Source organism: Miniopterus schreibersii (genome assembly GCF_964146895.1).
Source record: "Miniopterus schreibersii genome assembly, chromosome: 7".
Taxonomy (NCBI): Eukaryota; Metazoa; Chordata; class Mammalia; order Chiroptera; family Miniopteridae; genus Miniopterus; species Miniopterus schreibersii.
Window position 1 is genome coordinate 8,111,649 of NC_138108.1, and position 102,953 is coordinate 8,214,601.

The 102,953-nt window shown below is 37.2% G+C and overlaps 1 protein-coding gene across 2 annotated transcripts; it reads left to right on the forward strand.

Annotated features, from left to right (window-relative positions):
• The first annotated feature begins 10,924 nt into the window (after positions 1-10,924).
• Positions 10,925-92,373, forward strand: CUL3 (cullin 3). Of its 2 annotated transcripts, XM_081142431.1 has the most exons (16): positions 10,925-11,086; positions 32,694-32,891; positions 52,512-52,625; positions 69,184-69,344; positions 70,729-70,843; positions 72,195-72,423; positions 74,062-74,207; positions 74,985-75,161; positions 76,321-76,491; positions 77,035-77,142; positions 79,844-79,968; positions 80,575-80,671; positions 82,340-82,474; positions 84,839-85,025; positions 88,407-88,552; positions 90,660-92,373. In XM_081142431.1, the coding sequence occupies exons 1-16, from the start codon at positions 11,021-11,023 to the stop codon at positions 90,789-90,791; spliced, it is 2,307 nt and encodes a 768-aa protein (XP_080998557.1). In that variant the 5' UTR covers positions 10,925-11,020; the 3' UTR covers positions 90,792-92,373. The 2 variants fall into 2 exon arrangements, with proteins under 2 accessions (XP_080998557.1, XP_080998558.1); XM_081142432.1 differs by lacking the exons at positions 10,925-11,086; positions 32,694-32,891 and adding an exon at positions 34,078-34,180.
• The last annotated feature ends 10,580 nt before the right edge of the window (positions 92,374-102,953 follow it).

The following is a 102,953-nucleotide window of genomic DNA, read 5'->3' on the forward strand; positions in this document are numbered from 1 at the left end:
TAAAGGAATCCTATAGTGAATCCATTTTGTGAAAAACCACTACATTTAAAGAGACATCGTGATTAGCAGCAAAAGCCTTGGCCAAATAGTAGAAATTCTGGGATTCTAGTACTACTGACCCTTCTGTCATTTGTAATAAGGGGTTGGGAAATTGAACAAGACAATATCTAAATGTCTGTAATTCAGATTCCCCTTTCCTGGAGGGCAGTGATTAAGAAAGTTGGTTACAGACTCAGACAGATGTTGTTTGACTCTCAGCCGTGCCGTTTACTGGATGTGTCCCTGCTCCTTCCTGCAAGTACACAACCTTATACCTTTTCCTAACCTGTAAAATTAGGATAATAATACATACTTCAAATAATACTTGTGAGTATTAAATTAAATTAGATGATGCTTATTGTGGACTTTGTACGGTGCCTGGCACATACTCAGCACTCAATAAATTACAATCGATATCATGGTTAATTCTACGTTTTCATGTATCGAGGTCATTTACTGTGAGTCTTTCTATAATACCTGCACAATCCTAGACTCTTCCTTTAAATAAAGTCTCACTATAAGTAATTTAATCCATGCATTCACAGTTTGTTTAATATTCTATTGAAAAATTTCAAACCTATTATTAAGTTGAAAGAACTATGCAGTGAATATCTGCGTTCTCACCCCCTAAAGCCTACAATTAACATTTCACTGGATTTGTGTTATCACATATCTGTCTATTCATTTCTATGTCCATCCAACAAGCCTTCTTTGTTGATGTTCGAAATTCAGTGGAAGACATCAGTATACTTTCCTCCTAAACATATCAGCTGGCATATATTAAATAGAGCCCAGAATTTTTTTGTGGGCCTTTTTTTCCATTTGAGGTAAAACTTAACATACAACAAAATTATGCATTCACTTTTATATTGGGGGTGATTTAAATATACCAAATAGACTTTTTGTAGTGACTTAAATATTCAAAATCAAGTCACTAATTACAATTGCTATAACCTCATAACGCATTGACATGCCTTTAAAATTCTTGTGTCAAAAGGCAATCCTACCTTATAGGTCAGCTAACCCATTTCAAGTTTTTCACTGGTGGTTGTTTTATTTGGACACATGCAATTTGATCCTGATGTTGTACATACAGATCCAATTGTATATCCACACCCATAAAATAATAAACTGTAATAAAAAGACATTCCATCACACACACAAAAATTGTTACAATATGTGGTGATGGATGAAGTGAGCAAAGCCGAGTCGTGAAACAGGGTAGCCCTCCTTTCCTTTGCAAAAGTGTACTCAAGTAAAAATACCTAGAAACTGTACGTTAGATGCTTTCTTACTTTTAAGAAGTTAGTGAATGTTTAACAAAGGGAATAAATTAAGAATAGATCTGACCTTAAATAGTATCTTCTATTCCCAAGGGAATTTTTCTTGTTACACCAGCTCTTTACGTCTTTGGGAGATGTACACACCTTCCCTCCTGAATAGTTGAGACAGGGTCAAGAGCTTGAAAGTTTCCAGAATGATGGACAGACATTTTTGCATCAATCAAGTATAAACATTTCTGAACCAATCATCACAATATAAAATGCTAATTTACCCATTCACTCCCTTGATGAGAGTCTAAAAGGAACCCAAGGTCTTACTTCATTCATTCTGGGGATACATCTTCGTTAATGTCCATTGTAACATGGAGAGGAGACAGCCTCTTACCAACAAGCAGGCAGTGGAATATTGGAAATCAGGCAAACTGATAAAGTAGCTGTTTTTCCATTTTTGAAGATCCCGCCCATCTAGGGACTTTGCTTGTTTCCTGGTACACTTAGTTTCTATGATGTAATAATGAGCGACAAGGTGTGGGTGGCTTAATATAGTCCTCCCACAGCATTTACTTTAGAAAGGACCTTAGAGCCTAATGCTTTATCCAACAGTGGAGCTGCTGGCTTTGGGGCTCAGAGTGGAATACTAGGAGGTTCAGAGAATGCACAGGGCCTCTCACCCCATGTTCCATATCTACCTTGCTCACCTAAGCAAATAGCTAGTTTGGCCCCTCTGTGTTTTGGGGCATTTGGGTTGCTTTGTTCTGTTTTTAGAGTTTGGAGAGTGAAGGGGCCTCTTAATCAACAAACTGTTCTATGTGGGCAACCAACCACCTTGCCCCATTTGCCTATGGCTACCCGTGTCTATAGATCTCATCAAAGCAGGGTGAGGGGAATAAGGTTTCTTCAGTGCCTCTAGAAGAGAAGCCTGTGATCCCTAAAAGCTGTGTGCGGGTGTCTGTGTAAATGTGCAGGCCCATGGTGCCTTTTTGAAACAAGCTGCGCCTTTCTGTGTGCCCCTGGCTGTGATGTGCTCCTCTTTGATCTCCTTTTCTGTGCTCCAGAGCTATCCTTTCCATGTACTTGACACCTGAGATCATGCCCCCTTCATTAGCCAAACACCCTATTATTACACAACATACACACACATGCACACATGCACACACACACATTTCCCTTTATACTCCCTCAAACTCATTCATCTCCATGTAAAATCTCCTCAAAGATAAATGTGCTCTGTACTAGTAGGTGGTGGTAGTTGACCCACAGATCTATTTTACCCCAATTAGTATAAACGATGTCCGTCCCCCCTTGCCCCTGAGAAGGTCAATAGAGACATGAACCTAGTCTTGGCCAATGAACCATGAGAGAGTCTCCTGAGACTGCTTGCGGGAATAGTTTCCTAGCTCATAAAACAGATCCATAAGAAAGAAACAGTCTGTCTCTCTTCTTCCCCTAGTCTAGCCTTTGCTGTGTCTGTAAGTGATACCTTTAATGACCAGAGCCACCTTCCCACCAAGCCAAGGCCAGGGCCAAAAGAGTTGCCACGAAGCTGGGCCAGAGCCCTGATGTACCAGGGCCGGAACCCATATTAACTCTGGACTTCTTGTTATGTGAGATAATTGATTTGGTTATTGCTTATGCCAGGTTGAATTGGGTTTGCTGTTACTTGCAGCAAAAAGTAATTTAGCTGATTCAGATGCACTATTTTTACAAAAAACCTTAATTGTTAATAGTCATTTAATTTCATGTATTTCTTGAGCTTCTCATATACTTGATTGCTCTGATACAACCATATGAAGATTGCTAATATTTTTTGAGTTCAAGTTACATGCCAGGTATTGATATAAAGGAGAGTCTGCTGCCTTGTTTTAAAAAGTGATATTACTTACATTCAATTGATTTGTAACTCTTTGTATCACTGGTTAGTGTAATGTTAGGTGGTAGCCATGTAAATTCACCAAGAACTGACAGTGAATGAGTTGATCAAACCAGACCCATACGGTCCATTCCCTTTGCTTCTAAAAGTCTGAACAAAATTATGGAAAGAACTGCTTTCTTATCAGTAGATATGTAAAAAAACTTGAGGTTATATAGCATCATACATTTAATCAAAATTTTAAGGATACATTTAAATTGCCGTGCACTTAACATTGACAGTGAGACTCACCGTTTTCCAGTCACCGTAATGATGTGAGGTCCAGCTTTGCTGCCCTCTTGTGCAGGACGAAAGCGACATGGCAGTGGGGAAAGGAATGCAGGAGCACAAATGGAGCCTTGGACCACGCGTAATTTCCACAGCCCAGGTTTGTAAATTGTGTGTTCTGGAAAGAAAAGAATACACTATAAGAAAGGTCAAGAGAAGTGACAGTTGGGATACGGTGCTTTGTGTGTTTATTTTTAAAAGTCCGTTGTTTAACCTTAAAATAAGTATAATAGATTTAAAGTGTTAATCCTAGGACTGTGGTGAGAACGAATCTTAATCCACGCACAGAGAGGGTGTCTTAGTGATTTAAAGCTTGGGGAAGATTTTGACCCGGTGTGAAAGTTGAAGCAGAGTTCCCATCATTGCTACTTCTTGTCAGCTTTTAGGAGTCTTGCTGCTCCTGGGTCTCCCCAGGAAACAGATAATTTGGGATTTTCCTCCACTGATAAGAGGCAGCTAGAAAAGCAAAAGTTACGAGGAAGATGACTGCTGTTTGGTAAGTGATGTGACTGAGAGGACAGAAGTATAGACACCAGATACAGATGGCAGGGAGCCACCGTGTAAGGGGCGATGGGACTGGGCATTCAGAAAGAGATCAAGCAAATAGAATGCTGTGGGGGCTGCATGAACAAAAGTCAAAAATGGTATTAGAAATTAACCATAAAATAGTTGTTAATATTCCTGAAGTTCAAACTACAGGCCAGGTGTGCTCCATACCGTGCTCACATTGTTTCACTTAATTCTCACACTGGCCTTGTGATCTTGCTGCTATTATTAACCTAATTTTATTCATGAGAATAAGTGGGGCTCACTTGACACATCGCAGAGCTCAGATTAGGATTTGGGTTGTCTCGTTCCAGAGCTGGCACTCTTAAGCACAGTGCTATGTTATTTCATCGTCTAAAATATTAGTGTACTGGCAAAGCACAGCCACCCACTGCTACTCTAGGATGGTTTGAATGCAGCCTCCCACCCAGAGGAATCCAGTCCCGTAGCTTTACAGCTTTGAGGGCAGTTGGAATCTTTGATCAAGGAAACAGGTGCTCCATCCTTCAGCAATTGGCAGCACTCATTGGACACATGATTTAGGTATCAGCCTCCCTTTACCTCCACCTTCCTACAGTGCAAAGACTCTATAATGATGGGGGAGCTTTTAGAAAATAATGTATAAGTATGTGTTACCTTTATCAGTCAGAAGTCTTGTTCACAAGCACTCTACATGGATATTCCTTGTTTGCCTCTCTAGAACTGTTCTCCACCTTTCACTCTGCTCTGGGTCTCAGAAGGCTGACCTTGATGAGTTCCATCAAAGGGTTCCTTTGCCTCCTGGTTTCCAGTTAGTTTCATCCATAGGGAGACAGCAGCCAGAACAGAAGCCTGAGGGTAGGAGGAAGGATAGTAAGGGCAAGGTATTTTGTTCCCTGGCTGCCTCCATACTAGCCAGTAGCTTGGGCCCTCTCCTGAGACCCCAGCTTGTCAGGCAGCTATTCTCTCCCATAGCTACAGAGAGAATTCACTCTCCAGGTTCTGGTGGCCACTTCTCCTCATGGGCCTTCTAGCCTAGAAGTGCTGCAGGGCTCCCTGCTGCAGCTGGTCCTGAGATCCCTCCCTATCCCTGATCACTCCCTAACTCTGCCCACTCTTCTGTAAATAGTTCCTGCACTAAAGTCGCCCCCAACTCCGTGTTTGAGTGAGCCATCTGTTTCCTGCCAGGACCCTGACTGACACACAGCGGAAACAAACTATTTTAAGCAAAAAATGGAATTTGGGGAAGGCATGTTTGGAGGCCAGAAATGAGGGGAGGTGGGAGGACCAGGTTTGGGGAACAAGCAGGAATCAAAGGACTGCTGGAAAGTTGAAGAGCAGGAATGACAGCTACAGTCATTTGGTGGGAAGAGCCTAGGCCACCCACAGCCATTGCCTGCACGCTCACCAACTGTCCTGTGTTCTCCTGCCCAAGAGTTTCCAGGAGAGGGAAACTGACTGCCTGAGTCTACATTATACATCCCCAGGCCGATCATGGGAGTGGAGGGAAAGGATCAGGCCCCTTCGGCTATTGTGATAGGAAGTAGACACCACTATCCATCAACACCAACCAACGGGAAAATCCTTTAAAATCAGGGTGCTAATAGGAAGCAACACCCCCCTCCCGAAGACAAATGTTGCTGTAATAATTAATGAAAGAATGTGAAGCTGCCTTCACAATCCAAGCATCTAAAGCAACTTTTCCCAAAAGATGAAGGTTTATATAGAGGCAGGCACTTCTCAACAAGGATTTCAGTAGCAGAGAAGTACCATTTCTAAAAGTCTCAGAAGTGAAAAATCTTTAAAAGGTTTTTTTAACTGGGGTAGATATAAAGTTGCTGGTTTCATCCTAACAAGGTGTCCATGCTGTCCCTTTCTTAGAACCGTGCATTTAGTGGGTTTTCTGCCCAATAACCAGCCACTCAAGATCTAGAAGATTCACAAACCAGTAACTACAAATAAACTTATCTCTAGGAAATCATTTATTGTATGAATTTGGGGTTAGAAATTGGCTCTCAAAATTTTTTCCTGTTTGTTAGTGTCTTAATGATTATTTTAAATCTCTACCATCAATCCTTTGCTTTACTCAGATTTTGATTTTTTACTAGTTCAAGATATAAGAAGAATACAGTTTTACTGTGAACAAAAGACATATTTTATTGAAGTTTAAAGATAATGTCAAGTTATTACATTTGTTGACTATTGTATTTATAATTTATAATTTACACAATTACTAAATCATTCATAAAATTTAGACTATTTATTTACTTTTATAGCTCTTTGGAATCATGCTATATATCTCAACTCCAAAATTAACTTACTTCACAAAGACAGAGCTGATGACTTATGTCAACATATACTTTCCTCTTCATGAAAGTAATACATTATTTGTAATTGTTCCCTGGAGATTTCTTGATACAGTTACTGTTATTAATAAAGGGAAATTCTTTTATTCTTTTTCTTCAAAATAAAATTACATGGATGTAATAATTTTCAATTGAGGAATTATGTTAAGTTAGGTTATTTGGTTGTATATATTTTTATATCTAGAATATTAATATATTGGAAAAATGGGGAATAGACAGAACATTGTCCAGGCCAACTAGAAAATTTCCAGAGCTGAAAATTTCCAGAGCTGAAAGTGTATTTAGCATGACATTGTGATTAAAAATTGAGATGGGTTTTTCATAAAAGACATTTTATGATTTTTCTTTAATTCAAGATGTAACTTGTTTCATATGCTCTCATGTCTTACATACTTCTTGTCTTGATGACATATACATGGGAAATAGTAAGTAGAAAAGAGGCATGGAGAAGACCTACCACCATTTTCAAATATGTACATGTCTTTGGTTATGTTTCAATGGGATACTCTCCTAACACGTCCTCTTATACAGCACATACAAATGCTACTGCTCCATATATGTACAAATCTAATGGCCTACGATACTTGTTAGTTGCCTGGTGGAGACAAGTAAGAAAGTAGAAAATCTAGCCCTTTCACGGAAGTGATAATATCTATGAATCTTCCCCTTCTAATTTGAAAGACATACATCTTTCTCTAACAGTCTTTGTCTATTCAAAACCTTTGAACAGGTCCTTGTAAGTGAGTTGGTAGGCTGTCTGTCAGCTGTTTTAATAACCAGTATCAGCACAATCAAATCCACAGGTCTGATACAGTGATTAAAGTGGCTTGGTATCCTGGATATCTAGAAACTCATGGCCAAGAAGAGGCTATTCTCTTTCACTGGCTTCTCACAGTGCATAATGCCCAGTTCCAGACTGAGATGCAGAACAGGGGCTGGCGCACTCCGCCTCCCAGCTTTGACTGCATCTGCTCCATATAAATCAATGGAAACAGGGCCACTGTCCTCCCGCGTCAGCACATCGTCACTGTAAGTGTGAATACCAACTGGTAGGCACGTACCATCTAGTGAGTTCCGATTCCAACGCTGCTTTCTCTGCTAGATGAGGTGGTGGCTGGCAGAAAAACGAGTAACATGAAAGTTAACTTGATAGTTGCCAGTCAGGGGTATCAGTGGGCATAGGAGAACAGTCTGCTGCTGCTTCAGAGAGGGTTTCACAGGCACTTTGAGGACGCCAGTTTCCTAGGAAGGAAAAAATCTCTGATTTCTGTACTGGAGTGTGTAGGCAGTTGTGGTCAAATCCAACTTGGGTCTGCAGTTTCCAAATTTTGAGATGTGAAAAAGAACTATATGTTTTGCGATGAAAGATCTCGTTTGTCTTGTTCACCTTAGCAGCCATTAAATAAATATTTCTTGAATAAATGAAGAAGTAACTGAACAAATGAATGAGCAGATTTCTTAATGGCAGTGGCAGACAAATTCATTTTATTTATTATTTATTTATATATTTAAATATGCTTTTATTGATTTCAGAGAGAGGAAGGGAGAGGGAGAGAAAGAGAGAAACATCAATGATGAGAGTCATTGATCGGCTGCCTCCTGCACACCCCCTACTGGGGATCAAGCCCGCAACCCCAGCATGTGCCTTGACTGGGAATCGAACAGAGATCTACTGGATCATAGGTTGATGCTCAACTCTAAGCCATGCTGGCCAGGCCAGACGAATTCATTTTCAAGAGTTTTTCTGGGTCTTTGTGATGAAAAGCCTACCAGAAGACATAGTTGATAGTGATTCTTCTAAATGCAAATTTTGCTTAAACAAAATCAACATCTGAATATCTGCGTTCACAAAACAAATAAATTAAAGGGTAATGATATGCATCACAATTACATGGAAATATGCCTTAATGCAGAGGGTTCCTAATTGTTGGCCCATGATGGTTTCTCAGTTCACAGTGAAATGAGAAGTACCAGCTCAGTGTATTGTTCTTCATAAGGCTAAGTTAATCAATTTAAGAAACTGGCCTTTATTCAAAAATTGACCTTCCCCCATTTATGTGGTTAAAATACTGGGGGGGGGGGGGGGAAGATAATGGACCTAGTTTATGCTAGTTATTCCTTTTCAATGCCCTTGCTTGCCAAAATAAAGTTGGGGAAATCTATATTCGTTCCCCAGGTTTTTGAAAACATTTTATTGGTTTGTGAAATCCAAGTGTTGAACACTGCCTCGGTTTTAAAATAAAATTCAATTTATAAAAGCATACGAGTATTTTTTTAGAAACTTAAATATTGAATACAGGAAGATAGTACAAGCTTGGCTTTAATTATCCATGATAATAATAGGCAACAGGTGTTGAGTGACTACTCTATGTTGAGGACTGCTCTCAGGCTCTTTGGAATGCACGAAATCATTTAAATTTCACAGCAGCCCAAGAAGGAAGTACTCTTATCCTCATTTTACAGATGAGGAACTCCAGGCCCAAACAATCAAGTCCTTGCTCCAAAAGACATACAATAAAGTGGTAGAGCTAAGGAAGCAAACCAATGGCTCCACAATTATATTCTTATATTAAAAGAAACTGGGCCATACGGCTGTACAATCAATATAAAACATTGGTTGTTGCAGTCTAATGGTCATACAAATGGAAGTTCAATCACCATACAGATTATAAACTCCTGTCCAAGACTCATATTATTTTATATTTAAATCAGAGCCCCTCCCATTCTTACCTTATCAACCCAGTTCTTGATGACCTATTTTTAGCTTCAGTGTTTACACAGACATTGCTTCAAGCAACATCCTCATTTCTTAAGCTCATGTTCTGATTAGCTAATAACAAAAACAAAACAAGAAAATATATTTTCAAATGGGGTATTTCAACCAAGTAAGGAATGAAAGCATACACTCAAATTTAGTCATCAGGACTAAGTTAATTTAGGGCAAATTCAACCTTATAGTAAACACATAGAAAAGTATATTTCAGTTTACCTGTTAAAATATATATATATATAAAACTGTAGCTTCCAAATGCTAATTTAAAGTATTAACCCCTTCTTCCAAATATACACACCCATCCCAAGGGGAGGTTCTTATTTAAAGTGAGAAGATCACAAACTTTAGTGGGAAATCACATATTTGTCTGCAGCATCAGAAATCCACATATACCATCATTTGGGCAAAGAGGCAAATCAGAAAGTACAAGTCAAGACTGATGAATCAAACCAGACCTTTTGACTACAATGGAAAAAAGAAAGTTCCAAATTTGCAGCAAATGGAATCAAAGAATATTTTTGTCCTTTCAAAACCTACAATACTTTTGGTAGTGATAAAAGTGATTGTTAGGTTAAAGAAAGGTTTCTATCGTCCTATCTGCTATTGAACACCTTTTACCAAATATTGCACTACATTAAGGGAGCTGTCATTTTATGGTAAGGAACAGAAATTTTCATACTCAGAAGCCCTGGGTCCCTCAGAGAGTATCAGGGATTCAGGAGGCCCCGGAGCTTCTGCAGTTTAAGAAAATTTTGTGGCTCAGTATCTCCACCCCCCAGCCCTGGAGCTGGGGTGCGCACAGCCGATGCGAATGCCTCGTTAAGCACACAGGACCCTAAATTCTGACACTTCGGGTGACTCCTGCACAACTCTGCTTTCAACTTTCTGGCTCCCGCTCAAGTACCCATCCCTAGTCCACATGCCCTAGAAAAACACGGGAACCAGTTCTGGGACGCGGGGACCCACCTCGCCCCGCACGCTCCTCCGCGAGACTGCGCCCCGCCCCGCCCCGCCCCGCCCAGGGAGGCCCCGCCCACCGCGGGTCGGCTGAGGCGCTCCGAACCGCCCCCGCCCTCGGTCACGTGACCCGCCCCCCGCAACGCGCTCCGCGCTGCACCAATCAGCAACCACCTCCGCCCAGAACTCGGTCCCCGGCGCTCCCCTTTCAAAAAGACAATTTACGCCTCCCGCCTTCGGCCCCGCCCACTTCCCACCTCCCCGCCCCCTGGTCCCTCCCACTTCCCCCCTCCCCGTGTCCCTCCTCCCCGCCCGTGGCCCCCGCCCGCCGGCTCCCGGGCTTCGACCCGCCTCACCCGGGGTAGCGCGCTAGCCCTCTTCTCGCGAGATCTGAGCGTCCCCCCGCGGCGGCCGTGCGCCTCCTCCTCCTGTCCTCCCACCTCCCTTCCCCCAATCTCTCCACTCTCCGGCTCTCCTCCCTCCCTCCTCCCCCCTCCACCCTCTGGGCCGGATCTCGTCTCGCTGAGGCGGAGGAGGAGAAGGAGGAGGAGGAGGACGTTCGGCTTGCGCAGTGAGATGTTTGTCCGTCGCCGCCGCCGCCGCCATCGCGGAGCAGCGCGATAAAGGGAGCTGAGCCGGGCGTGAGGGGGACCCCGCGGAGCCGCCGCGCCAGCGCAGCCCCCCAGCCGAGCCCGAGCCGCCGGAGCCCGAGCCGCCGCCGCCCCCGCCGCGGCCGCCCAGGGGCCGGCCCGCTCCCCAGCCCAGCCCGGGGCCGCGCCGCCGCCCCCAGCGTCGCCCCTCGCCTGCCCGCCCGCCTTAAATGTGACACCGGCGCCTCGGAGTGCGACCCAGAGCCGCCGCCGGGGAGGGGACGAGCACCATGTCGAATCTGAGCAAAGGCACGGGCAGCCGGAAGGACACCAAGATGCGGATCCGGGCCTTTCCGGTGAGTCTCTCCTCGGCGCCCGGGACCCCTGGGCCGGGGGCCCGGCCGAGAGCCGCACGCGAGGCCCCGGCTGAACTCCCCCAACAGGCCGCAGGCCCGGCCTCCCCTCCCCCACGCCGCCGGCCGCGGGGCGCGAGCCTTCCCGGCAACGGGGCGGCGCGGGGCCCCGGCTCGGCCGCCCTCCCGGGCCGTTCCCGGCGCCCGGGCCCGGCGGCGCGCCCCCGCCCGGAGCTGTGCCTCCAGGCGCCCCGCGGGCGGCGGCTGCGGCCCGGGCCCCTCGGCCGGTCCCGGCACCTCCCCACGTTCCCGGGGTGTAGGCCCAGCCCCTAGCACTCCTCTCCCCGCTCGGTCCCCGCGACTCCCAGACCTGCGGGGATGGGGACTGTCGAAGTCCCTGTCTGCGGCCTGTGTGTAACTTTTCACGTGTGGTTTCACAAAACAACCCAGTCTAAACGACGGCCGGCCAGACCTTTAGGACGGCGAGGGGGACTGTCCTCTCTCTCTCTGTCCCCCTCCTCGGGAAGCCTGAGGCCATCGGCCCACCCTCCACGCAGTGACAGGGTTCCCCGTAGTGCTCGATAGTACTGTACTAGTAACATCAGGTGTATTTATAGCATCTTTCATCCGCAAGCTTTCCAAGCACTTTATAAAATCTCCTGTAGGAATTGCCTCCCCACCCATAGGAGGGAGGGTCGGGAGAAGCAAGCGGGAACTAGTCGGACAACTGGCTCCCCATTTCTTAGACCTGGAAGCCCAAGAGAAGGGATATCGCCCCCCTGGGTTGCTTTACTCTCTGGGTGTTAGTGACTGCAAACCTATTGGGTTTAGAAACTTTCTTTTTAGCATTACGTTGAGTCATACGCTTGCGGTGTTTAGAATATAGGGTAAAACTTTGGATGTCATATCTGATTCAGATAGTCAATGGCAGGCAATTAAAATGTACTGGTGTAACAGAAACTGGACATACTTGCTCGTGTCGCTACAGTAACACGTACTGTATATCTCAAGATAGATTAGCAGTTGAACAGGAGATTTAAAAACAGTACAACTAGAGAAAGATCTTAGGTTTCCTTTCTTAGAGTCATAGACACAAGTCCTGTGAGGAGGAAAAGGGGGGTTTGTACTCACTTTTTAAAGCATCATTTTTCTAAAGAGTAGTTTGCAGTGAGGAAGACTTTATTAATAATATAATTGTCTTAGTTAAGTAAGAAACTCACCCATAGAACTTGACCTCTTTGAATTCTTAAAATTTAAAACAACACACCTGATGCAGACTTATGAAACTGTAGTAACATAAACACGAATCTCAATGTGTGGAGACTTCCTGCTTTATGTAAACAAGGTGGAATATACTCAGGAGAATTAAGTACTTGGAAAGGATTTTGTAATTTGGAAGTTTTTTTCTAAGTAAATGTGAGAAACTACAAAGTGAGAAATGCTGACAGAAGAGCACTAATGAAGTCCACTAGCATATTTTCCCATGCAAAGGAACAGTGAACTGGGTTTATGAATTTGTGAGTTATGTTAGTTTTCCTACTGAATCAGTTCTGACCTTTTTTTTTTTTTTTTTAGCAGAATTTAGAATTATTTAGTTTTTAGAATAATTTTATGCAACAAGTTTTCTAGGAAAAGTTTGCTATTCTTGGAGTCTGAATTCAATTTCAGATTATTACTAAAATGTGGAATAGCTCACATTCGATATCAGCTCATGTTAATATTCTGATTAGCCAGTTGTACCTTTATGTATGTATTGTCAACACTTTGATGTCTTTTAGTTTGTTCCTACCTGTTTTCCCATTCCTTCATTCATTCAACAAGTACAGAGTACTGTGTGCCAGGCACTGTTTTAGGGACTTGGATATATCAATATAGCTTGAAAGACCAAGATCACTGCTTCTGGATCTTGTATTGTTGGGGGAGAATTTCATTATTCCTTTTAGCTGAAGAGGATAACACTATGTGATACTGAAACTGGGTGTGTGTTTTTTAAGTAGCATATGGTTATGAGCTAATTTGGACCCTTTCTGTCTAACTTGTTGCCCTCTAAGTTTTTCCAAAAATCCTTTAATGAAGTTTATGACTAGTATTTGATGTTCAGTAGTCAATATTTGCTAATTTTTAAAAGCATAGAATTTTTTATTATTTCATAATTATTAACATCATAAGAAGTCCCAATGGAAAGAAGCATTTAGTTTTTTAATATATAAATTTTTAAGTCATAGTTACTTGAGCCTTCAATAAGGATAGAGATATGCCTCAGTTGTATGGTATTTCACATTGGTAAATGAGTACTTGTAGACCTTCATAATTTTTCTTTTATTCCAGCTTAGTGATCTTTTGCGTAACTGTAGTCTGAGTAAATGGTAGTCAGAAGTAGTAAATACATAGTGTTCCATAAAGAAAAAATATTGTTTATGTGTGTACATGTGTACATACAAATACTGTAGTTTACATTATCATTTGGATATATAGTTACTATAATTTAAGGGAAATTATAGTTTAACCAAAGTGCTCATTTCAGATTCTGTTTTATAAAATTGATGTGTAAAACGTCTAAAAGTATGTTTGGGGATAGTTTTGTTTTCATTGCAAAAGAGTGGTTTAGTGAACTTACAGGATATTTTATAGTTGTGTTAATTCTGTTCCAGATATAATACCATCAGTAGAATCGGGGTCTTTTTAGTGTTTTGAGTGCATATTTTAAGTGTACTTTACTCATTTTTCACAAGAATGGAAGTTACACCATACCAGTTTTATGCACAATTTACATTTTAAGTAGACCTTTTCGTAAGATTTCAAGAGAAATTGGTTCCTTTTAAGAGAAAACAATAACTTTCCCTATACACTGTTGATGGAGGAAAAGTTTATCCCAGTTTTTAAGCTTTCCTGCAGTGCACAACATATATCTATATCATTTAATGTCTTTTTTGTTTTTGAGTACCCAAAGTAGCAGCAAGGGTCACAAATCTTTTTTTAAGGAAGGAAGCTGTAAGCTGCAAAACTCCAGGAAACAATATGGATTTGGACTAGAGAATGCTGCTCCAAGACATCCCTGCTCTTCTCTCCTTGATGTGCCGTGCGCCTCACTGCTGGGCTTTTGTTCACTATGTAGGATGAGTTGCTGTCGGATGAACCTTTTGTCTTTATCTTTGAAAAGCCCTTCCTCACCATCTGTACGTCCAGGGTTCTGTCCACCGGAGCTTGGAAAGATTGATTGGATTGAAGGGGGTGTATTTGAATGGGAGTGCTAGCCTCTCCTCTGATTTGCTTTAATTGGCTTAGTCTTCAGAGTTAAGACACATTTTGAAAGTGATTTCCTTTAGAGTGTGATCTGGAAATGGCTTCAGTTGCTAGTATAGAAGCATGCTAATCGTGGTAAAGAATCTCTGATTGTGATGTCCACTCCATAATTCTAAATGAGGTTACCAGAGCTCTACCTATGTGGCCTGGACAGGGAATGATGTGGAGGTTACCGTTAGTTGGAACCCATAAAGTGACTGACATTAGTAAGAGATTAAGTTTTAAGATTATTTTTGATGTACTTAAGGGCACAAGAAGTGAATCACATGTGGGTACAGTTAATGTTTTTGTTTTTACAATTACATATTTGCCAGATTTGGGGGAACAGCTTTGATCTACATAATAGGTTTCTCTTCCTTAGGGAAAGTAATTGTTGCCTAAAACTACCAGGACATACATACAGGAAAGCTGAATAATAGTCTTGCAAATCACACAGGGTGGGGAATCAACTGTAAGTTTATTTTTCATTCTTTAGTATTTTCTTGTAGAGATTCTGGAGCAAGGTGTAGCAAATTCATTAAAGTGTTGCTTACACTTAGACGGATTCTTCCTTTTTAATTGTTTTAAGACAGCCAGCTGTGTTGTAGCTGTTAGAGGTTGAAAAATAAAAGCATAAAGTAGGTATCTATAAAGTGTTTATTTTGCATTATCTTCCTCGGTAGCAGTTCAAAGGAACCTGGAAAATTATTAGTATCAATATTGAATTTGAAACTATTTTTGGTTGTATAGACTATAATGTGAGAATTTGGCCTTTTAAATATTGCATTAGTCACAAGGTTGATTCATTCAAGCAAAATAGAGAAAGTTTCATTTGTATATTATTCGTTCATTAAATAACATTTCTCTAGTTTAGGGAGATTATATAATTAAGACTAGAAAAAGTAGTATGCCTTCCCTTTGTATTATAAATTAGAAGACGTTAGAGATAATTTTTTCTGTTACATTGATTCAAGATCATTTTTTGATATTTAGCAATTTTGTTAGATTTCTATAAAAGCTGGACAACTTCTAGTTTTAAATAATGCAACTTTGAGAATAGTTCTTGTTTATCCATTGTAAAATCAAAAAAGTAAAGGTGTTACTAGTAAGAACAAGTCACTGGGATGAAATATGAATTACAGTTAGTGTCTACCAGTATATTGTGAAAACTGTTCAATCATAATCTGTAAAAGCAAAGAATTCATTTTAGTAGCTTTTCTCATTATAAAAGTGATGCATATTCATGGTAGAAAACTTAATAAATATCTAAATTTATAAATAAGGAAATAAAAATTATCTGTAGCCCTACCACTTGGAAATAAACAGTATAACAACATTTTGATGTGTTTCCTTTTAATCTGGCATACAGGTGTGAGCACACAGTAAAAGTGAGATACTGTATCATTTTATATACTTCCTTTAAAAATATATTATCTTACTGTATTTGTAGTTTCATGTTAAATATATTGAAAAAATGATTTTTGGTAACTGTAATACCCTATAGTACCTCCATTTGCTTAATCATTTCCTTTGCCAACTATTTTGATTAATTCCAATGAATCCATGTATTTCTATTATAAATAATGCAGCTGTGACTAGGCATATAAATATTTGAGCTCACTTATGATTATTGAATTACTGGGCTAACCATAATTGATAACTATTACTAAGTTCACAGGTAGTAATAATATCTAACACTGAATGCTCTGTTCTCTGTGCTTTGCATATATAAACTCATTTAATTTGCACAACTCTATAGAATACACTATTTTCATTTGTTATTCAAACAAGGCCTTGAGAGGTTAAGTAATTTGCTTAAGGTCACTATACTTGTAAGTGGCAGAACTAAGATTCTAACCCAGACAGTCTGGCTCTAAAGTGATGCTCATAAGAATTAATTATACCTCTCAAGGTCGTGTCATTTTAACTTCTGTGTATCCGTGTCTTAGTCAGCATATACCTTTAATGTCAGAGGTGAAAAATAGTACTTTAATTTGCATTTCTTTGACTACTTGTAAAAATAAAACTGGATAGTCTGTAGGGAATTTTAGTTTTACATTAGAGTATTCAACATATGTATTAGGAATATGCCTAAAAAGCAAAGAGATTGAGCATATGAATGTGGGCTCTGGGCTGCCAGGGTTTGAATGTCAGCACCACGTCTTCCTAGCTGTTTTATTTTTAACAAGTTACTTAACCACTTCTAGCCTCGGTTTTCTCCTCTGTAAAATTTGACTACTAGTGGTACCTACCTTACAGGGTTGTTGTGAGGTAGAGAAAATAAAGCATTAGAACAGTACCTAGTACATAGTTAGGTATTGCTACACCAGCATGTAACCATGATTATGCCACAATTTAAATACTGAAATTGATAATACTTTTGCAAGTTGTTATGTGGGGATACTATACACTGTTTTAGTGGTGCTGTCATTTTTTGGTACAGTTTTTAGAACTTATATTTTGAAAAGCCTACAGAGTCAATTTGTGAACAACACTAAGAAATTAATCTCAAAGGATATAGGTTTGGTACCACTGGGGCACTTCAGAAGAGTGCTACTGGCTCTTGAGGGATAGATTCAAAAGAGAAGTTCCAATAATGAGTCTCATATAATTATTGGAGTAAGTATGTAACTTTATTGAAGGAGTAAACACTCATTTGGTATGTACATTAACTTTTTATTTAAAAATATACTTTTTTTTCCTTCCAATTTTTCCTCCCTTTCTCCCCTACCCTTTTTTTGTTTCACTTATGAACTAGGTTGTGGTCCCTGCCCAAAGCTTATACCAGACACCCTTTTCAACCACAGAGCGCTTGGCATAGTATTAGAAACACTGTGGGTGATTATTCAACAATTGATTAAATGATAAACTAGTCATCTAAGCCAAACTATAGTAATTGATTAATTTGCTAAGTCCATGCAAGTAGTACTCTGAAATGTTTGAACTCTGCAACTCTAAGTGAAGTCTTAAGATGTAAGTAGGTCATTAATTGTCCTGTGACACTCCTCAGACAGGTAGGCAGCCTGGTCTCCTGAAACAATAATGATTTGGAAGTCTAGGCAGGATGGTGCATTGGCAGTAACCTTGGATTGAGCATCAGAAAACTCAGTCTCTGGCCCAGTGTTTTCTGTTTATTTGCTCCCTCCATCTTGACTCCTTCCCAGTCTGTTCACAGGTACCCTCTACTCTGATCCCCCTACTTCACTCCTCCATGTCCTCAGCCCATTCTTGGAATTCTTAGCCTTTTCAGCTGAGACCTGGCTTTGCCCTGAGGATACAGGCTTATCTTTTTTAGTTGAGGTGTCTGTTTTCTTTACAATCCTTGAAACACTGTGCCCAGGTGCCATTTATTGCCACATCCATCAGGCCCTTGTGAACTGTTCTTTTGAGTGCTTCTTATTACCATGTCCTGACTTCTTACCTCCCTCAGTCACTGACTTTAATACTTTCTTTACACACATTCTCTCTAGTTTAAATCCTAACTTTATCCAATGAATGTGGGCATAGTCATTCATTTGTTCAATTTAAAATACATGTATTGTGTGTTCCTACTAGGAGTCAGGCACTAGATACGCAATGATAACCAGACAGACCTGGCCTCTTCTATACTTGTGACTTTCACCCTATCTTGGAGCTTGTTGTTCTGGTAATTTAGAAATCTTAACTCCAGTATTGCATTCTATCCTAGCTCCTCCATTTATTAGATGTAGAACTTGAGCAAATCACCAAACCTCTGCTAGTTTCCTTTTTTGTAAAAAGGCAAAGCTGTAGTACCTACCTAATGAGGTGGTTGTAAGAATAGAGTTAATACATATACAGCTCTTACAGTAGTGCCTGGCACATAGTAAGCATCATAAATAAATGCATGCTGTGATTATTATTTAATTATTCTTTTGTGCTTGTTTCCTTCTCACGTTAATGTCTTGGATCTCAAGAAGACTACATTCTTTCAAGCTCGGGTGCCTGTTACTACTTGCCCCTTCTCTCCTGCTACCTCCTCAGAGCAAAAAGTATCTTAGGCTCAGCGAGGCGTGGCTCAGCTGTTGAGCATCGACCTAGGATCCAGGAGATCACGGTTTGATTCCCGGTCATGGCACATGCCCAGATTGCGGGCTTGATCCCTAGTTGGGGGTGGGGGGGTGCAGGAGGCAGCCAATCAGTGACTCTCATCATTGATATTTCTATCTCTATCCCTCTCCCTTCCTCTCTCTGAAATCAATAGACATATTAAAATATAAATTAATTAAAATTTTTTCAAAAGCATCTTGGATCATTCCACCTGTCTGCCTTCAACTGCTTATATATTTTAAGCTATTTTGCATTCCTAGTGAAAATTGCAAGACATGATGGTCTCTAACTTAGCTGGACTCTCACTGCCTGTGGGCAATTTTTTTGTGTCCCTCGTAAGCTCCCTCTCCCATTTCCTGTGTGAGCTATTCCAGACTTGAATCACTGCTCTTTAGTGAAAATTCTCTTAAAATTCTCGCTTCTTCAAAAAATTTAATGCTTCACTGTGAAAACTAATGTTAACTTGTGTAAGTTCTTTCAGTTTTCTTCCCTTTCAGTTGTATTCTTTAATCTGTATCTTTACTCATTCTCAACTTGTCTCCGAGAAGGAAGGTGTTTCTTTTCCTATCTTCCCTATCCTGGTGACTACCATACTATCTTTTTTCATAGCCAAGAGCCATCAGATAGCCTGTGTGTCCTTTATTAGAACTCTATCTTCTTTGTCAGTGCAGCATAATAGTAACCCCAACAGTGCCGAATGAATGAACTGATAGACTCTCTAGCTTTTCTCATCTTTAAGATGGGCATTGTAGCAGTCTTTCTCACAGATTAATTTTGAGAATTAAAAGAAATAGTATCAGAAAGTGCTTTCTAATGATGGCATCACTGAGACATTTAAAAGAATTTTCTAATCATAAAGTCAGAATTTTCAACTAAAAGTAATTTTTCTTGTGGGACAGTTATTTTCAAATTCATACAGTCTCCAGGACCCAGGAAGAGTCAAGTAGATATCTTCAGAAGTCTCCTCTCTGGTAATTTAGAGCAGCTCCTATGTTGCCATTTGTATAAGTTGTTTAACCATTGCTTTAAAATCACCAGTCATTAATCCAGCCTTTTTAAAGTTGAGGAGAATCCTACTCACCTAGGTTGACAAAGTTAATAGGAAATTGAGAACAGAGCTAGTAGTTGCCTTAACCCCTAATCCAGAACTTTTACTACTAGAAAGTATTACTTCTTTTTCTTAAGTCAGTTTTAAAGTTGCAAATGTAATTGAGTAAAACTTCCTAATTTGACTTCCATTCATTTATTACTTGTAATCATTGAGAAAGGAATGGACCCAAATTTGCTCTTTAAATGAGAAAGTCCATCTGTTAAGCAAAAGAATAAAGACTTCAAAGGGACATCTTTACCTACTTAAGAAAAATACAGCATTCTTTAGAGATGCTTTTCTCTAAAAGTAGGCCATCCTTGCCAAGAGGAGTACTTTAACATACCGATTGCAAGTCATTCTTACCTAAAGCGGCCCTTGCTTAACTGAGCAACACTTAGCCTCTTCATTTGCTCTGTCCATTTGAAAGTAATCATGAAAAATTCTTTTTCCATTTTCCTTTCCCATTAATAGTATGAGAAGTTTCTTTATAAGATTAGTAACTACAACTTGTTGAATGTCTACCTTGTGTTAGGCTCTGTTTCAGGTACTTTGAACTATAATTATCTCAAATCCTCACAACAATCTTTAAATGTTGTTACTCCTGTTTTAAATCTTTCTTGGGCTCAGAGACATAGTGAAATACATTTACACCTAGTGAAATACATTTACATATAGGAAAGGGCAGAGCTGGGATTCAGATTCCGGGCATGTCTGATTCAAAAATTCATGTTCTTTCAACTACAGCACACTGCCTAATTATTTCTGTTAAGAATTTGCTAGATTCTGAAATATTTTTTTTCTTAATAGGAATGTATTGGAAAATTCTAAGGTTTCCATTTAAATTATTAGCCAGGGGCAGATTTGGGGTGCCCTGAAGCTTATATAAGGTAGTACTCTTTAAGAAAAGAATTCAGAATTAACTCTGGGCATTGGAAGGAGCTTTTTTTGCAAGCCTACACCTCACTACATTAAAGGTAAATGCACCACTCATAAGAGTTGTTATATTTATGAGTTAACACTTTCCTTTTTGGCTGGTAGCACACATTTCTTAACTTCCTTTTTTTTGTTTAATAGAAACTTATCTTAAGTATATGTTTAGAAAAAAGTGATTTCTTAAAGTTATTAATGTGTAAATACTTTAATATAATCTTTAAAATTTTGTCCTTGAGAATATACTAAGAAGTAGGTTAAACAGTAAAATGAATTTGGAAGCATGAAGATCAGATATTTTAAAATATTTCACTTTCCTCATGGTATATGCAAATGAGATATGAAAAAGGTATATATTTTGGATGAACCCTTTCACTGGCCAAATAAGCAAGTGACTTATTTGCTGCTATTTGTATTCATATTTTAACTTTAAAAGGGTGTAAAGTACTTTAGAGAGAATCTGTTCTAATATTACTTACTAGATGAGGAAACGGAACCAGGGAAGACTTTAACTTATGGAAGACCATGACTTAGAATCCTGATTTCCATTTGAAAGCTTTTTTCCCCTACACCAAACTGAAATAGGTATTTGGCTATAGTGATTCATTGTTAACAGCCTATTCAATTATAAAATGATTTTTCTTTTTTTCTTTAAAAAAAATTATTGAATTTATTGGGTGACATTGGTTAATAAAATTATACAGGTTTCGAGTATACAACTCTATAATATATCATCAGTATATATATATATATTTATTCAAAATACTACAGACGTCCCTTTTTCTCCCCATTGACCCCTTCTACCCTGCCCCACCCACCTTCCCAGTCCCTGACTGCACCATTGTCTGTGTCCTTGGGTTATGCATATATGCATATAAATTCTTTGGTTAATCTCTCCCCCCACCCTCCTGCCCCCCTACTTCCTTCTGAGATTTGTCATTGTGATCCATGCTTCCATGTCACTGAATATGTTCTGTTCATCAGTTTATTAAGTTGCTAATCATCAGAGAGGTGCAAATTAAAACCACAATGAGGTATCATTTCACACCTGTCAGAATGGCTACCATCAGCAAATCAACAAATGACATGTGCTAGCAAGGATGTGGAGAAAGGGGAACCCGGGTACACTGCTAGTGGGAATGCAGACTGGTGTAGCCACTATGGGAAGCAGTATGGAGGTTCCTCAAAAAAATTAAAAATGGAACTGCCTTTTGACCCAGTGATCCCACTTCTAGGAATATATCCTAAGAATCCTGAAACACTAATCAGAATGTATGCACCCCGATGTTCATAGCAGCTCAATTTACAATAGCTAAGATCTGGAGACAGCCCAAGTGCCCATCAGTAGATGAGTGGACAAAAAAGCTGTGGGACATTTACACCATGGAATACTATGCAGCTGTAAAGAAGGACCTCGTACCCTTTGGGACAGTATGGAGGGACCTAGAGAAGTGAAATAAGCCAGGCAGAGAGGGAGAAACATGTGATCTCATATGTGGAATCTAAAGAACTTAAGAACATGATTTAATATTGAGCACCCAGGTGATTTGAGTTGACGTGGTATAAGGGAAACTTAAACTTAGCTCAGGACACTTGGATTCCTTCATTGTTTTAACTAGCTGTGTGATCTTGGATAAGCCTCTTAACCATAGTTTCCTCAATTGTAAAATGAAGAGATTTTAACTTGGGGTTTAGGCCCATTCCAACTCAAAAAATTTTAGTAAAGGCATTGCATACATACATAAATGTTGGAACTGAATGCTGGTGTGGTCTGTGTCCTAAAACATTTTCTGTGATGTTGCAAAAGTCACCTAGCTTTTCAGCCTTAGAATTTTCTTTAAAATAAGAATGGTATATTTCAGTGATGATGGTTAAATCTTAATATGAAGTAGTGGGAAAGTTAGCTATGTTCTACATCTTTCTGTGTGAGTTGTAATTTTAGAGAAATTTTGAGTAGATTTGATAGATTTTAGTAGTAGTAATATTATATGGTAGGCCTTTTGCCGTGATACCACATTTGGTTACAGTTAGGTTCATTCAATTAAAAGACAAAGCTAATCATGGCACTTTAGACTATTTTATGTGTTTTTAATCTCTTCCTTTGGATTGTGTGTAGCTGATTCGAGTGTAAACTAATGTGTTATTGCCTTACAGTTTATAGAGCTTTTACACATTATATCATAGTTTTAGAAAACCTGTTTTACCCATTAACAAAAAAACTTAGTGGCCCTGGCAGGGTCGCTCAGTTGGTTACAGTGTCTTCCCAGTAAGCCAAGGCTGCGGGTTCGCTGTCCTGTCAGGGCACATATGGGAAACAACCATTGAATTCATAAATAAGGGTAACAACAAATCATTGTTTCTCTTTTCTGTCTGCCTTCCTCTTTCTCTGAAATTAATCAATACATTAAAAAAAACACACTTAGTGACTGAAGCTAAAGAGGTGAGTATTGTCACTTCTGATTAAAATCAATAATTTTAGATTATAGGATAGAAATATGAGACTCAGGCATGCATTTAGATATAAAGTACTTTTTCCTGTAACGTTACTACTGCTACTTTCAAATTTCATCCCAAATATGAATCCTGCATTTCTATTATTTCTGTTTTCCAGGTGAATGTTTAAAGAGCAGTTTTATGTACAGACTCCTTAATAGTGTTTGGTGTTTAATAGTATATTGGAAAATACAGTAAATGTTTCTATCATTTTAAAGTGCTGATCTTACAGATATATTAACTTTAATTGTCTAAATAGGGAGGATCTCTTAATTATAATGTCTGAAGAGTTTCAGTCGAGGTGAACATGGTGTATTCTCTGGGTAAAATGTGTTTCAGGGTGCCAGGTAACATCTCTTTAACGCCAATATAGGATAGTGACAAACTTCTTGTCTCAGTGAGAACACTTAGGATTGCATCTTATTTGTTATGGTCATCAGATAGAAATGTTACACATTTTTTTCATAAATGCAGAAGTCATTCACAGATACAGTTGAAATAATACTGTATTGTTTGAACTCTTAAATCAGTTGTGATTTAAGTGAGTTTTAATAGGTTAATCTAGAAGCTTGACTTGTGTCTTTGGAAAAATTTCAAAATTTTCAAATTGATTTTTGAACAGCTTACTCATGTTGAGATCTGAAATGCAGATTGTAATTGAACTTTCTGTTGATAATTTAGCTTTTTCATTATGTTACTGTTCTATAATTTAATGATATTGGAGGCAAACTGAGTGTAGATGAGACTTAGTTTATGATTTCAAAGAATTGTCCCAGGCTACTGTGCTTTTCCAATTGATAATCTTTTTCTCTCTTTCCTTGACATCAATTATTACTTTTGGCAGCCAGTTCCACTCCCATTGGGTCTCAGCTGGAACCAAAGAGAAACCAGTTAATCAAACATTAGTAGTCTTAACTATACATTCAGGCTTAAGTCATTAAGACTATATATGTCTCTTCTGTGTAGTGAAGAAAGAAACAAATTTATTGAGCAAGTGCTGTGTGCCAGAAGCTTTCACAAACTTATTTAATTGCCACACAAGAAACCATCTTCTCCCATTTCTTTTTTCTCAGGCAGATGAGGAAAGTGAAATTTGGAAAGTTAAGTAACTTGTCCAGAGTCTGAGTGTTTCCCACTGGGCTGTTTTCCTCAAAGCTTGGGTTTTTGACTCTATTTTTGCTGGTTGAGGTTGCTTAAAGATTAACTGATGGATAAATAGGATTATTGCAGATGTCATAAATCATTACGTAGTTGGTCATCAAATAAGATTAATCATCATTGGCAGTAACTGGACTGCATTTAAATCATAGTTTTGAATGTTATATAGGCATTGTGCCATGCGTTAGAAAGGATACAATAAAATGAAGGAAGAGAGACTCTGTATTACTGAGGTGCTTAAAATCTGGGAGGGAACTTTCTTTCATAATTTATAGCATAGTCATGTCCGACTAGAACACTGCCATTCCTCAGATATTTTACCAAAGCAACTTTTTTGAGGCTGAAGCTTAAAATAAGATCAAGCATTTTTCCTTGTTTATTTTTTTCTAGCTGTGTCATTCTGAATTGCTTGGAATTTCAAATTCTCACCCTTTCCTCCCACCCACCCTGTTCTAAATTTCTTGTAGAAAATTATTCATAGGGGACTAAAGACTTGTCCTTTGTATATAGTGAATGTGCAGAATACATTCTTTTCATTTTAGTTCTAATTGGCTCATGCTATAGTTCTCTCCCAACTCTTGGTGATTACCTGACCTTCAAGATGTGTAAGTATATAATAGACTTATATCCTTTCAAAGTTACACATTTTGAAGGTTATGTTTTTGTATCATTTGAAGTAATGTAAATGAAAAATCAGAGATGTTTGTGAAAGAAAATAAAGATTGTTAGTGTTATTTTTGTTATTGGCACTTTCTAATGAGGGAATTTTAATCTTGAATTGGGGAAAGGTAAAGGGGAGAAGGTCACTTTTAAAAATTAAAGTCTTGATTTCATTTTTAAAAGTCTTACTAAACCTTAAGAATTTAAGAATACTTAATTGTATCTTCCCTTTAAAAAAGAGCTTTTGCTTCTTTTCTTGCTAAATGAATTTACTTTGCTGGCTGATAACTTTGTAACTTGAGTTTCTTGGGGATAGATACTGTATACACCTAAGAATTAGCAAACATTAAATATTTGTGTGTGTGGGTGCGCATTTTATTTTACCATTTTATTGTTTTGCTCAAGTATTGTTACCAAGTCCCTTCCTGAGTATATTTGCAGTTATTGCAACCTAAGTGAATCAGTTTCATCAAGTGAAATGACATCCTGCTCACATAAATACTCCTTTAAGGTAATGTTATAACTTTTTTTCAGTGTACATAAAACTAGGGCCTTTAAATTTTGTGGCAGCTAATGTTTGCTGTATCAAAGATGGGTGAGTGAGAAATTAAAGTTTATCATTAATGTAATTATTTTGCTACTGTTGTTGACATGTTCACTTGACACCAAGACCGAAGCATGTATGTGTAGGAATTTCTACTTGAAGCTAGTTTCCTTTAGCGTATTGTTTTTGGACTTTAATTTCAGGAAAGATTGTAGCTTATGGATGTTCTCCATAATGGCCTTTTCCGTTCTCTAGTTTCCTCCCAGTTAACACTTACTAATAAAATTCATGATTTAGTAGCCCTGTGAGGAGGTATTTAGTTAGGTGAGTGGAAAATTTGAAAACACTACTTAATATCTGAAATTCGAGTTTGTTGCTTGCACGTTATTGTACTTAATTTCTATTTGAAAAAGACATTGGATTACTTAAAAATTACATTAATTGCTGTGGTTAAGCACATTAAAATACTCTTCCATGTTATTGTGCTTAGTAATTCAAATGTTCATGTCTTCAAAATCGCATTGGTGTAACATAGGTAAAACAGTACTCATTCACCAAACATTTGTTTATGGCCTTCTAAGTGGCATTGAAGAAAAAGTTACAGTTCTTTAAGTATCTCATGGTCGAGTAAGAAAAACAAAAACGATGCACAAACAGACTATGAAGCATTATGATAATGTTGTGATAGATATAACCTAAGTATTATGAACCAGCTGAGAAGGAGTCATTAGCTTTGCTTCAGGTCAGAGAAGGATCCCTGCAGAATATGACACCTGAGCTATGTTCAGGGGCTGTGTGAAGAATCATGTAAAGAAGACATGGGAGGGTGGGGAGGAGTGACAGTGTTCCACTTTTACCATTGGTTTAATTTTGTTAGGGAGTAAATGTAAAATAGGTAGTGGTGAGTGAAAAATGAAGTTAAAGTAGGCATAGACTTTGGCTATATTTTTGCTGGTTGAGGTTGCTTAGACTAGATCTTAAAGAGTGTTTTGTTCCCTTTTAAAACACCCCCTTTCTCCCCCAGCCCTGTCATTAATGAGAGCTGGATTTTGAGCAGGGACATAATGCTCATATGTTTATTTTGATGGTGATTTTGAGGAAGATCGATTGCAAGAAGATACTAGAGTTGCTGACGGTTGGAAGACTCTTGGGGTGATCTAGATGGAAGTTTTAAGGCAGTAGTATTCAGGATGAAAGAATGGGGGCATATTTGGCCTAATGTTAGTAACACTTGATGAATGGATGAGAAGAGTTTGAAAGAGGAAAAAAAGAAAGGGTTTATACATCTGTCTTGTTGTAACTAGGTGGTTATGCTGCTGCAGAATCTGAGAATACAGGGGAAGGTTTGGGTGGATGTGGAGAGTGAGTTTACCAGGGGTTTTGGATATGCTCAGTTTGATCCTTGTCTGGAGCATTTGATTGGAAAGTCTAACAGATAATTGAATAACAGTTTTAGCTTCAGGGGGAACATCTGGGCTGGCAGTATAGATTTGGGAGCAATTAACATATAGGCCAATCATTGATCTTTGAGATGTGGGCCAGGCTTCTTGGGAATCTGAGCTGAGGCTCTACCACCCCGAAAAGAAGTATACAAACATTATATTTGCAAAATTTTGTATACAGTTCTAGGAGTCTCCTTGCTAATCTAGTCTTGTAAATTTTAGAACCCTAGATGTGTAGGCAGTAGTTGTGACCATGAATGAAAATGCTTAGGGACCCAGTGTAGAGCGAGAAGAGCCCAGCACAGAACTCTCCAGATTAAAGTGATTTAAATGGCACTGGATGAACAGGAGACATGAAGCAGAGGAATACTGTTTTTGAAAGAAGGGTACAATACACTGATTTGCATTTATTTAGCATAATTGTACTCTTTTTTTTTCCCCCCCCTCTTTTTTTTAAATCCTCACCCCGAGGTGTTTTTATTGATTTTTGAGAGAGAAACGTGGATTAGTTGCCTCCTGCACTCGCTCCACCCAGGGATCAAGCCTGCAACTTTTGGTGTATGGGACGACACTCCAGCCAACTGAGCCATCCAGCCAGGGCAGCTTAGTTGTGCTCTTAAGATACTTTTGTTTTAGCTCATTACTGTTTATTTGCTAAGCTTGAAAAGCTGTATTTTAGCCCGGCTGGGCGTGGCTCAGCAGTTGAGCGTCGACCTGGGATCCAGGTGATCAGGGTTTGATTCCCTGTCAGGGCACATTCCTGGGTTGCGGGCTCTATCAATGACTCTCATCATTGATGTTTTTGTCTCTCCCTTGCCTTTCCTCTCTCTGAAATCAATAAATATATATTAAAAAAAAAAAAAAGAAAAAGAAAAGCTGTATTTTCTTCTGACATTTGATGCCCATAGATGAGAATTCAAGAGATTCTATCATTGGGCACTTCTGTTAGTCAGCATGAGAGGAATTTAGTTCTGGGCTGGGCTAAATTCTGACATTCTTGTTAGGACTATCTTCATGATAGTCCTTAGTGCTAGATGCTGTTATTAAACCCACTTTGCACGTGAAGAAATAAAGGCTTAAAGGAGTTAAGTAATTTGCCCAAGGCCACAATGCTTGTGAATTTAAAACAGCTATGACACAAATCCAGGCCATTCAGACAGCAAAACCTGTATTCTCGACTAGTATGTCATTCTGTATTTGCCAAGATTCTCAGTGACTAGCACTGTGGTACTACTTTACCATGTTAGCACAGTGGAATGTGAGGTGAGTCCAATAGTACGGACTAGATTTGGGGATGTATGAGTTCTAATCCTAGCTCTGCGATTTGGTAAATCATTTAATCTCTATTTTCTTTTCCTTTGTTGGAAAGTTTTTATACCTGAGCAATCACCAGAAGAAACATTGTCGTCTTGTTGCTCCATCTGCGCTCCATACGACATGAATACTGAGGCAAATACTGTTAGACAACTTTTATTTGTATTTGAAAAGATTTCATTATAATGTGAGAGTACTTACACATTAGTTGAAGTCTTTTGGTTTATATTTTTAAAATTCTTTAGTCCCTAATAGAAAATTTAGTAATGCATGCTGGGTAGAGGCGTTTTTGTACAGTTTCTAGTTTTCATGGAATCTTATGTTACAGAGCTTGAAAAGATTGTGTGAAGTTTTCCCAACTATTGGCAGTATAGTTATTGCTGGAGTTTATAGTCCATATACACTCAGCTCTTGTTTGAAATTGTTCCAAATATTCATTCTGCTTTAGGTGTTCGTTATTTAATATTAAGGGATGGCATCTTAGTCTGCTTTATTATAACCTCTGCATGTGCTGTCAACAGTTATAACAATATAATGTAATAAAAGTTATGTGAATGTGGTCATTTGTTTGAGGGGACTTGTTGCTACAGTCTTCATACAGGCTTAGTGCTTTCTTGCTGCTGTCATTTGGAACGCAGTTTTTGTCGTGTCTTCTACCCACAAATGTGTCATGCCTTTCCATCCTAACTAAGCCCTTACGCACTGTGGCTGTAACTTTTGCAGTTTGAGGTGTGATAGCTAAACTAGTACAAATTTTCTTTTCCTTCCTCAGAATGTCATGGATAGAAGAGTCATTCTTACTGTAGATCTTCACAACCTCAGCATATTAATTTTTTTTTATTAAATTGAGAACTTTAACCTTTTCCCTTAAAGGAAGGCTTTTGTAGCTTCTCTTTGGCATATCCAAATTGCTGGCATGACTACTCTTGCACTTTGAGGCCATTATTAAATAAAATAACGGTTACTTGAACACAAGCACTGTGAAACAGCGATGGTCGATCTGATAACCAGGATAGTTGCCAAGTGGACAAAGGGGTGATTTGGGTCCTTGGGCTGGGCACAGCAGGATGGTGTGAGATTTCATCATGCTATTCAAATGGCTCTTAATTTTAAAATCATGAGTTGTTTATTTCTGGAATTTTTCATTTAGTATTTTTGGACCATGGTTGACTGTGGGTAACTGAAACTGCAGAAGGCAAAATTGCAGATAAGGGGGACTACTGTACATGGAGTACTAAGGCCATTATCACATGGGCTTATATCTTCATTTGTGAAAAGTTATAAATAGCTATATCTTATTTATATTTTATATGGATGGCACCCTATGTGTCGGATATCTGACCAAAAAATAGTAGTTTAGGTATAGGGGTAAACTCAGTTAAGGCTATTTCAGAAAAGTCCAGTAGACCAGGGATTTGGATAATATTTGAATAACAGGAAAGAAGCCGTTCTCTTAAAGAATTCCTTTTTAAGCTCTCCAGAAAATATTAGAATAATAAGACTCAGTTTGAGTCATCTGCTTAAGAACCCTCTTGATTTATAGTTGAGCTGATATTTTATTGGTAGAATGAATAAAAACTATTTTACCTACCTGCTCCTTTCTCTTTCACATTCGTACCCATTAGACATGGCTTAGAGAGGATTTTTTTAAACCACTTTATTGAGGTATGACTGACATACAAAAAACTGTATGTATTTAATGTATGCAGCTTGATAAGTTTGGAGGTAAGAATTCACCTGTGATACCATCACCACAATCTATACAGTAAGCGTATCCTTTACTTCCAAAAGCGTTGTCTTTTTTCCTGCCCTCTTTGGAGTGAATTCTACTAGCTCAGTAATTTCTATTCAGTTCAGGTCAGAAGTATGTGTGAAGCTGATAAGTAATTGTTGCAGAGTTTCCCAGATTGTGAATGCAGAATTTACAAGTTTTATGTGACATAAAAAGGAATCCTTAGCCAGAGATTAGCAAGAAATCATTCAATCAACAAGTGTAAGTGCCTGTTACATGCTAGGTCTCATTTTAGTGGCTGAGGGATTCCTTCAGCAGTGAAAAAAATCCCTGCCTTCATGGAGCTGACATTTGGCTGGGAGGAGGGAGGCCAGGAAAGGAAATAAGGACCGTGTGGTTGGAGGCCGCTGCTATTTTTAAAACCTTCATTTTAAGGTGGCAGTTGAGCAGTTTTGAGGTCGATGAGTGAATGAGCCATGAAGGTATCTGGGGGAAGAACACTTCAGAGACTAGCAGATACAGATACCTTGAAGGGAACTTGTTGACATATTCCAAGGAGTAGCAAGGAGACTGGTGCAGCTGGAGCAGAGTAAGCAGGGAAGGACGACTGGCTGACGTCAGAGAGATTATCAGATCGAAGTAGGCTTTGTAGCATAGTGTCAGGACTTTGACTTCAGCTCCAAACAAAATGAGAAGTCACTTGGGGGTAGTGAATAGATGAGTGACATGATTTGATCTATGTTTTCAGAAGGTTGGTCTGGTTGCTCTGTGATAATAGGCCAAGAGCAGAAACAGAGACCAGTTAGGGGGCTGTTGCAATAATCTGAGAGACGGTAGTGATTAGGGGAAGATAGTAGCAATGGAAGTGGTGAGGAAGACTTAGATTCTGGGTACATTTTGAAGATAGAGACAACAGAATTTCCAGTTGGCCTACAAGTGAGGTAAGGGTGTAAAGAGGATTACAAGCTTTTGGCATTAGCAAATGTAAGAATGGATTGGACATTTACTCATTCGGAGAAGACTGCATGAGAAGCAGACTTAGGGGAAAAGTTAGGGTTTCTGTTCGAGACTTGATAGTAGGCATTCAAGTAGAAACAATTGAGTAGGAAGCTGAAAATATGACTGATGTTAGGAGAGGACCAAATAGAATATATACATTTTGAGGTTAACTTAAAGCCATGAGAATAGATGAGATCAGCTTCAGCTTTTAAAAACAATGTGGATAGACAAAAGGTTTAGAAGCTGAGCCTTTAGAGTTGGAGATGGTGATGAATAAGAACAGGTAAGCAGACTGGCAAATACAAACCAGTAGAACAGAAAGAAAAACGAGATTGTAGTGCTTGGAAGGCAAGTGAAAAATCTGTTTTGAGTGGGAATGATCTGCTCTTTGAATTGCTGCCAGATAGGTCAAGTAAAATAAGAACTGAGACTTTGACCATTACATTTTGCAATGTGGAAGTCACTGGTGACCTTTTCAAGAGTAATTTGAGTGAAATGGTAGAGATGGAAGCCTTATTAGAGGGGCTTTAAAATGTAATGGGAAAAATAGGACTTGGATACAGTCAACATAGAGTTGTTCTCCCCTACCCTGTGATTTTGCTGTAAATGGAAAAGAGAAATTAGGTGATGCTAGAGAAATATGTGGGGTTGTGAGGATTTGTTTGTTTGTTTTTAAGATGGGAAACTGATTATTTTGAATGTGGATGGAAATTATGTAGAAGAGAAGAGAAAAAAATTGATGATGCTAGGAAGGGAGATTGCTTAAGTGGGGGAGGGGGGGAGTCCTTGAATGGACGAGTTGTCATGGAACTAGAGCAGTACTTGTTAAACTTCATTCTGTATATGAATCACCTGAGGTTCTTGTTAAAATGCAAGTTATGGTTCTGTAGGTCTAGGTTGGGGTCTGAAATTCTCCATTTCTAACAAGTTCCTAGAATTTGCCTGTGTTTTTGGTCCCTGGGCTATAATTTGAATATAAGAACTGGGGACATTGAGCACAAGAACTGGCAGATTGTATTGGTATGCAGTCAACTAGGTTAGGGGGTATGGTGTTTGTACAGTTTCTTTTCAGGTTTTCCCTTTTCTTGGAACAGGAGACAGGTCACTATCTGAAGAGATGGTATAAAATCATCTAGGATAGTTGGGTCAATAGACTAGTAAAGTAGGATTGTGGGGTTGCACTAAGGGCCCACTTGTGATTAGTGGTCATGAATTTAAACTGAGATGAACTGGACATGGGTGTATGTGTTACTCTTCATTTACTTTCAACTACATGGTTGCAGGTGCAGTCTAGGCGGGCAGTTGAGGCTTAGAATGGCATGTTTTGGGAGGGAGGAAGAGAAGGACAAGTGACTTACAAATGTTATATAAAAGGTAGTTTACAAATGATGGACCATGGAGTCTAAGCTGGAAAAGGAGGAAAATGAGAGAATGCTAGGTTAAACAGAGAATGTGGTGGGTTTTATTTTTGTTTTGTTTTTAATTGCAGGCCTTTTTCTAATCTTTAATTTGCTAAGGAGCTCTGTAAATTTTCAGGAGAGGAAATCTCTTTGCTTGTAAGTTTTACTAAATAAACTTAGGGGAAAGACATTTTACACTTTCTGCTAAAGCAAGTATTAACATCAAGGATTGTGATTTTTATTTAAAGTGGAGGGGTTCTGCTGCAGATGAGGGAGGGAGGTCTTAAAGGATTTTTTTAAAAATTGTTTCAACTCTAAAAACTATTTTAAAATGTATTTATTTCTGCTAAAACAGATTGTTAACATTCTTATAAGTCATACAGCTGTATCATCATAGCCATATAATGAAATATTTACTATATGGACAAATACAGACAAATTTTCAACCATTGGTTTTTTGTTTTTTTTTTGTCTCTTTTTCTCTTTTGGATATTACAGATGACCATGGATGAAAAATATGTAAACAGCATTTGGGACCTTCTGAAAAATGCAATTCAAGAAATCCAGCGTAAGAATAACAGTGGTCTTAGTTTTGAGGAGCTCTATAGAAATGCATATACAATGGTTTTGCATAAACATGGAGAAAAGCTCTACACTGGACTAAGAGAAGTTGTTACCGAACATCTCATAAATAAGGTATCCAATTTTAAAGGACTGTTGCTAATTATATTGAATCTAGAAAATCCTTTATACCATATTTTACTATGACCAGAAGTATTATTTTTAAAGACTCCAGGAAGCCTATAGAAATAACAATGGCTGTATTACAAACCTTACTAAAACTTATAATCAGCTAAATCAGAATTTTTGATAATTGAAGATGAAATTTGTGATCAATATTCTCTATAATCATAATTAAGGAAGCAAACTTTCAGTAATTTACAAATGCTTATTTATTAATATGTTAATTATAGATTATCATTATTTTCCTTAAAATGCTTAATCAACCAATATTAGATTTCTCCACTTTCTCTGTCTAGTTGAAAATACTAAAACTACATTGTTATATTGTCTAAGACTTTTCACCATTTGAAATTGACTTTATTCATTTTAACCGAGTTTTACTATAGAAATGTGACTTAAAAAAAAAAAATAGTGGTGGGCTGTTAACATTATAAAATAGTTCTTTGGTTCCAAAAAGATGTATCTTATTTTTAGAACGTATGTTTTTTATAGAGCAAGCTCACTGCAAGTATGTCTTGCTTTAAGATTGTCAGATGAAAGGTAAATACCACAGATAAATAAAAACTTCACAAAGTTTTTGTGTGGTATTAGGGTATTTTTTAAATTTTATTTTTGAAAAAATGGAAAAGTTGCATCAATAGTACAATGATCTCTTTTATTGTAGATTCACCAGTGTTAACATTTTGCCACATTTTTGCCAATCTTGTTGTTATTACAATTATTGATATTATTACTGAACAATTAGAGAATAAGTTTTAGATTTATTTACCCTCAAATACTTGGGAATGTTTCTCTTAAGAACAAGGAAATTCTCTTATTTAACCAAAGAACAATGTTCAGTGTCAGGTAGCTTAACATTAATATAATACTGTTATCTGATACAGTCCACATATAAATTCACCCTTGTCCTGTGTAGCAGTGATGTCCTTTATAGCAGTTCTCTGATCCAGGATCCAATCCAGGATCACATACACAGTTCCTCAGCCTTTCTTTGTCTTTCAACACATTGACATTTTTGAAGAGTATAGGTCAGTTGTTTTATAGATTGTCCCTCAGTTTTTGGTTTGTCTGATTGTTTCCTCATGACTAGTTTCAGGTTATGCATTTTTGGCAGGAATAATACATAAGTGATGTTGTGTCCTCAGTGCATCACATCAGGAGGCACATGATGTCAGTTTATCCCATTATTGGTGATGTTAACTTTGATCACTTGGTGTCCGCCAGATTTCTCCACTGTAAAGGTACCTTTTTTCCCTTTGTAATTCATAAGTAATTTGTTCAGATATATTTTGAGACTGTATAAATATCCTGTTCCCCAAGAAACTTTTATGTGATGGTTTTAGCATCCATTGATGATTCTTGCATGAATCATTATTACTCTAGTGGTTACAAAATAGTCACTTTTTATTTCTACTCTTCCTTCTGCAAGTCTTTAAGTGGGATTACATGAGCAGTAGCTAGTATCTCATAAAGCAGGTGATTGTGTTCTTCATTCAATTCAGCAGTTTTTTAAGTGCCTACTATACACAACGTTCTAGGAAAGTACAGTGGATGCAAAGAGATATATGATACTATTCTTTCCTAAGTTTGTTTTTACTCTGATGTGAGATGTGATATACACATTAGGTAACAGTGTGAGGTATTATATAATTAAGTGGTAAATTAGTTACCCTGGGCTGTAAGATTTCATGAGAAAGGATCAAACTGAATTCAGCCATGACAAATTTGGGATATAAGTCAACAAGGTGGAAGGTATTCCAAGGATTGCAGACGTCACATGATTATACAGAAATGTTCACTTAGGAGGTAAATAGAGTTTGATTGAGGTATATAATAATTTTATGGGGATTAGTGGATCATCGTGTTGCAAAAATGGTTTGGGAACAGATTGGAAAAAAACTTGATTGCCAAGTTAAGGGATTTGGACTTAATAGTGGCAGTTTATTGTACTTTTTTAAGTGGATGATAATGTGACATAATATTTTAGGAAGATTAAGATGGAATTGGTAGATACGTAGAATTGGGAGATTATTTGCTAGAAGCAAGAGAAAACCCGGAGAAATCTGAGTAAAGTGATAGGCTAGATATGAATGGATGATGTCAGAAATTCTAAAGTAAGATACTAAGATAGAATTTGGTTACTGGGAGAATTAATGGTGTCACCAATAGAAATATTGTGAAGTAATAGTGGAAAACTGATTTGGAATGAGTAGAGGAAATGACAAATTTGTTTTAGATTATACTGGAAATTTTTATAGTTGGCAGTCACCTTAGAAATTATTTTACATTTGAGGAAAATTGAACGTGAGATAGTAATAAGATGCTCAAGTAGAAATAACATGTTTGGAGATACACAGGTTTAGAGCTTGGGTAGGAGCTCAACACTGAAGAGCAAGATTTGGCGTTTGGTAGTAGCATATCTTGAGGAATAAGTATTGGGAGTTTAAAGAACACGAAAATCCCAGATCCAAGGGATGAATCTTCAAGAGCAAACCGTGGTTAAATAGGTATGGGAAAATAAAGACGACTAACTTAAGAAGCTTGGCATCAAACGAAAGAAGGAAAAGAGTGGAAGCGTTTTGCTTGAAGCTGTTGAAGGAGGAAGAGATTGGAGCAATTGAGTTCTTGGATGTGGGAAGAGTTGGGAATAATAGGGAAGTAAAGGTAGAAGAGAGAGGCACGCTATATTTGCCAGAGTCCTGTAGGAAATGATTATAACAATCACAACTGACTCTTAATTACTATGTGCCAGGTCCAGTTCTAATGCATTTTACAAGTATTAACGTAGTTAATGGTCACAATCCAGTGATCCAGATAGTACTATTATTGCTATTTTACAAGTGAAAAAACAGGCACAGAGAATTAGTGATTTGTCCAGATGCACACAGCTAGTAAATGGCCTAAGTGAAACATAGTGTTGCTTCAGGCTCAGTTCTTGACTTCTCCGTAAGTTGGCTCCTGAGTCATACATAGAGAATGGATCGAAATGCAATAAATATGCTGGCCTTGAGGGTGCGTCTGGGGCTTCAAGTAAATTGGCTCAGTGTTTGTAAAGCTATAGTCCTTTCAACTCCAGGTCTTAGTTTATGTAACTAAAATGAAGGAATTGGCAGTAGTATCTCTAAGTCTTTAGTTCTAAAACTATTATGAATCTAATAAGTAAGCCATGCATCTTCTGAAAATGAGAAGAAGAGTCTTGGAGTAGTCCTTGTGGAGAATATACTAAGGAAAGAGCTCAGTAGGAAATGAACTGAATGTGTGGTTTATTTTTTCTTTTTTAAGCATTGCTTTGCAGCTTGGGCACAGATACAGAAAAAACATCTGTAGTTATTGTGCTGTGATTGAGAATTGGCTTATCCAAAAAGTGGAGAGAGGAGGCCAGAGTGTGAGGTCAGTGTTTAAATGATTGATTTTTGGACTCTCCAACATGGTTAGGTAGAAATTGAAGTCATGTGAACAAATAATTTCATAGTAACTGAGAGCTTTAGCATACTTTCAGTTCTTTAAAGTGATCCTATATCTAAGGTTAACTGTTATTTCAAAATATGGGCAGTTCCCCAGTATATTCCAGAGAACATGCAATTCAAGTTAAATATGCTAAAGAAATTAAAAATGTATAATGCTAAATTCTTCATTTTTTTTACACAGGCAATAATCATGTGTCACCAGCATCTGAAAATGTTCTTTAATTTTTTTCATTCAAACACTCATTTAACCAGCTTAAGCTAGGAAATGTACCAATTTCAGCATACCTTAATTCTTTATTTCAATTGAATTAACTTTTTGAAACTCTGCTGGTATCTGTGCTTACATTTTTGTGTTTTCCGTTTATCTTATTTGATTTTACGAAAAATTTACTCCTATGAAACTATAAATACTACTGTATGGAGACACTGCCAAAAGAAGTCTATTAACTGAAAAGCAGGGTCATCATACAGTAGCCCAAAATGTTTGTCCCCTGATACAGGAAGTCTTAACACTTATTCTACCAAATGGGACTTTTAGAAATGTTTCTGCTAAGTGTAGTTGCATGAAAACGAGTATCAGTGTTCTCAACATTGCACCTTCTGACTGTAAGATGAAGGAGTGGTTTAGGGTTCTGTGGTGTCAGTGTAACTATCTTCAGTCTTACAGAATATATTATCCCTTTGTGTTTTGAAAGCATTACTACATGATCTCTTCATCAGTTTTTGTTCTCTGGTTTTAGCAGTTAGCTTGAACTGCCTAATGCGTGTGTGTACAATTTTACTTAAGCAAAGTGAATCTTTGCTTAAAGGTTGTACTGTAGTGAACCTTTTAGTGTTTTAGTGCTGTGGCGTAGATAGCCAGAACCTATCTTTTCATTTTGACAAACTCAAAGGAAGTAGAATTTTTACATGGAATCAATGGAATCAGGGTTGGTTTATTATAGTTTATTGGTACTCTGATTTCAGGATGAGAATAGTGAACATTCTGAGAACCACTTTTGGTAAAGCAGAGTGGTGCAGACTACTAAAGGGCATCTGAAGGGAGAACATTTCTTTGGAATGAAAGTATCTGACTATTGGACTTTAGAAACGAGTTCACAGATTTTAAGCAGGCATAGAAAAGCAAAATGCTAATTTCTCTTTCTTGGTAGTGTTTTCTTTGTAGAAGAATATTCCCTTTAAGGAAACTGAGACCCAACGGAATTCAGTGAATTTCTCAAGACCACAAAGCAAAAATGAGGGCCTTTGTGTCTTGCCATAAGAAAAATCTTGTCTTATTTTAGTAAATATAAAAACATTTCAGAATTCACAGGGATTATTTTTTCTTTAACCTTTTTTTCTAAATAAAATAACTTTAAAAGCATGGTTATATTGGGGGGGAGTTCTACTTTCCAGTTTTAAGAATTTTTAATTTATAGATCATTTTGTCAAATGTATTCTTGTAAGACTTCTCACAGAATTCAATATTCAAAGGTATTTATTATTTGCCAGGTTCTGACTTAGGTATAAGAAATATGTTGGTAAATAGAATGCATCTGATCGCCCATGTTATCATGGAACAGATAACCAAGTATTCAGTTATACAATATAATGAAGAAAACAGGGTACAAGGATAGAGAAAAATGATGAGGGCAACTACATAGGCCAAGAAAGGGCTCTTTGAGGAAGTGGTGATGTTTAAACTGGGACTTGAAGCATGAAAAAGGTGCTCATGAGACAAGTGGGCTGAAGAGCATTCCAGGCAAAAAGAGTGCCTGTAAAACTTTTTCTTTTTTTGGCCCTGTAAAGGACCTGTCAGTCAATATTTTCAGCTTTCTGAGCCATATGTTCTTTGTCAAGGTATTTCAAGAAAACTTTGTTTTAAAAAGAGAGCAGGCCATCTTTTGCGCATTTCTGGACTGGAGAAATTGGGGGTGGGGGAAGCCTGTTGTGAATAGCAAATTAAGAATTGGTAGTGAGGAAGAGTAGGACAAGATGAGATTGGAGAGAGAAGCAGAAGCCAGATGGTGGCAGGCCTTGAAGGTTGGGTATAAGGGCTTTAAACTTACATGTACATACTTCATATGTACAATAGGAAGCCCTGAAAGGATTTTAAGCAAGACAGTGACATGATCTGATGTAGGTTTTTTAAATATTACTCTGTTTGCTGTGTGGTAAATAAGTCAAAGAGCTCAAAAATGGAGGGCTCAAGAGTTGAAATGAGGGGAACAGAGGAATAATTTAATAGCTTCAGGTGCCAGTGGGGATAAATAAAAGTTTTCAGTTTCAAGAAAAATTTCAGATGTAGAAAGACTGTTGCCTATGGATTGATTATACAGAATGAAGAAGAGGGAAGAATCCAAGATGATTTCTAGGTTTGGGGCTCTTGGACAATTCAACAATTCCATTTCTTGATACACATTTGGGGTAAAACAAAAAGGGGCTCCATTTGGACAGTTACTTTTAAGATGCTGATGAAATTGGGTATGCAGATTAGTGCTCAGAAGTTTGGATTGGGAATGTAAATTTAGGAATTAAGAGCATATAGATGATATTTAAAGCCCTGGAAGTGGATGAAATCACACAGGAAAAAGAAATGAGGGATGCAGATTGAACTCTGATGAACTGAAACATTTCAGGTAGTTTGAGGATTGCTATGGAGACTGAAAAATGGCCAAAGTGTTTAGTGTGTGTTTTATGTTAAAAGACAATTTTCAATTCAGAAATGGGGTAGTCAGTTTTGTTAGTTGTGGACAGGGTTAGGTAAGAGTTGAGTCGTCTTTGTAAAAATTTTTCTACAGATTTATTGATAATTGAAAGCTAAAATTACAAAATATTTAAGGTGTTCTGTTTTGGGGCGATTACCTCCTTTTAGAAGATTCCTATTTGGGGTTTAAACTTGACAGTCTTTAAGCTCACAGTACATTAATCTAGGACTTGCCTTTTCTTGTACTCGCTGCTGAGCATTCCATGTTTAATAAGAAATAACCTAGAAGCAGCTGCAGCAGAAAAGTACTGGGTAGAAAGTAGGAAGAATTGGACTTTTGGGCTAATTCCACCACCAACAGTCTTGAACAAATTACTAGACTTTTCTGAACTTCAGATCATTAATTTATAAAATGAGATTGGGATTGGTTTTGTTAGCCTGAATGAGTTTTAAAATTATATAATGAGTATGTGTCTGGACAACTTTGGGTTTTTGAGATTTAGGAGGATCATAATTCCTGTGCCATAATATGTGTTTAGAATAAAAACATTTCCATTTTTAATTGTTTCTTAAAGTCATGGGAGAAACTTTCTTTTGTTTTAATGTGTCAAGAATTTTATCTCAATTTTGTGATGCTTAACAGGTTTCTTAGATTTGCTTTATGCTTCATTTCCCATTCTCTTTCAAATATTACTCTATAGTAATTTAATAATATGGAAGCCTCATAAATGAGCTTATAAAAGCTAATTCTTTTAAAGTAATTTTTTTTTTTTTTAACATATCTTTATTGATTTCAGAGAGAGGAAAGGAGGGCGAGAGAGATAGAAACATCAATGCTGAGAGAGACATTGATTGGCTGCCTAGCCTGCAACCCGGGCATGTGCCCTGACCGGGAATCGAACCCCGATCTCCTGGATCCTAGGTTGATGCTCAACTGCTGAGCCACGCCCGGCCGGGCTAAAAGCTAATTCTTAATACTTTGAAGGTTTGTTGTCCTCTTAGAAAAGTAACTGAACAAAAAAAGATGTTGACTTTTTAACTCTGCTAGAAGAAACAGCTTCTTATTGCTAAAAAGAACATTTATTTCAGTGGCTTTCAAAATCTTTCCATATGTCCTATTTTTTCAAATAATATCTTAACTTTGATTGGATGGGGAGGAAGGCAAAATAAGAGGAGCTGCATCCTGCTCACTTTTCATTCCTTCTGAAAACTGCCTATTGAGGACCTACTGCATGCCAGGTACTGGTCTACTGAGTATTTGCGGTATATTGAAGATCCCCGCTTTTGCAGAACCAGCTTTGGACCTACATACTTGAATCTGTGCCTTGTAATCCTGCTCAGTTCTAAGTTCTTTGTTTTATAGATAGAAAAACTGAAGCCTTGAGGAGGGATAGTTTCAATATTTACGTGACTGACTTTTTGGAATTTTTTTTTTTTGTAAACTGATTTCTTTGTAGAATAATACCCTACTGTTTATTTTTTGTACGTAGGGTCTCACATGCTGAAAATGTTGTCTCTATGTAAACTACTCTTTTAATATATTAATTTTTTCCCCAGTTTTAGAGGGAAAACGAGACTAGCCAGAGTTTTAGATACTGTGTTTATTTGTAGGTAAATTAAGATGTTTATGTGAGGATATTTTAATTGCATATGGAAATTAAGTTGGTAATTTTATGGTAAGCTCTAGACTATTTCGTACGCCAATTAAACAGATTCAGCTTCTATAATAAAGCTTTTTTAGTGCTTTTTCTTCCCTTTAAACAAATGTGAATGAGTGTAGAGAGCTTTTTAATGGCATTTCTATATAAAATATGTTATAAATATAATGATCACAGTGAATTATGAAGGACGCTGATAAAGACACTCGAAAATAATATTTTCATTAATTAATACAGATTCAGAGGCCCACAGATCCTCTCTCGGGTGTTTCAGCCACCAAAAAATTAAGATCATGCTTGTCATCAGGTATTGAGGTAATCAGATTTGAAGGGGAATTGTTGTGCCCAAGGAATGCAGAGCAAGGCAGAAAGAAAAGGTCACTTAATGAGCTTTAAAGGATCATTAAAGACTCACCATTTGAATAAACAAAGGCCAAAAATAGTCTCAGTAGGAAAAATGGCAGGTAGGTATGAGCCTTGTTCAGGTAGATCAGTGTAGACCAACGATTTTCAACCAGTATTCCATAAGAATTTTTAAAACATGTAATACCTGACTATTTAATCAAGACCACTGACGTCTTTTCCCTTAGATTGCCAGATTTTAAAAATGACAACAGCCAACACAACAATAGCCATTCAGTGTGAATGCCCCATCTTGAACCGTAAATATATAGGTCATATAATGGAGTTGAATCTTAGTGGTCACATTGCATAATAAGGTTGCATCTGATTTCTTGGTACCAGAAATCCTTATGTATAAGTATTCCCCTGATTTAAAAAAAAAAAAAAAGTCACCTTGGAGCACAAAGGGTAGGTAACCTTTTTTTTTTTTAAATTAAAAAAAAAAAGTTTAGTAAATTAAATTTTAACTCTTTTTTTTTTTTTTTTTTTTTGTAATTAGTTTATGTGTACCATGAGATGAAGAATGTTGAAAATTGCTGGTGTAGATGGAACATAAAGGACTTCAAGTGCACGTGTGGGAAATGATAATGAGAGTTACTTGGACAAAGTTTTGAAAGACATTGTAGGGGTGCAGCTTTTGTTCTGTGAGTGGTAGGGGCCTTTAGTTCCTAGTCCTCTGAGACTGGAGAAGACAGAGTAAACGTTTAGGTGGAGTGCCGTTTTCAGTGCTTTGTTGCGACTTCTCTTTCATTCTGCCATCTTTACTTCAAGTTGCCCAAGAAACTGAGAATCCGTCACATTGAATGTTGGAGGAATTTAGGGTGATGGCAGGAGTCAGAAGAGGGCTGTGAGCTACATGTAGACCCTTAATGAATAAAATGTGGCAGAGTCACTGGAATGTGAATGGGGTCATCCCCACAGAGGAAGAAATTGCTGGGGAAAGGGTGGGGAATAGGAGTTAGCAACCTTGGGATATGGGGCGTAGGAAGTTGAGTAGCTTCTACTATGAAAGGATTAGTAGGAAAAGATGTTGGATTAGAACCACATTTAAAGTGTTACTTAGCAAGTTTGCCTGTATTAAACTCCAGTTATTTCTCCTTACATCGTTGAGTAGACTATAATCACCGCTTTCTGTTGTATTCTCTAGTGGCATTCTTAGTATTTATTAAACAGGTGAATAAACAAGCTAGGACCTGTTTTTCATTAATGTTTGTGTCTTCAGCTCCTTCATATAGTTGGCACTCAGAATTGTCTTTGAAATGAATCTCTAAGAATGTTACTAGCATTCAAGTGGAATCCATCTTCTTGGTTTATATCTGTGAACTGCCTTCCATGAACTGCCTTCTATATGTGGGATAATACTTCTACCTACCCAAATTAATTACTGAATCTAACCACTGTTTAAGCAGAGTGTGTTTAACCATTTAAAAGCGCAGTATAATTTTGGGGCTGTATACCTCTAGTTTTTTAGACTGGAGTTTTTCAGTCTACTGTGATCTTGTGAAGCTATGGTCCCGTCTCCCCCCCCCCCGTGGTACTCGAGAACAAAAAGACTCATTGCCATATTGCCATACTTTGTATGTATTTTACTACTTATTCTGCCAGTGTCTCCATTGTTTAGAGTACCTATGCTATAATGGCTTTTAATGTACATCTTATTGTCTTAACCATTGGAAATGGAGTACTTTACAAATGATAATTCATGTTGTCCTGTGGTATCTACTATTTTCTTTTTGTTTCCTCTTTAAACGAGTAGATTAAAAGTTTCCATTTTTTAATGGCATTACTTTGTACTCATAGAGAAATTCTGATTTTCTAGGGTGTGTTATTTTTTAAAAAAAGTATTTGCACTAAGAATGAGTTTTTTAAAAAACAATACCAAATTTAGATGATTATTTGCTTAAACATGTAGCAGATTTTCTTTATGTTTGAAATTATGAAAGTGTGCTGTCCTAATTCTCACTGTGTGCTCTCCTTTGAACCTCAGGACTTCTCTATTGCTAGTCATTGTATTTACTTTGTATTGAAGTCACATGAATGCTACTATTAGGCTCCTCTTTTCTCCTTTTCCCCATAGAGATTATAAAGTGGCTGAGCGCATTTTTTATCCACCACAGGTGCCTAGCATCCTGCTTTGCTTGTTGGAAGTAATCATTAAGTATTTGAGTTGTTAGTTTGGGGAAAAATTTATGTGTTGTTTTGAATTAATTTTTTGAAATTGCAAGTAGTGTGCTCTTTGCGAAATGCTTAAACTGATATTACTAACTCTTTAAACATTAGTAAGTTGCTTAGAGAAGAATCTTCCCACAGCAAGAAGAAACGTTTTCCCTGCAGTGGTATCTTGTTTTGTTAATGATATTGTTATGATTCCTCTGGTCAAGATTTGCCACCTTTATTCTAAAAATTTAGTGAAAATGAGAACAATCCTGTCATTCTAGAAAATATCAAGAGGGCAGTGAATTTTATGTCATTCAGGAATCACTTGTCATTAATGAATTCTTAGAAAGTTACCTTAGTAGAAGCTTGTTTTGAAATACAGAAATCTTAAGGTATTATATGTGTTATGAGAGATAGCAACATCTATTCACCAAACTTATATTGAATATAACTTATGTAAGTAAGAGATTGGCTACATTATAAGCTCCTCGAAGTATGGAATAAAATGATTCTTTCTAGTTATGGATGAATATCTGTCATATAGAGGAAAGGAAAGCAAGAATCAAGTGGAAATTGAGAGTTTAGAAAATACTGTATAAAATATGTGAACATGTGTGTGTGAATAAGTGTCTTGTGTCACTTGTTTCTCAAAATTTAAGGCACTTACGAACTTCCTGGTCACTTTGTTAAAATGTAGATTCTGAGTGTGCATTTCTAACAGGCTTCCAAATGCTGTTGATGATCTTGACCATAACACGCTTTGAGTTAAGATTCAGATACGTATTTGAATATATTACGAATATGTAATACAATAAATAATAGTAGAAAATGCTTATATGGCATTTACTGTACGCCAGACACTGTTCTAAGCATTTTGTGTTTGTTAACTCATTTTATCTACAAATACCTCCTTGAAGTAGGTGAGATGTTATTATTCCTATTTTATAAAAACTGGTACACAAAGTAATTATGTTGCTCAAGGGCACACATGCTAAATGTTGGATCTGTGATTTGAATCAGGCAGAGGTGTTTTTCAGCATCTGTACTCCTGTGTTGCCTCTATTCACTGTATGTGGCAATTATATAATAATAGCAAAACATTGCCCTACCTCCTTTTAATCTTTAAGATCAGGAATTTCTTGGGGTAGGACAGAGAGAAATGTCCTTTATATTCCATGACTGAGCTTCTGTACTAAGACACTTATTGACAGGTTTATGTCACTTCACTCTGGTGGGATGAATGAAACGTTTTTGAGATCTTTAAGAATAATTCTTTAATGGCATTTCTTGAAAAGTTAGATTTATATAACTGGTAAAATTTGTAAAGTAACAAGCCCCCAAATCACATATGCAGGACCCTGAAAAAATTCAAATGTTATAAATGGTAACTTAAATTCTTTTTTTTAAATTATGGTAAATGTTGCATATTTATGTAAATATTCTGGTTTCATCAGAAGAAACAAGCAGTATATTTCAGAATTTAGAGCCAAAAAGGTACATAGCAGAAATTCAGTGGCTCTCTGTTATTTTAAAACAGTCGGAAACCAACAACACTTCTAAAATCATGTACAACCAATAGAAGTCATGTTCAGTCAGAGGAAATGGAGCCTGTCCTGCAGTGGCACTAAAGCATCTTAATGGAGCTTGGTGTGTTATTGATCTAATCAACCCCAGTCATATTACAAGTAAGAGGAGCTACAGACCAGATAAGTTGAGTAACTAGTTAGTAGCTGCCCTGGGCAATTGCTTACAAATACCCATTTCATTGTTTTAGCTCCTGGGTGAATGTTAAAATACTACAGATTCCTAGGAGGTCATACCTGTTAAAATTATAGTATCCCTATGATACTTTTTAATGCTCTTTGTATAATTAGCATGTGCTCCTGGTATTCTTGCCACATTTAAAATTTTTAATACCTGATGTCTATTTTGATGCAAAATAATGCTAAATACAAATATCTGTACTTCAGAGAATTAATTAATATTTGAATTAAATATTGTCTTGGGTTTTGAGACTTTTAAAGAAGAAAGACCTTAAGTTTCAGTAATCCCTACCATCATTAATTATATGGCTCAGTTCTAATTTCAGCAAACTTTAGAACTAAAATCTTTATAATTGGTTTTAGCTGATGAATTTCTTTGTGTTACCTAGACATTCTATTAAGATTGGCTGCCTGGGATTTTGCCTCAGGCATTGAAATTTAGAGGGTGAAAAAATTTTAATTAATGATCAAAAATAATTGTGTGTGTGTGTGTTAGGTGGGGGTACTATGTGGATTATTAATGTCCTTCACTCTCCAACCAGCCAAGAGCTGCTGGCCCAGGGTCCCCCTTCCTTGCCAATAGGAAGACCCTTGGGTGTGAAGACTCAAGGGCAGGTCCGTGCCTGCTGGCCTTTCCTGTTGCCCTCCTTTCCATACATCTCCCTGTCCCTGGGCCAGTAATTTGATTGATTTGAAGATGTGTTTTTTGCAACTTGGGCATTAATTTATCAGTAAACATGTTTTATTACGTCAAAAAATAAAGATTTCCTTTTGACTTGGTAATTCCACTTTAATCTTTGCTAAGGGTGTAAGAAAAAAAACAGGAAAAACTATATTCACAGAAATGAAGAATGTAGCATGCCAGTTTGAATTAGTGCAGGGTCATTTATAAAAATAATTCGCATTTCTTTCATTGCTTATCATTCAAGTTGCTTTTATGAGTAAAGATTGTGGTATCATAGCTTATGTTTATGGTATAGTAATAAAATAGGACCCAACTTGGGAATCACAATTGCAAGTTTTAAAAAATCAATGTACAATAAAATTAGCCTTTTATTTTCATGTACATTTCTGTGAATTTTATTCCATGTGTAGATTCGCGTAACACCTATCACAGTCAATATAAAACGTTCCCTCACACCAGAAAACTCCATTTTCCCTTTACAGTCACACCTTCCTCCCATCTCTAACACTTGGCAACCACTCTGTTCTGTCACTGTAGTTTTTTCTCAAGAATGTGATTTAAATGGAATCATACAGTTTGTAACCTTTTGAGACTAACTTCTTTCATTCATCAGCACAATTATTTTGAGATAGATCCAAGCTGTTTTATGTATCAATAGTTTTTCTTTTTATTGCTGAGTAATATTTCATTATATGAATGTACCATAGTTTGCTTATCCATTTACCTATTTACTAGCTGAAAGACCTTTACATTGTATACAGTTTCTTGTTTTGAATAGAGCTGCTTGGAACATGCGTGTACAGGTGTTTGTGAATGTAAATTTTCATTTCTCTAGGATAACTACCTAGGAGTGGGATTGCTGGGTCATATGCTAAGTGTATATTTAACTTCATAAGATACTGCCAAACTGTTTTCCTCTGGGGCTGTACCATTTTGTGTTCCCTTACTACTTTTGTGATGTATAAGAGTTCTAGTTGCTGGGAATCTTTTCAGCACTTGGCATTGTCAGTATATTTTATGTTAGCCATTCTATTGGATGTGTGGTTATATCTCATTATGATCTTTTTTTTCTTTTAATCCTCACTCAAGGATATGTGTGTTATTGTTTTTTCACTGATTTTGAGAAAGAGATGAAGGGGGGGAGAGCGAGAGAGCGGGAAACATCCATGTGAGAGAAACATCAGTTGTTCGCTCCTGGAGTACACATATGTGCCCTGACTTGGGATCAAACCTGCAACCTTTTTTGGTGTACAGGGAGGCTTCAACCAACTGAGCCACCCCTCCAGGGCTGATGGTTTTAATTTGCAGTCCCTTCATAGCTAATGTTGAATATTTTTTCATGTGCCAAATTGCCTATTTATATATGTCTTTCTTGATGAAGTGTTTGTTCAAGTCTTTTGCCCATTTTTTAATTGTTTGCTTTTTTTACTTGTAAGAGGGTTTTTTAAAATATATATTCTAGATACAAGATATTTGATATTTTTTCCTAATCTATAGCTTGTCTTTTTATTGTTTTCATAGTATGTGCAGAACAAGCTTTTAATTTTGATAGAGCACAGTTTATTTTTTCTTTTATAGATCATGTTTTTGGTGTTATGTAGAAGTTGCTTTAAATCTTAGATGACATTTTTTTCTTGTGTTTGTTTCTAATAGACCTTTTCTTTGGATTACTATGGTGTTTTGGAAACGATTTGCTTGAACTAGGTATTTTTCTCCTAAAGCAAAGATTAATGTTTGTTAATGTTACTTAGTGACTTAAAAAAATCAGGACTCAGAATTGTATGAATATTATTATTTTAACTATATAAAAACATGTTCATGTTGAAGAAATTCTGCGAAGGGAAGGAACAGAAATGGCTAATGTGGTTCTTCTAAGCCAGTAGTTGGCTAATCTTGGCTGTTATATCAGAGTCACCTGGGTAACTTTTTTTTTTTAACAAAACAAAACAGATTCTCTTTCTTTGGATCTTAGGTAGACCCTTCCACCCACCCCAAACTTTTTTTAAAATAGACTTTATTTTTTAGAGCAGTTTTATGTTCACAAGTAAAATTGAGCAGAAGGTACAGAGATTTTTCATGTACTTCCTGCCCACACACACACACACACACACACAGCCTCCCCTACTTTCTGCATCTCACACTGGAGTAGTACATTTGTCACCCAGCCTATAGTTTACATTAGGGGTCACTCTTGGTGTACATGGTGTGGGTTTTAACAAAAGAATAATGAAATGTATCTCTTATAGTACCAAACAGAATAGCCTCACTGCCTTTTCATTGCTCCCTACACCCTAACCCCTGGCAACAGGTGATTTTACAGTCCCCATAGTTCTGCCTTTTCCAGAATGTTATATAGCAGCTGGAATCATGGTATGTAGCCTTTTCAGATTGTCGTTTTTCAGTTGATAATATGCACTTAATGTTCCTTCATGTCTTTTCCTTGCTTGATAGCTCATTTCTTTTTAGTGCTAAATAATATTCTGTTGTCTGGATGTAACTATTCATCTACTGAAGGGCATCTTGGTTGTTTTGAAGTTTTGGGAATTATGAATAAACCTGCTATAAATATCTGTGTGGGAGGTTTTGTGTGGATATATAAGTTGTCAACTCCTTTGGTATTTATACCGAGGAGTAGAGTTGCTGGATTATTATGGTAAGAATATGTCTGTTTTTTTAAGAAACTGCCAAACTGTCTTCCAGAATGACTGGTCCTATTTTTGCATTTCCACCAACAGTGAATGAGAGTGCCTGTTATCTACATCGTTGCCAACATTTGGTGTTGTCAGTGTTTGGGATTTTATCCATCCTAATTGATATGTAGTAGTATCTCGTTTTAATTTGCATTTCCTTAGTGATCAGATATTGAACATCTTTTCATATGCTTATTTGCCATCTGGATTTTTTGGTGTGGCATCCAGGTCTTTTACATTTTTTTTTTTTTTTTAAATCCTCACCTGAGGATATTTTTTCCATTGCTTTTTCGGAGAGAGTGGAAGCAGGGGGTGGGGAGAGAAACATTGATGTGAGAGAGACACATCGATTGGTCTCCTTCACACCTACCAGAGCCAGGGATCAAGCTTGCAACCAAGGTACATGCCCTTGGCCAGAATCAAACCCAGGACCCTTCATTTTGCAGGCCGACGCTCTTAACTATTGAGCCTAACCAGCCAGGGCCTTTAGCTATTTTTTTAAACTGTGTCATTTGTTTTCTCGTTGAGTTTTATGAATTCTTTGTACACAGTAAGTCCTCAGTGTATACTTAACATCCTCAATAGGCTAAGAAACAAGGTTTAACAGTCCTTTATCAGATAATATCTTGCAAATATTTTCTCCTGGTCTGTGTCTTGCCTTCTCATTCTCTTGATCAAAATCTATTGCTCTTCAAATGATACATTGTTTTGAACTATTTTCTATATATTGCTTAATTCTTTGCAAGGCTTAAGTGCCATGCACAGCCCTCAGTTTTCAGCTGCTCATTTTAGACTCTTTGTCACAGTTGACCTCACCTTCTATGGCTGTGTTACTTGTTCTTGCTTGTCTCACCCTTCAAATTCCAGCTCTCCATCTGGGTAGCTTTCTTGGAGGTTTTCTTAAGTAATAATGCCGCTCATACTTGTCTGTGGGCCCCTTTGATTCTGGGGTCACCTCTACAGCAGGGTTTACTTCCCATTGGCCTTTGCTGGTGCAGAAATTAACGGTTATGTTGAGTTGTGAGATTAAACGTTACTTACACACACTGCCTCCACTTTCTCTTTTTGAAAATTTCTGTTTTGTTACGTTAATAATTCATAAAATGAAGTCAATTTTTTTCATTTAATATATATTTTTCATTTATATTCTAACTTTTCTGTTAAAAAGCCTGTTTTAATTTTCATAAAGGTTGAATTTTCATCTGAATCCTACCATTTTATTCTACATATTTGAACAAATATCCATTCATTGCTCATAGAGTGATTTGAATAATTAAGAGATTACAGCGCTTGGCCAGCGTGACTCAGTGGTTGAGCGTTGACGTATGAACCAGGAAGTCAGGGTTCGATTCCCTATCAGGGCACATCAGGGTGTGGGCTCCATCCCCAATAGGGGACATGCAGGAGGCAGCCGATCAATGACTCTCTCTCTCATTGATGTTTCTATGTCTCTCACTTTCACTCTCTGAATTCAGTAAAAACTTTTTTTTTTCTTAAAGGGGGAGATTACACCAAGTGTTGTATCTAAGGTATTTATTTTATGTCTTAGGCGTGTGCATATAGTCATTAAAAATATAACAAAATTAACTCTGACTAGCTATTTTTGCTAAGTAATATGCAAGATCATTGATTTGTGAGGATAATTTTTGAAGTTCAATGTAAATAAAGTTTTATTTATGACACATGATAGTTGGTCACATTCTTATTTTGCAGAAAGTCAAGTATAAATATAAATACTTGTTGATATATTTTATTTTAGAGTATATTAATGATTCTGAAAAACATGTTTTATAACTTTTTAATTTGGTCACTTTTTCGTTTACCCAAACAAATAAACCAAGCACGTTTCTGTGTTCCAAAATCAGGGTGACTTTAGTGTAGGTAACACAGAACTTGATTTTTATCATAAAGGGGTATACAGAGTTTAAGTTTCTTAAGAATAATTGCTAGGTATTCTGGTGTTTGGAGTATATAATTTTGTTTTTGTTACGTAGTACAGTTTCTCTGATATTGTCATGATCTTAATTTAATTGACACTTAAAATTTAGTGGTTCAGTGAAAGGATATGAATTTTTGGTGAAGAATTTTGTAAATAGCTACATTTTCAACTTGCTATGTTTGGGGGGGGGGGTTAGGGTTAGCTACTTTGGGAATTTGTATCTGCCAAGTGGTAGACTTAATGAGTTGAAATAAATGATTTATCCACTTCGCATTTATCACTTTTGATACAGTCAACATATTTATGGAAGAATTTCTGGGTGATGTATTTTGAAGTCCAGAAGCTTTGAAATACATCTTGTGTACAAGACAAAATACAATTGTAAACAAAAGATTAAATATATAATAAAATTCTAAATTATGTGGTATAGGCTAGTAGTTTTTATACTATGTGTTTAGTAGAATAGATGTATTGTCCCATCACTAGAACCTCTGTTCCTGTAATATATAAGAAAAAATAAATTAGGTACAGTTTTCTCAATTTGAACTTACTCTCCTATGTGTTGGGAATAGTGTGTTATTTGTATTTTCTTTCAGTGTTTGCTACTTCCAACCACTTGTTTATACTAGTTATAATATGCAATACATTTTATTTACTGTGTTTAGAATTCAGGTTTATAGGTATCTATATATTTCTCAATACATGTATTATATAATTTGTTTCTCAAAAAAACACCATGACTTCAGATTCTCCCCAACCTGAAAAAATGTTTACTACTGCAGATTATTTATGATAAAAGATGTTTGGAGATAAAGCTGTCTGGTTAGGCTAGAGTTAATGAGTATTGAGCTAGACCAAGGAGGGTTCGTTGGGTTTGAATAACTGGAGAGTTTGGCAATATAGTCCAACGAAAGAATTATAGGAACTTAAAAGACAAACACACTACTTCTAGAAGCAGAGTCTAAATTCTGTTTCCTAATTAAATACTCTTTCCATCAGACTGATAGCATAGCGGGAAGAAGTAGTGGCCAGTAACCTCTTCCTGGAGAAGGTGGCAGCATGCTTCTGGACGATGTGAAGGAACTCTTGAAAATCTGCGTAGTCAGGACTTCATTTAGGAAGGCATTTCAGACTTGGGAACTTTATATGCAAAGACAGATACCCTGGAAGAGTATACCGTGTTGGAAGTGGATCATGGTATTGGAGGATGGGGGTGAAATAAGGGTCTTACATATGCCAGGCACTGCTGAAGGTGTGGGAGGCACACATGGAAAAGACAATCCCTGCTGCTCTGGAGCTTACATTTTGGTGGGAGAAGCAATAAACTAGTAATGTAGTAACTAGTGATGAGTACTGGGAGAAAAATAAACTGTAGGGTAAAGGAGTAAAGATAGAGGTGGTGTTTTGAAATAGGAAGGTTCAGGGGAAGCATGTCTGGAGGTGAAACTTGAGTAGAAAAAAGTGAGGGAGTGAGCTGTGATTGAAGGTAGAAGAAATGGCAGAGCACATTTGCTGTATGCAGCTCCATTGTAGGTAGAGTGTACTAAATTAATCGTTCATGTTCACTGAGTATTGAATGAGTGCCAGGCACTGTTCTAAGTGTTAATTCAGTCCTTACAACAATCCTACAAAATGGACACTATCCCACATATGTGGAAACTGAAGCATAGAGAATAATTTATCCAAAATCACACAGCTAGTCAGGGAGCTGGGATTCCAGCCCAGGTAATTTGACTCCAGAATCAGTGGTCTCAGCATTCTCCAAAGATGGGACAGGGAAGGAGTTTAAGCAATAGCCCAGGGCCAGTTCTGTAGAGCTTTTTAGTTCCTTATAAGTATTCAGGATTTTTTTCTGACTGTGATGTTTAGAAATGCCCAGGAGATTGCTTTATGATTCTGGAGGTGAAGGGAAGGATCTGGACTGTACAAAACCCACTTGTTAGTCATCTGTATATAGCTTATATTATAACTTAAAACATTTCTACCGGTCTGTAACACATTTCTTTAAATTAAAATTGAGTCCACTTCATTGTTTTATTGAACAGATAAGTGCATGTAAACGTATAAGCGCGCGCGCGCACATATGTGTGTATAAACAAACTGTAATGAACTCTTCTGTTAATAGGTGCGAGAGGATGTACTTAATTCATTGAATAACAACTTTCTTCAAACGCTAAATCAAGCTTGGAATGATCATCAAACAGCTATGGTGATGATTAGAGACATACTAATGTATATGGTAAGTAGAGCTTTTTTATTTTTCCTTTAAGAAGTTAGGCATTTCAAAACAATGTTTTCTTTGTTACATTTAGTGGAATAGTATATGTCAGAGTGGAGGTGCTTTTTAAAAAGTAAACAATATTTCCTTTGCAAGGGTCACCTTAATATGTAAAAGTTTTAGTTTTTCATATACTTACTGATTAGAATGAAAGACTGAAAGGGGAAGATGTAATTTTTTCCCTCAGTATCTAGCATTTTTGCTTCAAAATGGGATATATTGAAAAGCTTTATTAACATCTCTTCTTGACTAAAGGTGGTTAAATGACAACATGATAGATGAAAGGTGAATATTCTGTTACAAGTTTTTTAAACCTAATGTCCTTACATCTTTACTGATAGGGGATGCCATTAATACGAGTACTTTTGTAATAATTATACTCTAATAGCTGCCATCTATCTTTCCTAATAGTAAATCCTGGCAATATATATATCCTTCAGATATATATTCCATGTTTCACCGATTATTACTGTTTTTTGTTTCTGTCAGTCAAAAATATCTTGTTCAGCACGACAGTTTGGAAAACATTGACTTTTGAGCTAAGGTGCCTACTTACTTTTAAGGAGGTTAAACTATCTTTTTTTTAACTTTAGTATGATGATAGAATGAAACTAATTCATCAATGTCTTGTTACGTCAGTTTTGGTATTTGGGAATTGGAAAGATTGATTTTCTTCTAAGCTGTTACTCTTTGCTTTTTAAATTTATATTTTGCTTTCTTTAGTTATAATACAGAGGTGAGAGCTTTCCTAGTTTCTTTTACTTGATAGAATAAAGTAACATTCGGAAAGACTTTTCAGTGAGAGCAAACAGCTGTAACGTTTTTTGTTCTGCTGATGAATTCAGTTAGGCCTGTTTGTTACCCATGGTTTTGTAGGGCCTAGTGACAAGGAGGTGAGGGATAGGATACTTCATTTTTCAGGGATTTAATAAAAGGTGTAACAAATTGTTTAGTCTTTTCTGAGCCTCATTTTCATTCTCTTCAGGATATAGATTCATGTTATGTTGACATTTTGAGGAAATGAGAAAGCACATGAAAACATATCATAATGTCTGAGATATAAATGTGAAATAAGTTAGCTTATTGCTGTTCTCTAAGTTCTGGACTTTGTGAGTCTTCAAATTCTAGCACTGTCTAACACTAAAACTAAGAGAAAACCACTTGTAATTTCATGGTCCATTGTTCTGATACAAGGAATATTTTAAAATTATACACACACACGATCTTATATCATGTTATTTTTAAAATTTGTTTTATTTCAGTTTTGTTTTGTTTTTTGTCTCATGAAATCTCAGACCTTGAATGCTACCTGTCAGGTGACCATTGTCAAGTTCATTCCTCAGCTTCTTCATTTATAAAATGAAAATTATATGGTACCAACTGGGTAGAGTAGCCATGAGGCTTAAAGGAGCCATTCATGTAAAGCACTTACAGGGCGCTGGACCATATGTACTCAGTAAAAATTAACTAGTGTTAATATTTCTTGTCCCTTCAACCTTTCATCAAACCCATCAAACAACATTGGATAAACCCAGCAACTTAAACCTTTCCTGAGCCTCTGCTGGAGGAAACCCCACACAGAGTAGATGAGCGCCTGTATTTGTACAGTGTAACAAACCTCCAGTCAGCCCTCCACACTGCGGGCGGTCTCACTCTTTCTCTAGTCAGCTCATTCCACCACTGTGAAGTAGTTGTTTCTTTTCAAACCTCCACCTCTCCTGCTGGTCCCCTTGCTTCCTTTGCTGACCTATTTCAAGCCAGAACTCTCCAGTGCAGCTGGCTACTTTGGTCAGCAAGGTGTTTAAAATTACTTAAATTAATGTAAGTGCAGACATGAGCTATCTCGTGACCAGTCAGCAACATTCAGATGTGGAAACATGAGTGTATTAGTGACCGGTCAGCAAGGTGTTTTAATCAGTGGTCTTGCCTTCTACCTTTCAGAGAAAAGAGAAAGCATCAGGTGAAAGCTGTTTGTGCCTTGCCACTGAATCTACAATTTTACTTGTATTTTCTCTTCTTTTGTGTTTTTCTTTTTCCTTCCTGTTTTAATAGAGGGTAGTGTCTCTGGCAAAAGCCAGTTTTCCACCTGTGCTAAGGATCACATCCCTTTCTAGCTTGTGAAAAACCTGAAGTATTTTCAGGTTCTGCCTTTTTATTCAGGCCTACTCAACAGCTCTAGATATGTTTGGGCCATTCACATCCTCAGAGTCCTACCACATTTTCTTTGGGCCTCTGCATTGCCACTCACAGCTAGATGTCTCATAAGAACTGTTGGCACTTGTTACCTGCCTTTTCTCATCTTTCATTCACTTGAATATGTTCCAGTTAAGCTTCTCTCTCAACTATTATGTTCAGTCTTGCCCTCAGGATCATTGGATCTGCACATCGACGAAGGCAAAGATCACTGCTAGTTATCATGCTCCTGGATTTTTTTTAAGCGGTATTTGACACAGTTGACCAGTCTTGTCTTTTAACATGTTGCGTCCTTAATTTCTGTGACGAAGCACTCCCTTGGTATGCACCTACCTTTCTGACCTTTCCTTCTCGGCCATTCTTCCTCCTCTGCCCCTTAAACAGAGGTGTTCTCGGGGCTTCGTCCTAGGTTGCCTTCTCCTGGTACTACACCTTTTCTATGATAGCTTCACTTAGTGCCTCTGTGCAGATGATTCCCAAATTACATCTCCAGCCTCTTTCTCTGAAATTCAGACTCATTCATTTGTCTAGCTGATGGTTCCCTTCATTGTCTGAGAGGTATTTCAAACTTGGCATTTCCAAGTGAGCTCATAATCAGTGTCATTTCATTTGTTTATGCCAGAAACCTGGGACATATTCTTGTCAATTTCTTCTCTTTCTCTCTCTCCATCATGTATTTCTAGAATTTTCAATTTCTCTGTTTTTTTATACCTACTACCCAAGACCAAAGCACCTTCATTTCCCTTCATTTGGTAACTAGTCTTAGAACATTCATTGCGCTCCTAGTCTTCTTTCCTTATTGCTCCTAGAGTTACTGTTTTAAAGCACGTGATCATGTTACTTCCCTGCTGAGATCCTTCTCTCTCATCTTGGAGTCTTCACACATGTCTTCTGTCTGGAAATGTTTATAGAACGTTTCTCTTTATGTGATTTGATCCTACTTATCCTTTAGAACTTAGCTTAAATTTTCTGGAAAGCTTTCCCTGACCCATGCTGTATATTCTGCCCTCTGGCCACAGTTGCTCTGATTATACCCAGTACTGTTTCTTTGCAGTATTTGTCACATTCATTAACAGCTGCTTAGTGCCTTGTTTCCCGATTAGACTGAACTTTATGAGGGTCCAGTGTCTCTGTCACCACACTGTCTCCAGCACCTAGCAGAGTTCCTTGCACAAAGTAGGCACTTACATATACCTCTGATGAATTAATATACATAGATTTTTAAATAGATTTTGCTTTTTAAAAAGCATTTAAAAAGAAAATGCTTATTAAAAATATGTTTTTTTAGATTCCAAAATTAAAGTATTAATGAGATATCTTCATGCTTCACAAAGTAGAATTCTTTCTCTTTATTTTGACTTTTTATCTGCAGTATTCTGGGCTTAATTGAATGAGTGCTTTTATTTAATATTTTATTTCTTAACTTTATTTTTATTGTTGATACTATTACACATGTTCCCATTTTCTCCCCCTTTGCCTGCTTCCACCCTGTCCCTGCCATCCCTTCCGTCTGGCCATCACCACACTGTTGTCTGTGTCTATATGTCATGCATATATATTCTTTGGCTAATCCCTTCACCTTCTTTCCCATTCCCACCTTCTCCCTACCTACCTACCAACCACCTACTCGGCTAGCTGACTTTACTTTAGTAAAGAGATGTGTGTAACTAAAATATTATGCACAAGCTTCAATGTGTAGATACCATGGGACACTAACTCCTGAAAATGAAAATGTATTCACCGGTTACATGGAAGCAGTCATTCGTCAAAATTTGTCCCATATAACTTTGTTGTTTGGCAGGTTTAAGTGTTTCAAAAAGAAAAGTTTATGATGCCTTCACATGGGACACATGACCTCTAGTTTCTGCCACTCCAGCCAGCTCTTCCTAATGTTTGAGACTTACATTACCTATTTAGCCCCTGAAGGCAATAAATTGAGTTTATAATCTCTGTTTTACTTAAATTAGTTATTTTTAATTCATTCTTTTTTTAAAGAACAGTTAAGATGTTGAACTTTTAAGATTGGTTTGGAGTTGCTCAGTATAAGCTTTATTTTCAGTTTTAATTGTTTAAAAGATTAATGATTGGGGAAAATTGTAAGTATTTTATGGAGAAAGTTGTTGAATATAGGTTATTTAATAGCTTTAATTATTGGTATAATCCATAAGTATAAATTACTATTCACTTTATTTTTCCCCATTAAACATTGTACAACATCAGGGTGAAATTAAATTTTGGATAGTATTCTGTTAGGCTACTTTGAGCAATTAGAATTAATGCTAAAGGAAAGAGGAAAGCATTTTCTATCATGATATATATAGGTTAATAGAAAGTTAATACAGAAATTTTCTGCCTAAAACTATGGTGAGTTTCAAAGGCACTTCCATGTTTTTACTCAGATTTGTCTGTATTTCTAATCATTTTTACAAACAGCAAAGATACAGTAGTATTGCTGGTTAGTCTTAAAGATTAGAGGCTATAAATTAAAAATCATGGGAAAGTTAACCGGGGAAAGGAGGACCAGTGCTTCTTTGAGGTATTTGCAATGTCATTAAGGATGGATAGAGGTGAGGTGGAATGTACAGCAACGTGGAGAGGAGCTGAGCAACTCTTCTGGCCTTCCTACTAAAGTAGAAAGTGGGACTGTCAGTTTAGTGCAGCGATTTTCATCTGTGCTCCACGTGGTATTTTAAAGCATACGATACCTATTTAGTCAGGAGCACTGACCTCTTTTCCCTTAGATTGTCAAATTTAAAAATGACAACAGCCAACCCAACAATAGCCATCTGGTGTGAATTAATCAAAATTATACTTTTTTTTTTGTCAGATTGGCAAAAAATACATTTCTTGGTGTGCTGCAGAATTTTAGTAATTAGTTTGCGTGTGCCATGAGATAAAGGTTGAAGATCGCTGGTTTAGGGTGGCAGGAATGTGAGGTGTTGAGGAATGTGGTAAGCTGAATAATGTTCCCCCAGATGTGTCCGTGACTAACCTTGGAACCCAAAGATTGTTACCTTAAAAGGCAAAGGGCACTCAGTTTGCAGCTGTGATTAAGTTAAGGATCTTGAGATGAGGAGATTGTCCTAGATTATCCTGGTGGGCCCAAAGGGATCACAGGGTTCTTATCAGAGGGTTGCAGGAGGGTCAGAGACATAGGAGAAGGTGGTGTGCTGACAGGCAGAGATGGGATTGATATGCTTCAGGGATGGAGGAAGGCCATAGCCAAGGAATGCTCGTGGCCACTAGAAGCTGAAAAAGGCAAGGAAGTGCCACCCCTGCCGCCGCGCCCCCCCCCCCCCCCCCCCGCGCTCAGAACTTCCAAAAGGAACCAGCCGGGCAGACATCTTGACTTTAGCCCAGTGAAACTGATTTTTGTCTAGAACTGTAAGAGGTAATTTGTTCAGCAAGGAGGAAACTAATACAAGGGAAAAGTTTGGAGTAACTCCTGTGCTGGGATCAGCCATCTGCAAATAAATTGATCATCTCTAGTTGTGAGGGGATAGTTTAGGTGAGTTGGTACAAATTTTGTATAGTGGAGGCAGTCAGCAGGGTTTGTGCTTCTTCCAAGGGGTTCTCAGCAGTCTCAGAGAAAACTGTTCAAAACCAGGAAAGCCACTAATAGGATTTGCCTTAATGGGTGTGGGGGAGATTTCTAAGGTCATTCATTAGTAACCTTAATGAAATGGTTGATCATGGACTGTTTTAATAATTAGGCAGGTGAATCATAAGGTCCTAGGAAATAGAAGTATTAGATATTAGGGATCAGTAGAGGGATCAAAAGATCCAGTGAGAGTGAGGAGCAGATTCATTAAAGTGTATAACAAAGTAAGGAAAGGTGGGAGGAAAAACTTCCGTGCCTATGAATCTACCCAGTACTCTTCCTTATAATAGCAGGTAACACTGTCACCTCCCTTAGTGTGTACCAGGCACTGTTTTAAGCTCCTTAAGTATATTAATGTATTTAATCCTTACAGTATTTTTTATTGTAGTTTGGGAAAACAGTTAAATTTCTATTTATTCAAAAAAGGAAAAATACTTTTCTGAATACATAGCAACAGATACCATTTATTACATGGCTATATTTCTGTGCAAAAAGTTTTAAATACCTGAACTTCCAGGTAAGTATCGTATTCTCCCTTTTGCAAATGAATAAACTGAAGTTAAAGAGATTAACCTGCTAAGAGCACACAGTTACTACATTCCTGGAGTAGTGAAGTCTTTGTTATATTCCAAAGCTCATGGTCTCCATCTCATTGCAAAAGAATTATAATGACTCTGCTTAATAGAATTTATAGTAATTTACCGGGTTGAGCTAACATTCATCCACCTTTGTGCTTATGAGAATAAATTCATTCATTCAGCAAATATACATCAAGTGTGTATTATGTATCAAGCCCTGTTCTAAGAAACTGCATTTCCTTTTTCCAAGTTCTTCTATCACTGGGAAACTTCATGATATGGACATTTGTTTGGGCAGATAACCCTGGTTGCTTCCCTCACCTAACTTAAGAACAGTGACTTCATCTCTGATCTAAGCCAGCAATTTTCAACCTTTTTCATCTCATGGCACACGTAAACTAATTACTAAAATTCTACGGCACACCAAAAAATACATATTTTGCCAATCTGACCAAAAAAAAGATAATTTTGATTCATTCACACTGGATAGCTAATGTTGTGTTGGCTGTTGTCATTTTTTATTTAAAAATCTAAGGCAAAAGAGGTCATGGCCCCTGACTAAATAGGTATTGCATGTTTTAAAACTTCTTGCGGCACACTGCTTGAAAATCACTGATATAAGCTATCAAAGCACATTGGAAATCTTTTGTATTCTGTATTTTTTTCCTCATTTTTTAAATTTTGAATCTAATATTAAAATTTTCATTGAAAAGATTTAGATTCCTAATTGTCATTAGAAGTTATTTAAAACTATTATTATCGTAATACTTAGAAACTCACCCAAAAATCAGGTGCCCTAGCAGTTAATCTATCCACTTGATGGAACACTAGCCCTACATTAATTTGAAAGTTTTCTAATTTTTGAAAATATTTTTGTTGATATATAAAATAAAAGTACACAAGTTTTTTCCCCCCATTTTTTAAAAAGGTGAGTTTCCTGGGGGTTTTTTGTTTGTCTTTTTGGGTTTTTTTTAATAATTTGTAGAAGTTCATTGTGTATTCTGGATAGATGTTCTTTGTCAAATATATGTATATGAAATATTGTCTTCTATTCTGGGCTTGCCTTTCTCTATGAATGCTATCTTTGGTGAAAAGTTTTAAATTTCAGTTAATTCCAGTTTTTCAGTCTGCAATTGTTAGATAGTGTTGCAAACATATCAGTTTGGTCAAATCTATTTACCATGTTCGGGTCTTTCACATCTTAACTAAATTTTTTTGTCTGCTTGTCCTCTCAGCTATTGAGAAATGTCATTTATTATAAATGTAGATTTCACTATTTCTCCTTTTAGTTTGTATATTTAGAGGTTTTGTTACAAAGTGAATATAAATTTAAGATCGTTTTGTCTTTCTGTTGTATTTTTATGAAATATTCTTCTTTCTCTCTCTAGTAATGCTTCTTGCCTTAAAGTCTACTTTGTATTGTATTACTTAATGAGCTTTGTTTTGATTAATGGTTATATGGCAAATTTCTTTCCATCTTTTCCTTTTTGCCTTTCTGTGTCTTTATATTTAGGGTGTGTCACTTGTAAGCACCACACAGTAACATGCCTTTAACCCCGTCTGATAATCTTTGTTTTTAAATTGAAGCATATAATTCATTTACATTAATGTAATTATTGATACATTTGAGTTTAAATCTGCCATCCCACTATTTTTTCCTACTTGTGTCGTGTTTTTTATTGATTTTCCCAGCTTTCTTGCCTTCTTTGGGTGCATCAAGTATGTTTTATTGTCCCATTCTCCTTCTCCTTAGCTGTTATTTATATATTCTTTTAAAATTATTTTAGTGGTTATCTTAGGGATTACAACATAGATCCTTGATTTATAGTTTACTTTATATTAGGTTTTTTTTGTTTTCAGCTGCTTCGTGCATAGTATGAGTCTTAGAATACTTTTGACTTCCTCGGTCTTTTTCCCCTTGATTTTCAGACATTTGATCCTGGGATGTTTTACTTTGGTGGGGGAACAAACCTGGTAATTTTGCCAACACTGTACATGAAGAATGTGGAGACTATCTTTCTTAAAGGAAATACAATTGTCTTTTGGCAAGCTGGCACGGTATGGGCAGATCACTATGATTTCATTGAAGCTAGCTTTTAGGCTATGTTAAAAGTGGTCTGTTTTTAGTTTACCTCCATTTCCAGGGCATATTTCTGTTCACAGGGAATAGCCTTTCTGGGGTCTCAGCTTAAAAGCCTGAGGTGTTTAGCGATTTGCTCTCCACATTACTATGCCTTGAATTCTAACTTTTGTCTCCTCACCGCTGCGAGTCTGCCGAGAGTCTCTGTTCAGCTCTCTTACCTCCCAGTGCTGCCGTTTGGTGTTTCGGTGTCTCATCCATGCTTAGGTAATGTGTCAGTGAACCTCTTGATGAAAATTGTTTGCAGAATTTCTGGTTCTTATTTGAATTTCTCTCCTCTTCAGCCTTTGGCCCTTCCTGAGTCCTAGCTGTTTGATAGCCAGCCCACCTGTGACTTTCTGCTGGTCCTGCTATTTCCAGTCCTCCAAAGACAACAAATGACCCAAGGGAACGAATGAAGGGGCATGTGGGGCTCTTCTCAGTGTACTTGCTTTTTCTCCAGAATCTTGACCCCACAATTCCAGGTTGCCTTTGTTGCTCTTTGATGCTTTTACATAGTTGGTTTTTAAAAAATTATTATCAAATAAACGTAACAAAATTATCTTAACTATTTCTGAGTGAACAGCTCATTGATATTAAGTGCATTCGTACTGTCATGCAACTGTCGCTTCCCTCCATCTCCAGAACTTCATCATGCCTCCCCATTCACCCTCCCTTTCAGACCCTGGTCACCACCAGTGTGTTTCATGTCTCTCTAAATGTGACCGCTCTAGATACCATTAAGTAGAATTAGAGTATTTGTCCTTTTGTGACTCAAAGTTCATCTGTGTTATAGCATGTGTCAGAATTCCCTTCCTTTTTAAGGCTGAATAATAATTCTGTTGTATGTACGTTCCACATTTTGCTTATCCGTTCATCTGTCCGTGGACGCTTGGGTAGTTTTACCCTTTGGTTATTTTGAATAGTGCTGCTAAAACACAGATATGCAAATATTTCTTTAAGACCCTGCTTTGCTTAGGAGCTTCAGTTTCTCTGTATCCTGCCCAACACTTGTTATTTTCTGTGGTGGTGTTTTGTTTTGTTTTGTTTTTTGGTAGTAGCCATCTTGATGGGTGTGCAGTGGTAGCTTTTTATTTTCATCCAGCTTTTATAGTTGTTCTTGACAGAGGAGTTGGTCTTAAGAAAGCGATTCTTTCACGTTTAGAAGTGGAAATGCGTGAACTGCATCTGGAGTAAATGTTATTTCACAGATGGGAAGCTGACATGTTTAAGGTCACATCTAGTAAACGGCAGAGAGGATTGAAACAGCCTGTCTGGCTCTTAAGTTTATGCTCTTAACCACTGAATTATATCACTTCTCTAATACACATCTTGTTTTCCTAGACATCTTATAATCAGTCTTATTGATCCAGGACTTCGAGAGTGATTATTCCATGGTTCTCTTTCCTGGTGTTCTGGAATTTTTCTACCATCAGACTATTAAGTTGTAATACTCTGATGGCAGGAAACAATGCTTTTATGATTTCCTGCAATTTATACAGCTTTAGAGAAACATGACCGTTTTGATTTGTCAAACATTCTAGGAGACAGTTCTTAAAATAAACCTAAATTATTTTTAAATAGAATTTCTTATAACTACATTATTTTTAAAATTTTCACAAGCTGGAGAGAAGGATTTGTGACCCATTTTACAGTGATGGGAACTTGGAGCTTTAGTTGCAAAGCTGTTTTCAAGCCAGGTTTTCGACACCGTGTTCTCTCTCTTTCATTCACTTTACAGTGAAGTTCAGTCCAGAAATGTTCCTGTTCCTGTTCAGTTTACTGTTTCATACCTTGCTGGTGCCCTTTCATCAGTATAGTCAGCCACTGTCATAGGAGAAAATACTGAGGCAGTTCTTTACATTTTGAGCTAATTAGACTTGTTTCTACTGCAAAATTATACTATGGGTTTTTTGTGGTTGTTTTTAAATTTTCTATTTCTTTATTGTGTTAAGCCTTCTTAAGTCATGTTTAGAAAGGGAACTCTGAAAACACTTTATTACTTGTTGTTTGATGATTGCCTCATGATTAGGCTTAGGAAAGCAAGTTCAAAAATGTTCTAACAGACAGTAGCCACTTGCTACAGAGAATTATTTGCTTATTTGTTTTTTTAAGTAAGTTTAACTTTCTAGGGTTTACCTCTAGTGTATGAGCAGTATGGATGTTCAGTATTTATAAAGATTTTTAATGCTGTTTACATTCATCTTTTCCTATCCTCTTTTTAAAAAATAAATGAAAACTTAAGAGTTTGATTAGCCAGCTCTAAGGTTGCTGGATAAACCAACTTTCAGAGCTATTGGCTACAATTTTAACAGTGGCCTTTGCCTAAATAAATAGCTACCACTGACCGACCACACGTGGGGCCAGGCAGGGAAGAATAGATGAATGCAGACTACTCCGTAACTGCCCTTGGTTCATTAGTGTTGTTTTGAAAGTACTGAATTACTTGTATTTGAAGCAAAAATTTTATGAAGAGCTCCCTTAAACTTTAAGACAGAGGACTATTGTATTTATATTTGTAGTACTAACTTTCAGAATTGAATGTGACCCATAGATTAGTTTTAGAATTTGCTTCCCAAATACTTGTTTAATTTTGCAAGAAAACATTGTCCAATGAGGCACTAGATATGAGTGGATACTGTGAAAGGCTTATAATTTGTTTTTTTATTGGGGGTACCATTGCCTACTGTGCCTAATATTCATTTATCCTACTTTGCTTTTCTATCATATAATGACTGTTGATTAAAAATATTTGCTGAACCATTTCTTGCAGGTAAATTAAGTAGTAAAGACTTAAGTTACTTTTTGAACTTCCTTAACAATTTTTTTTGTTTTGTGTTGTATTTAATACCATTCCCTGAGTAATGAAGCTGATTAGCCCACTTACAAAGTCATTCCTCGACTTTGCACAGGTTTATCTTTCATAAAATTTATATTTTTACATAGTGCATCTTGACGCTTCTAAGAATACTTTTGCATGCTTGCATCTGTCAGACATTAAATATTTAGGTGTCTTGATGGATTAGTTATCCTGGTAAAGCATTAGTTAAGAGGAAAAGGTAAATCTTTTCCAAGATGGTATTAGTAGTAATATCTGTGATCTTTAAGGCCCAGCACTTTGTAGGCTGATGTCCTCCTGTCCACTGAGGACAGAGCCCTAGTTCATGAGTAGGTATTTGCCAAAGGGGTTTACGTTGACATCAGCTGGTGGAGGTTCCCTTTTACATGGACATCTGCTGGCGGAGGTTTCCTTTTCTTGTAGCAGAGGAGGAAAGACTGTAGCTCTCTCTACCTCAGCTCCTAGACACCTGCCTGCCCTAGTTCATGCTTTTAAACAAGTGGTACTTCTTAATTTCTTATCTAGCTTTTATAGTTGTTTTTGGCAGGGAAGTTGGTCTTATAAAAGCTATTCTATCAAGGATAGAAGTGGAAATAAATGGAATAAGATTGTGAGGTGGATGTTGCATTACAAATAAGTACTTCGAGGTTGGTTTATCAAGCTAACTGTACAGATGAAATCAGATGCAGAAGTCTGACTTTTTCCCAGTCTGTGAAAACAGGAACAGTGAAGTGGTTCTGTCACTGATTACTCCTTCTCAGCACCCCCACCTCTCCCCAGGACCTCCCCACCCCTCCAGTCCATCTAGCTTGTGAAGGTTCTTGCCCACTTCAGGTTAGCAACCCCTGAGAGAGAACCATACATTTAAAGATTTAAAATGTAGCTTATCTCTGTGGTGATGAAACTCACATCTCTTTAGTGAATCTGATGTTTGACTCAGACATTCGGCTTTCAAACATGTTTTTTCAGAACATTTTATATTTAAAATGCCTACATTTTGGCTTAAAAAGGCAAAAAGAAGCAGCCACCAACTTTCTATCTTTGCTGAGCTCTCTTCAATAGGTAAATGACTAATAGTGGATTCATACAGACTACATTTTGGTTAAAAAGCCTGAGATTAAAATACTATTTTTAGGTTATTGTTTAATATTTTTTCTGTTGGGATGATTTTACCTTATCTGTACTTTGAGTTTGTGTTTTAACAGAGGTTCCTGTTAGAATCTATTATGAATGCTATTGGTTACCCACAGGCTGAATTTCTTCTGATAGTGCTAATAAACAGTAAACAGAGATTTAGCGTGTTCATTTAGCAAAGCTTTTCCTATATATCATGCGCAGATCATAAGTTTATTGTGAGTATGTTGTGAATATGCATATCAGTTTAAATTATGCACACATAAACACACAGGTGTACTCATGTGTAGCTTTTTATTTTGCTTGATGGTAATTAATCATACATACTAGACATTTAATGTAAATGACTATTTGGTATTACTAATTTAAACAGCCACACTCAAGTTTGTGGGATTTCCCTTCTCTATTTTATTGTTTCTGGTATGTATCTATAATAAAAATTCAGGGTTAATATTATATGTCATTTCATTATAATCGTCATGACACCTTGACAGTCTCACATTAAAAGACAAAGATGTAGCTTTTATGCTACATCATTTGTATCTCCCTTATCCACAGTCACCTCCCATGGACTTAAGTGTTCTATGATTTACTCAAAACACTTTAACCGTCATACAGCCAGTTAATGGTAAAGCCAGAGGGCATATGAAGAATTCCTAACTTTACATCTAGTGCTTTCGTATTCAAAAATTTATAATAATTGATACTTCACTTTAGGAAAAACAGGCATTTTTCATATGACTCAGTACTTCCACTCCTAGAATTCTATCCAAGAAAAATGAAAGTGTATGTCCACAAAAAGGTCTGCCTAATGTTCATAGCACTATTAGTCATAGTAGACAGAAACTAGAAGGGGCTCAAAATATCCCTCAGCTGATTAAAGAATAAGTTAAATGTGGCATATTCATAAAATGGAATACTATTCAGCACTAACAAGGAATGAAATACTGACATGTTATAGCATTGAACCTCAGCAACTTTATGCTTAGTGAAAAATCAGACACCAAAGATCACGTTATATGGTTTCAATTAATGAAATGTCTAAGAAAAGAAACTTATAGAAAGAGAAAGGGGGTGCTGGAAGTGTGGATTGACTGTAAACAGCTTGAAAGATTTGGCGGGGAGGGGTAATGGAAATAGTGTAGGACTGGATTGTGGCAATGATTACACAGCTATAGAAATTTACTATAAATTTCTGAGCTGTAGTCTTAAAAGGAGTGAATTTTATAGCATATAAATTATACTGCAATAAAACCAAAAAAGGGGGACAACTTAAAAAAACCACTCTAGCACTCTTAATTTACTCTGAAGATTACATTATATGTGCCTTTTGTCTTGTAATTCTTATAGGTAGTATCCTTTCTTCAAAAACAATAAAATCTGACCTAATTTTTTACATTTTTCTTAGCCTAAATTAAAAAGGAGTTTATTACTTAACAATATAAATATTAGTAAGTTTATATTTATATGTATATATCTCCCCTACAAGATTTGCATCATGTCCTATAGCTGTAGTACAGTTGAAACTTACAGTACTTGCCAGGTTACTAGTACTTTCTATTTTAGCTGAGAAGTAGCCTGACTGACAAAAAGTTTTTTCACTGCACCTCACTTCCCAGTATATCTTCTCTATTTGCTCTTGACCAGTTGAGCTTTGTGCTTACTGAGAGTCAGTGGTACTTGTTTTCAAACCTGTTTATGCCAGTTATACTTCTTGTTGCTATTACATAATTTAATATGTATAAGCCAGTAAAATCTGTTCTTTGGCAAACCAGATCAAATGTTTTGGAAAGACTTCACAAGGGCAAATCGCTAAATATTGGCTTGAATTAGGTGTGGGTAATATAAAAGACTGGTATGGAAATTGTAAAAATCTAGGAGAATTTTATATTCAGATTGCTCACTCATATTCCATCTTAATGCAACTTAAAAGAGAAATGTTAGGCAATAAATACGTGTGAGTGTGTGTAAGAAAGACAACATTGAACTCTAATTACAGGACTCATTCAAAGAAAGTCTTGATATCTCAATGTATATTTTTTAACATTTTATTATTTTTTAAATATATCTTTACTGATTTCAGAGAGAGGAAGGGAGAGAGAGAGATAGAAACATCAGTAATGAGAGAGATTCATCGATCGGCTGTCTCCTGCATTCCCCCAACTGGGAGTCAAGCCCTCAACCTGGGCATGTGCCCTGACCTGGAATCGAACCCCAATCTCCTGGATCCTAGGTCGATGCTCAGCTGCTGAGCCACACCTGACTGGGCTATACATTTTAAATTAAAATGTTTAAGATGCAGGTGTGTGTATGCATATTTAATAGTTTCTCTATTTTACCATGTCTTCAATCTGTATATGGTACTTTTCTCTACCACAGAAAATTTATATTCAGAGGTGTAAAAATCAAATTTATAAATAATTTATTCTGAAATTGGAGTGATTATTTTCATAATAAAAAGGATTAACATTGCTTTTTAAATTACTAGATTCATGCCAGTTTTTAAGTGTAACTTGTTTTATACTGAAAAGTGAGCCAAAATCTGGATTGCAGTAGGGGAGGTTTGATGTGAAGGCATGCGTGTAAAGAGTAGCTTCAGTACATAGGAAACAGAGCCATCAAAAGGGAGGAGACATGTTCAGGAGGAATCTTGGAATTTAAGATCTTGAGGATGGTAGTGTGAAGCCTGAGAACTTGTCCGAGAAGTCAGAAGTCATCAGTGAAAATTTTGAACTCACTCAAGTTGATGTAAGGACTTCAAAAATGTGAGCACCAATGATGCTAATAAAAGAGCAGCTTTCCTTGTATCCATTAGGTATTTACCATTTTGTAAGATAAATGAAAGAAGATTGGAGGAATGATATCATATGAAGAGAGTGCTACTCATAGAGAATTTAGTAAAAATTGGTTGGAAGGTTAATCAATATCATTGTAATTGCATTGCTAATATGGTAGAATTTCTGTTCGTGTTCAGCTTGTAGTTTTGTTTGATGTTGCTTGTAATGGCAATGCTCCTTTTAAAAGAAATGATACAAATTATCTGTTTGTTTTTGCTTTACAGCCTCTAAAATTTACTAAATTTAAGTACTATAGTACTTCAACAAATAAAAGCCATCTAAAATGTTTTTAAAAAGTTAAAATACCACAGTTTGAAGTGAGCCTTGACTATTTTTGGATTACAGATGCCTTTAAGAGTCTGGTGAAAGCTCAGGGCTTTGTTTCCGAAGTACTTGTGTGTGAACAAACACAATAATTTTATAATTTTAGGAAGTTCACAGACCCACCAAAGCCTGGGGTGATCGTGTTTAAGAACAAGAATGAATTCTATTACTAATCCTTCTGTGAATTAAAAACAGTAGTTATTTCTATGTATTTTGCTGTAAAGACTGATTTTCAAATAATGCCCAAAATAGGACTTTTATAGCCAATAATTCTGGATTACTTGTGCTCCATAAAGTGAGACACCTGTAATCAATGTTGGTAAGAAATTGAAAAGGTAACTACTGGTAAGTCATCTGTTTGAAATGACAGTAACTGTGGAGGTGTTTTAATTATGTAATATTTGATGCTGCTCCATTATTATAAGCCTTAGAGCCTTTTTTAGTATTTACCACTAAGTAATCACATCATTTGGATCTGTATTTCATTCAGCTCTCAATTTTCATTCATAGAATATGATCTTCAAGTAGAATAGTTAATAAAGTGAGACCCGTGTTTGGGCATGGAATGGCTTTGGGGAGAAAGAAACATCTGGCTCTCTTTCTCCTCTGCTTTCTGCTTCCTTGCCCCTCCCTGGGTGTGTGCTTCCTTCTTTTCTCCTTTTTTCTTGGGGTAAATGGGCATTGTTTGTTTCAGTAACAACTATAAATTGGAAAGTCTTTTATATAACTTAGGAGGTAATAGAAAATTCTATGTTGCTTATGGTAGTTAGAAGTGTTTCTCACCTAAAAAATTGATTGCTTTTGGAATTTTATTTCCTTTACTGTTGTAGCTTACAATGGTTATTATGTCTCAAGAGTTGTACTCATGTTTATATGATTTTGTTTTCACTGCAGGACCGTGTATATGTACAACAAAATAATGTGGAGAATGTCTACAATTTGGGATTAATTATTTTTCGAGATCAAGTTGTACGTTATGGGTGTATTAGGGATCATCTACGACAAACGTTATTGGATATGATTGCAAGAGAGCGGAAAGGAGAAGTTGTAGATCGGTATTCATCTTTTAACTCATTGGGTTTTGGTTTTTAGCAGTTACATCCTGAGAACCAATTCACTGTCAGATTTTTATTAGATAAAATTTTGATTGTCTAGCACATTATGAAAATTTTCAAAAACATCACAGTTAACAAAATTACATAGATATTAACTTAAAGACACACTTCTGTTTTTAGAAGAGACCATCTTAAGCTTTTATTTGATATACTTTTTTAAAGCACAAATCAGCCATTAGTCTTCCCATTTGATTTTTTTTTTTTTTTTTTTTTTTTTTTACTACATTTCACTGAAAATATTTTATTGGCCTTTTGGATAGAAACGGGAATTTATTTGCCAGGAAGGGTGATCCCATCATACTTCTGCTGGAACCAGCGCATGGCCGCCGCCTCTTTGCTGATTCTGTGATGGGCCCCAATGCAGCCTGTCCTGTGTTTCTTTCTGTGATGCTAAAACCTAGCCTGCCCAGCATATAGAACTCCATGCCAGAGATACCAGTGCTTAGGGCATATTTGATCCCCAGATAGATGTGTTCCTGGATCCCCAAACCAAAGTTTCCAGTATCTAAGAAGTTATTTTTTCGTAATTTGTACTCTCGCACCTTTAGACCTTTCTCCAAGATTTCTTCTGCCTTGGCCCCAGGGACTGTGCAGTGAGCAGTAATCTTCCTTTGATTTTTCATGTATTTTTTATGCTGGCATTTTGTTCTTTTTCTGGCTGTGTGATAACATTTTTTTTCTTTGTCTTTTTCTTTAGTGCCCTCTTACTAGCCTTCATTCTTAACATATTTAAAGAAAAACATTGAACAAGTCTAAAAAGACGACGAACTGCTGTACTGTTGTGTTCTCATGTTCCTTCTGACACGATATTAGTGCCATTTTTGTGACACCAGCTATAGTGGCTTAACACATGCAAGGTTGATTTCTCTGTTTCCCTATCCAAAGCAGCTATTAGTTGAAGACTTGTAAAGTTCTTTTTATGTCCGCTTTGGTGCTTGGTCAGGATTGCCCAGAAGCCATTTGGTACCAAAATTTATATGTTCAAACAGCACAGCCTTCTTTCGCTTCCCTGCTTTCTGATAAGCAGCCTTTTTATTCTCTCTGTGTATTTAAATACACAGGAATATTTAGGCACCTTAAACATAATTCTTTCAAATGTTTACGTTATCACTGCCTGAGAACAACTTGAGTTACATACCTGTGCAGTCAAGATATGTTTTCTAATTAAAAGTACTTTAAAACCTCATGTTACAACGATGCTGCTTCTGGGAGATTGGTCACTTTGATTAAAAAAGCGTTCGGAAATTCTAGCTATTTCTGTTGTATTTTTTGTATGAGTCTTTGATACGATTTGATATTCAAGTGGTTTAACTTCTTTTGACAGAGGCGCAATAAGAAATGCGTGCCAGATGTTAATGATTTTAGGTCTTGAAGGACGGTCAGTCTATGAAGAGGATTTTGAGGCTCCTTTTTTGGAAATGTCTGCAGAATTTTTTCAGGTAATCAGTGGAGATATAAATAAGTGCTCTTTTAAGATGTTCATGAAGTTACTGAGTGTGGTTACTAATTTGAACATTTTGACCTTTTTTTGCTGAAGCCCTTTGGGGGATAGCATGCAAACAATATCCTTCAGCGTACCTACCCCACACTCTCACATTCCAGTGAAGGAATTTACTGAAAACAAATCAGACAGTTTGGACTTACACACATTGTTTTTTAAATTGTATATTATAAAACATACTCAGAAATAGCTGTAACATTTTATTATATTTATATGTTCCAAATTATTTACTACAAATTAATAGGCAGTGCATCACCAGTGAAGTTTCACTATTCAGGCTTTTGGTAATATAAATAAATAGTGAAATAAATGTAGAAATACGCATGATCCACGTAGTGCATATATGTCTTGAAGACTGTTGATTGGGAAATCATAGGTCAGTAAGTACAACCTTGATAGAAATGTGCAGCAGTATATACAACCCAAAACCAACTACATTGCTGAAAGTGAAGCGAAACTAGTACTAATTTATATGCTGAATGATGATAACAATAACCGAGTACCATGGCGAATGTAAGACAGTATTTAAAAGGTAATAATGGTAACCAGGGTTTGTCAAGATGGTCTCGCCAAGGTTTTTGTTTGGTGTGTTAATGTCTGCTCTCAGAAATTTGATTATTTTCAAGGACTAAAACTATTTTTTGTTAGGAAAGTAGGAAGTGGTGGTAAATTTGTATATAGTTCATATCAACATGTCTTTTATTATGTAATTCTTAGATATATTCATTAATCCTACTTTCAAATAGGTTTAAATCATTTGGGTTAACATTTATAATGTAGTGGAACTTCTATAAGGCTGGTGTTAGCAGACATGATTAATAGTTGTTTAAAAGCTCTATTTTTCCAAATTCAATCTGTATACTCCTTTGAGACTGGGAGTGGGGGTGGCAGGACGACTTTAGTAACTAGCAGTATGCCAGCAAAACTATATGCTAAACATGATGACTCTTTCTAGGCATAATTTTACATTAAAACAGATCAAAGAAGAATTTGCCACTCTCACTTGGAGTCAGATGCTTGATGCTGGCATATGTTTACTTTTTCTGCTCTTGGGAGTACATCGGCAGTATTTGAAAAACTGCTCAAGGATAATGTATGAATTTAGCCTTCTGTAAGGGATGCTTTAAAGGGTGTAACTCAAACTGTACGAATGTGCAATAAACTATATAAAATGTTAATAGTGCTTATGAGACTTAGTTCGCTTTATGATAAACACTATAGAAACCTACTTAAAAGCAGAAACACATTTTGCTTCTGTGTTTTTAAAGAATCATGTTTCCTATTTGCAGATGGAAAGTCAGAAATTTTTAGCAGAGAACAGTGCTTCAGTATACATAAAGAAAGTAGAAGCTAGAATTAATGAAGAAATAGAACGGGTGATGCACTGCCTTGACAAATCAACTGAAGAGCCAATTGTAAAGGTGGTGGAGAGGGAACTTATTTCCAAGCACATGAAAACTATAGTAGAAATGGAGAATTCTGGGCTAGTACATATGTTGAAAAATGGAAAGACAGAAGGTAAGTCTTAGCAGCTGGAAAAAAACAATTCAACCAAGTTCTCAGTAATATTTTAAAGTTTTCCTATAATCAAAATAGATTACGAATGTCAGTTTTCAAGAAGTTGTGTGTGTCATTAATTTATTTGTTATTTTGATAGGATTTAATGGTAAAGCTTTGCATTTATTGAGGACTTTAGATGTTTCTAATGAATTTAGTGGCTTTTTTTCTAGCTTTCGTCTCACTTTAACCCAAAAGATAAATTTAATATTGATGAGGCCAAAAAGCTCATCTATTCCTGTACTTTCGTGTTATAAGCTGGAGGGTTTGGACTATTCCCACATACTGTCCTATAGTTTTTGTGATTCGTTTAAAATTTGAAGTTCCAATCTTAAAATTTTTGTAGGCTTTCCTATGGGAGATAATTGTGTACAGTGGCAAAATTGAATAGCAATAGAGACCATGTGTGCCTCACAAATCTAAAATATTTACTATTTGGCACTTGACAGAAAAAAAAAATCTCATCCTTTGATCTAGAAGCTGCTGTTTTAACTCCATTTTTTTCAAAAGTTCTTGATTATAAAACTTACATCATTCTGACACTATGGTCTCCCTATACAGTGTTCAAAGAAACACTAGACATACGGAAAAGCAGTATTTCAACTCTACATTTAATTTTGTGATGAAAATGATATAGCCCGGCCGGGCGTGGCTCAGCAGTTGAGCATCGACCTAGGATCCAGGCTATCAGGGTTCGATTCCTGGTCAGGGCACATGCCCGGGTTGCGGGCTGCAGCCCATCAATGACTCTCTCATCATTGATGTTTCTATCTCTCCCTCCCTCTCCCTTCCTTTCTCTGAAATCAATAAAGATATATTTAAAAAAAAAAAAAAAAGAAATACTTAAAAAAAGAAAATGATATAAAAAATGGACAGTGTCTAAAGTTTCATTCTAAATAAAAACAAGATAGTGAGATAAACCAACTTCTAAAATACAGGTACTGGCTTTAATACATCACCTGGGAAATCTGGAGTCTGCTCTGAGGAAAATATTAAAGAATAGGAATTTATGCTATAAATTTCATGAACTTTACCATGATATGTAATGAAATACTAGCATGTTTCTTTTTATTTGTTTTCATGCTTATCATTTGAACTTTTGGAATAGACATGCTTAAAAATGTTTGTAAGACTTGAATTGGTTTAAAAAATTTTTTTCTTTATTTCATTGACTAAAAATTACACCATAATTAAAGTTGTCCTTTTGATATACAATTTGTAGTAATATACTAGGTTCTAGATTAGAATTATTTAGAATAAATAATGCAGAAACTAAAAATTGTAGTTTTCATTTTTATGGCTTTGTTGTGCTGTTTGTGCATCTTCTCTTCCATGTAAACTAAAATTGCTGAGACATTTTACTGGTGCTTTCAAAGCATCTCATCTGGAACCCATATCATAAATTTTAATAATAACCATTAACTAGCCTGTTTTTTCCTTTTTTTCTGTTTTGCTGGGGTGGTTTTTAGTAGTTTTTCATGTCCTCAAATGATTGTAATGGCAAAATAAGTTTAAGTATCACAAATAAGCATGAACAGAGATTCACGGTTTTTTCTTAATCTTAAATGTAGCCGATTTGTGTTTGCTTTCTGATTGCAGACCTTGCTTGCATGTACAAGTTGTTTAGTCGTGTGCCAAATGGTTTGAAAACAATGTGTGAGTGTATGAGCTCCTATTTGAGAGAGCAGGGGAAAGCCCTTGTTTCTGAGGAAGGTGAAGGAAAGAATCCCGTTGATTATATCCAGGTAAGTAAATACAGAAGATTCTCTTTAAGTTTATAATAAACTAATGTTAACAAGCGCTAAAAAGGTCACTTTTACTATGCTATGTATTATGTATTTTTGACATAATTATCCCCGTGGTAAACTAATATATATAATTATCCTAAATATTTGAGTTTTGCAAAGTATGTATGTACCAGGGAGCCAGATTCAGCTGCTGCTTTTCATTTACTCTGTCTGGTAAAGACCTTATTTAAATAGTCTTAAGAATGAAAGTTATTCCTTTCTGCTTTTTTATATGCCTAAGTGTTAATATGTTTTAGTGTGTTAAAAAGACGTGTTAAATACTTTTTGTTTCAAAATAGTAGGAATAAATTAGACTCTTAAGTTTTCATGTTTCCTACACTTTCAAGCAATAGTAGGAATAAATTACACTCTAAGTTTTTCATGTTTTAATGTAAATAATGGGCTGTTGTGGTACATCTTTAAAGCTAGTTTTCTCGGGCTTGCCCATTAGTAAAGACAGAGGATGGCGAGAAACAAGCGAGGAGGTTCTTTGATTCACCCTCAGTAGAGTAATACATAAATGGAAAATAGAATACGTCTGTCATCAGTGGCATTTTTAATATAGGCTTAGGTATAGGCTTGAAAATAATACAGAATCTGTAAGTTTAACACTGAACTCAGTGCACACATTTGTATTACCAACAAAGTTAAAAATAAACATACACGTTTGTACGTATATTGCTTCTAGAAACATTATTATAATGTATCTTAAATTCCTTTGTTTTTATTTGGAAGGGCTTATTGGATCTGAAGAGTAGGTTTGATCGCTTCCTGCAGGAATCATTTAATAATGACCGGCTCTTTAAACAAACTATTGCGGGTGACTTTGAGTATTTTCTCAACCTTAACTCCAGGTCCCCTGAATACCTCTCATTATTTATTGATGATAAGTTGAAAAAGGGAGTCAAAGGGGTAAGTATAATATATTTTAAAATACATTTAAATTTTACTTGTAGATAAAAAATTGTATATAAACTTACGAAATCAGATATAAAATTAGGAAATTTTGTAGGTATAAAAGTAAGCATAGCCCTTTGCTGTGGTTAAATGTAAAAGGATTGTTTACGGTATTTGAAACGGCCAGAGGTACTTTGACATTTCACTTAACGTGAAAAACAACACAACCATAGCTGTTAGTGTTCAGACTGTGAGGGTTCAATATGCTATATAGATAATAAGGAACTAGAAAACAACTATCCATGGCACAGAATGTTGTTGTTCTCATCTGGTTCTTGGGGTTATGTATAAAATAATAACTTGGATGCCAAGAATTTGAAGGCATAGACTGGAATCACTTTCAGAAAATAGTTGGAAGGCATATGGTGAAGCTCAGTTTTAAGCTTTTATTGTATATCTGGGACCTTGGGAGCTCACTATAGCATAGAAAATCAAATTAAGCATATTGTGATCGCATAGAAATTGGTCTTTGTTACTTCATCTTAGAATTTGTGAGACAAAAGGGAAAAGCAACAAATGACCACAGGTTTTACAGCTGCTATAACAGAAACAAACGGAAGATCAAGACACAGAATAAAACCAGACACATTTGTTTGATCTTCCATATTTTTTAATATAAGCTTAATACAGCCTGCCACAGTGTCACCTTCTCTATTTAAAAAATAAGGGTAAGGGGCCTTTTTACTCTTTAAATTGTAACAAATTACTATGCTTCTGTTTGCACAGTTTAGGTTTTGAATGATTTTATATGCAAATACCTGTCTTGGCTCTGTAAGTTCCTGCCTAAATATTATTCAGAGGCATTGTAAAATATTCTTGTTTTGCAATCACAATTTTATTTCATCTGTTCTTCGTATCTTTTAATCCAGCCATGTACCATTTCAGTGGTAGCTCTAGGGAATGGAACTCCACCCTCATCCACCCCTGACTGATGCTGCACTAGGACAGGGTATAGAATTGTGCTGTGCTGCTGTATGAAGTAGGAGGCACCTTCTCTAACGAGATCCCTCCTGTCATAGCTCAACCAGATATTTGTTTGTTCTCATGGTATTGTGCTGTTTTTGTACAACTAAAATTTTGGAATTACTAAGTAGTCTTTTAATTGATTTTGCAGCTAACAGAACAAGAAGTAGAAACAATATTGGATAAGGCAATGGTCCTTTTTAGGTTTATGCAAGAAAAAGATGTATTTGAACGTTATTATAAACAACACTTGGCAAGGAGACTTCTCACAAATAAAAGTGTTTCTGATGACTCTGAAAAAAATATGATATCTAAGTTAAAGGTAAGGTGTATATAAATAAGATGGAGTGTACCTAGCTAATGTTTGTCACATGATTAACACCAACATTTGATTGGAAAATATTTAATTGATTTAAAATACTATTTTTATAAGTTAAGAAAGCTGTACTTATATTTGTTCAAGTTCTCAGACATTCAATTTGTCGGCATTTCTCTTGATGTGACAGGATACATTCATGGAAATCTGGGTAAGATTATGCAAGGGAGACAAAGGGAATATTACTGTGTAGTCTATCATAAAGGTGTGGTCCATAGATCACCTGTACTACCTGTATCACTTGTGCTTGTTAACAGAATTCTGGGCCCCTGCCTTTCAGAATATCCAAAAGTGACTTGGAATCTGCATTTTAAAATAAAGTCTGTGGGTTATTCTTAAACACACTAAAGTTTGGTTCTTGTAGTCCTAGAGCAACTATTGGAAAGATTGAGAAATGGTGACAGTAACATGGAATAGTTTATTTCTTTGTATGTTTTCTCATAGAAAAAGCCTTAGTTTATTTGTGTATGTTTGTTGTTTTTTCCACAGACTGAGTGTGGATGTCAATTCACATCAAAACTGGAAGGAATGTTTAGGGATATGAGCATCTCAAACACAACTATGGATGAATTCAGGCAACATCTGCAGGCAACTGGGGTAAAATCTTCTATTAATTTCTACTTACACATATGTGTTTCTGTGTAAAAAGTCTTTTGTAATGGGCACTTTCACCCATACATCAAATAACTGCTGTTGTCATTTTTTAAAATGTCATTAGTGACAACATATTGTCTGAGTGCTTAAAAATATTTTCCCCCGTATAACCTCTTTTTTAACTATTAATGCTAAATTACTTTTTGTATTCTTCTAAAACTTAGTTTACCCTCCACTTGAAAATGTGCTGAAAGTAAGTAGAATGATTCTGCCGTTACGTCAGTATAGACTGTGGGAAGAACCTTGGGCTCACGCCAGCTTACTGAGTTACAGTTCTCTTCCTTTCGCTTGACCCCAGGATTGTGCTGTCGGCTACCTCATATTTAATTGATACGAGATGGGCCCAGTGTCCTCACTGTTGGGAGGAGAGGTTGAGCCTGGGTATAAAAACTCTGACACTAGCATTTTATAGGTGTGGTTTTGTATTGTGACTCCCAGAAGGCAGCGAGCTGCAGTTTGTATGGCTTTGGTGTCCAGTGGGGTTTTGTGAGGATTTAATAAAGTTCAAAATTTTGTTTCTTTAACTCTTTTTCAACTTTCTCTTGTTTAGAGAACGTTTCTCAAGTGACTGTATATCACTTTGTAATTAAGACATGTCACAACCATTTTTTAAAAATAGGAGGTCTTTCCTTTGATATTTAAATATTAGATTATCACTTCTATGGTTTCACAGTCTCATAAGAAACAAAATATGCAAAAATAGCTACTTTTGTAGAAATGGACAAGTACTTAAGTCATTCTGACCCTAAAGAATTTGTGGTCCCTCTTCATTGTAAGTAGTTATGTAATGATTTTCCTCAAGATGTTTGCAGTGGAGAAGGGCTGAGAGCAGGAAAGACACAAGTCTGTGATGTATAGGATTTGGGTGTGCAGGAACTGAATAATGTGATTATCTTAGATAGTATTTTTTTTAGATTGTTAGGGATTTGTATTTCAATTTGTCTGATATATTGGTGTGATTGTATTTTCATATGGTACAATTTTTTTCTGTTTATTTTTTCTTCCACTGAACTTGCACATATTCAGAGATACAGGGAAAGTAACCTGGTCTATATAAAGACTCTTAAAAGCACCTGTAAGGGACTGTTCCTGATGTCTAATTACTTGTCTATGATAGTTAAAGGCCTTTTGATACGAAAATTATGTTCTTTACTTTTGATCACTTTGTTGCAGTTGTTTCATTTAAAAAAGGAGGGGTGACTTTTCAACATAATGATTTCATCAGATTTTTTGCCTTTGTTATTTTTTATTGTTACAAAGTTTGTGAATTTTCTAATCTTCCATTTTGATTATTCAGCTATATCCTTCATGGTGTGGTAGAATACTTGTTTAATAATTTGTTAACCACAATAAGTAGAGTACTTATCAAGATGCTTAGAGTTATATATCTGCTAATTCAGTCGCAGTTTCTATTTACTGTAAGGTCATTATTTGCATGCAGTTATTGGCTTTTTATAATTGTCTATGCTAAGACCTTAAGCCTTAAGTGTCCTAAGCCTTAACCTACATTAGAAAGATTTGACGAAAAGTGGCAGAGTAATCAAATAAATTCTGAGCTTTCTGAAATTTTTGAGCACTTTTAAAATCCTCAAGCAGGTGATTCTCTAGCCATCTCGGCCTGTTGAAATATACTAAGAAAGTGACTCTTCCATATAGAGAAGAGATAAAAGACTACTGTTTTGGGTGGATTGAACCAAGTTGTGAGCTCCACCCCCCACCCCATCCCCCCAATTTGCAAAGTACCAACAGTTCTCAGCCCTCCTTCATTCACCATCTGATTCTCTGCTATGGTCCTTTCCTGTGCATCATCTAGGATTTCTAGTTTTAGTTTCTTTAAAACAGAGTAATCATTTAGTAGGTATTTGTGAAGAAATCTCAGTATGGAATACTTCATGATATTCTTGTAAGTTCATCTCTTCCTTTTAGGAATCGATGTCACTAAATCATTCTGGTTATATAAAAATGCAGTAATGGTATAGAACAAGCTATGAATATCAATAAAGATACGATTTCATCTTTAAGAGTTTTTGATGTCCTTCATTTTTGTTTTCTTAAAAATTTAATTTGTTTAAAAAGAAGAAAATATCTAATGTGACAGTGATGCTAGCATCTATTTTGTAGAGGTATAGTCATGCACTATTCAAATACTCAGAGCACCCACTACGTAGAATTGGATCTAGTGTCTGTGAAAGGTTGGTAGAATGTGAAATACATCAAAAACATGATCAGTATGTTTCAAATGTGAATGGAATAGACGTATTTTATTTGTGTGTTAAGATGGTAAAAATACTTTAAAAGCTGAGGTGAGAGATATCCTAGAATTTTCTTTAAAATGACACAGATATGACCACTCAACATTTTATCTAAAAAGGTTTCTCAATGACACCAGTAATCCATTGTTCACATGCTAACAGCTGTCCTTTGGTCAGTGCTTTAAAGTCAACATCTTAAGCAGTAATTATAAGTATTCATCAGGAGAGTTAAAATTTGAAAAACACGGTTAATCTAACCTTTTAGAAGATAATGTTTTATTTGCTTACTATCAGACATGGGGCTAACTGCTTTGATAACTAACTGTTTCTATACAGAGCTGATAACAAGTCCTAGTTAATGGTTGGGGAACGTCTCTCTCTTCTCTGCACAGGTATCTTTAGGTGGTGTTGACCTCACAGTTCGGGTGCTCACAACAGGCTACTGGCCTACTCAGTCGGCCACACCGAAGTGCAACATCCCGCCAGCGCCACGGCATGCTTTCGAGATATTCAGAAGGTAAAGTAGATGAAGCTTCACATTGCTAAGGCAGAGAGCCATCCAGAATTGAAATAAATGTGAGCGTTTGTGGTGTCCCTGATTTGAAGAGGAATATGCTCCTTGTTTTAACTTCATGTTCAAATGGGGAATTCTCCTGGATGCTTTCAGTATGCATTGCATAAACTCTTCAGAAGAATATCTTACTGATGTCCTTCAGCGTGAGTGCATGATTAGGAGTAGAGTTTGGATTGATGATGTCTGCCACTGGTTTAGGGCATATTGATCACTGGGTTACTGTGGAGAAAGGTGGTCTTACGAACAGCAGTGGCTGAACAGCAGGCCAGGGGCAAAGGGTCCAGTAGAAATTATTTAGTGTACTACTTTTCTCCTGTAATATACAGCTAACTTAAGTCTGTCTTTTTCTCTTTGTGTCTCTCTTTACCCCCTTTCCCCTCTCACTTGTTTGTTCCCTCTTATATAAAAAAGTAGAACTGAACTTGATTCTTAAGGTTTCCTTTGTCTTTATCTTACATATGTGTTTCTTTAAGGGTTGTTATCCTGTAGTTCATAATTTCAGATATGTAAATTGTGTGATTCTCTAAAACCTGGTTTGATTTGCTGAAGGTTTTACTTAGCGAAACACAGTGGTCGACAGCTCACACTCCAGCATCATATGGGTTCTGCAGATCTCAATGCCACCTTTTATGGACCAGTTAAAAAGGTAAATATTGATAGTTTGAACATATTTAAATTAAGTAACTTGAAATTAGTCTATAGAACTGATTTGTGGTTTTTGTTGACTTGTGTTGAGTATTTCTCATTTCCCTACTTGTTTGAAATATTTAAAAGAGGGATCTTTGGCTTTGATTTATTTACCTCTGTTCCCTCAGTTGCTAAATAAAACTGAGTTGATTCGAGGGCATACAAAGCTGTAAATCCCTTTTCAAAATTCTTAGTCTCCTATAATCCTTACTAGTTTTCAACAATCAAAACTCAGAACATTAACGCTTGAGATTTTTAGATGCACGAAATGTTACTAAAGTGATTATTTTAAAGTGAGCACTAGTGAATTGCCTTAATTTAAAAAAAAGTAGTCATGCCCAGCTGGGCGTGGCTCAGCAGTTGGGCATCGACCTGGGATCCAGGCGATTGAGGTTCGATTCCCGGTCAGGGCACATGCCCAGGTTGCGGGCTCGATCCCCAGTTGGGGGCGTGCGGGAGGCAGCCGATAGGTGACTCATCATTGATGTTTCTATCTCTCTCTCCTCCCTTCCTGTCTCTGAAATCAATAAAGACATATTTAAAAAAAAAAAAAAAAGTAATCACTTATTTATATCTAAAATTGTGAGGTTTAGAGTATTTTCATTGCTTGATATAACTCAACTCAGGTTTGTTTTTTTTAAGTAGAAAAGTAATAAGCTTCTAGTATTCTAACATTAAAGAATGATACCTAAGTTGTCATCTAGGCAGCAAATAACTGTTTGATTCTATATTGTAATTCAAATTTTAGTGGTTTTATATGATATCACTATAACACCAAAGTTTTTTTAATTTTGAAAATGGCTACATGTATTCTAATTTTTATATTTAATTGAAATGGGAAATACTCCTTATAATTCATTTAGTTGAATAATGTTAGAAACTGTTTTATACAGGGTGGGGCAACTGTAGGTATACAGCTGTTTGCATGGAAAATAATACAAGAATAAACTTTATTTCCCATACTCACCACTGTGCACTTACTTTCACCTCGCCCTGTATTTTAGTGTAAATGGGAAGGTCAAGGATACTGAAAAACTCAGCTTTTAATTATTGTTTATTTTTATTTTAAAGGAGAGGTTTTTTCCTAAATAATCATTTTGTCTTTTGAAGTTTTATGAAACAGATCAGGTTTTTAAAACAATTTATATGTTAATTATTGAAGACTTACAGTTCTCCTTTGTACTTAAATCATAGAGCAGGAACAGGCTGTATGGGTGGCGGAGGATTCCCCCACATCCTATGTTATCATTTGATATCTTACTGTGATCAGACCACACAGAAAGAAACTAACCATAGTACTTTTGGTAGTGGTGTAATGGACTGATGTCTTACAAGTCCTTTATTATCCTATTGTGCACTATAAAAATAACTTTAGTTATAAAATAAAATTGTTCCTACACGCACACAGAAAGACAATACCTAAATAAAGACTTTGTGTATCTGTACATGCACACACATATACACACACAGAGATGTTTTTGAATATTATTTTCTTATAGGAATAAGTTAATGTGTTTTGTAAAGGAGGGGGGAGGGTTGGTCATTACAGGGATTATTTCTCAAGCATACTGTTCGAATTACCATGAGGTGATTATATCTTTTTTATGCTTTTTAAAAAATGAAACAGGAAGATGGATCTGAAGTTGGTGTTGGAGGGGCACAAGTCACTGGCTCTAATACACGGAAGCACATATTGCAAGTCTCCACTTTCCAGATGACCATATTAATGCTCTTTAATAACAGAGAAAAATATACGTTTGAGGTATGCATTGGTTACATAGAATTATTATTTGAGGATTATTATTATTATTATTATTATTATTACTGTTTGAGTAACCTTTGAGTACCATTAGAGAAAACAACATAAAATTGGGCTTATGGAACTATATGAACATCTTACATTTGTTGGGTTGCGTTTTATTTGGCTTTTTAAAATCACCTTATTGGTGTATGTTTTATATAATAAACATACCCCATATAAGTGCACAGTTTGATGCGTTTTAACACATTAAGTGCACAGTTTGATGCGTTTTAACACATGTACGTACCTGTGTAACTGCCATCACAGTCTATAGACTATTACCCCCTCAAATTTTTATACTTTCTTGCAGTCAGTTTCCTCCCACTGTCCCCATACACAGGTGGCCAGTGATCTGCTTTATATCACCATAGATTAGCTTTGCCTCTCTAGCATTTCCTGTAAATGGAATCATACAATGAATATTGCTTTTGTGGCGCTTCTTTTACATAGCACAGTTTCAAGTAATCTGTGTTGTTGCATGTGTAGTTTCAGTAGTTTATTTTGTATTACTGAGTGATACTCCATTATATGGATGTACTATTTGAGTATGTATCTTTCTGTTGATGACCATAGGAGTTGTTATCAGATTGAGGTTATTATGATAAGGCTACATGTTTAACTTTAAGAAACTGCCAAACTGTGTCCCACACTGCCATTTTACATTCCCACCATCAGTATAGGAGACTTCCAATTGCCCCACACACTTTCCAAAATTTAGTATCATCAGTCTTTTTAATACTAGCCAATTTAACTGATGTGTAATTATAATTCATTGTGGATTTAATTTGCTTTTCCTTGATGACTAATGATGAGCATCTTTTATGTGCTCATATGCCACTTATGTGTCTTGTTTATATCTTTGAGTTTTTTGAAAGGTCTTTATAAATTCTGTATATAAACCCTTGTCAGATCTATGTCCTATGAATGTTTTCTCACAGTCTGTTGATTGCCTTTTCAGTTTCTTAGTGGTATGTTTTCTTCTTCCTTTTTTAAAATATTTTTGACACTATTACAGATGTCCCCCATTTTCCCTTTTTGCCCCACTCTAACCCTGTGCTCTGCCACAGGCCTTCACCACATTATTGTCTATGTCCATGGGCTATGCATATATGCAATGAATCAAAGTATTATAGCCTAGTGTGCAGACTTGTATCATACATCCCTCTACTTGTGTAGAGACTAAATCATATCCATGTACAATTCTCTTACTGTTCCATTGATGTAGGATTATAATGAATTTAAAAATTATACAGTTGAGCCCAGGCCATTGTGGCTCAGTTGGTTGAAGGTTGTCCCATGCACTGAATGGTTCCCATTGCCCGTTCAATTCCCAGTCAGGGCACATGCCGGGGTTGCAGGCTTGATCCCCAGTAGGGGGCGTGCAGGAGGCAGCTAATCGTTTCTCTCTCATTGAAATTTCTCCCTTTTTCTTCCTCTCTCTCTCAAATAAAATAAAACATTTAAAAAAATTATACAGTTGACCCTTAAACAAGATGAAGCTTAGAGGCCTGACACCTGCCCACCCCCCAGTTGAAAATCCACATAAAACTTTTGACTCTACAGTGGTTGGCCCTTCTCATTCCCAGATTCAACCACGATTGTAAAACTGTTGCTGGGAATGTAAAAATACTGTTTTCCATCCAAGGTTGTTTGAATCCATGGGTGTAAAACCCAGAGATGTGTAGGGTTGAATGTATTCATTGACAAACATCCACAGTGTACCCACGCAGTTCAAACCCATGTTGTTCAAGGGTCAACTATATATACATTTTTTCCTGAACTGCTTTTATTGTATTTTATCTCGTAATACATAGCAACAGTTATCACCTACACCTCAAAACGATTTATTGATTTTCATATTTAGTATTAATTACCAGGTACTTGATATTTTTTTAATTTGGTCCTACAGACTAATACATATTTTCAGCTTGGACTATAAATTTTGATTGTCTGATAGAAGGCCTTAGTTCAAGCTTACTTTGTTTCTCTCTACAAAAGAAGTTGCTAAGCAAAAGAAGTGTGGGGATAAACTTGGAAGGAAGATTGTAGCGTATTTCTAAAAGTAGCAATTACATGTTGGTTAACACTTTATTTTTACCTAAATATTAAAAAGTACATACATTTTCAATACTTTGAAATTTGAATCCCTTTTTCTCTGTTGTGCGTTTTTCCCCCAAATTAGTGAGATTTTAGTGAGTATAATGGGGAATTCTTCAATGGAATTACCTCTCTAACCACTGCTTGGTCAATTTTATGTACTAATTAATTTTCTTTTAATCTGTCAGAAAGTCTATGTATAATTCTGTCAATCTGATAAAATTTCAGGAAATTCAACAAGAAACGGATATCCCTGAAAGGGAACTTGTTAGAGCCCTGCAGTCCCTCGCCTGTGGTAAACCAACACAGCGGGTTCTCACAAAGGAACCCAAGTCAAAGGAAATAGAAAATGGTCACATATTCACAGTTAATGATCAGTTCACATCCAAACTACACAGAGTCAAGATTCAAACAGGTATTATATTATTCCTCTTAAAAGCAAATTGTATTTTTTCTCACTAAAAGTTCTTATCTGTTTGATTTTTATCTTTTAAAAACGTAATTCTTTTCTGGTGCTGCATGACACACAGGCTTAGGAAGTAGAGCAGCTTTTTATTGCTCTGTGTTCCTGTCACAGTGCAGTTGGATCCAAGTACAGTCAACGTTTTAAAAAGTAATTCATAGTGGTGAACATGATGAATTTTTCCCATAGGTTTTTGATGCATGAAGTACAATTTTATAAGCATATTACTGCTTACAAAGTTACTGTTTTTAACTGGATAAATAATAGTGGATGTCAGCTTTTAAAAATGATTTACAGATTTCTCATCATTGGGAGTTATCTAAGTCTGGTCTTTAGATGCAGCTACTTACATTTTTGTGAGTATTTTAAATTTTGAAAACCTTAAAATTTATATCCTCACTCTAACTTAACATAGAAGTGACCTTGTTGTGAGCACTTTTTAGTACAGCCTTATTTTTAAGTTGATAGTGAACATTCTATTTATTGTATATTTAACATAATATAAGGTGTGTTTTCGTTGCATTAAAGGGAAAAAGGCATTCCACCTTTGTTGACATTTAAACTCTAATGTAGTATTCTACTTGGTCTTAAAACTAGTATTAGAAAGTTTCCCTGTACTAATTCATTTATTACAGCTAATACATCTTGTGGTAAAACTATTTTTAAAATAAGAAAAAAATTTTAAATGACTAGAGTTTTTTATTTTTTTTAAATTGTATTTACATTGTATGTTAGTAAAAGACAGTCTTTTAAAAATTACTTTAATGCTAAACACATTATTGCCAGACTACGGTGACTCAGTAACTTACACACACTTTTGTTTCCCTTTTGCCTCTAATCAGATCTGTGTGCTTTGCGAAGCAGGGTGGTGTGTCTGTGTCCAAGCCTTGACTATTTTGTCCCATGGTTCAAAAACATACCACTGTATCTTCATCGCCAAAATTGACCCCATAGCTTTGGGGCACAGATGTAGATTAAAAGTAAAACAGAACTGTCCAGCAAGTCATGGAATAAAATGTCTTTTTTCTCCCAGTGCAAGACATACGAATTTGTAATTTTGGACAGATACAGGTTTCGGGTTTCAGGACTTATTTGTATCCCAGATTTGAAGGAAAATGTATGATGATGTATTTTAAAGTTCTTTTCAGCTATAAAATTCTGTGAAGAAATATTTTTCATCTTGGAATGGTACTTAGGTTACCTTTGCTCTTACAGGTATTTTGTGTAAGTTAAAATTTTCTTTCTGGTTATAAGTACTGTGATCATACAGGTGTTCTTAAGTGGTCCAAGTACCTATTTGCCTTTTGGAGAAAGAACTTAGAATCGTAATCAAATGCTCAGAGACTCTGACTATACCTATTTATACTGCTTTTTACTGTAGTTGGCAATGGAAATTCAAGCAGAGGAGTTAAAAGTATTGCCTAATGTAATCTTTGGAAAGAACTAGATTCTTTGTAATTTACAGCAGTTTCCATAGTTGACAGTCTTTCCCAGTACCACCATTTACCTTCTTCCTCGGTTCCCCCCAATACCTCTGCATACACAGGTACCCACTTACACACGCGAACACCTCTGCTGTGCTCTTAAGTGCAGAGTATTGTGCTAGGCTCTAGGAGTGAGCTCCTGCACTTACATTTTTAAAAAATCGTAATTCAGCCTGTTTCACCACAGTCTTCACATTTATTTTAGAATATACCTATTAAGGTGACCAAATCCAGATGAAACAGATAGGTTTAAAATATCGTTTCTTTTTCCCTCCAACTTATTTTAAGTATTTTAAAATCTGCAGAAAAGGTGAAAAACACAATAATGGACATGAGTATGGCCATCACATACAATTTACAAGTCATTAAAAATTTGTCACATTTACCCCTCTCCCTCCATGTAGGTATATATTTGCTACAGCATTTTTAAATTAATTTGCAAACATCCTAACACTTCCCTCCAAATACTTCAGCATATATATATATATATATATATATATATATATATATATATATATAATTTAGAGTAAGATATTTTCTTCCATAATTGTAACAACATATCACACCCAAGAAAATTAATAATGCCATACTGTATGTCACCTGTATTTGTATGTCCGCAAGTTGTCTCAAAAATGCCTTTCGTACCTTTTTGGATCCAGGAGTCAATCAAGATTGGTTTTCACATTAATTTGGTTTTTTATGTCTCTTTTATTTTTATTGTATTTAAAGCAATACCTATCTTTTAAAAATGACATTGACTTTTTTTTTAAAGAAAAGCATTATTCTTTCTTAGTATACCACTTTAATCTAATTTTACTTTTTTATTAAGATTATCTTTAATTTGGGAAGGCACTGAAAGCAGAATTCTCAAGCAAGGGATTCTGGTTAGAAGCAGTTAGGTGGATGTGCACACCTGAACGATCTGAATTGTGCAGTCTGCTGTCGTGTGGGCGTGCCCATGCCTACTCAGCAGTGTTCCATGTGGTTCTTTGTAATTTCTCAGTTTCTACTGCCAGAATCTTCACATCTGTCTCCTGCTGAGCACCAGTAAACCAAAACTTAGTTATCACTTTTCTTTCTCTGCTACTTCATTAGAGCAATGTTGTAGGAGAAAGGAAGTAGATGTAATCCTTGGCAGTTGCCTTGGAGCCTGTAGGGAATGAGAGTAAGATTTCTCCTAGAGACTGGAATAAGTGTGCTTGGTGACAGGGGGACTGTGAAATGAAAGTTAGTGAGGTACAGGACAGGGAGTTGTTAGGTCATCGGTGAGAGCTACAAATGAGTGAATTGGTAAGGCATTTCTTTTCTAGTGACACCTTTTAATTATTTATTGGCTAACTAAATCTTGGCAATACATGTTCTTTCCCCCTCTTTAAGTGTTAGAGGTTACAGCCACAGGTATTATCTTACCTGAGATACTTTTGGTGAGGTTTAACTTGGAGTGAAGGTGGTAAAATACTAGATGATCTCTGGAAGTCACAAGCAATGAAAATGACTGAAAAGTTAACTACTAAAGATAACCGACTACCTTTTTTCTTCCAGGAAAGGAATCATATTCTATAAAATAAAATTCGGTTTTCTTATCCCTGTAAAAGTAAATCCCTACTACTAAAAAGGAATAAGTTAGGATTATAGGATTTTTCTATCACTACTTGTTTAAATATTTAGTAAACACTGAATTAGGCACTCTTTGGGTGTTTACTAGGAATAATGAGTGTGTGTGTATACTCCAAGTTGAAATTAGTTTTTCTCAGTGGATATTATTAATTTATACTGTTTATAAACCACATTTTTTCATTACATTTGAAATTACATGATTGTCACATAAATGCCTTTATTTCTCTTTTAGTTGCTGCCAAACAAGGTGAATCTGACCCAGAACGGAAAGAGACGAGGCAGAAAGTAGACGACGACAGGAAACACGAGATCGAAGCTGCTATCGTGCGGATAATGAAGTCTAGAAAGAAGATGCAGCACAACGTGCTCGTGGCAGAGGTGAGGGCCCTGAGGCTGGGGAGGACAGAAAAGCAAAGCAGGCACAGCCGGGATTTAGGAAAGTACCTTGTTCAGCCGATTTAAAAGATGATTTTAAAGTGAGGAAACGGTAATCAATCAGGTAATACTATTAAAAGCATGACACTTGATATTTAAACGCAGCCATCCACTGAAATAACGTGCACACTGTCAGAACTAACGTTCGTTATGAAAACATAGAATGTTGCCACATGAGGAATAAACAGAAATTTTCACTGCTATTCAGTGTTTGTGTAAACAAACTATATTTCTAACAGTCATTGCCATTGGTTGAATGCTTCCATGTTACAGATTTCAGAAAATCATGGGAAAAGCAAACCAAATCAACAGTTAAGACAAATTGGCAACCAGGTGACTGGTTAGTTTTCCCAGCATTGTCAGTGGACTGCTAAGAGAGGGTATTTGATGGCAGTGCCTTGAGAAGTAAATGGAGGTGTAACCATAAGAGAGTGAGTGGCTTGTCCTTGGAGGTGTTGGCTCATGGGGAAAGGCAGAGAGCAATGCAGGATTGAGTGTTGAGTTGAGGGGTTCTGGGTTTTCGCTTTTCTAGATGGGAGGATATTGAGCATATTTATATACTGAGGATAAAAATAAAAAAGGAATGGTTAAAAACAAAAGGAAAAACATGAAATGAGATCATTGAGGTACCAAAGTCAGAGGAAAGGCAAAAGATTGTACAGAGCACAGGTGGGTGGTAGGTGTGTTATCAGGGATGTTACTGAATAGTTCTCTTCCTGAGCATGCAGGGCGCAGGGGTGTGTTCATAAAAAGGATGGGCACAAGTATAGCTAAGTGTTTATGTATGAGGTGGGAGTAACAACAGGCAGGGGGTTGTGTTAGGCCTGTGGGCTGCAGTTTGCTGCCTCTTGGTCTACACACAAGGTGGTATAAACTACAACTTAGCAGGCAGCTGAGTAGTAGATTTTGAATGATGTAGTAAAAGTAGGAAGGGTGTTTGGAATCAAACCAAAGGAATCAGGGACTTGAGGGTGCTGGTGAGTGTGTTGCTGAAATGATCTTGTGTGCAGTCTAAACCCCATCAGCAATGCAATAAGGTCAAAAGAAGTTATTACTGGCTTAGAACGGGTGAGAGGATTAAGTTCTCTCGGGGATGAGAACTAGTTTGTTGATATTAGAATGATAATACTGGAAGAATGATAGATTTTAGCTGGAAAGTGAAAAGCTGAAGTTTTAGATTTCAGAGGATTATCAGTTTGCCGTCGCCTTGGGAAGTGAACCAATCCAGCAGGAGTATAAGGAAAGCTGGCTCATGGCTGGATGCTCTACAGGAGTGGCGGGTGGACTTGGGGGTGGAACGGTGTGGATTCCCTTCTCTCACTACTGGTTCTGTTTACTACTTGTTGATGTCAGTTTTCCTCTCTGGCTTATTTTCTTCATTTGAAAAAGTTAGACAACCTCCTTACTGAGGCTAAGAGCATTAAATAAATATGTACAAAATGACTGATACATAGTGCACCGTCAGACTTTCGCTGCTGCTGTAGTTACTGTTATTACTATAACTGATGTCACAGTAGTTACAATTCTGACAGCAGCTGGAGAAAAGAATGACAACAGCAGCACTTACTGTGGACTGGGCATTCCTCTAAAGCATCGTGTCTGTTAACCCATTTAATATACACAGCAACTCCATGGGGTTAGGTAACTTTCCCAGGGTCCCACTTACTAAGTGGGAGAGCTGGGATTTGAGTCCAGGCAGTTTGTGCTCTTACACACCTGCTGCCCACATTCTGTGAAGTGGGAGGGTATCCCAGAAGTCAGAATGGTTACATAGTGGGTGGTGTACGTTCATACTGATACGTTCCGATTCTAACCTACTTTAGTATTCACATCCTGATAGGAGGAGAGATGTTTTAACCATTAAGTTTTCAAATAAAACCACTTTAAACTTTAGGTATTTTTAACTTTTGTAATCAAATTACTAAAGTTTGATCTGAGTCTTAAAGTGGCACATCAATTCTGTTCAAAGATAAGACTTGTGTTAATATGGAAGTGTTACGTATGTTTTAAATTTTCTGGTGAGAAATAGTTTTTTTACCTTCTGTTTTAGGTAACTCAGCAATTGAAGGCTCGATTCTTACCAAGTCCAGTTGTTATTAAGAAACGTATTGAAGGACTTATTGAGAGAGAATACTTGGCACGAACACCTGAGGATCGAAAAGTATACACATATGTCGCATAAAATGCGTCAGGAATGTGATCTATTCTTGGACTGTACTGTTCGCATGGACTGGGAAGTTCTTTTAAATCATTAACTATTAAGGCGACCATCTCTTCTATTAAATTACAGCACATGTTCTAGACCATTCAGATCAAGCCTTTACTCCCTTTGAGAGTTTTCAACATCAGTTGATTGAGCTTCAGGCTTTACAACGTTTATCCCTGTAGAGATCATCTTTACAGTTCCTCGGGAAAATGTGAATGTGCCGCGTTTTGTTTTCAATACTGTATGAAAACAGGAAAAAATAAAACAGAAATTTAGAAAATACAGCTCATTAAAATAAAATTGTTGGATTTCATTTCCCCAGGTCTTCAGTGTTGATGTAAATGTGTTTTTGTAGTGTTGCTTAGCACTTTGCGCATTGTATAAGTTGGGTAACAAAAATGGTAAAAAGAAATGACACAATTCCCAATTATCTTGCTCTGCTTAAGGCATTTCTTTAGCTAGTCTTGTTTAATTTAAAGGTTTGATAAATATACAAAGACCCAAGCATACAATTTGAGCAGCATGTTTTATTCTGCCACTTGCACTTACTAATCTTATAGCCTTATGACCAGGAATCTTTGTTTTGGGCTCAGTACACCCTGATTTGGTTTTCCCTATTGTAATTTGAGATTTCCCAAATTAAGTCTTATAATGATTAGGTTTTGTTCTGCATTATCTCTAGAGAAAGAAAATATTTTAGTATGTATAAATTGTACAATAATTTTTTGCTGTTGTACTCACGGCTAATAGTCGATTGTATAGGGCAGTGTTTTTATTTCATTTATTGTTGGCGAAAATAAATGAATTTAGCATACACATACCCACTAATTCAAGTATGTCAGAGCACAACGTTGGCAGCTGGTTATATTTAATTCAGCCCCTTTGAAAAGCACATATAGTCTACTCTTTGTTTATAAAGTATCGTAGGTTCCCCTCTCAAATATATATATTTTGGTGAAGCTGAGGTGCATGTTAATTTTCTGTTCCAAAATGCATTCTAAAGATGCAATAAATATGATTACCTTGGTATTTTTTAACAAGATCTTCAGTTCTTGCAGCTAGCTGTGTTTTGGAAAGTGATTAAGCAATATTTTTCAGACCTGATGATTCTTGGATATTTAGCTCTTGTCCTCCAAAGAGTCATCGTTTCATGTTTTTAAAGATGTGCTTTGTGCTGAAGATTCGTGTCGGTTATCCTGTGCTTCCAACTTTCACCAATGTTTTTTACCTGATGGATCTGCCAAGGATTATAGTTTGCTTTATTTTTAATAACTTCAGAGTATTTTTATCTTCCATTTTATTTAATTTTGTCTCATTTTGTTTTCATAAGACATTGTTTCAGATATGTAATTGGGGCAAACCACTATAGATTCTGTTGGATAGAAAATGAAATGTTATTAATAAGCTCAAATAACCGACCCTTCATTGACTATCAGTACTGTTGATACATATATTAGAATGTATGTCTCAGAAGATGGTTTCTGTTTAAATTTATGGTCAAGTTACAACAACTGAATTCTAATATGGATTAAAAACTCCACGTAAATCTTTTTCCCCATGCGTCTTGGGTTATACTTTTCCTTGTAGACTTGCAGATACGTTCTTACTGCATTTAATTTTGCCTTCATTTGTACTGTAGAATTATAAACCTTATGCTCTTAATCTCTACATTTTCCACTTTTACATGATGCAATTAAGATACAAATGAAAACTATCATGAACATTTATTCTCAGGATACTTTCACCATACTTGAGCGATATAGTAGGTCAGATGTAGCATGGAAAGCTGAAGGGTTTCACTTCTGATTTTTACCTATTTGGAATTTCTGTAACAGAAATCCAGAGGAAGATACTGGTATTTCAGGTTTCGGAATATTATTATTGCTCTCAATTCCCAATTAAATGATCTGTAACACCTTGGGGATTAGAATAACTCAGATTGTCATGCTAATAAATGAAGGATGTAAAAACTTCATTTGAAATATAAGTGAGACATTAAAAATCTTAAGTGCTAGTTTAAAGTATTAAAAGTAAAGTTAAATGTGTGTTATTGTCTCAAGTGTGGACATACCAATCAAATCTAGAGTTTAGAGACATACTCATCAGTTTGGGGGCACAGGTTTGATATTTATGCTTCTGAATACAACACACTTGTGAATTGCAGTTGAGTTGCATGGTTGGAGAATGCAACCATTTGCAGCCAGTTGCATTTCAGTCTTTTGCAGCTTAGTTGAATGGTGGGAGAATGATGCAGCATGGGAAACAGAATTGGGTCACCTAACGCTGTTTTAGTTCATACGTATTATTTAAGTTCATAATGATGCGTTTTGACGTTGCTTTCTTTTCAGCAAGAAGTCATTCATGTTACTTTTCTCAGTTTTTTAATGTCTTAATTTCAAAGACTAATGCATCCTAACCATTTATTTAATCCTGTTGATGTGAATAAATTTTGGTGACTTATACTTGAAGAATTTTAAGGAGGGTGGATACGTAGTTTTCCAACTGCAAAAATGATGTAATCTTTGTTCACTTGTTTAATTGTAATTCTCTGATATCCTCAAATCCAGGACAGTGTTTACTTTGAATTGTTATATAGTTTATATTATTTAAAGATTGAAAATTCATTGCAATTAGGGAACAGCCTCAAAATAAAATGTGGTTGTCATTGCAAGGATTCTCTATGTCGGTGAATTTTAAAAGGGGGTGGGGAAGGATGTACTAGAATCACTGTGCAGCATTGTAAACCTAGGTTCCACTCCCAAACCCCCAAGATGCTGGTGCGCCTTCTCAGTACAAATTCTTGTCATGGTAAAGAACTGTGGATGTTCTGTTTCCCTGGTAACTTAATGAAACTCAAGTTTCAATACTGAGATAAGAACATACAGTCCAAATAATACCTAAAACTAAGAATTCTTGCACTGTGGGGATAATTAAAATTGCTAACTCAAAATTCTTTCTGCAATTGTGATACTTAAAAGAGATGCCTCCGCACAGTGTCTGGCATGTGGTGGGCGTCTGTGCTCAGTAAAGCTCAGATGAATGCCTAACGATCACTAAATGTCTTGGGAGAAAGTCTTACAAGAATTGAACTTGATAAATTAAAATTTGTACTGCATTTTGGGGGCTATGACAAATAATATTTGATGGTATAAGGATTATATTTTTACTTTTATAACTGGAAATTATTTGATCTTTGGTTTTCAACTAGCTAAAAAGTGGAAAATGTAGACCAACTACTGGGTTGTTCCAGATGGTATTAAATGCTGATTTTAGAGCACTCTGAGTCACAACATCCTGTGACAACATTCAGACTTAGTGATAGAACAAATCATTCCAGATCTCCTAGTTAATGGGGTGCAGGAATTTGGGCCTAATTCTGTCTGATTTCAAAATCTGTGCTTTTTTAATGTGTCCCCAGTTTTGGCAGATTCTGGACAGAACTTTACCAATTGAATTTGGATCTGAAAGTAAATTTTCTTGGTGAGTATTTTGGTGAAAGTTTGTTTTGGTTGATTAGAAAGTATTCCTTGGAGGGTTTGATATTGTGGAACTTTTTTTAGATCCTGGACAAGAGAAAATTTTGTGATATTACCTGTGCATATTGGTGTATGTGGTGTGTGGGAATTATTTTGTTTACGTGTTTACAGAACTGGTGTTAGATATCAATATCTCTAGAATTAAGTTTAATCTTTATATCCTATATGATGCTGCTCTCTGTATTAGAAAGTAACCACTAGACTGATTTCTTAAATGGAGCAGAATTGTACGTCAGAAGAGACAGAAAACTTACCCAAAGGACACGACATCAGGTGGGGGCGGACAAAGTGCATTTTGTTCTAGTGCAGCCTTAGCAGCGGGCGACCAATATGTGTAAGTACAAAGTAGTGAGCTGCTGCCAAAACCATTGCAACTTCTCCATCCAAGTGAAGGGTGTGCAAAGAAGGGAGTGCCCTTTCAAAGTAAGGAAGACCACACATACTGCATTCTTCATGCTAAAAACTGCTCTCTAAATTTGCCTGCAATTTTGCAATAATAAGGAAAACATGCATACTTTTTTATCCAAATTAATATCTAAATTCCTAATAAGGCATTTATATTCACTAAACTGACTTGAACTGATTAAGAAATAATGCAGCCCATTCTCAGAGAAATGAAGGGTTGTAGTCATTAAGTTACATTGTACAAGAATCCCCTACAGACTAAAGGGCTATTCTCGAGGAGGGCACCAGTTCCCAGGGAAGCTTCCAAACAAACTGATGCCTCCTGTAGATTTGACTTTGTAGGTTTGAGCTGATCTTTTGTGCAGCTGGGTCTGGGAACCATTGCTTTAGATTATAAATTACATAATAAAGCACATAAACTCCCAATTTTACTAATTAGGAGAGAACGTTTATATGATGTAGGCTGTGAGATCTTTAACATCTTACATGCATGTAATTACTGTGCACCATGTTGGTCAAGTCGAGGTTTGATTAAAAGCAGGGCAGTAATTTTATGCTGCTCATGGTCACAGGTCAGAGTGACACTCAAACCCAGCCAACTGGTCCTCCCAGTTGGGGGAGAACCGGTAGCAGCATCCTCAAGAGTGGAAGGGCAGCCCGGGGTCTGTTTTCTTAGGCTCTCCCACTGGGAGAAACAATTGAGAAACCAAGTGATCGCAGCTCAGTGGCCTATCCTGTTGGTATGAGTTTAGCTAACAAAAAGTGATTCTAAGGAAAAAATTACTGAACAGTTTAGTGAGATCTGGGGGACAAAAATTAGTCTGTTAGTGCGGCCAACTTTGTAAGGTCATAACCATAACTATAGTGTAGGAGCCAGGTGTTTCCAGTGGAGTTCAGTCCTTGGTGTCATGGTCATCTACCTAATCTGACAAGAAGTGACTCCCTTGGACCATGATACAACTCCCTAATACTCAAACGTGACTGAGCTTTCATGAAATCACCCGTATTCTCTTCTACCAGTAATTAAGCAAAATACATGTTTTTAATTGTTTCCTCTTGAAGACAAAATTGAGTCATAAAAAGAGCTCCTCCTTCAGATTGGTGCATAGATTAAGATTTAAGTGCATAAGGGAACCCGTAGCTCCTCGACAGGGAAACATTCTCAAGGTTGGTGAAGCAGGGAGGGCCCCCTTCCCGCCTGGACTTCGGAGCTGGCTCATCAGTTACCAGTTCTCCCGACCCTGGCCATAACTGCCGCTGCAGCCGGAGTGTGGGTACGTAGCCTCTTCGTGTTTCCTTCTTTTTATAACTTACTTGTCCAGGCTCAGCTGTGAATCCAGTGGTAGATCTGGGTGACAAAGGCCATTACTGCTTCTGAGGGACATGCTTCCCTCTGTAGCTTCTAGAAGATTTGGAGCTTGGGCTCGCCAAAGGAGCAGTGGGCAGCGTGCTCTCCCTGTACCAGTTCTTAGCATACCTGTCAGCAAGTTCTCCATCAGTGAGAACTTCCATCTCATTAATAGCATTCATTTACGAGACAACATAGATCCACCCTTCTGTATAGCGAATAGCCCTGCACGTGAACTGGAGCTGTTGATTAGCCTTGTCGTGTGCTCACCAACTGAACTTACTGCCCCAAAACTGGCCTGTACACCAAGCCAGTGCATGCTGTTTTCGGTATGAGCTAGTGTAATGTAACATCTTGAAATAGAATGCTTAATTTCTGTTATGACCTTCCTGTGGTCCTTGCTTAAATGTTCCGTTTTTCCTACTAAATTTTTGCAATCAACATGACCAAAAAGTGAGTTATTAGAAGTTACAATAAATGCCAATGTTGAAATCACTTGTGTATGTTTTGCACACATACGTATATGTGTGTGTGCAAATTTGCATAAGCGTGAGGAGTGATGTTCTTAAAAGTAGTGGATAGCTGATGCATAGGTTGGTGATTTCTGCTATAAATTACAAGATACAGTCTATCAAGTGACAAACCACATAATAAAATTAGCCCAGCCAGCATGGCTCAGTGGTTGAGCATTGACGTATGATCCAGGAGATCGCGGGGTTCAATTCCTGGTCAGGGCACATGCCCGGGTTTCAAGCTCAATCCCCAACGGGCCATGCGGAAGGCAGCAGATCAATGACTCATCATTGATGTTTCTATCCCTCTCCTCTGAAATCAATAAAAATATATTTAAAAAAGTTTAAACCCTTTTTATTACAGTACACTAAGAAACAGTATATTAAGTATCAGTAAAATTCTATGATAGGCAAAAAGTATACACACATGCAGGCCTACATAGGCAGAACTCTAGGAAATGTGCAAGAAACTAAAGGATAGGTTAATTTCCCCTGGTTATCAGTTATTACGATGTAAGCAACTCCTTTGGTAAAAAAAAAAAAAAAATGCATGAACATATAAAGATGTCTACATATAGTATACAAAAATGTTTCATTTATCTAAAGCAGCCAAATATATGATTTATATTCTTTTAATAATTCCTGATGTCATTTTTCTGTAACCGTGTTACCCACGTTGCATCTTTTTGAAAGGTGGTGAGTGGATATGTCGCCTGATGAGTCTCCGAGGCCTGGTAGATGGCCATCAAGTGCAGTGGTTCAAGTTGATTGTGCACCTTCTGAGGGTCCACGCCTCCCTCCCGGTGGGCTGAGCGATGCCTCAGTGAGCTCGCCTAACAGCCTCCTTGCTTCTCTGCTAGAGACGGAAACAAAATAACCACAGGGGCACGGTGGGGGAAGGGAGGGATGCAGGGCCTAGCTTTGCGTCTGTGTGGTCTTTGCCAGGCAGTTGGTCTTGGGTTCTGAAATGTAGGGGAAATCTCGCCTCCACAGTAACGACGTGTACCTGTATAGATCACGTTGCCTCTCTCCATTGACTTTTTCTTAATTGAATTTATTGGAGTGACATTGGTTAATAAAATTATGTAGGTTTCAGATGTACAGTTTTATTTTTTCATAAAAAATATTAGGGTTGTATTGAATCTACAGATAAACTTGGAGAAAATGGACATCTGTCTTAGGTTGGGCTCTCTGTGATATGGGCTCTGACACTGATATTCCCACCCACACATTTTATTGGTGAGTGCTCTTCAGAACAATTCTTCAGGGATAGAGAAGTAGGTCTGGGCAACGAAATAAGTTGGCCCACGATGCATGTTCAACAGAGGCCTCAATCTCCGGGGCGATTTGGAACAGCATTGGATATTCAGAATTTTCCTGTGATAGGCTGCATCATACTAGGTCTACATTGTTGCCAAACATGATGAAGTTGTCAGAATAGTAAATATAAAATGACATAATGCAAATCAGAGCTAATAAATACTGAGTATATGTTTGTTTTTTAATGTTTATTGTTGAGACCATTACAGATGCCCCCCTTTTAACCCCACTTATCCCCTCCACCCCACATCCATCCCACCCCCAGGCCCTCCCCACACCAATGTCCACATCCACGGGCCATGCCCATAAACATACAAGTTCCCTGATTAATCTCTCCCCACCCACACCCCCCTCCCTGCCTTCCCTCTGAGATCCCTCAGTTTGCTCCAAGCTTCTATGTTACTGGATCCACTGTGTCCATTAGTTTATTATATTCCACATATAAGCGAGATCATTTGGGACTTGTCCTCCGACTGGCTCATTTCACTTAGCATGATACTCTCTAGTTCCCTCCATGCTGTGCCAACGGCCAAAAGGTCCTTCCTCTTCACAGCCACATAGTGCTCCATGGTGTGAATGTCCCACAGCTGTTTTATCCACTCAGTGACGGGCACTCGGGCTGTTTCCAGACCTTAGCTATAGGGAATTGCGCGGCTATGAGCATAGGGGTGCATAAGTTCTTTGCAATTGGTGTTTGGGGTTTCTTAGGATATATTCCTAGGAGTGGGATCACTGGGTCAAACAAGTCAATTTTGAATCTTTTGAGGAAACTCCATACTGCTTTCCACAGTGGCTGCCCCCGTCTGCATCCCCCCCAGCAGTGCACTAGGTGCCCTTTCTCCACACCCTCGCCAGCACTTGCAGTTCGTTGACTTGTTGATGGAGCCACTCTGACAGGTGTGAAGTGGTACCTCGTTGTGGTTTTAATTGGCATCTCTGATGATTAGCAACACTGAGCATTTTCTCATATGTCTCTCAGCCGTTTGTATGTCCTCTGGAGAAGTGTCTATTTAGGTCCATTGCCCATTTTTTAATTAGATTGTTTGTCGTCCTTTTATCAAGTTGTATAAGTTCCTTATATACTTTGGATGTTAACCCTTTATCCGATGTGTCATTGGCAAATATGTTCTCCCATACAGTGGGCTCCCTTTTCGTTCTGTTGATGGTTTCCTTTGCTGTGCAGAAGCTTTTTATTTTGATTTAGTCCCATGTGTTTATTTTCTCCTTAGTTCCTCTTGCCCTAGGAGATGTATCAGCACACACATTGCTACGAGAGATGTCTGAGATTGTGCTGCCTGTGTTTTCCTCTAGGATATTTATGGTTTCACGTCTTACACTTAAGCCTTTTATCCATTTTGAATTTACTTTTGTGTATGGTGTAAGTTGGTGGTCCAGTTTCATTTTTTTGCGTGTATCTGTCCAATTTTCCCAACACCATTTATTGAAGAGACTGTCTTTACTCCATTGTATGTTCTTGCCTCCTTTGTTAAATGTTAATTGACCATAATGGCATGGGTCAATTTCTGGGTTCTCTGTTCTGTTCCACTGATCAATATGTCTGTTCCTGTGCCAGTACCAGGCTGTTTTGATTACAGTGGCTTTGTAGTATAACTTGATATCTGGTATTGTGATCCCTCCAACTTTGTTCTTCTTTCTCAGGAATGCCGTGGCTATTGGGGGGGGGGGTTGGTTCCAAATAAATTTTCGAAGTGTTTCTTCTAAATCTGTGAAATATGCTGTTGGTATTTTAATAGGGATTGCATTGAATTTATACATTGCTTTGGGTAATACGGACATTTTAATGATGTTAATTCTTCCATGCTGTTGAGCATCCTTACAATCAGTATTCTGAACTCTATATGAGAGGTTGCTTATCTCTGTTTCATTTGGCTCTCTTTCTGGAGACTTCTCTTGTTCTTTCATTTGGGGCTTGTTTTTTGGTCTCCCCGTTTTGGCTAAATGTTAGGTAGATCTTCTAGGATTCTCAGTCTTTTGGGAGAGTCTCAGTACAGGCCAATGTCAGATGCAGTTTGTGACTGGCCCTGAGTACCCTGTTTGAAGCTATCAACAACCCCAGGCTTGAGGTCTCCACTGCTGGGGCTGGATGCGTTTAGACAGGACCAAGATGCACACCAAAGTCTGCTTTTCTAAGGCCGGGGTCCCAAAACAGATCAGGCAAAAACTCAAAGCACCCGGAGGTCTGCCTCACTCTGCAGACTTGTTAATCTGATTCTCTTAATGAGCCTCAGGCTGTAGAAGTTCCACAGGGTGGGACGGCTGGTTGTTATCAGTCTCTTAAGGAGCCTCAGGCTGTAGAAACTCCTCTGGGCAGGGAGAGAGGCTCTCCAGCAGGGTGGGGCAATTGCTTCACCCCTCAGGCAAAAGCCGAAAGTTCGCCTCTCAAGAAAGACGTCCCCCATAGCCTGGGGGAAGGACTCTCCGCAGACTCTCCCCACACAGCTCCAGTCCACTCCGCTCTCCCTCCGCCGGAGCCCGAGGTGAGTGACTGCAGATGAAACGTTGTGCGTTGGCTCTGTGAGAGGGGCCCGCATTTCCAGCCGTCTCTCCCTGGCAGACAGAAACCCGGCTGCTATGTGGTGCTTTCTCAGGCCTGGTGCTCTGGGCTGGGGAGCCCAGCCTGGGGTTTAGGCCCCAGAGTCCTCAGTGGGACCCCCGTCAGCTGAGATCTCCCTCCGGGCCTTCGGCTGCTGCCTGTGGGAGCCCGGCCAGCCCTCCCGCGTCCACAACTTCCTCCCAGTCTCTGTGCGGCCTCCCCTTGTCCTCCTGGGCTATGAGGGTGCTCCCCAGCTCGTCTGCAGTTGGTTTTCAGGATGGTTTTTCTATGTTTTAGTTGTAAACCCAGATTAGTCCTGGGAGAGTGTCAGCGTAGCTTCCACTCAGTCTGCCACCATCTGGGATCCCCCAGATGTAGTTTTTCTGTGTTGCACTGTGTGTTCACCGCCCCAAGTCAAGTCTTGTTCCGTGGCCACGTCTCCCACTTTACCCTCTTCTACTTACCCTCGCCCCCCTTTCCCTCTGACAGTCACCATACTGTTGCTATGCGTTTGACTTTTGGGGTTTTTTTGCTTAATCCCTTCACATTTTTCACTGAGCCCTCAACCTCCCTCCCCTCTGACAGCTGTCAGTCTGTTCTCTATGAGTCTCTTTCTGTTTTGTGTTTGTCTGCTTTGTTCATTAGATTCCACATACGAGTGAAATCATACGGCATTTATCTTTCTCTGACTGGCTTATTTCACTTAGCATAATGCTCTCCAGGTCCATCCCTGCTGTGCCACAGGGTAACATTTCTTTTTTAAGGCCGAGAAGCAGTTCCTTGTGTAAATGCCCACAGCTGCTTTAGCCACTCATCTATCTGCTGATAGGCACTGGGCTGCTTCCAAATCTTGGCTCTTGTACGTAACACTACAATGAACACAGGGGTGCATATATTTTTTCGAAATTGTTTCAGGCTGCTTCTGATCTATTCCCAGAAGTGGAGTTGCTGGGTCGTAAAGCAGTTCCTTTTTTAATTTATTGAGAACTCCATAGTGCTTTCCATGGTATCTGCACCAATCTGCATTCCCACCAGCAGTGCAGGAATCTTCAAACAAGATTCCCAGGTGAGAGGCTCTGCCTTTAAAACAGTTCTCAACCCACCTGCTGAGTGATGGGAAAATTGTTAAATTTTGGTCCAATTTGGATTGATTCCAATTTGGTTTAAAGCAATAATTTATACAACTTCTCGGCTTAAAGCAATAATTTATACAATTTCTCCTCAGTTGATGGAGGGCTAACTTCGGTCTTGCGGTTTCTACCCCCTTGTTCCTTTCTCCATGGTATCTGGAACCCACAAGGAGTGGGGCCAGTACAGTGCCACGTCATTGGGGGTGTCAAGTTGATCCTTGCACGTGAACTTGGGACTGCTGAGCGGTGGGCGGTCCCTTCCTACTCCAGGTGTCTTGCTGGTGTCTGCAGGGCCCAGCTGCCCCTCCCTCTTGCCTCGACACCCTCCCTTCGATTTGCGTGCAAGCTGAGACCCTCCCCACCGGCTCCATCCCAGCTTTAGCTCCACAATCCACGAGGAGCCTTTGCCCATCCGGCCGGTCAGCTCAGCACCCTCCACCTCAGGACTCGAACAAGGATGGATGGGGCCACCTGCTGGGCGCCTGCACTGCCCCCGGGTCACACAGGGCCGCCCTGCACCCCAGGCGCCCCCACAGCCCCAGTGGGAACAGGCCTCATCATCACCTTAGCGCCAGTTCCCGCCACCAAGCCAAGGCTCGCAGAGAAATGGACACACATTTGGCTCCCTCCCACCCTGTTCAGTGTCCCCTGGCCTGTGCCTCTCACCCTTCCAGCCACCCCAGGGCCAGGACGGCCGAACTCTCCTCCTCCCTCTGGAGTTAGTATCTTCCCCCTTCTCGATCCCACCCTCTTGGCTAAACCCTACAGGCAGACAACATTATTTTTTAATGAACTTTGGGAGCATTACTGCTCCCCCCCCCCCCCCCCCAGCATTTGATGTATTAAGTAGAAGGGAAGGAATTTCTTAGACATTTGTCTTCAACTGTCTTTCACGTATATTTGCCTATTGTCTTCCTGCAAAATGCCATTTAAATGTCAGAAACGGAAAACTCTTTGCTCATCACTGCAGTCCTTTCCCTATAAATGAACTTTAATAATTCTCATTTTCCAACATCTCTTGGTGGCAGATAAACACCTTGGACTCACATATTTGGAAAGGCAAAAGAGAAAAGCATATAAATTTCTTTAGAACCATTTTCTCCATTATGCTACAGAAACTTTATGGTGATGTCGAGTTTTCACAAGGTAGTTATGAAGTTTACAGGTGGTAGAAAATAATTTTGAAATAGTGGCATAATATGAAAAAGGAAACAAATTTTAGTGAAATTTTTACAGTGTACTTTCACTGTTGGTCAGTAAAGCAAGATACAAGATTAATAAATAAAAAGATTTTTAAAATCCCATTTGGAAACTTAAGACTGCTCTTCTAAAT

Excerpts from the sequence above, each read along its gene's own strand:
- CUL3 (XM_081142431.1), top strand. The coding sequence starts at position 11,021 with ATGTCGAATCTGAGCAAAGGCACGGGCAGCCGGAAGGACACCAAGATG. Across the intron at positions 70,844-72,194 it reads TGTCTGCAGAATTTTTTCAG|ATGGAAAGTCAGAAATTTTT; the intron begins GTAATCAGTGGA and ends TCCTATTTGCAG. Across the intron at positions 74,208-74,984 it reads ATCCCGTTGATTATATCCAG|GGCTTATTGGATCTGAAGAG; the intron begins GTAAGTAAATAC and ends TTTATTTGGAAG.